The sequence below is a fragment of the Brugia malayi genome (assembly GCF_000002995.4).
Source record: "Brugia malayi strain FR3 genome assembly, contig: Bm_v4_Chr4_scaffold_001, whole genome shotgun sequence".
In the NCBI taxonomy this organism is placed as follows: domain Eukaryota; kingdom Metazoa; phylum Nematoda; class Chromadorea; order Rhabditida; family Onchocercidae; genus Brugia; species Brugia malayi.
The window spans coordinates 12657172-12776878 of record NW_025062478.1 but is presented as its reverse complement, the minus strand read 5'-3'; the positions used below and the strand labels follow the sequence as shown (position 1 = coordinate 12776878).

Below are 119707 nucleotides of genomic sequence, written 5' to 3'. Positions count from 1 at the left end.
GCTATCTTTAGCACTCACTTTATTAATCATTCTAATACCTTAGCTAATAGCTTTATCAGTGACACTACCTAATAGGAAAATGATATGATAATGAAAATTTACAATAAAATGTTCCTTGTCTTAGAAAAAATGCATAAACAATTCAAATACTTTTAAAAAAAGATAGGGTAGAGGTAATGCCGTCAGCCAAGTTCCTTCAAAAATTAAAATCCAAAAACTTATTTCCTTGTTTTTATTTCTTTTACAGTAACCGAACAAGATGTAATGGGCACTTTTTTTTTTAACAACTTATGAAAATTATAAAAAAGTTACAAATTATAACTCACCGAAATGATGATATTTATGGTAGGAATATTGTTGTTTCGTATACAAAGACCAATTAAATTTGAAAAGCATCTTTTCTCTTCCACGTTTTTAATTTTTTTTTCTCTCAGGTAATGAATTAAATGAATTTTAAGTAATTTATTATTTTCGTTTTTAAATCAGATCCGGAAGAAAATTAAAATTCTATCAATTCAAGTGCCTGGTTTTCTTTAGATGCACAATGTTAATAATAATAGTAAAAATATGATGCCGTTTTGGTAGTTGAAATAAAAATATGGTAGTGTAAGAAAGCAATGACGTGATATAGTAACTGTCACACTTGTATAAAATGCAATAGCAATGATGATGATTATTAATCTGTTTAATAAAATATCCAAATAATCATTGAAAAATTTAATTAAAGCGAAACATAAATCAGTGAGCGAGTAATTTACCACTAAACTAACTGGTAATATATTTGAGTAGCTGGGCAGAAGTATATTTAAGATTGAGACGAAAGCGAAACAAAATATGATTGAAGTTAGAAAAATGGATTGATGACACTTCTTGATTTTTGCAATGTTTGTTGTATACAGTAGAATTGAAGAGGAGAAGAAAAGCTTTCAGCTATCTTATTTTTTCTGCCTTTCCAATATCACCGAATCATTTCTCTCATGTATCTAAGCATACATCACTAATATTTTGATCATCTTTATAAACTGAATATACAAAAAAAACAAAATCTATATAAAATTGAATGTGTGCATAATTTTGAAATAAATAAAGTTAGAAATTAATTTAAAATATAACTAATAATGGGAAATATATAGAGAGGAAATTCATAAAATACAAAAATTTTATTTCAAATAATCACAATAACTTTTAACGTAAACTAATGAAATTATTTCAAGTGTGCTTCATTTTAGATGTAAAGAACAATGCGAAGAACATAGCAAACAAGCAATATGCACATGCAGAAGTCTTTATTCACATAGAAAAATTGATAACTAGTGATACAATTGATTGATTGATTGCAGTTTTCTGAAGGTTATAAAGAGTTAGCGAACACATATAACACAAAGAACACAAAAATGATTGCAAAAACGATAGAATAAGAGAAAAGGCTAAGATTAGGCGGTTATAGCAATTGGAATATAATAAAAAAAAATTCAAAAATTACGAAAAAAAAAAAAAAAAAAAAAGCCCTCCATACATTTTTATGTATATACAATAGTAGCAGATACAGTAACAAAAGAAGACATTCAAAGTGAAAATTCTAGAAAACTATTTAATAGTTTCATGAATCAAACACTATTCACATGTATCTCTCTTACTTACTAACAACTTTCTTTTTTCCTTCTTACCACATATTTCCACTCTGTCCCATTACTCTTTCAATATTTTTCATTTCCTTTGTTTTTTTTGAGTATTTAACTCAATCTTTTTCTAACATTTTTATTTCCTATTTTATTTCCATCTATCCTATCCCATTCTATCTAAACATTATCAAAAACAACTAAACAATTATCATTTTTCAAACATCTAAAACAATTTGCAAGTTTTGAATTCAAATTAATCTATAGCAAATAAACTTACAATTCTGTGATCAGATCAAATGTGATCATCTTTAACCTTAAAAGAAACCAAAGTAACCGTTAAAGAAGTTGTTACTGCTAGCTTGTTACAGTATCTATCAATCACTTCATAGGGAATAAAAAAATAGACAGATAACTCCTATTACTACTAATACTAATGCTAATGCTACAACAGTTACTATGCTCACTACTGTAACTGTGTCTAATTGAAATAAGCATCTCATCTTCATCGATTCAAAATAATTCATTCAATCAATTTATTTCATTTTTTTTTTTTTTTTTCACTCAGTTAAATTATTTTTTAATAGTTAAAAAAAAAAGAAAGAAAAAAGACCAAATAAAAGGAGAGAAAGATGATAAAATCAAATCCTACAATTTGACCTACCAGTATGTATTCATTAAGAATAGCTGTACCATAAATCTTTCATTAACAGCATAACACGAAATCGAAAAGTGACAATTTATGCAAAATTCTAATCTAATTTTATATTAGATTTTTTGATAAGACTAATGAGAAGTTAAAGAATCATGATCTAATAATTCGTCAAAGAAAATCGGAAAGTTTCTGTCTCTGAAATTAAGATGCAGAATTTCTACTAATGTTAATGGATTCTTTTAACGAAAAATTCTGTTTCGCATCTTTTAAAGATGTCAAGGACGCTGGCTGGAACACCAAAAAATTATTACCATGCTCGATTGAGAAAAGTATAAATGAATGATTTCATCGTTCTCGAAAAAAAGTTCAAATCATTATAACTTTTGGAAACATCATCGATGACAAGAAAATGATTTATTCAACTTCTTCCAATTCAAAACATATTTCCTTCAATTGCAATTTCTAGTCTTGTAAAAAATTTGAAATTAAACTGGCCGTGATGATCATTATTTGCTAATTCACTTCAAACTTTTTAAGCATATATGAAGTAGTCTAATATGAATTTAATTTATTTCATTTTGTAAAAAATAATAAAACAAACTTCGTCATTATGAAAAGGACTTCTATTAGATAATCATCCCAGATAATACCTTTATAGATTATTTTACAGATTTTTTTATAGATTAGATTATTTTAATCTATAAATAAACGCAAATAAACAAAAAAAGGGAAGAAAATGATCTTAAATTCTTAATAAATTAATTAGGCAATTTAATAACGGTAAGTTAGCTAACTCAATTCAAGCAATTTAATCATTTAATCATGTGATACAAATACTGAAATGCAGGTTTGAAACAACTCATCTTCTTATCCAATTATTGCCAAATCTGGCTTGCTAAGGAAATATAATACTCCTATTTTACACCAATGAATTTCAAATTTTTCCACTCTAAATAATTACTAGATTTCATGCAGTGAAGTATTTCCCTAACTAAATTCTTCTTGCAAGCCACTCAGAATACAAGCCACACAACAGTGTCCATTAATTTAATTATCCATTAATTAGATTTACTCCAAAAATTCTATTGGTTTCATAGATATTCAATTCGTTATCGATTACGATTGCCTTACTTAATGTTTTAATTGACAGTTTCGAGACCCACAGATTATGCACTAAAAAACCTTCATATAACTTATCCCACGAAAAAAAAAAAATCATGTGAATATAAAAAAGATTCGATTGATTGATAAATATAAACCGAAGTGTAACATTCCACACTTGAAAATTTTTCATACAGTAAAATTACCTACTCTGTTATAATTTATACCAACTAAAAACAATATGTCAAATTCATCTCTAATTATCTTATTATATCTAACAATACACGGTTTTAAGGAATCTAGACAGACCTATCGACAAACAATAGCTTACCTTCAATATGAAGCCTTCGAGGCCTTTCGAACGTTGCTCCATTACATAATGACGAAGGTATTGAAAAGTTGAAACTCTAAAATAATATGTACTGTAAAGCAGCTTTAATTATCAACTGAATGACAATAAACATGTAATCGATAAGCTTTTATGAAATTGAACTTTTATATCTTAAAAAAAATTACCGATCTATTAGCCAAAGAAAAAGAAACTTCTCAGAAAAATAAAATTATACATAGTTCAAAATTATTACGCACAGTAATGATATTTGTTCAAAATAAAGTTCGAACCTCAAGAACTGAAAATTTTTTACCTGAATACTTCTAATTGAAAAGAAAAACCAGCTTAAATACTACATTGTGAAATACAGGAAATGGTTTGCTGTCGCAACATTTTGTGTTGCTACATATTCGAAAGAGCAAAAAATTTCAAGTAAATGTTAACAAAAAATTTGGAAACTAAATAAAGTCTACCAAATGTTTAAAATGTGTGTAGAAAAACTTATGAATTTAAAAAAGGAAACAATAAACAAAAAGGTATGTAATTTAACAAATAAAAAAGTAAAAAACAAAACAAAATACGAAAGAAAAACAAGGATAACAGAAGCTAAAGAATTACTGCAATTCAAAAGCGATTACGAACAATTTTCAGAAGTCTTTAATTATGAGATAGTTTTCTATCAGGATGATTTTGAAACGAAATTTGAAACATTAATACTTACATATTATAGAGAAAGTTAATAACTTGCATGTAAGTTGATACAGAAAACATCACAAATGCATTTATTTCATTAAATATTACATTTTTTAAACTTATTTTTAACGCTCTTCCTGTTTATCTCGCAGATTGCAAGATTACTTGCAAATTTTTACTTGCTCTTAATACTTGCAAATTACACAATGAAACTATAAGGAATTTCCACGAAAATTTTAATTTTAAGAATCCACGAAGAATTTAATGCAATTTATGAACACATAAATGTCATTGCCTGTTACTGAGTAATTTGAATTACAGAAAGAAAGAATAATTAATTAACAATTAGAATGGAAATCCTCTCCACAGCTCAAGAAATAACTACCATGCGTTTACTTTGTTAATATCTCCTTTTTCACTATTTTTAATGCGGTCCAAGACTAGCACAATATGCAACTGAAAAGTTGCAACAATTTTAGATTTATATTTGCTATTATTATTAATTGTTTGAATACGGTGAACAGTGAGGAATTGTTCTTAAAGAGAATTAAGTTTTTTTTTTTTTTGATACAGAAAATAAAGTAAGAAATTTTCTTAAAATTTCTATGAAAGTTGAAAATTTTATAATGGGAAAAAAATTTTTTAAATATCTCAAATATAAACTTTCATATTTTAATTTTATCCCATTATTAAAGTGCTGGAAAGATAAGTAAAATTTTGAATGGAAAACATTTTAGAATTTAATCGTAATAGCAAAAGAATAGAATAATAGCAATTAAGTGGTGATAAAAAATTAAAATGAAATTGAATTTAAAAAAAAAAAATGAAATCAAATAAAATGGAAGAGAATTGAATGGAATGTAATGGAAGATAATAGGAATGGAAGATCTTTCTAAACTTACTATTTTAAGCTTTTTCTTCATTTCACTAATCGAAAAAAAAAAATGATGGCAAAAATAAAATAAAATAAAGTATTTTTTTTAAAAAAAAAAAAAAAAAACGATAATGACAAATTATCATTCAATGAAGAAAAAAAAAAATTCTTTTTTTCTACATAAATGTTATAAATGTAAAAATAAATTTTAAAAAATTTCCTTTTTTTCTTCTTTTTTGTAAGCAATGCTAACATTATGAGAAAAAGAAGAGAAAAAAAAATTGAAGAATATTTCTCTTATCTGTAAATTATATCATTTGCAATCATTTATCATAAAATTCATCAATTTTCTTTCTTAACAATTTCATTCTTATTTAAAAATTAAAAAAACACACACTATAAAAATTAAAAAAAAAAAAACATTTATATAAAAAATTAAAAAAAAAAAAAAAAACACACACACACTCTAAAATAAATGTTAGAAATAATATTTTATTCATAGTTTCAAATAAACTAAAAAAAAAAAAATTACTCAGTTAATCAAAAAATAATAATATCAATTAAATTTTTATCAATTAAAAATTTTTTAGAAATATTTAAAAAAAAAAAAAAGAAGACAGAAAATAAATCAAACTTTACATTCATCTATTTGATGATTAATTAAAAATTATTTAATTAAACAATTAGTCGAGTAAATTAGAATATATGAATGATACTATCATTTACATTTTTTTTTTTTTTTTTTTTTTCATTATTTTTTCTTTTAAATCCTATATTTTCGCTTTTATTTTATTGTAAGAAAAAATTGAAAGAAAAATTCTTCATAATTTCTCTATTTTTTTTTTAAGAAAAAATTATATTATTTAATGATAATTCTAATTATTTTCATTACAACAATTTAATTTCAATACCCACAACCTTTTCCATTCCTTTTTTTTTTTGCTCATCTTTAATTAAGTTTTAGTATATATAAATACCATTTGCTCATCTTTTTAATTAAATTTATTTTTTTTCTTTTAATACCATTTATTCGTTTTTTAATTAATTTTTAGTATAAATATTGAAAATTAGTTATTATTTTACAAATTTTAGCAAAATAATAACGAAAAAATGATGTCAAATTGTCGACTGAATTAGATAAAATTATCACTTTTTAAAAAACAATGGAAAATGATAACACTATGTTATCAGTTAAATTATGATAAAATTGTTACCTGGAAATTACACTAATCGTAGAGGAGGGAAAAAAAAAGAAAATTTTGTAGTAAATCAATAAAAGGAAATTAATGAACGATCTATGCAATATCAATTATCATTGATTATCAGTTGAACATACATCGATTATCGATTACCAATTAAAAATATATTTTTTTTTTATGCACACAAAAATATTTATGTTGAAAATATATTTATATTTCATGTTGTGATAAAAAATAATGATAAGAATGATAAAAATACGAAAAAGACATCATTGCATACTTATTTTATCAATATAAATTGTAAAAAATTGCAAAAAAAAAAAAGAAAGAAAAAAATTTTTAATGGAATGATTCAATAATTAAGTGATAATGTAAGAGATTAATTTCAAAAGTAATTTAAATTATATTTTAGAAATGAAAATAAATTATACAAACAAATAAGTTTCTTTTATTATTATTATTATTATTATTATTACTGCTGTTATTATTAATTATTAGTATTGCTATTGTTATTACTATCATTATTATTATTATTACTATTAATTATTATTGTTATTAGTAGTATATGGATTAATTTTTAGAATTGCTTTTGAAAAAAATGAATTTATTAATGATGCAAAAAACTAAAACGAAATTAAAATTAAAAATAGCATTTTTTTTTAAAAAAAAAAGTTTTTTCTTTTTATCTAATATTTAATTTACAAAGTATTTTTTTTAAATAATAACATAATTATTCGAATTGATATACATTATATTTTGTAATATAATCATGCATTCGGTTAAAGTAATAAAAAATAATTTTTTGAATTAAAGATAATACTTTTGTGAATGTTTTGTCAATAAATTTTATTCTTATTTTTAAAATGCTTCCACTTTTTTTTTTTTTTTTTTTTTAAATTATTATAATAAATTAAATATATTATCATACTATTACATTTGCTAGAAAGTTGATGTATGAGAAATATTAAATGTCTTAAAAAATTTAATCTGTCATATTGAATTTAATCTAACTCTCGAAATTTCATTATTTTAAAAGTAATAATAACTAATTAAACTAATAATTTATCTATTTTTTTTTTAGCATAAAAATGGTTACCAATGTAATAAGATATATTAAATAAACAAATATATTGTGAAATTTGAAATTTTATTTTTATTGAATTGCATTTTGTTTTCTTTTTTTTTTTTTTCATTTAAACAATAAATCGTACATAAAAATTGAAATCATTTTTTTGTGTAATTTTGCATATATTTCAACAGAATGAAAGAAAAAAAAAAAAAAGTTTAATACAAATAACAATTAAAAGGATAACCTTGATTAAAATCAATTAAATATAACCAGAAATACTTTCAAGGTTATTGAATTAATCATAAAAAAAAAAAAAAAAAAAAAAAAATGCAAATCAGTGTAATCTGATTACTACTTTATCATTATTAACAAAAATAAAAATTTTCACAAAATTTTTTTTTGGCAGAATAGAAAATCAATATTTTAAATTGATTTAAAATTTTTTTTTTTATGATTTATTTTGATATTAATTATTAATGAAAATTATTAACCAGCATTGCTTAACAATGAAATTTCACATTTTTAATTTAAATTCAGTAAATGTAAATGTTAACAAACATTTAATGATTGTTAGGAAAGAGGAATAAATAGCATTTTGTTTACATTTGAAATAAGCAAATTAAAATATTTCTTCTATAATTTTTAAATTCATTTATCATAAAGTCAAATTGCTAAATAATAAGATTTGTAAAAATTTGCATATATCATTTACATATTTATAGTATTTTTTATTTTTTAAAAAATTTTCTATCAGCAAAATTTTTTTGACATATATTGCTAAATTCTAAAATTTAATGAATTAGGAAGAAATTATTTTAAAAAAAAAAAAAAAAAAAAACATAATTTTATTAAAAAAAAAAAGAAATTATAAATTTTGTTAAAATTATAATTTTAAATGTAACAAAAATTTGGTTGTTTAATCTTACAGAGATTTTTAATTTTAAAATTTTAATAATTCAATTTTAAAAATTTACGATATCATTGAAAAATGCATTTTTCTTTTATTCGTGTACAAGTATTGTGCGTAATTTTATAATAATTGTTAGACAATTACATTAGGTTTAATTTTTTCATTATAATTAAAAATTTTTCACACAAATAAAAATCGAAAATTTTTATTGTATTTAATTTGTATGAAATTCCATTCCAATATAGCAATAATTGAAATTAAACATATTTATTAAAAATATAGGAAATATTGAAGTAATCGCTCTGAAAGGGATCAATAATTTTAAATCTATACTAATTTATTGTTTGAGAAAAAAAAAAAAAAAAAAAAAAAAAAGAAAGAAAGAATCGTTTAGCAAATAAGACATTTCAATTGTTCTAACAATGAAAATGAAGAACAAATAAATGATTGCTGAGTAAATATAAATTATTTACTCTCTCATATTGTTTGTTCAAATATTTTTATTACAAATGAAAATGCAATTTTTGGCATCGTCGAATATAAAATTTTTTTTTCTGGGCTAAGCTGATTAGTTCATTAATAACAATAATAACAGTACATCAATAATAATAATAATAATAATAATAATAATAATAATAATAATAATAATAATAATAATAATAATAATAGGACTAATATTTTAACATCATTTTTTTTTTTTTGTTCACAATGAATAATCTATCAATAATTAATAATGATAATTATATAATAATTATGACGATGAAATTATTCACTGTATTTGCATGATCCAGTTTTAAAATGATTAATGATTCGAATTATTTAATCTTTACTAAATCGAGAGAGAGAGAGAGAGAGAGAGAGAGAGAAAGAAAAGGAGCAAAAAAAGGTAAAATTAGGATTTTGTGTATTAAAACTTTTTATGATAACTTTTAAATTAAGTCTGAAAAAAAACGAAAAAAAAAAAAAAAAGCTAAATCGACAATTTACATAATATATATATGAAAAATAATGTAAATTCTAAATAATTACTAAAGAATTTTGACATTTCGTTGCAATGCGAAATGATAAATACTTAAAAGCAATGAATATAAATCTCTCTGTTATTCTAATATACCTGCACACATCTTTCTCTCTTTTAATACAATTTTAAACTTTATCGCTAAGCATTCAAATGTGCAACAACTGCTATGTTATGAAAGCTATAAGTAGCACTATTTGAGCTAATGCATAAATTAAAATTTTGTGATATTACACTTTCAAGTTAAATGCTAAATGTATCATAGTTTAAATATGCTAAAGTTTCAATTTTCAAATCAAAATGCTCTTTAAATTTTGAAATCAGTCGTCAATTGAACAAATTTATTAATTAATTTAAAATTTAAAATACATTTCTGAGAAAATTTAAAATTTCAAAGAAAAAGATTAGGTATGATCAAATCTTTTAATGAATCTTTTAATGAACTCAAACATATATTTATAAGTACAAATGGGAAAGGAAGTATATTTTTTAAAAATAATTAGTAAAAATGAAATGATAACAGGTTAAATTAAAATAAAACTCAAAAAAAAAAAAGAAAAAGAAAAACATAAACAATTATGAAACTTATAAAAAGTAATTTAAAAAAAGACTATTTTTATGACAACTCTAAATTTCATTTTTTTATTTCTCATATATTTTACTTTAATTTATTACAAAAAAAAATATATATATATATAGCTAAGAAAGACAGATGTAATTTTATTGAGAAATATTTTGCTTTTTCTTTTAAACTCACTGACTACTAAATATCATTTCATTTCATTTCATTTAATAATGCAATATTTCTGTTTTGCTTAAGTAACTTTACAAAATGTTACACTTTTAGCATTACAACACTTCCGAATATGTTTAAACAAATTTTAATTTTAGCTTTAAAAAAAAAAGTGTTACTCTTATACTAATGCAATACTTCTGAGTATGCTTAAATAAACTTTAATTTCATCTCAAAATTCTTTTCACTCATTCTTGCTTATATTCAAATAATATTTTAGTGGCTAAATTTACTAATTTATATTTAAAGCAAAATTTTATTTACCTGTTGTTTTAGCCTTGAATGATGATAAATAACAATTTCTTGACAAATATTACTTTCACTGGTAATTATCCATGATTTTTTGCTATCATTTTGTTTCTCTTTTGTTTCATTCATTTCCTAAAAATTATTCATACAATAATTTTGAACAATATTTCCTACAAAAGATAAAAAAAAAATTATCTTTTTTTTTTCTTTTATTTATAATTTGAAATACTAATTTGAAATGATTTTTTTTTTCTAAAATTATTGGATAATTGAATAATATTTAAATGAAAACTAAGTGAAATCATATTTGATAGATTAAATAATTATTTATCAGATAAAAGCAATTAAATAGTTGCTTATATTTAACTATTTGAGAGATCTTTCTTTATGAAAGTGAATAGAATTTCAAAACAAAATTTTGCACAAATAATTAACTGATTAATTAATAAAAGTAATCAAGTTAGATTTAAATAATAATCAAATACAATAGTAAATAAAAAAAAAAAAAAAGATGTGTGATTTTGTCATTCATCACCTATTTAAATATTATTAATATTTGTAATTAACAACTTAATAAAATTAAATTATTAAATATATAAATTAATATAATAAATATATAAGTAATAATCACATTGAGTTCGGCTATCGCTAATATATATGCAAAAATTACACAATAACTTTCGGATTTACTTTCTTATTCGTATTCTGCTACAGAAGTATTTAGCTAATATTAAAATAACAAATAATTCATAAGTTTAAATGAATTGATTAATTTTTAAGTTAATATCCTGAAAATATATATATCACTGCTTGTGATATTATCGAATACTGTAAATTTGTTAGGTATTAGTCTGTCTAATTAATAATAATAATAATAATAATAATAATAATTGAAACTTATAAAATATATATATATATATATATATATATATATATATGTAGAGAGAGAGGGAGAGGGAAAAGTGATAGAAAGGGAGACGGAAAGAAAGAAAAAGGCGACAGTAAAAGTTTTTAGGAAATTTCAGGAAATTAAAAATGTCTATAGATTTAAAAAAAAAAAAATGAGAAGAGCATATCTAACTATCTACTTTAATATACTTACAAGTTACTTATCTATTTTAATATACTTACAAGTTACTTATTAATTTCTTTAATAATTTGCTGTACAATAACAAATGTCGAATTGATAATCTAAAATAATGCACGACAGTTTGAAACTTCAGTTTAATATGAAAAGTACTTAAGCTAAATTTGTAATAGCATAGATCCTAGCATAAGTAATAAGTAAGAAAAGTTATATTTCACAAATTGACAAAAATACAGCATTAACAATATAAGCAGAAATTTTGTTGAAAAAAGTTATCTTTTATAAGTAATATAAAAAAAAATTAATTTATTTATTTATAGATATATAAACATGCACATTTATATATACCTAAATAGTTTAATGCAGCAATTTTAAAATAAAAATTAGTAAAAAAAAAATCCAAATATTAATTATAAGAATGGCTATTAATATAAATCTTAATCAAATTAATAATTTCAGTAGAATGAGAAATTTTGATAGAAATTGCAAAAAAAGTTTTTCTAAAAAGGATTTAAACAAACAAACAAACAAAAAAAAAAAAAAAAAAGGAAAAGAAAAATAGATAACTAAAATTAAAAATAAATGGTATATTATTGATAGAAAAAAAAAATGAAATTATCACTAATCGTCATAATAATTAAGAAATATATGATTAGAGAAAAAAAATTTTCTTATATTATTGTTACAAATTAATTTCTAAATTTACTAATTCTGATATTTAAATATTTCATTGTTTCTATGATTATTTACATTTTTTCATTTTTTTTAAAAAAATTATTCCATTTGTTGCTTTTTTTTTTCAGTGAAAATATGAATGACTTTTTTTTCGTTTTAAAAATTAACTTTTCACATTATTTTTATTATTTTCTAAAATCAGAAATGTTTTTTTGTTTCTAATTTCTCAAATTTCGTTACTTTGTAAATTATCTTTTCGATTTCACTATATGCATATACAGTAATACCTTATGGTATCAATTAAATTCATTTTTTTTTTTTTTCAAATTTTTTCCATTATTGAATTTTAATTAAAAAATTAACGTTAATTTTAATTTAAAAGAATTTCAAATTAAATGAATAGAACAGAAAAACAAAATCATAAACATATTTGCATTTGTTGGATGAAAATCAAATAGCAACAAGCAATAAAGACAACACAACAACAAGGCACCAACTGCCCAAAATGCTAACGATTTTTTTACTTTTCGTTAGACTTTTTCTTTTTTTCTTTTTTTTTTTTTTGTCCATTGGGACTTTGCAAAGAGGAATATTTGCTATAAGAATTTATTTTCAATGAATGTAAAAATTTACAATGGCAAAGAAATAAAGGAAAAATCAAAACTTTTTATTGTTTTTCATTTTATCTTATATTTTACAATTGCATAAAACTTCTTCTCTCCCTTTTTTATTATTATTTTTTATTTATTTATTATTATCATTGCTATTGTTGTTGTTGTTGTTATTGTTGTTGTTGTTGTTGTTATTGTTGTTATTGCTATTATTTATCACTACTACTGGTATTACTATCACTATCAATCACTATTATTTGTATTATCATTGCAGACCCAATGCAGAATTGATTGTAATTGATAATGACTGAGCATGTTTAAAAGAGAATAAATTTATTGATTTTATTTTAGAATATATCTTATCTGTTAAGTAATCGAGTAATGCAAACAAATAAATGAGTTATGGGTCAATTCCTGTGCTAAATTTATTAATTAATTCCTATGTTGAATAGACATGGTACTTTATAAACCAGATGGCAATTGGTTAACTTTAACTCTTAGCCGGTTTACAAAACCATACCTTTCTGGAACAGTAATTACATGTCGAAATTCTTGCTACTCCACCAATAATTTATTCATTTAATTTTTTATTGAGATCAAGTACCACATTGTAATTCCAACTTCTGCAAGTTTCACACAAACAAGCCAACAATTAACTAGTAATCTTTTAGTTTGAATTCGATTTAAATCAATAATCAATAATGATTAGCACAGAGTACTTTGCTTAAAACATTATCAATTTAGTATCAGAGTTTCGGAAAACTAATCTAAATCCAGTGAAATTTTCCAAAGGAAATCCCCTTAGAAATGATTCATCTACTTCATCAAGATTTATACCAATGCTAGAGAGAATACGAATTCCATTCTACCTGTGAAAATTAATGTTTTACTTCAGTTTAGAAAAGAAAACTTTTCTTTAAATGGGAAAAGTCTGGGAAATTGCTCAACATTTAGAAACTGTAATTAAATTTTGATGCAATTATAATGTCTGATGCAAATCTTTGGCTTTAAAACAATTTATGCAAAATAATAATGTATCAAACGACTAACAATCGAATGGATAAAAACGATGTAAGGATAAGACTTTCCGTGAAAATCTCCGAAAAGTCCGCCAAATTTGAGCCCTTCACCGCCTCAAAAATTAACTCATACAAACCGTTACAGTGTTACCCCGGAATTAATGCACTTCGAGAGATAAACATTATATCACATAATAAACTGAAAGCAGCAGGTCACTTTGGGCAAATAGGATAACATTTAAGAAATTAACGATTAGCTAGAAAGTTTGGAAATAAATCGCGAATATTTCTTTTCGAAAAATCGTATTAGCTTATCACTTCAAAAACCATTCTTCAAAGTGACCCACTAAACAAGAAAATAAAAGAATTAAGTTGAATAAACAAATCCAAGGAAATGGAAAAACCCGTCAGTAAATATTTCCAATCATTAGTTCTTCTATTTGATTTGTTTATCACTTTTTGCTTACAAAATATCGAAATACGACTTTGACCCAAGCCCCTACATATTCTTATTACATATATATATATATAACCCATGAAATACGCTATCATTCAAATTTAAATCAAAAGTAAATGACAACCAGATTTCTAATGATAACGGCAATGATTAATTGATAAAGTACAGGAAAGTGAATCTCTGCGGGTAAGTACACATTTATGTTTAAGCTGACAACATTAAGATGAAAATACATGAATATTAAATGAAATTTTGAAATCAACAAAGTTGAAAATATAAAATCGAACAAAAATCAGGAAAGTTAGAAAGCGAAAACTGAGAACATAATGTCATAAGTCTGGTTGAATACATGAAATATACACATCATATGAAGTAACATAGAAACAATAGTTCTAGCGTTGACATTCATATTGAATGATCAAGTGACTATGAGAAATGAAGCGAAATTTTCGGAACAAGAAGGCAAAAGATAACAGGAAAATCAGAACAAAATTGTAAAAAAAATACAAAAAAAAAAAAAAAAAAAAACGAAAAAAAACAGTGACCTTCTATAAAAGAAAATTATTGACCTATCGAATGCTTGGCAAAAGAGAGAAAGACCGGTTTTTTATATTTTCGATAGCAGTCCCCCAAAAAGAAAAAGAAAATTAAATAGATTACCAATTTTTAGTATTAAATGTAGAGATATCAATCATTTTATAGTGCGTATTGGGTAAAAGATCATTTGAAATTAATTTGAATTTCGATTAACCAACTCTTAATCTCTTGAAACTAACTCTTAATAATTTCAAGGTTAAAGATCTTAATCTCTTGAAAAAAAATAATTTCAAGAAAAAAGATCAACTTGCTTATGAAGTGAACAAACTGTTGAAAATTTAAACCGAAAAAATCGAATATCAACCATCTTGCACTTCCTTTTTTAACGGTTCACTTAAAAAACGAGAAAGAAAAAGAAATCACTTACGAAGCTGTATGTGAAAATAAAATTAAAAAACCTGAAGTTGCACTTCAGATTTGGGATTGAAAGCAAAAAAAAAAAGTAGATTTCATAAAGAAAAAACTATTGTATTACAATTACGGACCAAAACTTATTCAAATAAGATATGAAAAGGAAATGAATTGTAAGCATTGAATACAGCAGATCTTGTGCTGCTCTTAAAATCACATCATTTGAACACAACAAAATCACAATTTGTAAAAACAATATTTAAAATATCAAAAGATCAATAAACTATGTTTAATTTGCGACAGACAGGAAAAATATGAATGCTGTGTACTCAAAAGTTTTATTTTTGTTGAAGCATTAATGAAGTATGGAAAAATTGAGTTAAGATAATAATATCTTGATCTATTGTTATTATTATTATTATTATATAAAATCTTGATCTTATTTATATTTCTCTTCCCTAGGATAATCTCTCATTTAGAATAAATGAAAAAAAGGAGGAAAAAACAAAAACAAATTTGCAAAGAATCAAAATGGAAAAAAAAAAAGATGCATTATCTTTATCAATAAAAAAAAAATAAAAGAGAAATGAAATAAGAGAATAAAACTAGAATATAGCATTATATTCCATACGACCTGCATTGACCACTAAAAACGGTTATTTTGCATTTTATAGGAAAAAAAATTCATTTTTTTTCTTTAAATAGTTGCGTCCCTGCATCAGAAAATTTATTTCAAAGTGAAAAAAAGAAAAAATATAAAATACCTGTCCGATTCACCAGCGGTGGCGAAAAATTTTAAATGATATAAATACAAGCCATTTGAAAATTATCACCATTAATGTTATATCACTACCTGCAACCCTTTCACATCTCATTTCAGTCAATTATATCAACTGTCCCATATATCATTCCATGCAAAATACAATTCAAAAAAAAAAAAAAAATCTTATAGAAGATTCCAAAATATGGCCATAAATTTAAATAATGAAGTATTATGGATAACCTCAAAAAAGAAATGATGATATGCTTGCAAAAAGCTAAGATAAAAAAAATTACCACGATAGCAAAAGGACTAAGATTAAACCGCACAACTTGCTTTTACGGATCCAATAAAACATATCATTAGTTATGTCATCACTCTACATAAACAATAAGGCTCCCAAGTTTCTTTGTTAAATAAGGCTGGATAACGATTCTTTAAAAGAAGTAGAAGTGGAAATATCTGTAATACCTTCTGAACACTACCAATTTTTTCGTCTGAAATTACCTATGCATATACGTTATAGCAGCCTTATTTGCCAAGTTACGAGCTTTTCAAGCTCTAATGCAAAAATAATAATATACAAAAGATATAGGTCAGTTTAAGACCTTCTTTTATTTTACTTTCCTGTAGCATCCATCCAACATTTCAACAACAATCGAATTTCACAACGTTTCAAAACTGCGTCCTTCACTGAGTGGAGCAGTCATACTTGGAAGTTGGAATGCTGTTGCCTGTGGTGGATGACAAGGTGTCAATCCGGTTGGACCATCCAATAAATTGACACCACCAAAATCAGATGTGGCTAAAACTGAAAGTTATGATTAGATAATAGCTATCCAGGTATTAAAGAAAAAGAGAATGAGATACTATTTCTGCTGAAAATAATTTTCAACAATTGATCGAGGAATGCAACATGAACAATTTTTTATTTCAAGTTAAAAGAGCTAAATTATAAATTAGTAAATGATCAATAATGAAGTTTTATTTTTTCATAAATATTAAACAAAAAAAAAAAAAATTCTTTTTTCATAAATACTACTAAAAGGGCTAAATTATAAATAAATAAATAAATGATCAATAATGAAGTTTTTTATTTTTTTCACACATATTATGACCAATAATGAATTTTTTTTTTTTTTTCATAAACCCACAGCAGTGGGATACTTACAATTTTGGGACTCATTCTCTAACCATACAATTATCCGGATTATTTTCAAAATAGATGAAATCAAATTTAGAAAAAAAATATTTCAAACAAAAATCATGACAACCTCCACCAATCAAATTTGATGGCGTCGTGATGGGTACACCGGAGCTACTCAACGAACTATAAGCTGTTGTTGTGGTTGCACCATCCGCAAATGTTAATGACGTTGGACGTTTAATCTCTTCGTCTGGTAAATCACGTCCGTTAACATCAAACAACGTTGGTTCTTGTTTTATTTGCATAGAAGAAGGCTAAAAATAATTTTTTTTTTTTTTTTTCCTTTCAAGTCTTCAAAAAAAAAAGGAAACCATAGAAGAAAAAGTAAAAATATTCATGTGCTATTAGCTTCAAAAAAATAACTTGAAAGCTCAATTCGAATTTCAAAATTAAATTTAAATTCGTGATTTCGAAACTAAAATCGAGCACATTAAAATTCACTACTTTACCTTTGTCATTGTTAGTATATTGTTATGGTTATCATTTCTGTTCAACGTTACAGTAGTTGTTAGCGGTGATACACCCGGTTGTGGTGGTGGTTGCCTAAGATCCGGTATCATTGCACTGGCTGGTCGCTTTCGATTACTAAGCACTGGCTGTGGCGATGGTGCTGATGATGTGTAAGGTACAATTTCAGTACTGGTTGGTACGGTTACTACTGGTGCCGGTGCACCACGTGGCATGTATTGCTGAGTACTGGACATATCGACATCCAATGTCTGACGAAGAGCTTCAGGCAAAACACAATGATGATCACGAATCACAGCGATAAGCTCATTTTTCTGAAAGTATTTTATGGAGAATTACGAATCGGATTGATATTACTAAAACAATATTTTCTTAACATCTGATACGATAGATAAATTAATTTTAATTCATATTAGAACTTACCAACAACTGCAGTTCAGCAATTTTTGCATCTTTCATTTTATTTTCTTCCTTCAGTTGGTTCACTTGCTAAAAATGAATATAAGAAAATTTTTAAATGAAAAAGATGCAAATTTTGTTATTAAAAATCACAAATAATATCCAACAGTTATTTAAATTCCATGGTGAAATAGAGAAGAGAAGGAAAAAAATAGAGAAAATGAGACCATAAATTACACTCTCATCAGAAACTTGTGCCGAGACGAAAGAATAAACATATCAATCTGCGCTCGCTTCACAGAAAAAAATTTCTCTTCTTATTGTTCTAAGAGAAAAAAACTAGCTAATCACCTATGTAATTAGTGACAATAATTAAACAGTATGACAGGACCTTCTAAGAAACTTCCAGATAAACTCAGCAAATTCTCCATATGAAAACTATAGATCTGAATTACCAGCAATACCTCTCATATTAGGAAAATCATCGGGACATTAAGTTACTGATTTTGCTCTGGTTCATAATTACTGATTCTAATAATTCATAAATCTTACATTCTGTAGCGAACCCATAAGATCAAGGCGTCTTTGTCGACATCTTGCTGCTGCTTCTTTATTTCGCAAACGTCTTTTATCACGTTTATCCCGCTCTTCCTCACTCAAAGTGACATGATCCTGGATTTTATTGGGTATGAAAACTCATTTTAAAATTGACCAGTTCTAGCAAAACAATAAAATCAGATAATAAGGAACTGTTACTAACATATTCTTCGTATTCCTTTGGTCGCCGACCACCACGTTTACCGGTCGCTGATGCTGGTCTTGCCATCGTATTTCCAACAAAACCAGCTCGCGTTTGATACGCTTGTGGCATGTTAAGCTGATAATGGGCGCCTATAAAATGACCTTTCTTTTCTTGATATCGAAACGTTGGCCAGAAGTCAAATGTTTGAAATGCAAGGTCATATATATGTTATATATTTGCGTAGGGATCATGGTCACCTGTGTGGATAACGTGGTTGTGGTAAATTAGTTTGATTCTCTGGAAGACTGATTAGCAAAAGTGTAGCTATACTGAAAGATACTGAGGGATAAGTACACCATCGGATAGGTTTAAGTCAAAGAGATAACTATCTCAAATAGTATACTTAATTTAAAAACCACAAACAATATCAAAGCTCTTGCGATTCGAAATCAACAAACAGTTTTAAACAGCACTCTTATAATACGAAATCTACAAACAATTTCGAAATTATCACTTTTATAAAAACATCACCTATCTCATTCAACACCACTTTTAAGATATCGCTATGTGACGTCAGAACACGAAAAACAACAAATTCTATAGAAAAAAAAAAAAAAAAAAAAAAACTGAACTCATTGATCAATTAATATAATAGCTTTAACTACCAGTCAATGTGCTTCCACTACCATCAAAATAGAGTCAATAAGAGCAACGACCCAAATATCACCTGAAACCACCTACAATCCAATCACCCTATATGACGACTATCACCGCTTATTCCAACCCATAGTTGCTTTTCCTTTCAACTTCGGAAAGGTTTTTTGGGAATCTTGAAATATTATATATATAAATCGTTTAAAAGAAAACCCATTCAAAGTAAACCTTTTTTTGCTATGTACATTTTCAGAATTTTCGTTCTTATTTTGCTTTTTCAAAAGTTCAAAAAAAAAAAAAAAGATCTTTAGGGTTTTTTTCTTTTCGGTGCACTGAATGGTAAGAAATTACTATCCAGATTACCGAAAAATCTGATGCGAGAAAATCATTTTTTATCATTTCTAATATTTCTATCATTCGCCAACTGAATGCAATATTCAGATGGATTTGGGTAAATTTTACAATTTCTACGATCATTGGGAACTCCGGATATGTACAACCCGAATAATGATCCTGATTTAAAGGATCTATAACGATAATACAACTACATTCTAATTGGGCTTAGAATGATTTCACCGTTTCTTAGTGACCTATTCCATATTAGTAACAAATTATACTAAAATTTGAACATTTCTATTTGAAACTCCTCAATTACAACTTCAATTTACATGGTGCAATTTTATGGTGTAGCATGAGTAAAATTCAGATACAATTCCAATGTAACAAATCCACCATACACATTTAAATGACACCACAAAGTATAAACATTATGTAAACATTATTACTAAAAAAAAAAAACATCAATTAGAACCAAATTTATGATCAACTCAAGTCATCGTCAGCGAAATTAAAGATAATTCTCCATTATAACAGCACTTGTAATGCAGAACAGATTGTTATCAATAATTTTGTCATTCCCAAAAATATTGGAAATAAAGATAACGAAGCGAGGGACAAGAAGGAAGCAAAAATAAGAAATGAATGAAAAAAAAAAAAGACTAACAAATAAAATGGTGAAAGGAACGGGCAATCTGTGAGTCGAAAGAAAAAGTTGAAAAATAAATATGTAAGAGGGCTTATGTAAATACAGGACATACATATACATATACATGCAAATGGAGATAGTAATGAAATCTATCTCAAACACAGAAAAGAAAGTGAAGAATGTCAAATTTTAATAAATGATGAAATTTGTAAAATAAATCTTCCCTCCTCATATATTTAAGTTGTTATTGCATCAAATTTGGTAAAAATCAATTTTAATAATATAACGCAATTTCAGTCTCATAAATAAGGAAGATAATTTTAAAAAATGAGAAAATTTACTCATAAATATTAAGAAAAAACTACAGTAAGAGAATTATCATCTTTTTTCTCTAAGATAAAAGTTGATGAGAGAAATTATCTCATTATTTTTAGTACTTTAATATACCAAATTCGAATATTAAATATTCTAAAATTATCACAAAAATTTCGATCAAGTACACCATGATGTTCAACAAATGTATCCCCCTCATTTTTGTACCGTTTGTTCTATAATTTTCTGCCCCTCTTTTAAGTTTGGTTAATGCATCAATAAATTTTTTTTAATGTATCAATAATATATACGTAGTTAAGAAAAATACTTTGTTCTGCTGATTTTACCGATACTAGATTAATATATAATAGTTAACACTTCCAGAAAATCATAATCTAATCTATCTAAAGATTTAAGCTTATGTGAATTTAGCATGCAATATCAATGCATCAATAATATATACGACTGTACAGGATAACAGATCTAATAGGAATTACACTTCTAGTATAAAAAATGACTATGTGAAATTGAAATATTGATTGATTGATAAATAATGCTAATGCTAACACTATCATACGACTATCATCATGTTTTAACAAGAAGACTGATGAAGTGAAAACAGTGGATATAGTTCACGTAAATGGAAAAAGCATTCCTGAAAAAGGAAACAATTTGAAGAGAAGAGAAATGAGTGCTCCTAACTTCGTTTTCATTCGTCCAATGTTTTTATCATTCTCTTTCATTTGCTAGGAAGGTATCTCATCGACACTCAAATACTGACTCAGAAGCTAAGCAAAAATCATTCTCGGATGCAAGAAAGGTAAAACTTTAAGAAAATGATAATTGATGTAACATGCAGAAATATCAAAGTTCAATACAATTAATCACTTCAGATATCCTCTCAAATGAATAGCCAAAAATTAGAAAATAACAATAAAGCCAAGAAATAAATTCATTAAAGACTTGAAAAATAAATTCTCACCGTTTGGCGTAATTGGATGCAAACGATTGGCAAATCCGTATAACGATTCGGCTGTAGGCGTTATATCAGTTCCTTGTGATGCTATCTGCAAAAATTATCATGATTATCGTGAATGGAAAAAGATAAATTTGGAAAACTTTTAGTTCCTTCCCAAACCAAAGTCATGTGTAGACAAAGGCATTTGTCATGAATGATGGCTGGGATTGTTACCGTATTCGCTCTTTTCTAAATATGAAACAATCTGGAAATGAAGTTTTGCAAAAAAGAGTTAAATTTCTAGCAATAAATTTGTTTCCAGACAAACAAAAAAATAAAATCTCTTCAGATTTAACAAACTTTAAAATGAGTAGCAGAAAAAAGAAATTAGCAAGGCATAGCTAACACTATCATTTTAACATATCTAAATTTTATTACCAGTATTATTATCATAATTAGTCACCAATGAAAAGTCAAGTTTCACATATTTTAAGGAAATTTTTTAGGAATAAGAAGTTACTTCTCTCACTTAACTTCGTTTCATTAAAAGAAAAAAAAAAAAAATTACTGGGACCGTTAAAAAACGATGTTTTAAATATAAAATGGCCAAATTAAAAAGTTATACGGTACCGCCTTACTTACGTACAGATTTGTATTGCATAATAATAGGACCAGCACCATCACTCTTTTTATCATGACACTAAATCATATTCCATACGATCTTTTCAAATCAGCAGATCGCAAATTGTAGTATACAAGTTTTAGTATTTTGAAATAGAACAAAAAAAAGACATTAACTTGAAGTATTTACTGGAATTTGATACATGCTTCAGTGAGTGTAATAAAGCCAAGGAATCAAAGGGAAAAGTGAAATGAAATAACTATAGGATTAAAAAAAAGTAAAAGGAGAAAGTGACACACTTCGGTAAACAATGGTTGACAACACATCTGTAATACATTGAATTCATTCAGTGTCGGTGATAAGCCATAATATGGTTGAAAGAAATTGGATGGATAGACGAAACTTGAACTTGAACAAGATGAATGTAGCATTGATGATGATGATGATCCAGCAGGTGAATGACCAGATAGATAGCCACCTGCTTGTGCAGTAATATAAGATGATGATGGAGTTGTTGTACCGTATAAAGCAGGATTAGATGAAGTTTCTTCGGTAGTTGGATGAGACTGTTGTGTTGGAACATGAGCTGATATTGATGACGATACTGATGATGATGATGACGACGATGATGATGATGACGATGATGATGACGATGATGATAATGATGATGATAATGATGATATATTTGGTGCGACAATAACACGTGTTTGACGAGAACAATCAAATACTACGGTAGCACTGGTACTATTAGCGATCGAAGTACTATCAGAAACTCCTACAGGAGGTAAGTTATCATCAAGAGTTGCAGGATAATTAGTATTATCAGAGCATGTTGATGCGGCAACAATACTATATGCATTATTGCCATTTTGATGTTGTTGTGATTGTTGCTGATTACTATTATTACTGTTATTGTTGTTGTTGCTGCTGATACTACTGTTACTGTTTTTGTTACAGTTTGCCACTGATTGACTCATTTGAAGAAACTGTTTCTTCTATTTCATTAAATTGATTAAGAGAAGAATATGCTTAGATTAATTGTTGCAAAAGAAGCAAAAATTTTATATTTATAATAATCGTATTCAATAATTTTCTAATAGGAACCAGAATTAAATTATGATAATAATTTAGGGGAAATAATAATGATAGCTGTAAATGTTGTACATTTTAGCAGACGAAGTTAAAACATGAAATACTTTTTAACCCAGAAGAATGATTATTAATAGCAATAGCACTAGCACTAGCAATAGCAATAGTAGCAATAGCATTAGCAATAGAAACCATCAACAGCAAACAACAACAACAACGACGACGATAGTAAATGACACAGTAGCAATATAACAAAACCGTATTCGTTCCACCTATGTATCAACAACAGTTACAAAAGTCTTCAAGAAGATGTAGCTATTAGCTTGCCATAACAGCAATTGCTAGAAGGAATCAAAAATGGCAACATTTTTGGCTTATTGTATTTTTTCAAGATGAATCAAATAGCAACATAACAAAACCTTCACCATAACCAATGCCAAACACCTCACTACCAGTCGTCGAATGAATAACCGAGGCTTGTAATCACCGAAGGGAGCTTCGTTTTTTTTTTTTTCCTGCATTTTTGTAGCATCCATAAAATGCTTCATGACTATCTGTTATCTTCGAGAGTTTTACCATTTCAAGCTAAGAATAACAACTTGAATATTATGCTATAGAATTCAAGAATTATTGTCCCAGTAAAAAATTTGAATCATCATATCATTTAGAATTATGCACAATAACTAATCCATAAGCTTTCGATAATTTTGAAAATCAAAAAATTTTTGAAAGCCTATTAGTAAGCCTTTTTGTCTGATAAAAAGAACTGCTGCAATGATAATACTATGATATGTACATTTAATACTTTTAGTAATAGTAGTATTTCTGAAACAAATGATCCAAAATTATGCCATTTAGTGCATACATTCTATGAACTTCACAAAACAATCGGTTGGGAAAGTCCATAGTACATGTTTGGACGATAAATGTTGTGATTTTTTCATTTCAAAAAAATAAAAAAAAGTGAGAGAGGGAATGAGAGAGAAATTGATGTTATCGCAATTATCCGGTAGCATAATAATCATTTTCACCTCATATGAAAATTTTATCAATTATGATGGCAGTAATCATAGCGCTGTCAATAAAAATCACAAAATCGCAACTAAAACGAAATCTACTCATAAATACTTTTTTTTAAAAATTTTTTGTTTTCAGTACTGTTTCTCAGCTATAATGTTTTTGATAAGCTAACATTCCATCAGCTATAACTTTTATTAAATATATTCTAATCTATTGATTTTGTATTCCAACATTTTCACTCTAAATTTGCAAAGAGTGCTGGCATCACTGATTGACGACAATATATTGAAGTGAATGAACAAACAAAGTAGGTATAATCACTCATTTATTTTCCAATCTGGGATTTCACTTACGAATTAAATCTTTTCTAGTTTCATCGTCTTGCTTATTTCTTTCTTCCTTATTATATTTTGTTATTTCCATTTTCAATTTTATTGTTTAATTATTTGCCTGCATTACTTTTAATACTTATTTTACTTTCTATCCATAGCAATGCTTCTCGCAATGTTATTTAAATATGCAGACAAACAAACATGATCACCTTTATCTCTTGAAGAAACTATCCTATAACATTTTGCAATCCTACCAAAACCATACATTTCTTTTATGGAACATAAAGCACCGTCTATTTTTAAACACATTAAACTATAAATTGACTTTTTTTTTTATAAAATTTCTTTTTTACTTCTTCCTTCTGTCTAATTAGACAATTATACCTGCTGATAACTATCTACCGGTGTAAGAAGCATAATTAATCAGCTAATGAGCTTTACCTTTCAGATCTCCTTTTACAGTATCGAGTCAAAAAAAAAAAAAAAGGAAAAAACATTTTTATTCATATTACTACTACTACTACCATTCTTTTTTACACCTTATGTGATAATACATTATTCATACTTCCAGATTAATATATGTATAAGTTCTGATGACTATTGATTATTACTACAAAACATAAACATATATGGATGAGAATGAACGAAAAAAGAAGAGCTTTTTCGTTTTGGCTTTACGAAAATAGAAATAAAGAGAGAGAGAGAAAAAAAAAAACACATTACACAAAAATGAGATGAGAAATTTGACGAATAAATTTAGCGCTAATAAAAAAGCATAGCTTTCTGAATAAAAGAGAAAAAATTGTTTTTGAATTCGAAAGATAACAAACTTTCGTTATGAACTCTCGAAAATTCTTCTTTAAATTATAATTTATACTAACTTTCAAATTCAATTTACGATTAAAAATACATACTAGATATTAAATACAGCCACAGTTCTAGATTATATGCAAATACTTAATGTTCAAAGTTGATACTAAATATTAACTGAAGCTATAATTAAGTTCACAATTACCAATACAATAAAGCTATAATTCCAGCACATTAACTTTAGCGCCATTATGATAAGCTAATCCAAAGCAAAAACATAGAGGAAGAAAAGCATTAAGTATTTTCTTTCTCTTTCTAAGAGTACCGATAGCAGAGAATTTGCAAATGATAAAATGGACCAGTTGTAAAGCATGACATATGTGACATCTTGCTATCAACACTAGCAAAAACATAATCTACCTCAATGTTAAAAATCGCTAACCTAAGATCAACAGAAGTTAGTTATAAATTAATTTCAAATGTTTCGTATAGCTTACGATAATTATCTTAGATGCAGTTGCAGCAGCTTTTTCACCTCTAATATGATCTGCTCATGTATTCTAGCTATTTTGTTAGGTTTTTTTGGTTTTTAGTATTATTGGAAAAGTTATGGCTGATGTATTTCTCATTATTCCGATAAATTTCAATTCCACTGAATACTGAAAAGTAATAAACGCAAATTCGACAATAGCACAAAATCGATAATATCAAACCTAGGAATTAAGTCCAATATGAAAAAAAAAAAAAAAAAAAAAACGAAAAAAAAAATCCGGTTTATTTATCCTTTTTGAATCATACGCGAGTAGATAAATAAAAAGATCACAATTTAACACTATTGGAGAAATTTTATTAAAATAAAACAACAATGCAAACTACCTCATACATAGACGGTAATCCTGGTGACGATACTGGACGTATAACCATAACTTAGTGCCACCGTAATAAACCGACAAAACTTTCTTCCACAGCTGGATTTTTAAGAAAGCACTCCAAAGACCTGTCGAAAGTTAAACAGCAAAAATGTTTTAAGTCAAACGAAAGAGGAAAAAAAGAAGAGAACGAACAAAACATTTACGTCATAGGTGGAAACGACATTTCGCGAAAAAAAAAAAAAGAAAAAAAAGGATATTCAATCTTATTTTAAGATTAAAAAAAATTTGAAAAAACATATATAACATGTAGAGAATTGCTGCAGTAATTCTTTCTACATTCTTAGGATATATAATACTTAAAAGCGAATTATTGATCCATTGCTAGATATAGAATCAAAGAATATTTGGATAAATATTTTAACCAGTGCAAGTTGCAGCAGCTTCTTGTAACACAAATAAAATGCTAGCAAAAAAGCAATTTATTTAGTCATTTTCTCTCTTTTTTTTTTTTTTTTTTTAATTCTAACTCTGCAAACTGCAATAACCTCGTAATCAAATCAATAAGAATAGCTTCTATTTCCTAATCTTTTACTTAGCAAAAAACCTTTTAATATTATGGATTTAATAAATTCGTTTCATTTAAACGTATTCTTTAAAGAAATACATCTTTTCTTCACGGTTACTTTTTCAATCTAAAATTTTCACCTAATACACCTTATCACTTCATCTTTATCACTAATGTAAACCAAAACAACAAGATATCTAGCAGCCATAATCTATCTTATCTTTTTCCTTTATTTCTAACCAACATTAATTTCATATAGAAACTTTAAAATTTTCCTTTTTCCTATACCACAAATAATTGCGAAACTCTTAGTGATAGACTTCTTTGCTTGTTTCTACATGCAAAATAAAACAAAACAAAAAACAAAAAGGAATTATGATACAAACCCACTAAATGAATGTTGATAAAAAAAATTGAGATATTGCACTAATTTTAACTTCTCAAATTTCATAAATCTAAAATTATTAAAAACGAATAAGTGATTTTTTTCAGTCCTGAATTAATTTCTAATCAAACGCTTTCTTTTAAATCATACAAGTCTAACATCCAAAATTTTAAAAGCCATTTCGAATATTTGTAATTTGAATGAATCAACTACACATTTGTAACAATGAATTAGATCAAAGATAAGGAAAAAAAGATCAAGGATACTTCCCAAGGATTTATACATCTCTCTCTCTCTCTCTCTCTCTCTCTCTCCGCATCCGTCCTCCGTTCATTAGTTCACCGTGTCTGTTAGAATCATCATCGTTACATTTGTTACGATTATTGCTATCAATATCCAATATCAAAATGCTTTTTCTTTTTTTCTCCCTCCAAACTAAAAATTTTCTCTTCCCTCCTCCTATTGCTTATTTTTTGGCAAATTTACCAGATTGAAACCATCCCTTTTTTTTTTTTTTTTCACTTTCTCCTCTCTCTTCATCTCAAAAACGAACACATCTTTTTTATGTACCGAAAAGCTTTTCCTTCTAACTGAAAAAAAAAAAACACTTTCGAAGAATCAAAACCGAGGAAGTGAGAGAAATAAAAGAGGAAAAGTATTAAATATTTACATTATCAAAAAAAAAAAAACAAAACAAACTACGATATAAAACATCTCCTTCATTAAGCATACAACCCACAAGTATTACCATCTTATGCATATACCTCAAATTCAAATAACTTTTAATAATAATAAAAATATATTTTCCATTGTAGTTATCTTTTTTTTTTCCCCCATTTTATTTGTTTATAAAAAAAAAAAAAAAAATCAAAGTAAAAAGATTGAGAAAAAAGAAGTTGGAAAAGGTTAGTAAATGCATTTATCACTAAAGTACAAACAAAAGTAATGTGTCATATAAGATACATTCTGCATTTCTCACATTCTTTTGTTACTACTTATTTTTCATCTCATGAAAACTTATAAAATAAACACTTATACTGGAAATTAATGCTGAAGAGGTGGTTATATCATACAGTTCTCAAAACTATACATATTTTGATATACTACTTGAATCTATGCATAAATAGTCTTACTTTATTTTTATTGCTTCAGGTAAGCTTATTTCAGAAAAAGAAAATTCTTCAAATTAGATAAAAATTACATGTAGTGTAGTATTTTTTCACTAAATACTTTATTATAATATAAACGGAAAAGTGAAATATTACTCCTAAAAATATTGATTGATAGAAGCAATATATGATGGAGATGTACCGGAAAATTACAATTTAATGCATCATTTCATTTAAAAGCAAAAAAAACAAAAACAAGATTAACTATAAACTGAATTTCTCAATTAAAAAAGATATAACGAAGTACAAGAAAAAAAAATGATGAATTCAAGTATCATCAAGCATTTCATATAAAACTTTGTTGTTGAATTTATACACTAACAAAATGTTCTATATCTCATTTCTAACATAATAGCAGAAATGAAAAATTTTCATTTTCAAATAATACATCACTTAATACATCATTTAGTTTTGCTAAAAACATAAAAAAATAAAATGATCATTTTATTCCAGTTCAGAAACGATATTAATTATCCATACATATATATATATATATATGTACTTATAATACCCATATAGCTTATTTTTTTTCTCCTTCTCTTTCCATTTTAATCTAGCAATTAAATATAAAATAGTTTTATCGCTGTTAAAAAAGAAAGAAAAAAAAAAACGAATTTCCAGTATAATATATTTTAAATCCTTAAAATTAGAAAAATATTGTTTGTCTTTTTTTTTTTTTTTTTTTTTTGCAAAATAGTTCTTCTAATTTTTAGCAAATTAATTTTATAACATATTGAAATAACTCAGATATAAAGTATACATTAGACATATTTAAATAATTTCTAATAGTTTAATATAATATACTTATGTATAAACATACTTATACACACATGCATGCATATACATACACATATACCTATATATATAAGTATACAAACATTCCACACATACACAAGCACCATAACTTTTCGCATACCATAGACTATCTATACATCACCATGAAGTGATTAAAATGGAAATCACAGTTTCATTTTACTTTTACAATTTTTCCCTTTCCATTTTTTTTTTTTTTTTTATTTTTATGGATTGAACGTAGCAATGTTTGTTTGTGAACATTTACTGAAACGAACAACACAATGAATTAAAATGTTAAACAGACGAATAAAAAAAAAAAAAGGGAAATACTGTAAAACTTTATATTACTTTTTTAGGGCATCAGTACTGCATGAATCTGGACAAATAAAATGTTTGAACACAAATAAACAACACATATATTCTCTCAACAGGTAAAAATAACAATTATTGATTAACTATTTATTTTTTTTTTTTAATTTCTATTTTCATCAATTTTCTTCTTCATCCATTTCCATTTATAACAAATAATTTAAAAAAAAAAAAAAAAAAAATGAAATTATTTCATTTATAGCATAAATTTTTCATTAATCTCTTTTCAAAAGATATTTTTTATTATTACAGATAGATTCAGTAAATTATTTATTGCCTACATAATAACTCCTCCTTGCTAAATTTCAAACTGGAAACATTTGCTAATCTCTAGTCATTTCAATTTGACTGAAATTCAACAAATCCTTTTACATATCAGTTTTGGCATAGCAAAATCTTGAAAATTATAACTCCAAGATAAATAGCCTACTAAAAAAGTGCAATAAATAAAATACATAGACTGATAAAAGGATGAAAGAATAAACAAATACACACATATCTCAGTTTTCTTGCATAATGACAAAATCTAATAGATCATAACTATGCACAGTTATAGTGTAACTATTAAAACTATTAAAAACTATTAAAAACTATTAAAATGAAAATTCTTTAATATGGGTCATGCTATCTGCAGTAGTATAATCAATTGATTCAAAAAATATATCAAGAAATAAAGCAAATATAAGTTACAAATAATATTTGTACTTACTTCTCCTAAGAACAATTCGATACTAGAATTTATGTCCATAAACTTGATTTATCGTAATTTGCATCTAAGTATCAATTAATATTTGAAACTTCTTGTTATAATTATTATTTCAAATTCGTGGTTAATAATTAAGACCTATTTGTACATAAATATTGCATAATATTTGAGAAAAAAAATACTCTCAACTATAATTCGCACTTACAGAATCATGAGTATTTGATATTATGCATTCTTAATCAATGTTCATTCAACTAATTACCAATTTTAATATTTAATATGCATTTATGATTCGATAAAAATATATGTATAAAATTGTGGTATGAAACAAATAAGAATATATTAAATATTACTAAATTTGTACAGTATAATCTATATTTAGATGAGATTACATTCCAATCAATTAAAACTCATTTAAGTAATTAGTTTGTAATCATCTATACTAATGGAAAATTGAAAAAAAAAAAAAAAAAAGAAATTCGTTATCGAATCGTTGAAGATTTCTTACTATAAAATAGACCCAAAGAGAAAGGGTTTATTTATAGAGGAGTAAAAAAAAAAAAGATTAGAAAAGGAGAAAGAGGAGGACAAGGAGGAGGAGGATGAGGAGGAGGAAGAAAAAAGGAAGATGAAAAGAAGTATCGTTTCCTGGCGCCCGACAATCACTTTAACGGTTCAACTTAACAAATAACTCCAAAGAAGAAGCCGAGAAAAGTGCAGCAATCATGAAAATGTACCCCCTTTTTTGCCTCATTTCACAAAGTACTGTATACTTTGTGAGAGATATATTATACTTGTGTAAACATAAAATTCAACGATTTGTTGACAAAACGAAACCTTTTCCATCCTTTTTCCATTTCACTCTCTTTCTCCCTTTCTTCCAGAATATTGCTTCATTATTTCTTGGCTTACATTAATCCAACCATCCTTCTTCACACCTTTCGGGAATGATATTGTTTGTAAAGCAAAATTTGCAAATATTTTAAATATTTTAAATAGCTGTCGCTTTTTCAGATGAACAAAAGCGGAGTAATTCAAATAACATCAAATACATCAAAATATATTAGAATGATGCCAAAATTTAGATATTTCTTTTTCAGTTAAAAATTATAATAGTAATGCCTTATGTAATAAATATAGTATATTGAAAGATAATAATGGAGATGTTCGATTCTTCCTGCTACTATCTATTGCAACAACATAAATTTTATAATTTTTTAGAAAACAATAATTGTAAACAATAACTGAATAAACAAACATAAAGGAATAAATCATCAAACAACTACAACGAATACTAAATTTCTATGAGGAGAATGAAGTAATTGACGAATGAATATCTATCTTAGCTTTGGATGGCACATGTTCTGGAAAATTTTAAAACACACATACTCAATGCTCAATATATCTTTACAGGAGCACTTTTTTTTTAATCGTTAATTTAAATATTTATGCACAAACTAAACTAAAACTAATTTCTTGATTTCCCAATTTCACAAATAGTTTATTGCCATTTAACTCATGTAAATTTCAGAAAAAGAAACGCCAAAATGTATCAAGAATAAGGAAGAGAGAGAGAGAAAGAAAAAGAAAATAAGGATTTTGTTAGGATAAAAAGATGAAGAGGAAAGAAAGACCGTATCATTACTATCATGCTCTTCTTCAAATCATTATAAAATGTTAAGAAAAAAAAAAATGAACCCATTATTTTTTTTCTGAAGTTTAAATCTAATCATTATTATGAAGTTTAATCATACCTTGAGGAGAAAAAGTGTAGGGAGAGAGAGCGAGAGTAAGAAAGGAAGGGAGACACAGAGAGGAGAAAAAACTGATCACTTTTTTCAATCGAAAAATAATTTTAAAAAGCTGCAATGTTGTTATTGGATGGATGGATGGATGGATGGATGGATGGAGGTAAAAAGTACAATTTAAAGCGTTTATTTTTCATTTCAACAACTTTCTCTTTCTTCTTATCTCTTTCCGTCTTTTGTTTAAACATCAAATAGCTATATTTATCGTGTACTTTATCAAAATGGGAAAAGTGTGAAAAAGATGTAAATAGATAAAAATCTGATTCCAAAATTTTTTCAATTTTAAACACTATTACCTGATAATGTATATTGTAGTCTGATAGATTATCTCTTCATATGATGGAATGAAAATGAAACATTGATTATGTAAACCTTTTTTTTTTTATAGAGATACAATATCGATTAACACAATTTCATCGGAATGAAATTATTTTGAAGCAGCAATGGAATTTTATCAGCGAAAAACAAGAAGAGGAAATGGAATGTAAATAAAATAAAAAAAAAAGTGCGAATAACAAAAAAAAAAAAAAAAAAAAATTCTATTCTAGGATTTAAATTTGGTTATACACTTTTGTTATATTATTTTTAATTGAATTTATCAAGCTTATAGATTGTGTAAATATGGTATAATGTAAGAATTCCTTCACAGATCTTCCAACATCAACTATCATCATACACAAATGATATTAACATTATACATTTGCTACATTCCTCCCTCAATTTGTTGTTATATGAATTCACAATTATGCATATTTATAAATAATTGGAAATGTAAAAGTATTATCTGAAAATAGAAATGAACATTTAACATTAGCAATATTGCATTACTTTTTTTTCCTTAAAATTTCTCTTTATACAGAAAGTAATTACGTTGAATACACAAATATCTATGTGTTACACCACCAAAGATACATGTCTTGTTTTGAATTTTTCAAAAATTCACAGTCTATATTTTATCAATTTTCTGATTTTAGTTATCGTAAATATTTTAAATCTTCGAGAAAGTTTAATGTAAGTGAAAGATGAAATAGAGAATATTACAGAATAAAAGGAATGAAAATATTCCAATACAACTAAAAGCATATAAATGATAGGTTTGCTTTATAGTCTGGATTGATCATATTAGCATAAAAGCATTGCAAAAATGAATGCTGATACTAAAGGTTCTGTATCGTTTTTCTCTCTCTCTAACTTCCGGTACGGTTTTAAACAAATACTTTCCGCCTTTTTTATTCTTTTTTCTTTGCTATCACCTTTTCATATCTGTGAAGAGAAACATATGACAATCGGTACTGTAATTAGGAAAATCTCTTTATCATGGAAAATCTGCATTTATTACGATAATCAAAAGTGACATTTTTATCTCTCTCTCTCTCTCTCTAAAAGTCATTTCAAGTTTATTATTCTTTAAACAAAACTAAGTGAATATAAAAGAGCCTAATTTCAGTGGTGATGATGATACTCCTTCTTATCCTTTTAAAAACAATAACTTTTCTTGAGTTCTCTCCACAAATTGGATTTTCCAGCAGTTCATAGATGAATTTTTCTTTCCTTAATTCTCATTGTGTGGAAATCCCGACTAAGAGTCAAGCATAGCATATGAAAGCATATAAATGATATAGTCTGGATTGAACTAAGTGAATATAAAGGAGATTTTACAAAAATTTAATCATATTCTTGTCTTGACAAACATATTAAACTGATAGTTAGATATTATTTTCTAAGATTGTAATTCGTTAGTTTTCAATCTCATATATTTCTCAGATAATCTCCTTGCTTAGTTTCTTATCTATTCAATAAAGGGATAGGAAAAAGAGAACTTGATATTTTTAGTGATGTTGGATTGTGTGGAATGCTGATAACCATGGATAGATGATAAGATTGTAAAAGAGAAAAACTTATACATTTAAGATTCAAAAGAAACTTCAACACCAGAAAAGGTTACGAAAGAAAAAAAAACTATCAATGCCGAAAATCCTAGCGTAAACTACATGCAGAGACATACATGGGCAATTTAACAATTTAACTTTGTTGATGAACAATTTAACTTTGCAGAGGGAACAGAACAGATTTAGCATATAATAATTTGAACATTACAGTATTATTATGACTTCTTTTTCATCCTACTCAGAAATGAAAAGAAGATGACGAGAATATATAGGTATTCCAAAAACTACTTACCTATCCTATCCATCAGAAACAAGATTTTTTCTCTCCTTTTAGTTATGCATTGAAATTTATGGGGGAAAATCAATACAAATATTTGGAGAAATTTTACATCTAAAGAAAAAATATGAAAATATTAATTGTCATTTTTATATTTGAATGCAATACCACACATATCTCGTTATTATAATAGTGAATTATTTAATGCATGCAGCAAATTATTACTTTCATTTGCACCTTTGCGATTTCAATTTAAAAATCACAACTAATTTAGACACCTCGACTCCTAAAGTAAGCAACGTTTTTCTACACCTCCTTCCATAATAGCACCGATTAATTAAATTAAAGTAAATAGCTAAAAACTGGTTTGGTCAGCAGTTAATCAGTCTAAATACCTATATAAATAAGATGCATTTCCACTACGGAATTTATGACAGAAAGCCTAAGATATTCAAATATGTTTGCTTTATTTTCGTATTTTATTATTCAACGTATAATTTATCTTTTATCTTGTTTCGCATGATTCGAATGTAAACATATTAGAAATTCCTGATATTCACCGAAATGAGTACCAACTAAGGTATAATGTCAAGTCTTGCAATAAATAAAGATAAAGTGGAGAATGCAAAATACCATAATGAATGCTTTTCAGTTTTTCGGGTCATCTTTAATTTCTGTAACTACTGACAAATTTGATTTTCAATACTGTTTCATTTTCATACCTTCCCATTCATTCTTTCCCACAGTTAATTTAATTTTTCGAAAATTCACCTGATTTTGTTGTTGAACGAAAAATAATTGTCAACCAGAATATCTTCTTCGCAATCTTGAAATCCTGAAATAAACAAAGAGAAAAAAAAGCAATGCAAATTGGTATTGTGATGTAAACAAGACACCTATGATTTCCATTACATATTAGGTTACTAAATCATTTGAATATTAGATCTCTAAATTAATCAGATAAACATATTATAAATAAGAATTAAAACGTATATCATTTATAAATGATTATTTACTGGATAAGCCAAATCTTCTGTTACAATGTAGCATCATCCGAACTTATACACAAATATGTATTTAAGTGTGCTAAATATTAATTTAATTTTAGATCTTTTAACATTTATTTTAATCTTACTTCTCTCCTAACCAACTTTTTTCTTCAAATTATCAGTGAGAAATATATATATATATATATATATATATATAAAGTTGTCGTTGAACCATATGATTTAATAGTAGTGAAAAAATGAGGCAATTATAAATTATCAGTACAACACTCTAGCCATATAAACATCTTCGAATTATATCATGTTATCCGAACAACAATCAAATTTGTTACATCTACTTTTTTCTTTAAAGAAAATAAATATTAAGAATTTAAGAACATACATTACCAATACTAATTCAATTCTGTCAATTCCATCACTCATTCTCAATTATTTGATTGAAGTAGTTTTGAACAAACTATTCTCGCATTAATCAGTAAAGAAACAAAAATGACGAAAACGAAAACGAAAAAAAAAAAAAAGAAAATTAATAAAACAAAAAAAGAAATTAAAAATTCTTTTTAAAATGTCACACAATCATACTATCCAATTGATCACAACAATATTTCCCTGTCATTCATCCATCTCTAGCTATTCACTTTTATCAAATTTACATTTATGGGTATCTTTTTTTTTTTTTTTTCAATGATATAATAGCAGAATTGTAGATTAGTCTTTTGTGCTGTATAATTTTTTTTTTGACTGCAAAAAGGAATGAGAAAAAATGAGTGAGAAAAGAAATGATGCGAACAAAGGGAAATAAAAAAAGTATACACAATAAATATGAAAATAGGGGAGAGAGAGAGAGGGAGAGAAATGTAAGAAAGAAAAAGACAAGAATAATATGTATAGCTTACAATGGAAGCATTTTACTTTGCATATTCAATAATGAATAATGCACTTTGCTCTCTCTCTCTCTCTCTCTCTCTTCCCCTCTCTCCCTCTTTCTCTCTCTTCTTCTCTCTCCCTCTTTCCCATATGAGAGGACAACATTCTTCCTTTTAAACAATTCACTGCTAAACATTTTGTAAAGAGCTAAAAGAAAAAAAAAATGGAGAAATTAGCATACGTACATCATGTGTGCAATTTTATTTTATTTTATTTTCATTCTTTTCCACTTCATATCTCTCTCATACTACCATAGCTTTTCTTTATTTTTCCTTTTTTTTTTTTTAGGAATTATAAGAAAATTAAAAAAGAAAAAAAAAAAACATTAAACAGAATTAGGAATTAAGATATCTAATAAAGATTTTAAACAGAACAGTGAAAGATAATAAGATGGAAAAGGAAATTATACATATATGGCAATATACGATGGAAAATTAAAAAATTTTAGTCATTTACTTGGTTGCAATTTTGATTTCAGTAAACTGCAGAAAAAAAAAAAAAAAAAAAAAAAAAAAGACGTTAACGTTTACAACGATAAAAAGGAAAGATCTTATTATTATTATTATTATGCTACGGGAAATCAAAATTAACAAATAGTAACAAAGGATAATAATTAGTTTTATTTTAAAAATAAAAAACCAGAAATAAAAATGATAGTTAAAAAAAAAAAACCTATATAAATTTATATGTATATATACATATACATATACATAAACTTTTGCTTTCTTTTCGCGATAAGTGATGTGATGCAAAAAAATCGATATCGAAAACAAGAATGATCAAAAAAAAAGAAAAAAAATTTTTTTCCATCATTTTATAAGGTTAAAACATCCGGTTTTTTCAAGATAAACAATATAAATGATGAGTCAAAGTTGGAAATAATGTGAATCTGTTTCTCTTCTTTTCTAAATATATATTGTCCCAATGATAATATATTTGTCAATTTCTTCTTTCTCTTTCTCCTTGTTTTAATTTGCTGACAAAATTTAATGACTTCACATTTCACATCATTTTACTTCATGCAACTCTCAATCAATTCGTTTACATTAAAAATAGCAAAAATCTGAAAAGCTATGAAGGAAATATATGTCAAATTCTTTTTGTCTTTGTCACCAATATATATATAAACATGATGGTAGCGCAGTATAAGACCTCCATTTGAAAAGTAGAGGCTAAATTTCAACTTTGAACTATCTAAATTCCTCTGTGACCCTTTCTCTGTTATTCATCCTTCCCTATCTTCTTCATCCCTTCCCAATTCACTTAACTTCTTTTGTGATTCCTGAAGAAATTTCATCGTTATCATTTAACTCCGCATCACTAATAAATAAAAACACTCATTATTTCCTCCTTTCTTTCTTTCTTTCTTTCCTTCATCTTCGCTCATTCTTCTTTTTTCTCTTTTCGTCTTCCCCTCTTTTTCCATTTGAAAAAAAAAAACCATTAAATTGAGCAATAAAAGTATTCAGAAAATGCAGAAAATCAAGACCAAAAAAGAAGACAAAAACCTGATATATCAGTTCAATTACAAATACCAATGCTTCTTCCTCCTCTTGTATTACCCTCCTGTCATCTTTTTTTTTTAAAGGTTTTTGAAAATAGAAAAGAATAGAAAGTGATAAAGCCGTGAAAATTTTTTTTATTGATCCATAAAGATTGGTTTGTGAAGATGATAAAACAGCTTGAAAATGATCGGTAAACCTGATAGGGTCGGCTCTTTTAGAATCTTATATAAAGAAATGATAAAGACAGTAATTCCTTCTTTCTTTTGTATGAGTTTTACTGATCAATTTCAACAAATCCAGCTAAACCAGTCCAAAATTTATCCTTAATAGCTCGAAACAATAAAATATACTTAGAATAACATCAAATAATAAAATTTATTCAGAATAAATCAAAAAAATAAAATATACACTTATGAGTTACATGTTTGAAAATATTTCAAACATATAACAACCATAAGAATCAGAAAACTATGAAAATGAGAAAAAAAAATATTAAAAAATTAAATTTTAAATGTAAACATATAAATACTAGAATGATAAAAAGGATTAAATATGAAATGTTGCTCAGCGTGTGTTTTGTTGTATGAAACTAAGCTAAGTAACTAAGAATGTACAGATGAGATGAATTTAAAATTCAATGCAATGAGAAATTAAAACATCATGAAAACTGAAAAGCAAAGTAAACGAAAAGCTTATCGAAGTGCGCTTAAGCAAATTTCAATTTACGCAGTTGCATTTGATATTTGATAACAGCATAAAAGGTTATATACACATATGAAATGTTGCTAAATATGACATATAACTAACCATACATAAATATGAAAGTATCATCATGCAAGAGAAACAATTAATGAAACATTACGGAAGATTTGCTGCAACTTATAAATTCAAATTGATACTTTTGCTAAGTATTACTAATGGCAATATGTTTGTTAAATTTTCGATACCAATCAAAAATGCATTATCAGCATTTCACCGAATTTGTGAAAGGAGAATTTAACAGAGCAAATACATACTATAACGACCAAATAGAATTAACAGAAAAGAGAAATTGACAAAGATTGAAAGTAACTGACGGAAAATTAATTTCGCATTTAATTCCAATTTTGAAGATGAACATGAGCTGACTACTAATGATTCTTCTACACACAAAAAAAAAAAAGAGTACGCCTTGCCTACTCAAATTAATGATACTAAAGCATACTGTACTTCAAGTCGGACTGTATTCAAATAATAAAACAAAAAGTAATTCAAATTGAACCACGTTTGATAAGCAAAACTGATATTATCTGTAAGATGAAAACTAAATGTTAAAACAAAGGAATTGAACCAATTTTCTAGAAAAAAAGGAGGAAAAAATTTGCTCATGTTTAAAATCTAAACTGGAAATTAATACTAGAAGCAAGAAAGCAATGACTTTAATTAAAATTGATGTTAATCGATAATAAATTTTACAAAAGTGTTGAAAAGATCAAATCTTATATAAATCAATTAATTACCTATCCTTTCAAATGATCATTTTGTCCTACCTTATCCAAATTTTTCATGGATAAGGTAAGAAAAGATGTATGTTGTACAATATGACAAAAGAGTAATCATAATTTATATGAGACTGGTAGTGATGATAATGGTAGATGGAAGAAAATATTCAGGGATTGATGATGGAAGCTAAAGATGACAAAGAGGACAAATATTGAATTTTTCAATCTCTGTTCAGTAACATTTTAACAGTCTCTTTTCCTAATTCCTTATAAATATAGCTTAATTCGTATTTCTATCACTCATATCAGCAGCATTTAATTTATTTGTTAGCAATTTACAATTTTTATCACTGTTTCAAACCGAAATAAAATGTATTTATATTTAAACTTAATAAATTGTCCTATCAAATTTTCAATAATTTCAAATGAAATGAAAACATGGGCATACAAATATTAGCTGATAAAGTGACAAGAAAAGAAGAAGTTATCAGGAAATATGGTTTATCAAAAAGAAAAAGAAATGATAAGGAATGGGGAATGATAAAATGATAAAGAAATTAAACGATTTTACATTATAAGAGGAAATTATTATAACAGGAATGAACATTCTTCAACTAATATGATAACCTCTGAACTGTTTTCCATTTCTTTACTAATGGAAATTGAACGTGTTCATAGATTTTAAAAATAAATAGTAAGAATGCTAGCATATAATATAGATATTGCAGGATAAAATGAAAGATCATGAACAAACGTAAAAAAAAAAAAGAAAAAATAAAAGAAGCGGCAAGGAAATGAGGAAGATGAGAATCACTAAGTCGAAACTTTAAATCACAAAAGGAAAAATGGAATTCCAGAATTCTATTATTACAATGTTTACCAAGAGAATACAAATCAGCTACTATCACTTTCTATGTATAACATAAAAAGAGTTTTTGATTTTTTCTTCCCCTCCCTCCTCCCTATCAACTTTTTCTATCTTCGATAAATACCATCAAAATTGGCAATAATTCCAAAACCAAAAAAAGAACCTAAGTGGATACTAAAATATTGAAAATGGTATTTCAAAACTTGTAAAAATAAAAAAAAAAAAAACTGTTGAACAAAGTACAACAATTTATATTAACTATAATATGTGCCAAATAGATGAAGCTAAAGTCATTACAATAACTTCAGGTAAAAGAAGAGGAATTGCGCAAAGGACACTTTATTTCTGTAATTAAAGTACAAATTGTTTTATGCAATCAGCAATTAAAACAGAAATTTTATAAGATAGAGGAGTTAGAAGAAGGAAGAAAAGAAAGGATTATGCTAAGATGAAAAGGAGTCAAATACCAAAAATAAATAAAAGCAACCAGAAGAAGCACAAAAATTCTTTCTTTTTATGAAAAGAGATTAAAAAGAAGCTTCTTACAATAAAAATATAATCAATCTACCTCTTCTTAAATAAAATTTTAAGAGTTATTATAAGTAAGAACTGGTACGAAACAATCAAAACAAATGCTTTGAAAAAGTTTTTCAAATTAAAAAAAAAGCTATAATGAATACTTTCAGTCGTAAAATGCATAATAAATAAATGCAAATATTAAAAATAGATAATAAGCAATAATAAGCTATTGAATCTAATTTATTATAAACTTACACAACAAATGGCTTATTTAGTTTTTTTTTTTTTTTTTTTTTTTTTTTTTTTATAGTGAAATGTAATTTTTGCTGATATTTTTTCAGACTTTCCTTTTCTGGAGAATATATTTAATGTTAAATTAAATTAGTAACCACTGCAAACTTCTAACAAAATGAGCAACATGAAATCAACAAACAAAGATAACACTTTGTAATTATTAGATTAACACCATCCCAACAATGACATCATATTTTACATTCAAATAAAATAATGGAAATAATGTCCAAAAAAAAAAAAAAAATTCACTCGTATCAAGTTAATTTTCCTATTCTATGTTTTTCAGTACTGAAACAAATTTTTCACCTTAAAAGTTTGCAACACAAACTTTCCAACATTTCAGTTCTGTAGCAAAGACTCTAAAATGATTACTTCATTAAATATTCAAGATCTAACAGTTTTAAGCAGTAATTAAGGTCGTACTGTTTAATTAATAACATCTAATTCAGTAATAGAGCTCCAAATAAGAAATATACACAAATTTCAATATATTTTAAGATTTAATTTTTCAATATTTCTTATATTTCTATAATACAATACTTTAAGATTTAATTTAACAATATAATACGTTGAGTTCATTGATATGTGACATCTCAGCAATAGTCGTAATAGGAAGAATAATCATAATTGCAAAATTTGATAAAAACAGTTTCAATTTAAACATTTTTAAAGAAATCAAAAAGATGTAACATTACTTCTAAGCACTAGATATCAGCAAACTCAATATATTGTACGCTAAATTAGATCTCGTAAACTCCTCCATGTACTAAAATCTTTCACCAGTGCCTACACCAAACAAGTGCCAATATCTCAATTTTCCAATATTTCAACTTTGCAGCAAAGACTTCACGCGGCCCATAAATTTTTACGCAGCCGATCGTTTCCATTTGAATGAAAACCGGATGGATCACGGCGATTTGTGGAATTGTCTGTTATTTGATGATGACAGCAAAAGTATTATCGAAAATTCTTCATGAAATTAATTTATTATCATGAAATTTTCTTTCTTTTTTATCGAAATTAGTTGCTATTTTGTTATAATTCAACATGATGTGATATAAAATATAAGATTGAAGTAAATTATAATTAAAATTAAATTTTCATCTCACTGAAATTTAACATGTTTTAACTTATTGGATTGGAATAGAAGAAAATTTAATTCATTCAATTTAATTCTATTCAATTCAATTTAATCAGCATTTTTGACACTTTATCCGTCACTATGAGCAATGAAGAAAATACCTTCACATCATGTATTTTTTTTATTATTGAGGAATAATAAGGAAAGAAAGGAACTATGATGTGAAAAAAAGCTGGAAAGAGGAGAAAGTTCGATTTAATTTAATCCATTTAAAAATCATCGATGCTAGTCAGTGGCGCAAAAATTTTCATTCACTTATCATGACCGCCTGATGTATCATGATAATTTTATTTACATTTATTTATAATGAATAATAAATGATTTATTCAAAACAAATAAAACACTTCTGTAATATAATATTAAGAAATGTATTACTTCGTGTTGAGTACTGCGTGGGTTTCGTTTTTAATTCGAATTAGTTTCTATTCAAATTCCTTTCGTATCGTTCAGTTTTTTAAAAATTCCTTTTTTTTTAAATAAATTATTTCATCGAAAAAAAAATTTTAATCTTCAATTTTTCTTTTTGCCATTGCCCTCACTACTTTCACAGAAAAGATTATTTTTCGGAAAATTAGAAAATGAAATTGAAGCATGAGTTTAATTCTCAATCCAGTATTGATTGTTTTAAATTCTTGCCCACTAGGTTTCTGCAATTTTTTTATATTTGTTTTTTTCCATAAATTTTTATGATTTTAAGTTTGGGAGAAAAATAGCTATTCTTCATGTTTTCGCTAAAAAAACTGTTTTAAAAAAAATCGAAATTCAACAAACTGAAAATGCTTAAGACATTGAAAATGAGGTAACCAACAACTTTTGCCCACCAAAAAGAAAAAAACAAGTTTTTGTTACGGAGTTTAAACTTTTGATTGAAATAAATTTAAACGCTCTTTTGTCATCTGCATTAAAAAGAAGTACTTTTTCAAAGAAAGTATATGAAATATATTTTGGAAATTTTTGTACTCAAATTAACAATTTAATTGGTGTAGTTTAAATCAACGAAAATTTTGAAATTATTTTCTGTTTTCTTCATTTAATTGGCTTTAAATTTCTACATCTGTGCAGATGGCATCTAACAATGAAAATATGCAAAAAATTGGAGTTGAAAAATTAATAAAAATTGCTCATTTCATTTCACAATTTATTTCTACTGGAAACAGAGAAATTCTAATGTTCTCTCATCCATTAGAGTAAGCAATAACATCGATAATAGCTTCTGACATATTTCTAGAAGCGATAACTTGTGCAAGTATAACATATTCATTCTTGATTATTTGACACATGTTCAGTTTTGAACCAATCAGCTCAAATCAATCTGAATGAAAGAAAAGAAATGTAAGGCATTGTGTAAATACGTGGTGGAAAATTTTTCTAAAGCAATCAAAAAAAAATTCAGAATTTGGTTTAAAGTGAAAACATTTCTAAATAGCAAATAACAACTGGAATCAGTAATCAAATTCAATTTACAAAAAAATGTAGTACTTCTGAGTTATCCATTCCTTATTCTTTACTAAAGGTTGAACATCTTGTCCAAAAATTTAGCATCTCTTTACTTTGTTTTTTTGTCAGATTAAACTGAATGTAAACAAATTTATTAGAACTTAATAAAAATAAAAAAAAAAATCATGAAAGCAGTGAAGCAGGTAATAGCTAGCATCAGTAATAGCTTCCAGAATATTTCTGAAAACGATAATCTTGTGCAAGCATAAGTCCAGTTAAATCAATCAGTTCCAATCAACACGAAAGGAAAAAGCGAAATTTAAGGCGATGAGACATTTCAAAAAAGATCCTTCATTTCCAAGAAATTATCGCATGAAACCGGATCAGAAATACGAACTATGAAGAAAATTCCATCCGGTATGAAGAAACCAGGATTGTATCCTGCTACTCGTACACAACTACGAAATCATATCATTGTGCGCCAATGTAATCGATTATTTAACGAATGAATTGCACGTAATGGAGACACCAAAAGGAATTCAATTCCAAGAATTAACAAAAAAAAAAAAAATTAAAAATGGAAAAAAAAATCCGACGTACTAACTGGATCTGATTATTTCTGATTAAATTTATTATTGTTGGAAGTAGTGAAATTAACAAAATTTATAAGAAGAATGCCATTAACTTTTTTCAGACGTATTACCAAAACAGTTATCGAGTATAATTAAAGTACATCCAAAGGATAAGGTAAGTAGGTAGCTAAATTATCACGGATTTTTATCGCGAAACATATCGTAATTTGAGATGCTAATGCTGAAGTTTTGCAGACTTTGCTTTGAGAGTTTAACCTTTTCATTTACGATAATCAGATCTCATAAGAAGTTTATAAGCTTCAAAATTGACTGAGATATACCTAACTTTTCTCTGATGATATACCTTATCTAATGTTCAACGTGGCGATTAAAATTTCAATACTAGAGTGTCCCAGGTTCTCTCGTGAGGCTCTAGTTAGCACAGTATTCATTTCATATTTCGATTGTTATATTTTTTATTCAATCTTAAAAGACTCTCCATATTTGTCTCTTAGCGCTTTTATCATTTCGTAATTTTCTGAGATTGTAGTATAACCCTTACTATTTGCAAAGTGTTTGAAACTATTCCAAAACTATTGCCAATTCTAGGGTCTACACTAAAACTTTAGTCTTTAATTATTAAGTGACCATTTCCCTTTTCAATAAAATTTCATCAAAACTGAAAAACATCTTAATTTTTGAGTTTTAAACATCTCAGTTGATACAAGTTAATTGGAAATTAGTTGAGATTTTTAGAATCGAAATTAATTGTAGCCTAAAATTGAATCAAAATTCGAATGATAAAAACAATGAAAGCTGGAGCTGAACAAAGAATTTCAAGAGGAATACCGATACCTGCATTATAACAATTTACAAAAACTACTAACCGGAATGCATATATTCCGTCAATTCATCACTCGACAAAACTCTCACCGACTTGATTATGTTTCAAACTTACCTTATTTTAGTATTGTTAGGAAACTGAAAACATGTTTGCAATGTAAAGCTGAACGCCAGAAGTAAAAAGATCACCTTAAGTAATAAAAAAATTGGCTACGCTATATTACTATATAAGGTCTCCTTTTTTCTTCATATTTTAAAATTTAAAACCAATCTAATTTAACATTGGAATTCCGAAATATAAACGTCTGAAGTATCCTTCTTGAACTAAAAGAAATGATAGTCCTGAATTTCAATTACTTGTAAAGGAAGCAAACTTTTACAAATTTCAAATATGAAATCACTTCTTTTGTTGCGTTCTTTCTTTTAGGCTATAAACTCTTTAACATGTTGAAGAAACAATTAAGTTCTTTACTTTTGCAAATTCAATTTTCAGCACATAGAAAATGGGACAATTTAATTTAATTAATTACGAGTAGGCGATTAACCAATTTTGGCACTCAGAACTGCAGCATACAAAGAAATAAATCATAGAAATTGGAATAAATAAAGTAATGAATTTGTGAAAAGATTAGAAGAGATGAAATATATGTCACGTTGTGATTTCGTGATAGGTGCAATTAATGATATCGCAACAACGAGAACATAAGAGATAGATTAAAAGAAATATATTGACTAATAAGATATAAATAATTAACAACAACAGAAATAGCAATGAGTGTGCATTTCTTCTTTTAAAGTGAAACGTAAAGCATAAGTTTTAATGGTTCTTCATGTGCAATTTCAAGCCGAGTTTACTTCTGAAACCCTTACTGCATACCGTACAACGGTACATAGGTCTATTCATGTCATGAGTCGCAATGTGAGTCTGTAAATTGCACTTTTTTAAAAAACTTTTCCCGCATATCGGACAACTGCACGGCTTTTCACCGGTATGGATCATCATATGTTCTTTCACATACACAGAGCGACTAAAATTCTTTTTGCATATTGAACAACTATACGGCTTTTCACCAGTATGAGTCATTATATGTCTTTTCATATTATTGGACTGAGTGAAATTTTTTTTACATACCGAACAGCTGTACGGCTTCTCACCGGTATGTGTCAACATATGAGTTTTTATATTCCTGAACTGAGTAAAATTCCTTTTGCATATCGAACAACTGTATGGCTTCGTACCGGTATGAGTCATCATATGTTTTTTCATACTCCCATACTGAGTGAAATTCTCTTTGCATATCGAACAACTATACGACTTCTTGATAGTATGCGTCCTCATATGTATTTTCATATTCCCGAACTGAGTGAAATCTTTTTTGCATATCGAACAACTGTACGGCTTCTTACCGGTGTGAATCATCATATGGTCTTTTATGTTTACCACTTCCTTCTGACATACATTACAGCGTTGTTTCTTTCTTGTGCTTTTTTTTTGCTTTGATAATTCCATTACTTCCATCATTGTTTCGATTGGAAGGAGCCGTTCAAGCAGTTTTATTCGTCCATCACTTTCTGTCTCCACTGATAATCCTTGGGATTCGCTCCCTTCCTTTTTTATTTTCGATATTGATAAATCCAACGATTCTGTTTGATCCGTTTGCGCTACCTTAAATTAATATGCAATTATCAATCTAACACTGTGCAAAATTTTAAATCTCCAAGGTATTACAGCGTTATGTAGTTTTTAAGTGGACTTACGGTAGTTTGAATATTGCTCAATTGGAGGAAGAAGAAGAAAAAATAGATCGAATACATGTCAATGATAATAATTTCTGTCCAATTCTAAAAAGTAATCAATTTTACTGGCTGCTGTTTGACAAAAGTGCAAGGGAGAAATTTGTCCAATTAAATGCTTTTTAAAATATATTCCATTATTTACAAATTTATCATCGAACCCCAAAATTCTTCTTATAACTCAAAACTCTAAAAAAAGGTAACATCTTTTATTAAAATAAATGAATGAAAATTGTGGAAAAGAGTTTGACAAAGGCCATCCAATCACTTCTGTTAGATACTGTTGGATGATTGTATCTATAGCATTTGCTTATTCAAATGGGAGTGGTAAACTACGTGTATTGATAAGTTATAACGTCCATGTATAACAATATAGATATACTAATAATAATAGAATATAAAATATTACGCATGTTTAATACAATAGCAATCACTGTTTAATCTTCTACATTGAATAATTTCATTTTAGTTGCTACATACATTGTTGGAAATAATTTATGCAAAACAGTTGTCATTTTTTTTTTACAATTTTATTTTATTTCGCTTCAATTTCTCCACATTTTCAAATCTATGGAATATTAGCGAAGTTGGATAACTACATTGCTACGTCTTTTGTAGTTGGAATGGAGAAAATTGAAGATGTTAAGGAAGAACTTACACAAATGAGAAAGGCTTGTTAAACAAATGTAAGTGAAGTAACCTTCGAGCATATTCCAATCAGATCGAACCGGTTCACAAAGCGGAGGCATCTACGGATTTTTTATTTTTATTAAATTCTAGAGAATTATTTACAATCAGTTTAATTTGATAAATATGTATAAATTATATCTTGTCACCATCCTTGTTATTATGCAAAACAGTTGTCATTTTTAATTTATGCAAAACAGTTGTCATTTTTTTTTACTACGTCTCTCTTTACATTGCTACGTCTTTTGTAGTTGATAATATTGATTTCAACAAATCCTCCGAATCTTTTGCTTACACTTCATTATTAACTTATTTTTTAAATTTGCTAAACTTGTCGAGAACAAGCTCGAAATTCCACTAGAAATAATCTTTGTGCCGAACAATCGAATTTAGCAAAGGGTCAAATTTAAATCAATGTATTTATATTTAAGCAAATCATGTTAATCATTTATTGTAAGTTTTATTGTAATTCAAATTCTTTAATGACTCATAGATGGTAATGTGTTAACAAATTCCCATGCTAATCTGTCATATTATCTAATGCACATCTTTCCAATCCTTTGTTTGTTATCTAATTCCGTTTACAAAAACTATCTTTCCCATAGCCTTCCTCCTAGCTTCCATTGTATCAATCGCTTTATCTCTCCACCCTCAAATCATGCTATATAAGGGCAATGACCACTCAACCAGAGGATTGTTCCAGAAGTCTCCCCGTTGCTTAGCTCATCCTCCTCACTAAATTGTCAAACTACTGATTGCTTGTTTGGTTTAATTACCCAAGATAAAGCACTCGACTCAATTGTGCAAGTAAAACAACCCAATTCAATCCATTCACAACACCAATCCAATCCAATACATTCACAACAAATTTTATGGTGCCACGAGCCGGGAACATGTCATCCATCATCATCAGAACCGCAGACCAAACAAAACGAAGATTGTGTGAAGTCCTCAACGAAATCAAGCGTCTGAACTTGGATTCGGTCGACCAAATGACAACAACCGACGAAACAATCCGTCTTCATCAGGAACGGAGAAGGATCACCCAAGAAAAAATCATGCATATCCAAATATACATAGAGGCGTTGGAATCGGTCAATACAGAGTAGAAACAATTCATCCAGCAGATTTCAGTCTCAACCAAAAGAAAAGAAGAAGAAGATCGATACCTTCAGATAAACGATGATGAATCAGGTATTACCAACTTAATTTTACAAGCAAAACAAACTGTAGTCATTTTAAAAATGTATCAAAATGATTCGGAGTTCATATTACAACGGTTAAATCAGTCTATGGTAAGGGAGGAAACAACTCAACCCAAGGAACCCACACAAGCGGGTAAATACCCTACAGTAAATCTCCCACAACTACCACTGCCCACATTCAGTGGGAATCCAAGACGCTGGAGGGAATTTTGGAATAGCTTTGATACAGCTATACATCAACAAGCAATTCCCGATATCCATAAACTAAACTATCTCATCGCATGTCTCAAAGGAGACGCCCTCCAAGCTATCAGAGGTTATGACATAACTCCGGAGAATTACAGTATCGTAAGAAATGTCCTCGTCGAAAAGTTTGGGCAGCCTTACGCCATCAAACGAGCCTTGTTCACCGAATTATACTCCATCAAAAAGAACGATAGAGAGTGGAAAGCAACGCTTGAGGCCATTGAGCGAACACTTCGACAATTGGAGGCCATCGGTGAGAATTTAGAGCAGTCCGGTATCGAAATAGCTGTGGAAGGGAAATTGCCAACCTGGATCCTAGAACAGGTTTACAGAAGAAAGAGGCAGGAATCGTGGTCTGTCACCAAACTCCGAAACTTCCTCACGGAGCTTGCATCTGTGAACGAAGAAGTAGTACAAAGCCAGTCCCTATGGTTTAAAGGGAATATGGAGAATCAATCTCCAATAAAAGGCAAGCCAAGACCACGACACAATCCCAATGAGACTTCAGCCTTAACAACCTCTGTTCCGGAGAAACCCATCATCAAAGCCCTATCAAGACCTTGTGCACTATGCAACAAGAATCACTGGGATGAAGAGTGCCAGATTTATCCCACTCTCAAACAAAGGCTGCAACGTCTGAAGAAACTAAACGCTTGCCTCAACTGCTTCAAGATCGGACATATGGCAGCCAGATGCAAAAACAAGAAACGGAATTGCTTCCACTGCAAGGGTCAACACAATTCCGCGTTGTGCCCTAACAAATTCAAGGAAATGCCCAATAAACCAGAGGATCCAGACTCCACTACCACGACAAATATAATAGTCGAAAAAGAGAAGAAACGTGACAAGCGCATCCTACTCTTATGCAAGCAGATAAATGTGTTCAACCCAACTAATCCAAATACTCAACAAAGGGCTTTAGCCCTATTCGACGTTGGATCACAATTATCCTTTGTTTCAAAGAACTTAGCCAAACAACTAATGCTTAACGAAACAGATGAAGGGAAATTAAACATCGCTTCATTCGGCAAAAAGGACCCGAACACGCACCTAACCACCAGAATTGAAATAGGGATAAAAATCGGAAAGGACCGTACAGTGTTGCTCGAAGCGAACACCGTGGACTATTTAACAAACAAACTACAAGTAGTCAACTTAAGTGAAAGCGACATACGATCCCTCAAAGGAAGTCCAACAATTGATTTCCACAGTGAATGGAAGCAACCGGATATATTAATAGGAGCCAACCACTTCTTTCAATTCATCAATTTCGACAAAGCAGAGAATCTGCAATCGGGATTCACACTGCTCCACACTAAAGTGGGCCCGATCCTGGCTGGGTCTGGCTATACAAAGAAAATTTCTCCCAATTCACGAATGTCCTCACAAATAGTTTACGCCGCTAACACGATCAACGTTCCAGATTTAGATCAATTCTGGAAACTGTAACTAATAGGCATACAAGACAAACCCGAGATCAATGACGATGAAGAAGCCTTAAAACAATTTAAGAAAACGATTAGAAAATCCGATGGACGATACCAGGTCGCATGGCCATGGAAAGATACCAGTTCCAAATTAAGCGACAATTTCGAATTATGTCTCGGACGCTTACAGTCGTTAATCAAGCGACTTCACCGCAACCAACATCTACTTACCACATACAATGAAACAATCAATGAACAGTTAAGATCCAATGTCATCGAAAGGGTAAGTCATTTCACAAACCATCAAGGTATTATCCATTACTTGCCCCATCATGAAGTGGTAAAATCAGATAACACCACGACAAAGGTCAGAATAGTTTATGACGCTTCCGCTCACCTCAGAGGCAGGAAAAGCTTAAACGATGTCTTGTATCGAGGCCCTATCACCCTTCCCGATTTAGCTGGAATATTAATTCGACTAAGAACAATGAAAATCATCATAATAGCTGACGTCGAAAAAGCCTTCCTACAATTAGAGTTGCTGCCAACGGAACGGGACTGCACACGCTTTCTATGGGTAAAAGATATTCAGAAACAGGTGGACAGAGATAATTTAATATGCTATCGATTCAAAAGGGTTCCCTTTGGAGTGATATCGTCACCCTTTTTATTATCAGCAACTCTCAATTATCATTTGGAACATTATGAGACTGAAACTGCACGTGAAATCAAGAAGAATCTCTACGTCGACAATATCATCTTATCAGCGAGCCATGAAAAGGAAGCCTTGAATAAATATGAAGAAACAAAATCAGTTTTCAAGGATGCGTCAATGAACGTGCGAGAATTCCTCTCAAATGACCAGACATTCAATGAGCAACTACCCAAGTCAGACCGAGCACGAATGAGTCAAATAAAGAAAATATTAGGGATTAAGTGGAATCCACACAAGGATCATATCCAGATAACATTAAATCCATGGACCGAACAAACAACAACAAAAAGAACTATTCTACGGTTCATCGCCTCACAATACGACCCACTTGGATTCCTAGTACCACTGATAGTACCGTTCAAGATATTTCTCCAAGAACTCTGGAGAAAAAACATACATTGGGATCAACCCCTCGACAATCAATTGATTGAAACCTGGAACAATCTTGTGGTAGAATGCCCAACTCATATCAATGCCCAAACGCGATTCACAATCGATTTATCACAACAAATTATCTTTCATGTTTTCACCGATGCATCTACAGTGGCATATGCTGCAGTAGTATACGCCCATCAAAATACGCATACGTCGTTACTCTTTGCTAAATCACGATTAGCACCTATTAAAGGAATGACGATACCAAAGCTAGAATTACTAGCTATTCTCATCGGTGTACGTGCAGCTCAGTTTGTCATCAAACAAATGGAATTAGAAAATCCAAAGGTAGTGGTATGGTCGGACTCTCGCTGTGCACTACATTGGATACAAAACAATTCTCGCCTCCTACCAAAATTTATACAGAATCGTGTGGAAGAAATACAAATGGCGAAATTCGCATATCGGTATATCCCAAGCGAACACAATCCAGCAGACATTGCTACCAGAGGAACCTTTCCGACTCGTCTAATAAGTTACGAGCCTTGGTGGAGCGGGCCCACATGGATCAATGGTAATGAACCGAATTGGCCTCATTGGGAATACGACGTTCCACAAGAAGAGGATAACGAAGAAGATAAGAATATAGTAGCAACAACAACCACAGAAGAAATCATCAATACAAATCGAATCAATCTCCTGGAGGCAAAACGATTCAGTAAATGGACAAAGATGATAAGAACAACAGTAAGAGTACTAAAATTTCTCAAAAAATTATCTAAAGGAAAATTAACCTGGTTAAGCAGCGTATCAGAAAGGAATCCGATTACACCCGAGGATTACAATCTCGCTGCGGAACTACTAATAAAACAATCCCAATCGGAAGGTATAACAGCAGAAGAAGTGGAAAAGTACAATCTGCACTATGCAGACAGGTACTGGAGATTCCAAAGCAGACTACAATTGCCGAACGACAGGGAATACTCATCCCAAACAATATATCTCCCCAGACACAATCGAATAACAGAACTAATTATTCAACACCACCACGAAACGACGCATCATGGAGGTATCCCTCAAACTATTTCCAGAATAAGAAACCTTTACTGGATTCCGAAAGGAAGGGCTGAAGTCAAGAAGGTGTTAAACCGCTGTATGAGTTGCAAACGCTGGAAAGCCAAGCCATTCAAATTGCCACCTATGCCAAATTATCCGCAAGAGCGGATCACTGAATCAAGAACGTTTGGACGAATTGGCCTCGACTATTTGGGGCCGATTACTGTGAAGATACAATTGGAAAAAGCAAAGCGATGGATCGCCTTGTTCACATGCTTCACCACCAGAGCGGTACATTTGGAAATGGTGGACGATCTATCAGCGGAAAGTTTCCTAACTGCATTAAGAAGATTTGTTGCGCGACGCGGCTATCCCGAACTCATTCTTTCGGACAATGCCACCCAATTTCAGGCAGTTTTTCAAGCCATAAAAACGCAAGAATCACAACTCTCTAATTTCCTTGCTGAGAAAGGAATCAAATGTAAGACTATAACACCGAGAGCACCATGGAGCGGCGGAATCTACGAAAGATTAATCGGCCTAACAAAAAGGAGTTTAAGAAGAGCTATCGGTAGACGGCTGCTTAAGGAAGGGGAACTAATCACACTGATTATCGAAGTGGAAAGCATTCTTAATACTTGCCCCTTAACTTACGTAAATTTCGACGACTCAATTATTTTGCGACCAATAGACTTCATCATTCCCAATGCTTCTTTGTCTATACTGAATAGCAATAACGACAGAGAAGACGAATTCTCACCTTATAGTCTAACCACACAAGAAAGGTTACTTCAACACTGGTCGAATACCCTAGAAACATTGAAAACATTTTGGGAGATATGGAAAGACGAATACTTGAATAGCTTAAAGGATCGATACCAATTAGAACATAAATCTCCAAGAAATGTAGAAAAGAGACAGCCGATAGAAGGAGAAGTGGTACTGTTAAATGAGCCTCATGCACCACGTGGTACATGGAAACTAGCAAGGATAAAGAAATTAAACGTAGCCAATGATGGGTACGTCAGGAGCGCTCAGATCGAAACATCGTCAGGAAAACTTCTAAATCGACCTGTAAGCACGTTGTATCCACTTGAAGTTACTCCAGAAGAACAGTCTACTCCGGAGAACCCCGCGAACCCATCAGAGAGAGCAGAACCAATTATCCAAAACCGAAACACCACAACTAACACGAAGATTTCGAGTGAAAGTGGTGAGGAGCAACCTATTGCTCATCGAACACGGAGCCAGACAAATTTACAAAAAAGGGAGAAGTCAAATTTCGTTTTAACCAACTTACTGTTAACAGTAGCAATATCGATAATTCTACAAGCAGCAGAAACGAAGGAATGCAAATGGACATCAGGTGTTCCATTTAACATGCCTCAGAAATGGAATTGCAAAACAATTGAAACTCGTAACGCCACACCGATTCGAATTACAGTCTACACGCATGTTCATGTGAAAATACCTACCACCATCCCTTTACATTTAATTCAAACTTGTACTACCCATAATCAAGGTTTAGAAAGTGTTGAAGATCACAATGTTTTATCCTATAAACCCCAAATCTATCCATTAGAATACTTTTCGCTCTTCCCTCGGGAGTGTCGAGAACAAGCTCGAAATTCCACTAGAAATAATCTTTGTACCGAACAATCGAATTTAGCAAAGGGTCAAATTTAAATCAATGTATTTATATTTAAGCAAATCATGTTAATCATTTATTGTAAGTTTTATTGTAATTCAAATTCTTTAATGACTCATAGATGGTAATGTGTTAACAAATTCCCATGCTAATCTGTCATATTATCTAATGCACATCTTTCCAATCCTTTGTTTGTTATCTAATTCCGTTTACAAAAACTATCTTTCCCATAGCCTTCCTCCTAGCTTCCATTGTATCAATCGCTTTATCTCTCCACCCTCAAATCATGCTATATAAGGGCAATGACCACTCAACCAGAGGATTGTTCCAGAAGTCTCCCCGTTGCTTAGCTCATCCTCCTCACTAAATTGTCAAACTACTGATTGCTTGTTTGGTTTAATTACCCAAGATAAAGCACTCGACTCAATTGTGCAAGTAAAACAAACCAATTCAATCCATTCACAACACCAATCCAATCCAATACATTCACAACAAAACTAGGCTTATTAAATTTTCTTACAGTCATTGTGCACAACATCATATGATGAAAGTAGCTGTCAAATAAGTACCAATGATGATTTCTAATATTTATTAATCTTTCAAATTCCAAGCATTGTGAAACTGAAAAAGAATAAAAAGAGGTGGTAAAGTTTTATCATTTATTTGCAGTAATCAATAATGAAAAACACTGGTTCCGTCCAATAACTGTTAATCAGTGTATGGTTGGCAACACTTAAAATATTGAACTAGAAGGTATCGGTTCGCCATCTGTGGCTATGTAACTACTTATGATTATGTATCTATGACCACAACAAAGCTCGAACTGGAACTATTTATAATTCCTAACCGTAAAACTTAGGTAGGACAGAAAGGACAGGCTTCAATTTTTTTCTTATAAACAAGGATGGTGACAAGATATAATTTATACATATTTATCAAATTAAACTGATTGTAAATAATTCTCTAGAATTTAATAAAAATAAAAAATCCGTAGATGCCTCCGCTTTGTGAACCGGTTCGATCTGATTGGAATATGCTCGAAGGTTACTTCACTTACATTTGTTTAACAAGCCTTTCTCATTTGTGTAAGTTCTTCCTTAACATCTTCAATTTTCTCCATTCCAACTACAAAAGACGTAGCAATGTAGTTATCCAACTTCGCTAATATTCCATAGATTTGAAAATGTGGAGAAATTGAAGCGAAATAAAATAAAATTGTAAAAAAAAAAATGACAACTGTTTTGCATAAATTATTTCCAACAATGTATGTAGCAACTAAAATGAAATTATTCAATGTAGAAGATTAAACAGTGATTGCTATTGTATTAAACATGCGTAATATTTTATATTCTATTATTATTAGTATATCTATATTGTTATACATGGACGTTATAACTTATCAATACACAATCATCCAACAGTATCTAACAGAAGTGATTGGATGGCCTTTGTCAAACTCTTTTCCACAATTTTCATTCATTTATTTTAATAAAAGATGTTACCTTTTTTTAGAGTTTTGAGTTATAAGAAGAATTTTGGGGTTCGATGATAAATTTGTAAATAATGGAATATATTTTAAAAAGCATTTAATTGGACAAATTTCTCCCTTGCACTTTTGTCAAACAGCAGCCAGTAAAATTGATTACTTTTTAGAATTGGACAGAAATTATTATCATTGACATGTATTCGATCTATTTTTTCTTCTTCTTCCTCCAATTGAGCAATATTCAAACTACCGTAAGTCCACTTAAAAACTACATAACGCTGTAATACCTTGGAGATTTAAAATTTTGCACAGTGTTAGATTGATAATTGCATATTAATTTAAGGTAGCGCAAACGGATCAAACAGAATCGTTGGATTTATCAATATCGAAAATAAAAAAGGAAGGGAGCGAATCCCAAGGATTATCAGTGGAGACAGAAAGTGATGGACGAATAAAACTGCTTGAACGGCTCCTTCCAATCGAAACAATGATGGAAGTAATGGAATTATCAAAGCAAAAAAAAAGCACAAGAAAGAAACAACGCTGTAATGTATGTCAGAAGGAAGTGGTAAACATAAAAGACCATATGATGATTCACACCGGTAAGAAGCCGTACAGTTGTTCGATATGCAAAAAAGATTTCACTCAGTTCGGGAATATGAAAATACATATGAGGACGCATACTATCAAGAAGTCGTATAGTTGTTCGATATGCAAAGAGAATTTCACTCAGTATGGGAGTATGAAAAAACATATGATGACTCATACCGGTACGAAGCCATACAGTTGTTCGATATGCAAAAGGAATTTTACTCAGTTCTGGAATATAAAAACTCATATGTTGACACATACCGGTGAGAAGCCGTACAGTTGTTCGGTATGTAAAAAAAATTTCACTCAGTTCGGGAATATGAAAAGACATATAATGACTCATACTGGTGAAAAGCCGTATAGTTGTTCAATATGCAAAAAGAATTTTAGTCGCTCTGTGTATGTGAAAGAACATATGATGATCCATACCGGTGAAAAGCCGTGCAGTTGTCCGATATGCGGGAAAAGTTTTTTAAAAAAGTGCAATTTACAGACTCACATTGCGACTCATGACATGAATTGACTTATGTACCGTTGTACGGTATGCAGTAAGGGTTTCAGAAGTAAACTCGGCTTGAAATTGCACATGAAGAACCATTAAAACTTATGCTTTACGTTTCACTTTAAAAGAAGAAATGCACACTCATTGCTATTTCTGTTGTTGTTAATTATTTATATCTTATTAGTCAATATATTTCTTTTAATCTATCTCTTATGTTCTCGTTGTTGCGATATCATTAATTGCACCTATCACGAAATCACAACGTGACATATATTTCATCTCTTCTAATCTTTTCACAAATTCATTACTTTATTTATTCCAATTTCTATGATTTATTTCTTTGTATGCTGCAGTTCTGAGTGCCAAAATTGGTTAATCGCCTACTCGTAATTAATTAAATTAAATTGTCCCATTTTCTATGTGCTGAAAATTGAATTTGCAAAAGTAAAGAACTTAATTGTTTCTTCAGCATGTTAAAGAGTTTATAGCCTAAAAGAGTTTATAAGAGTTTATAGCGCTTTTTCCTTTCGCGTTTCCAATCAACGCGAAAGGAAAAAGCGAAATTTAAGGCGATGAGACATTTCAAAAAAGATCCTTCATTTCCAAGAAATTATCGCATGAAACCGGATCAGAAATACGAACTATGAAGAAAATTCCATCCGGTATGAAGAAACCAGGATTGTATCCTGCTACTCGTACACAACTACGAAATCATATCATTGTGCGCCAATGTAATCGATTATTTAACGAATGAATTGCACGTAATGGAGACACCAAAAGGAATTCAATTCCAAGAATTAACAAAAAAAAAAAAAATTAAAAATGGAAAAAAAAATCCGACGTACTAACTGGATCTGATTATTTCTGATTAAATTTATTATTGTTGGAAGTAGTGAAATTAACAAAATTTATAAGAAGAATGCCATTAACTTTTTTCAGACGTATTACCAAAACAGTTATCGAGTATAATTAAAGTACATCCAAAGGATAAGGTAAGTAGGTAGCTAAATTATCACGGATTTTTATCGCGAAACATATCGTAATTTGAGATGCTAATGCTGAAGTTTTGCAGACTTTGCTTTGAGAGTTTAACCTTTTCATTTACGATAATCAGATCTCATAAGAAGTTTATAAGCTTCAAAATTGACTGAGATATACCTAACTTTTCTCTGATGATATACCTTATCTAATGTTCAACGTGGCGATTAAAATTTCAATACTAGAGTGTCCCAGGTTCTCTCGTGAGGCTCTAGTTAGCACAGTATTCATTTCATATTTCGATTGTTATATTTTTTATTCAATCTTAAAAGACTCTCCATATTTGTCTCTTAGCGCTTTTATCATTTCGTAATTTTCTGAGATTGTAGTATAACCCTTACTATTTGCAAAGTGTTTGAAACTATTCCAAAACTATTGCCAATTCTAGGGTCTACACTAAAACTTTAGTCTTTAATTATTAAGTGACCATTTCCCTTTTCAATAAAATTTCATCAAAACTGAAAAACATCTTAATTTTTGAGTTTTAAACATCTCAGTTGATACAAGTTAATTGGAAATTAGTTGAGATTTTTAGAATCGAAATTAATTGTAGCCTAAAATTGAATCAAAATTCGAATGATAAAAACAATGAAAGCTGGAGCTGAACAAAGAATTTCAAGAGGAATACCGATACCTGCATTATAACAATTTACAAAAACTACTAACCGGAATGCATATATTCCGTCAATTCATCACTCGACAAAACTCTCACCGACTTGATTATGTTTCAAACTTACCTTATTTTAGTATTGTTAGGAAACTGAAAACATGTTTGCAATGTAAAGCTGAACGCCAGAAGTAAAAAGATCACCTTAAGTAATAAAAAAATTGGCTACGCTATATTACTATATAAGGTCTCCTTTTTTCTTCATATTTTAAAATTTAAAACCAATCTAATTTAACATTGGAATTCCGAAATATAAACGTCTGAAGTATCCTTCTTGAACTAAAAGAAATGATAGTCCTGAATTTCAATTACTTGTAAAGGAAGCAAACTTTTACAAATTTCAAATATGAAATCACTTCTTTTGTTGCGTTCTTTCTTTTAGGCTATAAACTCTTTAACATGTTGAAGAAACAATTAAGTTCTTTACTTTTGCAAATTCAATTTTCAGCACATAGAAAATGGGACAATTTAATTTAATTAATTACGAGTAGGCGATTAACCAATTTTGGCACTCACAACTGCATCATACAAAGAAATAAATCATAGAAGTTGGAATAAATAAAGTAATGAATTTGTGAAAAGATTAGAAGAGATGAAATATATGTCACGTTGTGATTTCGTGATAGGTGCAATTAATGATATCGCAACAACGAGAACATAAGAGATAGATTTAAAGAAATATATTGACTAATAAGATATAAATAATTAACAACAACAGAAATAGCAATGAGTGTGCATTTCTTCTTTTAAAGTGAAACGTAAAGCATAAGTTTTAATGGTTCTTCATGTGCAATTTCAAGCCGAGTTTACTTCTGAAACCCTTACTGCATACCGTACAACGGTACATAGGTCTATTCATGTCATGAGTCGCAATGTGAGTCTGCAAATTGCACTTTTTTAAAAAACTTTTCCCGCATATCGGACAACTGCACGGCTTTTCACCGGTATGGATCATCATATGTTCTTTCACATGCGCAGAGAGACTAAAATTCTTTCTGCATATTGAGCAACTATACGGCTTTTCACCAGTATGAGTCATTATATGTCTTTTCATATTATTGGACTGAGTGAAATTTTTTTTACATACCGAACAACTGTACGGCTTCTCACCGGTATGTGTCAACATATGAGTTTTTATATTCCAGAACTGAGTAAAATTCCTTTTGCATATCGAACAACTGTATGGCTTCTTACCGGTATGAATCAACATATGCATTTTCATATCCCCATACTGAGTGAAATTCTCTTTGCATATCGAACAACTATACGACTTCTCGCTAGTATGTGTCATCATATGTCTTTTCATATTCCCGAACTGAGTGAAATTTTTTTTACATATCGAACAACTGTACGGTTTCTCACCGGTATGAATCATCATATGTTTTTTCATATTCCCGAACTCAGCGAAATCCCTTTTGCATATCGAACAACTGTACGGCTTCTTACAGGTATGAGTCATCATATGGTCTTTTATCATTTCCTTCTGACATACATTACAGCGTTGTTTCTTTCTTGTGCTTTCTTTTTGCTTTGATAATTCCATTACTTCCATCATTGTTTCGATTGGAAGGAGCCGTTCAAGCAGTTTTATTCGTCCATCACTTTCTGTCTCCACTGATAATCCTTGGGATTCGCTCCCTTCCTTTTTTATTTTCGATATTGATAAATCCAACGATTCTGTTTGATCCGTTTGCGCTACCTTAAATTAATATGCAATTATCAATCTAACACTGTGCAAAATTTTAAATCTCCAAGGTATTACAGCGTTATGTAGTTTTTAAGTGGACTTACGGTAGTTTGAATATTGCTCAATTGGAGGAAGAAGAAGAAAAAATAGATCGAATACATGTCAATGATAATAATTTCTGTCCAATTCTAAAAAGTAATCAATTTTACTGGCTGCTGTTTGACAAAAGTGCAAGGGAGAAATTTGTCCAATTAAATGCTTTTTAAAATATATTCCATTATTTACAAATTTATCATCGAACCCCAAAATTCTTCTTATAACTCAAAACTCTAAAAAAAGGTAACATCTTTTATTAAAATAAATGAATGAAAATTGTGGAAAAGAGTTTGACAAAGGCCATCCAATCACTTCTGTTAGATACTGTTGGATGATTGTATCTATAGCATTTGCTTATTCAAATGGGAGTGGTAAACTACGTGTATTGATAAGTTATAACGTCCATGTATAACAATATAGATATACTAATAATAATAGAATATAAAATATTACGCATGTTTAATACAATAGCAATCACTGTTTAATCTTCTACATTGAATAATTTCATTTTAGTTGCTACATACATTGTTGGAAATAATTTATGCAAAACAGTTGTCATTTTTTTTTTACAATTTTATTTTATTTCGCTTCAATTTCTCCACATTTTCAAATCTATGGAATATTAGCGAAGTTGGATAACTACATTGCTACGTCTTTTGTAGTTGGAATGGAGAAAATTGAAGATGTTAAGGAAGAACTTACACAAATGAGAAAGGCTTGTTAAACAAATGTAAGTGAAGTAACCTTCGAGCATATTCCAATCAGATCGAACCGGTTCACAAAGCGGAGGCATCTACGGATTTTTTATTTTTATTAAATTCTAGAGAATTATTTACAATCAGTTTAATTTGATAAATATGCATAAATTATATCTTGTCACCATCCTTGTTTATAGGAAAAAAATTGAAGCCTGTCCTTTCTGTCCTACCTAAGTTTTACGGTTAGGAATTATAAATAGTTCCAGTTCGAGCTTTGTTGTGGTCATAGATACATAATCATAAGTAGTTACATAGCCACAGATGGCGAACCGATACCTTCTAGTTCAATATTTTAAGTGTTGCCAACCATACACTGATTAACAGTTATTGGACGGAACCAGTGTTTTTCATTATTGATTACTGCAAATAAATGATAAAACTTTACCACCTCTTTTTATTCTTTTTCAGTTTCACAATGCTTGGAATTTGAAAGATTAATAAATATTAGAAATCATCATTGGTACTTATTTGACAGCTACTTTCATCATATGATGTTGTGCACAATGACTGTAAGAAAATTTAATAAGCCTAGTTTAGCAAATTTAAAAAATAAGTTAATAATGAAGTGTAAGCAAAAGATTCGAAGGATTTAAATTTTTTTTCTTCTTAAATTTCTGAAATTTTTGAGGTGTAATCTGAAATTTGACTGATAATTTTGTTAATTTAAATTCTGAAAAAAGAAAACAATTATAATTTGCTGAAATTTCATTATTCTAGTGATCAAACAGCAGTTCAAGAACGAGCTACTATGCTAGGCGCAAGCATACTATTTCTAATTGTTGCTGTTCGACCGGAATATGGAATAATGCTGCAGAATACATTGCATTAACTAAAGTGAAACTGTCGATGTTTCTGGAAATTTATAAATTCGTTAATAAAATATTAATTAAATAAATGACAGTACTTAATAGCGAAACTTAGTGCTATTCATTTACGCATACCAGTTATTTTGCATCATATTAATTATTGCACTACATTATTAGCAACTATCAGTCCTTCGTCATCCATTTTCTTTTCTATTTCTTTAGCAATATCAGCTGATCGTAAAGATTGTCGGATCTATGCTTAAAGTAAAGAGCAAAAAAAAGTAGTAAAATTTATTTCGTCTTTTTCATTGAAATTTTTCCACTGAGTTATTTTTTATACTCAAATCTGAAGTAAACATCAGCAGTAATTTCACAAATTTTCTTCAGCTTTTTATAAGCTTTTGCGCCATGATGTCAATCACTTCTTTTGCTGCGTTCTTTCTTTTAGGCTATAAACTCTTTAACATGTTAAAGAAACAATAAAATCTTTCACTTTTGCAAATTTAATTTTCACTACATAGAAAATGAGACAATTTAATTTAATTAATTACGAGTAGGCGATTAACCAATTCTGAAAAATATTCAAATTTACTCGACAGCTATTTATAACAACATGACTGTTGCTCCATAATTAAGTAAAGAAGAAATTTCTTCAATTAAATGCTTTTCCAATGATATATATATATATCATTGGGAAAAAATATATATATAATGAAATCTCAAAAATTTTCTCATTATACCAAAATATGAAAAAAGTTGACACTCTAAATGAAAAAGAACTGACTGAATGAAATTTGTGGAAGGGGTTTACAGAAGTCACCCGATCACTCCCGGTTGGAGAATTGTATGTATAAATGCTCAATGCAAGTAGGAATGGCAAACTACGTGTGCTAATAAGTTAAATACGTGTAACAATATAGGTATAGTAATAATAGAGGAATATATAATAGTACGCATAATAACAATCATTGTTTAATTCTTTATATTGAATAGTTTGTTCTCAGTTGCTATATTGAATTGTATGAAAATTTATGCGAAATACTTGTGATATTTTTTGCATAATTTTATTTCATTTCGCTTCAATTTTTCCACATTTTCAAATCTTTGCAAAATTAGTCATATGGAAAACTGCATTGCTGCATCTCTTACAATTGGTACCTCTTAAAAGACAAATCTTCCATTATCAATTACAGGCGCAATTCGTCGATTTATAATGAAATTTTACAGGAAATTGAATAAGAATTCATTTTTCTATTAGGCAAGAGTAATATTTTTTGTTTGATATTGCATCCATATATATGTTTTGCTTCAGAAATGAATATTTGTTCATTTTTTGTGATAAAATGCTAAATAAATGACGGAACTTAGTGCTACTCATATGATTCTTTTACAGTATAGCATAATTTTGAATCGCATTATTACACTACAGTGGAGGTTTCTTATCTTTTTTCTGCATTGTAAGTTTCATAAACATTTGTAGCTCATATTGTTTGCATTAAAAAGCAGCTAAATTCTAACGTTAAGACTTAAAATAAGCCAATACTAAAAATAAATACTTCCTTTGCCTTTTTTCTGAATGGTTAAAAATTCAACCTACTTTCGTTATGATATCAAGTTGACTGTTAACCACAGATAGGATTTTCTCATGAGGCAGCTTATGATGAACATCCTTCAGATCTTTTGCATTTATTTAAAAGCTCTGCAAATTCTTGGTCAGATATACTGCCGACGAAAGTCTGAAGTTTTCTGCGCCAGTGATTAGGGAATCAATTACAACTCCTGTTCTGACAGTATTGTTTAAAAATCTTCTGTCCAGTCGAAACTTTTATTGATTTTTGATCAATTATTCAGTCACTCAGCAAAAAAAAATATCAGAACTTAAGATAGTTTTAGTCCAAAAATCTTTATTGCATACAGTAAAGTGGTAGGCCGATCTATTTATGTCATGATTAAAAATTAGCTAATGCTTTATTCATTGATGGATTTATTGTAAGGTTAGATTATCAAATATTTTTATTGAGTGGAATTTTGAATGCAAATAGAACAACTGAAACAGAATTTCGAATGTAAATTAACAAATGAAATGAACGGATAAATTTTCGTTGCGACATGATTCCTATGAAATGATATGTTGCGACTAAGAAGAATCTCTTCTATACCAAAAATTTATTTCCAACAATCGAGTGAGCACCTCAATTTAACAACAGCGATATTAATTTGCAAGTTTTCATGCATAGCATGCAAGGTTACTTGCTTGTTATGTATGTACCGCAAGGAAATTAATTTATTCTAACAAAAAATAAAAAAGTGGAAAAGATATGACACAATATAGATATAAAACAAAAAGGCATGATGAAACAGACAGCGAAAGATACTAATTGATATATAAGAATAGGTGACACAGAATTGACTGATAAAAAATATAAATAATCAACAAAACAGAAACAGTAATGTGTATTTCTTCTATTTAAAGTATAAAGTGCAAGCACTAATGCTTGAGCATGTGCGATTTCAAGCTCATTTTATTCGTGAAACTCTTACTGCATACAGTGCAGTGGTAGACAGGTCTATTCATGTCATGAGTTACCATGTGAGTCTGCAAATCCTGTTTTCGTGAGGAACATTTTCCGCATATCGGACAACTGTACGGCTTCTCACCGGTATGTGTCAACTTATGCATTTTCATATTACCGAACTGAGTGAAATTCTTTTTGCACATCGAACAACTGTAGGGCTTCTCACCGGTATGTGTCAACATATGCATTTTCATATTCCCGAACTGAGTGAAATTCCTTTTGCATATCGAACAACTGTACTGCTTTTTACCGGTATGAATCATCATATGTCTGTTCATATTCCCGAACTGAGTAAAATTCCTTTTGCATATCGAACAACTGTATGGCTTCGTACCGGTATGAGTCATCATATGTTTTTTCATACTCCCATACTGAGTGAAATTCTCTTTGCATATCGAACAACTATACGACTTCTTGATAGTATGCGTCCTCATATGTATTTTCATATTCCCGAACTGAGTGAAATCTTTTTTGCATATCGAACAACTGTACGGCTTCTTACCGGTGTGAATCATCATATGGTTTTTTATGTTTACCACTTCCTTCTGACATACATTACAGCGTTGTTTCTTTCTTGTGCTTTCTTTTTGCTTTGATAATTCCATTACTTCCATCATTGTTTCGATTGGAAGGAGCTGTTCAAGCAGTTTTATTCGTCCATCACTTTCTGTCTCCACTGATAATCCTTGGGATTCGCTCCCTTCCTTTTTTATTTTCGATATTGATAAATCCAACGATTCTGTTTGATCCGTTTGCGCTACCTTAAATTAATATGCAATTATCAATCTAACACTGTGCAAAATTTTAAATCTCCAAGGTATTACAGCGTTATGTAGTTTTTAAGTGGACTTACGGTAGTTTGAATATTGCTCAATTGGAGGAAGAAGAAGAAAAAATAGATCGAATACATGTCAATGATAATAATTTCTGTCCAATTCTAAAAAGTAATCAATTTTACTGGCTGCTGTTTGACAAAAGTGCAAGGGAGAAATTTGTCCAATTAAATGCTTTTTAAAATATATTCCATTATTTACAAATTTATCATCGAACCCCAAAATTCTTCTTATAACTCAAAACTCTAAAAAAAGGTAACATCTTTTATTAAAATAAATGAATGAAAATTGTGGAAAAGAGTTTGACAAAGGCCATCCAATCACTTCTGTTAGATACTGTTGGATGATTGTATCTATAGCATTTGCTTATTCAAATGGGAGTGGTAAACTACGTGTATTGATAAGTTATAACGTCCATGTATAACAATATAGATATACTAATAATAATAGAATATAAAATATTACGCATGTTTAATACAATAGCAATCACTGTTTAATCTTCTACATTGAATAATTTCATTTTAGTTGCTACATACATTGTTGGAAATAATTTATGCAAAACAGTTGTCATTTTTTTTTTACAATTTTATTTTATTTCGCTTCAATTTCTCCACATTTTCAAATCTATGGAATATTAGCGAAGTTGGATAACTACATTGCTACGTCTTTTGTAGTTGGAATGGAGAAAATTGAAGATGTTAAGGAAGAACTTACACAAATGAGAAAGGCTTGTTAAACAAATGTAAGTGAAGTAACCTTCGAGCATATTCCAATCAGATCGAACCGGTTCACAAAGCGGAGGCATCTACGGATTTTTTATTTTTATTAAATTCTAGAGAATTATTTACAATCAGTTTAATTTGATAAATATGCATAAATTATATCTTGTCACCATCCTTGTTTATAAGAAAAAAATTGAAGCCTGTCCTTTCTGTCCTACCTAAGTTTTACGGTTAGGAATTATAAATAGTTCCAGTTCGAGCTTTGTTGTGGTCATAGATACATAATCATAAGTAGTTACATAGCCACAGATGGCGAACCGATACCTTCTAGTTCAATATTTTAAGTGTTGCCAACCATACACTGATTAACAGTTATTGGACGGAACCAGTGTTTTTCATTATTGATTACTGCAAATAAATGATAAAACTTTACCACCTCTTTTTATTCTTTTTCAGTTTCACAATGCTTGGAATTTGAAAGATTAATAAATATTAGAAATCATCATTGGTACTTATTTGACAGCTACTTTCATCATATGATGTTGTGCACAATGACTGTAAGAAAATTTAATAAGCCTAGTTTAGCAAATTTAAAAAATAAGTTAATAATGAAGTGTAAGCAAAAGATTCGAAGGATTTAAATTTTTTTTCTTCTTAAATTTCTGAAATTTTTGAGGTGTAATCTGAAATTTGACTGATAATTTTGTTAATTTAAATTCTGAAAAAAGAAAACAATTATAATTTGCTGAAATTTCATTATTCTAGTGATCAAACAGCAGTTCAAGAACGAGCTACTATGCTAGGCGCAAGCATACTATTTCTAATTGTTGCTGTTCGACCGGAATATGGAATAATGCTGCAGAATACATTGCATTAACTAAAGTGAAACTGTCGATGTTTCTGGAAATTTATAAATTCGTTAATAAAATATTAATTAAATAAATGACAGTACTTAATAGCGAAACTTAGTGCTATTCATTTACGCATACCAGTTATTTTGCATCATATTAATTATTGCACTACATTATTAGCAACTATCAGTCCTTCGTCATCCATTTTCTTTTCTATTTCTTTAGCAATATCAGCTGATCGTAAAGATTGTCGGATCTATGCTTAAAGTAAAGAGCAAAAAAAAGTAGTAAAATTTATTTCGTCTTTTTCATTGAAATTTTTCCACTGAGTTATTTTTTATACTCAAATCTGAAGTAAACATCAGCAGTAATTTCACAAATTTTCTTCAGCTTTTTATAAGCTTTTGCGCCATGATGTCAATCACTTCTTTTGCTGCGTTCTTTCTTTTAGGCTATAAACTCTTTAACATGTTAAAGAAACAATAAAATCTTTCACTTTTGCAAATTTAATTTTCACTACATAGAAAATGAGACAATTTAATTTAATTAATTACGAGTAGGCGATTAACCAATTCTGAAAAATATTCAAATTTACTCGACAGCTATTTATAACAACATGACTGTTGCTCCATAATTAAGTAAAGAAGAAATTTCTTCAATTAAATGCTTTTCCAATGATATATATATATATCATTGGGAAAAAATATATATATAATGAAATCTCAAAAATTTTCTCATTATACCAAAATATGAAAAAAGTTGACACTCTAAATGAAAAAGAACTGACTGAATGAAATTTGTGGAAGGGGTTTACAGAAGTCACCCGATCACTCCCGGTTGGAGAATTGTATGTATAAATGCTCAATGCAAGTAGGAATGGCAAACTACGTGTGCTAATAAGTTAAATACGTGTAACAATATAGGTATAGTAATAATAGAGGAATATATAATAGTACGCATAATAACAATCATTGTTTAATTCTTTATATTGAATAGTTTGTTCTCAGTTGCTATATTGAATTGTATGAAAATTTATGCGAAATACTTGTGATATTTTTTGCATAATTTTATTTCATTTCGCTTCAATTTTTCCACATTTTCAAATCTTTGCAAAATTAGTCATATGGAAAACTGCATTGCTGCATCTCTTACAATTGGTACCTCTTAAAAGACAAATCTTCCATTATCAATTACAGGCGCAATTCGTCGATTTATAATGAAATTTTACAGGAAATTGAATAAGAATTCATTTTTCTATTAGGCAAGAGTAATATTTTTTGTTTGATATTGCATCCATATATATGTTTTGCTTCAGAAATGAATATTTGTTCATTTTTTGTGATAAAATGCTAAATAAATGACGGAACTTAGTGCTACTCATATGATTCTTTTACAGTATAGCATAATTTTGAATCGCATTATTACACTACAGTGGAGGTTTCTTATCTTTTTTCTGCATTGTAAGTTTCATAAACATTTGTAGCTCATATTGTTTGCATTAAAAAGCAGCTAAATTCTAACGTTAAGACTTAAAATAAGCCAATACTAAAAATAAATACTTCCTTTGCCTTTTTTCTGAATGGTTAAAAATTCAACCTACTTTCGTTATGATATCAAGTTGACTGTTAACCACAGATAGGATTTTCTCATGAGGCAGCTTATGATGAACATCCTTCAGATCTTTTGCATTTATTTAAAAGCTCTGCAAATTCTTGGTCAGATATACTGCCGACGAAAGTCTGAAGTTTTCTGCGCCAGTGATTAGGGAATCAATTACAACTCCTGTTCTGACAGTATTGTTTAAAAATCTTCTGTCCAGTCGAAACTTTTATTGATTTTTGATCAATTATTCAGTCACTCAGCAAAAAAAAATATCAGAACTTAAGATAGTTTTAGTCCAAAAATCTTTATTGCATACAGTAAAGTGGTAGGCCGATCTATTTATGTCATGATTAAAAATTAGCTAATGCTTTATTCATTGATGGATTTATTGTAAGGTTAGATTATCAAATATTTTTATTGAGTGGAATTTTGAATGCAAATAGAACAACTGAAACAGAATTTCGAATGTAAATTAACAAATGAAATGAACGGATAAATTTTCGTTGCGACATGATTCCTATGAAATGATATGTTGCGACTAAGAAGAATCTCTTCTATACCAAAAATTTATTTCCAACAATCGAGTGAGCACCTCAATTTAACAACAGCGATATTAATTTGCAAGTTTTCATGCATAGCATGCAAGGTTACTTGCTTGTTATGTATGTACCGCAAGGAAATTAATTTATTCTAACAAAAAATAAAAAAGTGGAAAAGATATGACACAATATAGATATAAAACAAAAAGGCATGATGAAACAGACAGCGAAAGATACTAATTGATATATAAGAATAGGTGACACAGAATTGACTGATAAAAAATATAAATAATCAACAAAACAGAAACAGTAATGTGTATTTCTTCTATTTAAAGTATAAAGTGCAAGCACTAATGCTTGAGCATGTGCGATTTCAAGCTCATTTTATTCGTGAAACTCTTACTGCATACAGTGCAGTGGTAGACAGGTCTATTCATGTCATGAGTTACCATGTGAGTCTGCAAATCCTGTTTTCGTGAGGAACATTTTCCGCATATCGGACAACTGTACGGCTTCTCACCGGTATGTGTCAACTTATGCATTTTCATATTACCGAACTGAGTGAAATTCTTTTTGCACATCGAACAACTGTAGGGCTTCTCACCGGTATGTGTCAACATATGCATTTTCATATTCCCGAACTGAGTGAAATTCCTTTTGCATATCGAACAACTGTACTGCTTTTTACCGGTATGAATCATCATATGTCTGTTCATATTCCCGAACTGAGTAAAATTCCTTTTGCATATCGAACAACTGTATGGCTTCGTACCGGTATGAGTCATCATATGTTTTTTCATACTCCCATACTGAGTGAAATTCTCTTTGCATATCGAACAACTATACGACTTCTTGATAGTATGCGTCCTCATATGTATTTTCATATTCCCGAACTGAGTGAAATCTTTTTTGCATATCGAACAACTGTACGGCTTCTTACCGGTGTGAATCATCATATGGTTTTTTATGTTTACCACTTCCTTCTGACATACATTACAGCGTTGTTTCTTTCTTGTGCTTTCTTTTTGCTTTGATAATTCCATTACTTCCATCATTGTTTCGATTGGAAGGAGCTGTTCAAGCAGTTTTATTCGTCCATCACTTTCTGTCTCCACTGATAATCCTTGGGATTCGCTCCCTTCCTTTTTTATTTTCGATATTGATAAATCCAACGATTCTGTTTGATCCGTTTGCGCTACCTTAAATTAATATGCAATTATCAATCTAACACTGTGCAAAATTTTAAATCTCCAAGGTATTACAGCGTTATGTAGTTTTTAAGTGGACTTACGGTAGTTTGAATATTGCTCAATTGGAGGAAGAAGAAGAAAAAATAGATCGAATACATGTCAATGATAATAATTTCTGTCCAATTCTAAAAAGTAATCAATTTTACTGGCTGCTGTTTGACAAAAGTGCAAGGGAGAAATTTGTCCAATTAAATGCTTTTTAAAATATATTCCATTATTTACAAATTTATCATCGAACCCCAAAATTCTTCTTATAACTCAAAACTCTAAAAAAAGGTAACATCTTTTATTAAAATAAATGAATGAAAATTGTGGAAAAGAGTTTGACAAAGGCCATCCAATCACTTCTGTTAGATACTGTTGGATGATTGTATCTATAGCATTTGCTTATTCAAATGGGAGTGGTAAACTACGTGTATTGATAAGTTATAACGTCCATGTATAACAATATAGATATACTAATAATAATAGAATATAAAATATTACGCATGTTTAATACAATAGCAATCACTGTTTAATCTTCTACATTGAATAATTTCATTTTAGTTGCTACATACATTGTTGGAAATAATTTATGCAAAACAGTTGTCATTTTTTTTTTACAATTTTATTTTATTTCGCTTCAATTTCTCCACATTTTCAAATCTATGGAATATTAGCGAAGTTGGATAACTACATTGCTACGTCTTTTGTAGTTGGAATGGAGAAAATTGAAGATGTTAAGGAAGAACTTACACAAATGAGAAAGGCTTGTTAAACAAATGTAAGTGAAGTAACCTTCGAGCACATTCCAATCAGATCGAACCGGTTCACAAAGCGGAGGCATCTACGGATTTTTTATTTTTATTAAATTCTAGAGAATTATTTACAATCAGTTTAATTTGATAAATATGCATAAATTATATCTTGTCACCATCCTTGTTTATAAGAAAAAAATTGAAGCCTGTCCTTTCTGTCCTACCTAAGTTTTACGGTTAGGAATTATAAATAGTTCCAGTTCGAGCTTTGTTGTGGTCATAGATACATAATCATAAGTAGTTACATAGCCACAGATGGCGAACCGATACCTTCTAGTTCAATATTTTAAGTGTTGCCAACCATACACTGATTAACAGTTATTGGACGGAACCAGTGTTTTTCATTATTGATTACTGCAAATAAATGATAAAACTTTACCACCTCTTTTTATTCTTTTTCAGTTTCACAATGCTTGGAATTTGAAAGATTAATAAATATTAGAAATCATCATTGGTACTTATTTGACAGCTACTTTCATCATATGATGTTGTGCACAATGACTGTAAGAAAATTTAATAAGCCTAGTTTAGCAAATTTAAAAAATAAGTTAATAATGAAGTGTAAGCAAAAGATTCGGAGGATTTGTTGAAATCAATATTATCAACTACAAAAGACGCAGCAATGTAGTTATCCAGCTTCGCTAATATTCCATAGATTTGAAAATGTGGAGTAATTGAAGCGAAATAAAATAAAATTGTAAAAAAAAAATGACAACTGTTTTGCATAAATTATTTCCAACAATGTATGTAGCAACTAAAATGAAATTATTCAATGTAGAAGATTAAACAGTGATTGCTATTGTATTAAACATGCGTAATATTTTATATTCTATTATTATTAGTATATCTATATTGTTATACATGGACGTTATAACTTATCAATACACGTAGTTTACCACTCCCATTTGAATAAGCAAATGCTATAGATACAATCATCCAACAGTATCTAACAGAAGTGATTGGATGGCCTTTGTCAAACTCTTTTCCACAATTTTCATTCATTTATTTTAATAAAAGATGTTACCTTTTTTTAGAGTTTTGAGTTATAAGAAGAATTTTGGGGTTCGATGATAAATTTGTAAATAATGGAATATATTTTAAAAAGCATTTAATTGGACAAATTTCTCCCTTGCACTTTTGTCAAACAGCAGCCAGTAAAATTGATTACTTTTTAGAATTGGACAGAAATTATTATCATTGACATGTATTCGATCTATTTTTTCTTCTTCTTCCTCCAATTGAGCAATATTCAAACTACCGTAAGTCCACTTAAAAACTACATAACGCTGTAATACCTTGGAGATTTAAAATTTTGCACAGTGTTAGTTTGATAATTGCATATTAATTTAAGGTAGCGCAAACGGATCAAACAGAATTGTTGGATTTATCAATATCGAAAATAAAAAAGGAAGGGAGCGAATCCCAAGGATTATCAGTGGAGACAGAAAGTGATGGACGAATAAAACTGCTTGAACGGCTCCTTCCAATCGAAACACTCATGGAAGTAATGGAATTATCAAAGCAAAAAGAAAGCACAAGAAAGAAACAACGCTGTAATGTATGTCAGAAGGAAGTGGTAAACATAAAAGACCATATGATGATTCACACCGGTAAGAAGCCGTACAGTTGTTCGATATGCAAAAAAGATTTCACTCAGTTCGGGAATATGAAAATACATATGAGGACGCATACTATCAAGAAGTCGTATAGTTGTTCGATATGCAAAGAGAATTTCACTCAGTATGGGAGTATGAAAAAACATATGATGACTCATACCGGTACGAAGCCATACAGTTGTTCGATATGCAAAAGGAATTTTACTCAGTTCGGGAATATGAACAGACATATGATGATTCATACCGGTAAAAAGCAGTACAGTTGTTCGATATGCAAAAGGAATTTCACTCAGTTCGGGAATATGAAAATGCATATGTTGACACATACCGGTGAGAAGCCCTACAGTTGTTCGATGTGCAAAAAGAATTTCACTCAGTTCGGTAATATGAAAATGCATAAGTTGACACATACCGGTGAGAAGCCGTACAGTTGTCCGATATGCAAAAAAAATTTTATTCAGTTTGTACATATGAAAGAACATATGATGACTCATACCGGTGAGAAGCCGTACAGTTGTCCGATATGCAAAAAAAATTTTATTCAGCCTGTACATATGAAAGAACATATGATGACTCATACCGGTGAGAAGCCGTACAGTTGTCCGATATGCGGAAAATGTTCCTCACGAAAACAGGATTTGCAGACTCACATGGTAACTCATGACATGAATAGACCTGTCTACCACTGCACTGTATGCAGTAAGAGTTTCACGAATAAAATGAGCTTGAAATCGCACATGCTCAAGCATTAGTGCTTGCACTTTATACTTTAAATAGAAGAAATACACATTACTGTTTCTGTTTTGTTGATTATTTATATTTTTTATCAGTCAATTCTGTGTCACCTATTCTTATATATCAATTAGTATCTTTCGCTGTCTGTTTCATCATGCCTTTTTGTTTTATATCTATATTGTGTCATATCTTTTCCACTTTTTTATTTTTTGTTAGAATAAATTAATTTCCTTGCGGTACATACATAACAAGCAAGTAACCTTGCATGCTATGCATGAAAACTTGCAAATTAATATCGCTGTTGTTAAATTGAGGTGCTCACTCGATTGTTGGAAATAAATTTTTGGTATAGAAGAGATTCTTCTTAGTCGCAACATATCATTTCATAGGAATCATGTCGCAACGAAAATTTATCCGTTCATTTCATTTGTTAATTTACATTCGAAATTCTGTTTCAGTTGTTCTATTTGCATTCAAAATTCCACTCAATAAAAATATTTGATAATCTAACCTTACAATAAATCCATCAATGAATAAAGCATTAGCTAATTTTTAATCATGACATAAATAGATCGGCCTACCACTTTACTGTATGCAATAAAGATTTTTGGACTAAAACTATCTTAAGTTCTGATATTTTTTTTTGCTGAGTGACTGAATAATTGATCAAAAATCAATAAAAGTTTCGACTGGACAGAAGATTTTTAAACAATACTGTCAGAACAGGAGTTGTAATTGATTCCCTAATCACTGGCGCAGAAAACTTCAGACTTTCGTCGGCAGTATATCTGACCAAGAATTTGCAGAGCTTTTAAATAAATGCAAAAGATCTGAAGGATGTTCATCATAAGCTGCCTCATGAGAAAATCCTATCTGTGGTTAACAGTCAACTTGATATCATAACGAAAGTAGGTTGAATTTTTAACCATTCAGAAAAAAGGCAAAGGAAGTATTTATTTTTAGTATTGGCTTATTTTAAGTCTTAACGTTAGAATTTAGCTGCTTTTTAATGCAAACAATATGAGCTACAAATGTTTATGAAACTTACAATGCAGAAAAAAGATAAGAAACCTCCACTGTAGTGTAATAATGCGATTCAAAATTATGCTATACTGTAAAAGAATCATATGAGTAGCACTAAGTTCCGTCATTTATTTAGCATTTTATCACAAAAAATGAACAAATATTCATTTCTGAAGCAAAACATATATATGGATGCAATATCAAACAAAAAATATTACTCTTGCCTAATAGAAAAATGAATTCTTATTCAATTTCCTGTAAAATTTCATTATAAATCGACGAATTGCGCCTGTAATTGATAATGGAAGATTTGTCTTTTAAGAGGTACCAATTGTAAGAGATGCAGCAATGCAGTTTTCCATATGACTAATTTTGCAAAGATTTGAAAATGTGGAAAAATTGAAGCGAAATGAAATAAAATTATGCAAAAAATATCACAAGTATTTCGCATAAATTTTCATACAATTCAATATAGCAACTGAGAACAAACTATTCAATATAAAGAATTAAACAATGATTGTTATTATGCGTACTATTATATATTCCTCTATTATTACTATACCTATATTGTTACACGTATTTAACTTATTAGCACACGTAGTTTGCCATTCCTACTTGCATTGAGCATTTATACATACAATTCTCCAACCGGGAGTGATCGGGTGACTTCTGTAAACCCCTTCCACAAATTTCATTCAGTCAGTTCTTTTTCATTTAGAGTGTCAACTTTTTTCATATTTTGGTATAATGAGAAAATTTTTGAGATTTCATTATATATATATTTTTTCCCAATGATATATATATATATCATTGGAAAAGCATTTAATTGAAGAAATTTCTTCTTTACTTAATTATGGAGCAACAGTCATGTTGTTATAAATAGCTGTCGAGTAAATTTGAATATTTTTCAGAATTGGTTAATCGCCTACTCGTAATTAATTAAATTAAATTGTCTCATTTTCTATGTAGTGAAAATTAAATTTGCAAAAGTGAAAGATTTTATTGTTTCTTTAACATGTTAAAGAGTTTATAGCCTAAAAGAAAGAACGCAGCAAAAGAAGTGATTGACATCATGGCGCAAAAGCTTATAAAAAGCTGAAGAAAATTTGTGAAATTACTGCTGATGTTTACTTCAGATTTGAGTATAAAAAATAACTCAGTGGAAAAATTTCAATGAAAAAGACGAAATAAATTTTACTACTTTTTTTTGCTCTTTACTTTAAGCATAGATCCGACAATCTTTACGATCAGCTGATATTGCTAAAGAAATAGAAAAGAAAATGGATGACGAAGGACTGATAGTTGCTAATAATGTAGTGCAATAATTAATATGATGCAAAATAACTGGTATGCGTAAATGAATAGCACTAAGTTTCGCTATTAAGTACTGTCATTTATTTAATTAATATTTTATTAACGAATTTATAAATTTCCAGAAACATCGACAGTTTCACTTTAGTTAATGCAATGTATTCTGCAGCATTATTCCATATTCCGGTCGAACAGCAACAATTAGAAATAGTATGCTTGCGCCTAGCATAGTAGCTCGTTCTTGAACTGCTGTTTGATCACTAGAATAATGAAATTTCAGCAAATTATAATTGTTTTCTTTTTTCAGAATTTAAATTAACAAAATTATCAGTCAAATTTCAGATTACACCTCAAAAATTTCAGAAATTTAAGAAGAAAAAAAATTTAAATCCTTCGAATCTTTTGCTTACACTTCATTATTAACTTATTTTTTAAATTTGCTAAACTAGGCTTATTAAATTTTCTTACAGTCATTGTGCACAACATCATATGATGAAAGTAGCTGTCAAATAAGTACCAATGATGATTTCTAATATTTATTAATCTTTCAAATTCCAAGCATTGTGAAACTGAAAAAGAATAAAAAGAGGTGGTAAAGTTTTATCATTTATTTGCAGTAATCAATAATGAAAAACACTGGTTCCGTCCAATAACTGTTAATCAGTGTATGGTTGGCAACACTTAAAATATTGAACTAGAAGGTATCGGTTCGCCATCTGTGGCTATGTAACTACTTATGATTATGTATCTATGACCACAACAAAGCTCGAACTGGAACTATTTATAATTCCTAACCGTAAAACTTAGGTAGGACAGAAAGGACAGGCTTCAATTTTTTTCCTATAAACAAGGATGGTGACAAGATATAATTTATGCATATTTATCAAATTAAACTGATTGTAAATAATTCTCTAGAATTTAATAAAAATAAAAAATCCGTAGATGCCTCCGCTTTGTGAACCGGTTCGATCTGATTGGAATATGCTCGAAGGTTACTTCACTTACATTTGTTTAACAAGCCTTTCTCATTTGTGTAAGTTCTTCCTTAACATCTTCAATTTTCTCCATTCCAACTACAAAAGACGTAGCAATGTAGTTATCCAACTTCGCTAATATTCCATAGATTTGAAAATGTGGAGAAATTGAAGCGAAATAAAATAAAATTGTAAAAAAAAAATGACAACTGTTTTGCATAAATTATTTCCAACAATGTATGTAGCAACTAAAATGAAATTATTCAATGTAGAAGATTAAACAGTGATTGCTATTGTATTAAACATGCGTAATATTTTATATTCTATTATTATTAGTATATCTATATTGTTATACATGGACGTTATAACTTATCAATACACGTAGTTTACCACTCCCATTTGAATAAGCAAATGCTATAGATACAATCATCCAACAGTATCTAACAGAAGTGATTGGATGGCCTTTGTCAAACTCTTTTCCACAATTTTCATTCATTTATTTTAATAAAAGATGTTACCTTTTTTTAGAGTTTTGAGTTATAAGAAGAATTTTGGGGTTCGATGATAAATTTGTAAATAATGGAATATATTTTAAAAAGCATTTAATTGGACAAATTTCTCCCTTGCACTTTTGTCAAACAGCAGCCAGTAAAATTGATTACTTTTTAGAATTGGACAGAAATTATTATCATTGACATGTATTCGATCTATTTTTTCTTCTTCTTCCTCCAATTGAGCAATATTCAAACTACCGTAAGTCCACTTAAAAACTACATAACGCTGTAATACCTTGGAGATTTAAAATTTTGCACAGTGTTAGATTGATAATTGCATATTAATTTAAGGTAGCGCAAACGGATCAAACAGAATCGTTGGATTTATCAATATCGAAAATAAAAAAGGAAGGGAGCGAATCCCAAGGATTATCAGTGGAGACAGAAAGTGATGGACGAATAAAACTGCTTGAACAGCTCCTTCCAATCGAAACAATGATGGAAGTAATGGAATTATCAAAGCAAAAAGAAAGCACAAGAAAGAAACAACGCTGTAATGTATGTCAGAAGGAAGTGGTAAACATAAAAAACCATATGATGATTCACACCGGTAAGAAGCCGTACAGTTGTTCGATATGCAAAAAAGATTTCACTCAGTTCGGGAATATGAAAATACATATGAGGACGCATACTATCAAGAAGTCGTATAGTTGTTCGATATGCAAAGAGAATTTCACTCAGTATGGGAGTATGAAAAAACATATGATGACTCATACCGGTACGAAGCCATACAGTTGTTCGATATGCAAAAGGAATTTTACTCAGTTCGGGAATATGAACAGACATATGATGATTCATACCGGTAAAAAGCAGTACAGTTGTTCGATATGCAAAAGGAATTTCACTCAGTTCGGGAATATGAAAATGCATATGTTGACACATACCGGTGAGAAGCCCTACAGTTGTTCGATGTGCAAAAAGAATTTCACTCAGTTCGGTAATATGAAAATGCATAAGTTGACACATACCGGTGAGAAGCCGTACAGTTGTCCGATATGCGGAAAATGTTCCTCACGAAAACAGGATTTGCAGACTCACATGGTAACTCATGACATGAATAGACCTGTCTACCACTGCACTGTATGCAGTAAGAGTTTCACGAATAAAATGAGCTTGAAATCGCACATGCTCAAGCATTAGTGCTTGCACTTTATACTTTAAATAGAAGAAATACACATTACTGTTTCTGTTTTGTTGATTATTTATATTTTTTATCAGTCAATTCTGTGTCACCTATTCTTATATATCAATTAGTATCTTTCGCTGTCTGTTTCATCATGCCTTTTTGTTTTATATCTATATTGTGTCATATCTTTTCCACTTTTTTATTTTTTGTTAGAATAAATTAATTTCCTTGCGGTACATACATAACAAGCAAGTAACCTTGCATGCTATGCATGAAAACTTGCAAATTAATATCGCTGTTGTTAAATTGAGGTGCTCACTCGATTGTTGGAAATAAATTTTTGGTATAGAAGAGATTCTTCTTAGTCGCAACATATCATTTCATAGGAATCATGTCGCAACGAAAATTTATCCGTTCATTTCATTTGTTAATTTACATTCGAAATTCTGTTTCAGTTGTTCTATTTGCATTCAAAATTCCACTCAATAAAAATATTTGATAATCTAACCTTACAATAAATCCATCAATGAATAAAGCATTAGCTAATTTTTAATCATGACATAAATAGATCGGCCTACCACTTTACTGTATGCAATAAAGATTTTTGGACTAAAACTATCTTAAGTTCTGATATTTTTTTTTGCTGAGTGACTGAATAATTGATCAAAAATCAATAAAAGTTTCGACTGGACAGAAGATTTTTAAACAATACTGTCAGAACAGGAGTTGTAATTGATTCCCTAATCACTGGCGCAGAAAACTTCAGACTTTCGTCGGCAGTATATCTGACCAAGAATTTGCAGAGCTTTTAAATAAATGCAAAAGATCTGAAGGATGTTCATCATAAGCTGCCTCATGAGAAAATCCTATCTGTGGTTAACAGTCAACTTGATATCATAACGAAAGTAGGTTGAATTTTTAACCATTCAGAAAAAAGGCAAAGGAAGTATTTATTTTTAGTATTGGCTTATTTTAAGTCTTAACGTTAGAATTTAGCTGCTTTTTAATGCAAACAATATGAGCTACAAATGTTTATGAAACTTACAATGCAGAAAAAAGATAAGAAACCTCCACTGTAGTGTAATAATGCGATTCAAAATTATGCTATACTGTAAAAGAATCATATGAGTAGCACTAAGTTCCGTCATTTATTTAGCATTTTATCACAAAAAATGAACAAATATTCATTTCTGAAGCAAAACATATATATGGATGCAATATCAAACAAAAAATATTACTCTTGCCTAATAGAAAAATGAATTCTTATTCAATTTCCTGTAAAATTTCATTATAAATCGACGAATTGCGCCTGTAATTGATAATGGAAGATTTGTCTTTTAAGAGGTACCAATTGTAAGAGATGCAGCAATGCAGTTTTCCATATGACTAATTTTGCAAAGATTTGAAAATGTGGAAAAATTGAAGCGAAATGAAATAAAATTATGCAAAAAATATCACAAGTATTTCGCATAAATTTTCATACAATTCAATATAGCAACTGAGAACAAACTATTCAATATAAAGAATTAAACAATGATTGTTATTATGCGTACTATTATATATTCCTCTATTATTACTATACCTATATTGTTACACGTATTTAACTTATTAGCACACGTAGTTTGCCATTCCTACTTGCATTGAGCATTTATACATACAATTCTCCAACCGGGAGTGATCGGGTGACTTCTGTAAACCCCTTCCACAAATTTCATTCAGTCAGTTCTTTTTCATTTAGAGTGTCAACTTTTTTCATATTTTGGTATAATGAGAAAATTTTTGAGATTTCATTATATATATATTTTTTCCCAATGATATATATATATATCATTGGAAAAGCATTTAATTGAAGAAATTTCTTCTTTACTTAATTATGGAGCAACAGTCATGTTGTTATAAATAGCTGTCGAGTAAATTTGAATATTTTTCAGAATTGGTTAATCGCCTACTCGTAATTAATTAAATTAAATTGTCTCATTTTCTATGTAGTGAAAATTAAATTTGCAAAAGTGAAAGATTTTATTGTTTCTTTAACATGTTAAAGAGTTTATAGCCTAAAAGAAAGAACGCAGCAAAAGAAGTGATTGACATCATGGCGCAAAAGCTTATAAAAAGCTGAAGAAAATTTGTGAAATTACTGCTGATGTTTACTTCAGATTTGAGTATAAAAAATAACTCAGTGGAAAAATTTCAATGAAAAAGACGAAATAAATTTTACTACTTTTTTTTGCTCTTTACTTTAAGCATAGATCCGACAATCTTTACGATCAGCTGATATTGCTAAAGAAATAGAAAAGAAAATGGATGACGAAGGACTGATAGTTGCTAATAATGTAGTGCAATAATTAATATGATGCAAAATAACTGGTATGCGTAAATGAATAGCACTAAGTTTCGCTATTAAGTACTGTCATTTATTTAATTAATATTTTATTAACGAATTTATAAATTTCCAGAAACATCGACAGTTTCACTTTAGTTAATGCAATGTATTCTGCAGCATTATTCCATATTCCGGTCGAACAGCAACAATTAGAAATAGTATGCTTGCGCCTAGCATAGTAGCTCGTTCTTGAACTGCTGTTTGATCACTAGAATAATGAAATTTCAGCAAATTATAATTGTTTTCTTTTTTCAGAATTTAAATTAACAAAATTATCAGTCAAATTTCAGATTACACCTCAAAAATTTCAGAAATTTAAGAAGAAAAAAAATTTAAATCCTTCGAATCTTTTGCTTACACTTCATTATTAACTTATTTTTTAAATTTGCTAAACTAGGCTTATTAAATTTTCTTACAGTCATTGTGCACAACATCATATGATGAAAGTAGCTGTCAAATAAGTACCAATGATGATTTCTAATATTTATTAATCTTTCAAATTCCAAGCATTGTGAAACTGAAAAAGAATAAAAAGAGGTGGTAAAGTTTTATCATTTATTTGCAGTAATCAATAATGAAAAACACTGGTTCCGTCCAATAACTGTTAATCAGTGTATGGTTGGCAACACTTAAAATATTGAACTAGAAGGTATCGGTTCGCCATCTGTGGCTATGTAACTACTTATGATTATGTATCTATGACCACAACAAAGCTCGAACTGGAACTATTTATAATTCCTAACCGTAAAACTTAGGTAGGACAGAAAGGACAGGCTTCAATTTTTTTCTTATAAACAAGGATGGTGACAAGATATAATTTATGCATATTTATCAAATTAAACTGATTGTAAATAATTCTCTAGAATTTAATAAAAATAAAAAATCCGTAGATGCCTCCGCTTTGTGAACCGGTTCGATCTGATTGGAATATGCTCGAAGGTTACTTCACTTACATTTGTTTAACAAGCCTTTCTCATTTGTGTAAGTTCTTCCTTAACATCTTCAATTTTCTCCATTCCAACTACAAAAGACGTAGCAATGTAGTTATCCAACTTCGCTAATATTCCATAGATTTGAAAATGTGGAGAAATTGAAGCGAAATAAAATAAAATTGTAAAAAAAAAATGACAACTGTTTTGCATAAATTATTTCCAACAATGTATGTAGCAACTAAAATGAAATTATTCAATGTAGAAGATTAAACAGTGATTGCTATTGTATTAAACATGCGTAATATTTTATATTCTATTATTATTAGTATATCTATATTGTTATACATGGACGTTATAACTTATCAATACACGTAGTTTACCACTCCCATTTGAATAAGCAAATGCTATAGATACAATCATCCAACAGTATCTAACAGAAGTGATTGGATGGCCTTTGTCAAACTCTTTTCCACAATTTTCATTCATTTATTTTAATAAAAGATGTTACCTTTTTTTAGAGTTTTGAGTTATAAGAAGAATTTTGGGGTTCGATGATAAATTTGTAAATAATGGAATATATTTTAAAAAGCATTTAATTGGACAAATTTCTCCCTTGCACTTTTGTCAAACAGCAGCCAGTAAAATTGATTACTTTTTAGAATTGGACAGAAATTATTATCATTGACATGTATTCGATCTATTTTTTCTTCTTCTTCCTCCAATTGAGCAATATTCAAACTACCGTAAGTCCACTTAAAAACTACATAACGCTGTAATACCTTGGAGATTTAAAATTTTGCACAGTGTTAGATTGATAATTGCATATTAATTTAAGGTAGCGCAAACGGATCAAACAGAATCGTTGGATTTATCAATATCGAAAATAAAAAAGGAAGGGAGCGAATCCCAAGGATTATCAGTGGAGACAGAAAGTGATGGACGAATAAAACTGCTTGAACGGCTCCTTCCAATCGAAACAATGATGGAAGTAATGGAATTATCAAAGCAAAAAGAAAGCACAAGAAAGAAACAACGCTGTAATGTATGTCAGAAGGAAATGATAAAAGACCATATGATGACTCATACCTGTAAGAAGCCGTACAGTTGTTCGATATGCAAAAGGGATTTCGCTGAGTTCGGGAATATGAAAAAACATATGATGATTCATACCGGTGAGAAACCGTACAGTTGTTCGATATGTAAAAAAAATTTCACTCAGTTCGGGAATATGAAAAGACATATGATGACACATACTAGCGAGAAGTCGTATAGTTGTTCGATATGCAAAGAGAATTTCACTCAGTATGGGGATATGAAAATGCATATGTTGATTCATACCGGTAAGAAGCCATACAGTTGTTCGATATGCAAAAGGAATTTTACTCAGTTCTGGAATATAAAAACTCATATGTTGACACATACCGGTGAGAAGCCGTACAGTTGTTCGGTATGTAAAAAAAATTTCACTCAGTCCAATAATATGAAAAGACATATAATGACTCATACTGGTGAAAAGCCGTATAGTTGCTCAATATGCAGAAAGAATTTTAGTCTCTCTGCGCATGTGAAAGAACATATGATGATCCATACCGGTGAAAAGCCGTGCAGTTGTCCGATATGCGGGAAAAGTTTTTTAAAAAAGTGCAATTTGCAGACTCACATTGCGACTCATGACATGAATAGACCTATGTACCGTTGTACGGTATGCAGTAAGGGTTTCAGAAGTAAACTCGGCTTGAAATTGCACATGCAGAACCATTAAAGCTTACGCTTTGTGTTTCACTTTAAAAGAAGAAATGCACACTCATTGCTATTTCTGTTGTTGTTAATTATTTATATCTTATTAGTCAATATATTTCTTTAAATCTATCTCTTATGTTCTCGTTGTTGCGATATCATTAATTGCACCTATCACGAAATCACAACGTGACATATATTTCATCTCTTCTAATCTTTTCACAAATTCATTACTTTATTTATTCCAACTTCTATGATTTATTTCTTTGTATGATGCAGTTGTGAGTGCCAAAATTGGTTAATCGCCTACTCGTAATTAATTAAATTAAATTGTCCCATTTTCTATGTGGTGAAAATTAAATTTGCAAAAGTGAAAGATTTTATTGTTTCTTTAACATGTTAAAGAGTTTATAGCCTAAAAGAAAGAACGCAGCAAAAGAAGTGATTGACATCATGGCGCAAAAGCTTATAAAAAGCTGAAGAAAATTTGTGAAATTACTGGTGATGTTTACTTCAGATTTGAGTATAAAAAATAACTCAGTGGAAAAATTTCAATGAAAAAGACGAAATAAATTTTACTACTTTTTTTTGCTCTTTACTTTAAGCATAGATCCGACAATCTTTACGATCAGCTGATATTGCTAAAGAAATAGAAAAGAAAATGGATGACGAAGGACTGATAGTTGCTAATAATGTAGTGCAATAATTAATATGATGCAAAATAACTGGTATGCGTAAATGAATAGCACTAAGTTTCGCTATTAAGTACTGTCATTTATTTAATTAATATTTTATTAACGAATTTATAAATTTCCAGAAACATCGACAGTTTCACTTTAGTTAATGCAATGTATTCTGCAGCATTATTCCATATTCCGGTCGAACAGCAACAATTAGAAATAGTATGCTTGCGCCTAGCATAGTAGCTCGTTCTTGAACTGCTGTTTGATCACTAGAATAATGAAATTTCAGCAAATTATAATTGTTTTCTTTTTTCAGAATTTAAATTAATAAAATTATCACTCAAATTTCAGATTACATCTCGAAAATTTCAGAAATTTAAGAAGTAAAAATAAATTTAATCTGCCAAATTCTATATTTGACATGAATTGATGTGGAAATATAAGGCTGATTGCTCTTCGCATTGATCGTTTCATGTTTAACTTTTATAAATCAGAAAATCACAAAAGAATATCCGTCATCCACATAGTGCTAATGTTATTTAGTAGTTTGTCACAGAAAATGAATAAATATTCATTTTTGAATATTTATTTATTATTTTTTCCAATTCTAAAGATAAATATATATTTAAATAACAGTAAACGAAAAGTATCACTTCTGCTTAATAAAAAAAAATGAATTCTTATTCAATTTCCTGCAAAATTTCATTATATAGTATACAAATTTAACCTGTAATTAATAATGAGAGATTTGGCTGTTGAGAAGTACGACGGCCTCAGAAAACCAATCTTTTCATTGCTTAAATTGAAAAATTCCAGTGCTTGATCAGCATTAATGAGGTAGAAATATCGCAATATACTACTAAATGATCCAAAAATCTGGAATAAAAACTGAAGTGTTTGTACATTTTCTTGTAATTAAAAAAAAAAGAAAAATTATATCATTAAGATTATGCAGGTACACAGTTTGTTTACTTGTATATACCTTATAAATTTAGTCCAATTTAATTTATCCGCATGACATTTTTCTTAAGGTCAGTCAACACTCTATGTAAAAATATTTAATGCGACAGGCGTTTCATCATTTAATCAATTGAAATAAAAACAAATATTTACATCTAATTTTTGATACAAATTAATACTAAATGTTATATCCAGATTTATCCAGTTTATTGAAGAAAAAAATCCACAAATTTTAACGAATTGATTATCGATCATGCAATATTGAAATGATTAATTAATTATTACTCAATGAATGAATACTTCTCTGAACAATCGATATTATTATCATTGACTACTATTGTCTTTCAATGTATTCAATACTTCATTTTAATTCAGAAAATTGAGTGATAGAAAAAATAGCGAATTTTTTATCAGTTATGAAAGACTAAAATCATTTACTTGTGTAACTGGTGTATTAACAACATTCAGAAATGGTTCACCAAATTTTGAAATCACATATCTTTGACTAAATGATTGACATTTTACTTGTTCAACCTAAACAAAAAATATACATATTGTAGTCTTTACACACACAATTTGCATGTTGTAAAGCAAGAAATATTCATTAATCCTTTCTTTTTTTTTTTCCTTCAAGTAAAAATTGAAAAAAAAATTTTTTTTTAATGTCTCACATTCAGAATTCATTTTAGGGGCTTCATTTTTTTGCACAGATTTTTTTGGACGTTAAATTATTAACATTGTTAATTTGAATAAATCAAAATGCAAGATATGTACATACCTTATACAATGTTGATCCAGCAGGATGTAAAATTTTACCCATGGAATTTTGAGAATTATCCGGAAGTCTTATTTCCATTACTGTATTGCCTTGTAATGTTTTCACTACAACTCCTTGCGCAGCGATCATTTCACAGTTATAAACAATTTGACGATTACCTTTTTTGGCTTTAACGACAAGATGAACCGGTGTGAAACGGGATGCGGAAGGCTTTAACCTGGAAAAGAAAGCTTCTGCTGATATCTTTCTTTTCTATACTTAATTTCGAAGAAATAAAAAAAAATATAACCGTCATATAATTTTTCATAATTACAATTTTGATTCTCTGTATTATAACAAACAAGAAACTATGGAACTGAAATTAACTTTAGATTATTTGTTATAGATGAACGATTAAATAATTTAATTAATTTAAGTTATTCAAATATGTATAAATGATAGCAGTATAATCAAAAATGCTAATTCTTATTCAAATTTTTATATTTTTGAAGCTAACAAATCTTTTTTATGAAATATGAAAAATTACTAGTGCACTGTAAATAATTATTATCTGTTATTTATATATAAACTTATTTATTCTCAGTGATAAAAAAAATATTATTAGTTACAAAAATATATAAATGAAAAAAAAAAAAGAAAATTATGCTCAAAAATTTCCAACTATTCTTTCGCTCTAACAATTTTTGCAAATTTGTTGAAATTACTTAAAATTTTGAAAATTTTTGCAAAGAAAATAAATATAAATATTACAATTAATAAATAAAATATGATAATTTCTCACTCATCAGAAGGTAAAATTTTAATCGTAAATCGATTACTTATCCCAAGAATATCACAATCTGGTAATGTGTCAAATGCTTCACCTTCGGAAGCTGCTTGTATTGTTTTCGCTACACCGCGACGTACTTTATCTACCACTGATGACATCTGAAACAAAACGAAAAAAAATTAGGTAAAATAGTAATGTATAAATAATATAGAAGAAATTAATGATATGTAAAGAAATGAATTGAAAATTTCATATTTATGCTAAGAAACTGTTAAGTAATAATTTAAATGTGAATAAAAATTAGCTTACACTTGCACTAACAACTATTACAATATGTAATCGGGTTTTTATTTTTTTTGTTTATCATCAGATTTTTTTTTTAAAAAAAAGAAATTACATATACCTGCCATTTGAAACATTTTCCTTTCTCTAATGTGTTCATCGTTTTTTTCAAATCGTTAAACAAATATTACAATTTAATTTTCTGAAAAAAAAATGAAATACTTTTATAAATACTTGCATTTTTGATAAATAAGTAAATAATAATAATAGAAAAATAAAAATATGCAATTCAAGCAAATTTTGTTTAAAATAAAAAAGAAAAGAAGAAAAAAATAATCTCTGACTGTGATGAATAAGAAAAATTGGAATTTTAATGAAATTCGTTTTTTCAAAGTTTAATTTACACATTTTTTTTCCTGTGCAAAATATTGCACAGGAAAAAAAAAGTTAACAAATAAATAATTTACATATGCATTAAATAATATTCATGCATACAAATAAATGATTTAATTTCCATTAATTATTTTACTAAGCAAAAAAAGAAGAACAAAACACGAAATAAAGAGAAAAATAAATGTTGTTAATAATGCAGCAGCTAAATTGAATTGCAGAAAGAAATAAGTTAATAATAAATAAATAAAATAAAATGGCTGAAAGTTGATTGTCTAATTGATAAGTAGTAATTTTTTCAGAAGAATAAAGAATAAGTAAATTATTCAATTTGGACTGGTATAAACTTTTCATTTTGTTAAACCATTCTTATCTTTTTTCCATCTTAATTTACTCTAATTAACTTTTTAATTTTTATCTATTAACTTATTAGCGTTACCTTTTTTTATCAGCAAGGAATTTTTCCAATTAATGAAATAACTTTTGTTAAGATTAGTCTATTTCTTTTTTCGTTTCTTTTTTACTCTTCATTTAGGTTATTAATTGATGTAAACAGGGAAAATTTATTTGAAAAAGGACGATAAAACCAAAAAATATAATTAATATTTCTTGGAATTAGTGGATAAAGAATGAAATTAATAGATGCTTTTTTTTGGCAAACAAATTAATTAATAATTTAATTAATAAGCAGAGAAAAACGTATTTAATTTACAAAGGAATGACTTTACTTGAAACTAATATGATATGAAATAAAATATCAAACATTAAATAAATAAGTTGAATATATATTAAAAAATTAAAATATTATTATTATTATTTCGAGACAAATTAATGAATTAAGCATTGAGAATATGGATAAGTTGATTTGAAAAAATATGATTTGATAAGATGGAATGAGAGAACTGAACAGTTAATGGTAAGTTATGAATTGTAAAATGAAGTAATGAAGAAAAGGTCATTACAAAATTTAGCAGCTATGATAGATTCGGGATATATTACAATAATACAATGAAAGGTCAATAAGAAATTTGAGAAAACTCACAAGCAAATAATTATATATTGATTATATATGATAAAAATTGTAATAAATTAAATATTATTAAAATATGCAAAAATAAACTAAAATTTTATCTTAAAATTTCAATTTAAAATAATCATCTTTTTCTCCATGAAAAAATTATTTGCAATTAGAAGAGGATAAAAATGAATGCAATAATGCTTTTTTCTAAATAATATTAAGCAGAAATACAAAAGTCTTTATGCAAAGTATGACTATGATATCTTTTATTTTTAGTTAAAAATAAGAGTAAAATATAAATTGGTGAAGAATTTCAAAGCAAATTATAAAAATATCATCAAATTTCATCGATTAATAAAATAAATATGCATTTTTTAACTGTCAATAATCAAATATACTTTCATGTAAATATAAAAAATGTAAATTAAAATTGATTTCTTGCAAATAAGAAGTATTTAAATATGGTAAATCTTTTTATAAAAAAAAATCACTTAAAAAAGACAAAAAAAGGGCAAATAATATCACTTCATTAATCAAAGTGCCAAATTTGACATTAAAAAAGAAAAATAAAACTTATGCCATAAAAATCAACAAGTTAGTCTAATTAGTAGAATTGGAAAAAAAAACTTTAAAATTTAATATTAATCATTAAAATTAAAAAAAACTATTACCAATCACTGAATATATATATATATTGTGTTGGATAATATGCATGTAATTTGATTTAATATTCAAATATTCAACAGTTTTTAACACATTCATACGACAAAAGCATCCTTTCACTAATACAATACACACACACATACACACATGCACACACATACACACACACACAAACAACACCTGTGTTGATCCAGTAAGGTATATATGGGACAAGTAGAGTCGATCAAATTAGAGAGACGGAAGACGAAGGTATCACATCCTCAATAGATAGAATCTATGATCATTCTTTTCACTCACATTTCCTCTTCTTTTGCCTCAAACTGTTGAAATTGTAGCAGTTGTTGCACAATTAATGATCACTCACTTAACCATCCATCTTGTTTTTTCCTTTGCTTTTTTTATTTCTCCATTAACAAATGAAAGTTGCTTAAAATGAATATTTAATTAAGTAATTAAGGTAGTATAGAAAATTGAAAAGTTGATTAAAAAAGAAAAAAAAATATCAACTTTAATAAATGATTTTTAATAATGATAATATTTAACATATGAGATTTTGGTTAATATTAGTACTGCAACTATCTGTCATATTTCTTGAACTTACCAAACAGTATTAGCAAGAGTATCTTCGAAAACTAAACACAAAATTTTTATGCTACAATTACTACAATTTACTATGTATGATCAAATCCAATAAATCAAAAAAATAAAACCACAAAAATTAAATTATTAAAGATAATCTTGCAAAATAAAGTATTCATCACAAGAAGTTCAGAAGATCAAGTGTTCAACAAATGCATTAAAAATCAAAACTAATCAATATATTAACTAATATCATATATGAGAACAGATACGAGATGAAAATAAAAGAATGCAATTCGTATTCGCAACATGCAACCAATCATTTACGATGACGACAAAATAACCAAATGCTGTGTAAATAGTGTTTACACTTTACATACATACATATATATATATATATATATATATATATACAAATATGTTTACAACATTAGTATGAAATCAGTTTCTCATTCTTACTACCATTTCCTTTAAATGATGATCAAATGACAATATTATTATGATCACATGTCGGAATTTCTTTTCTTTTTACTGCACATTGAATAAATATAATTTATTCGCAACATGCAACCAAACACTTATAAATGATGACAAAATAACCAATTTATTTTAAATGTTTAGAAACATTCACTGCAAAAAATAAAGAAATAGAAAAAAAATAGGATAACAATTATACAATATCATGAAGCATTGATATTTTATATTTGGCATAATAAAGCTTATCTATGATTTAGTTCATTTGCAATGATATATACATATACGTACGTGTACGTTTGTATCTCTACCTATGTGTGTGTGTGTGTGTGTGTGTGTGTGTGTGTGTGTGTGTGTGTGTGTGTGTGTGTGTGTGTGTGTGTGTGTGTGTGTGTGTGTGTGTTGTTTACTACTACGTTAAGGTTAACATTTGAAGAAGGGAGTATTTAAACTGTTAGGAAGAAAAGATTAATAATAAATCTATTTGGAAAAAATAATTTAATGCAAACAAATAAAACACTTAAACAAATATTTATAATGGATTAAATGAAAAAAAAAAAAAAGAATAAAATAAAACAAAAGAAAAGAAAAGAATTCTCTCAACTATATTAAATATAAAATTGAAATATTCAAGTGAATAAAATAAACAACAAATGATTTTCCATTCGGATATTTTATTGAAATTAGTGAGAATAATTGGATATGACAAGAAATTATTGATAAAACGTTATAACTACAAATGAAACCTGTTCTTCAGTATATATTCAATTACAATTTAATATTCAATCACAACATTTACGTCTAATTTTTAATAATTTAATTTATCCATGGAAATAAGATATTACTAATATAAAGAAATAATCATTGGATTGATAATAATGACAAATGCTATCAATCGTAAGACTAATTTTATATGCAAAAAAAAAAAAAAACAGCTTCAAAATATATCAATAATACATCGTTTTTTTTTTTAAAAAACAAAAAAAAGAATTTGCACACAACAATTATAAAATTAAGATTAAAAAATTCGAATATATGCAATAAATTTGATATTTTTCCATCTCTTTCCATCAAATTGAAAAAACCAATGATAATAAAACAAGAAAATATAAAATCAAAAAAAGGCTATAAACATGATCATCTTGAAACACTATTCATTTAATCTTTTATCATAAAAATGTTACATACTGAAAATCAGTAGAAATGCATGATTTCACAAACTTATTTAGTTATTTAAACAATTTGTGCAATTTTGTCATGCCATATATAATTCTCCATTTAATACACAAAATAAAAAAGAAAGGAGATGGATATTTTACTTGTTAAATGATGAAAATTTTTTAAAATTGGTTTGCCGTTTTTTCTTTATTTAACGATTCCAATAGTTAAAAATTAAATGATAAAATAAAAAAAAGAATTTAATTGATAAAACTTGGAATACATAAAGATCTGAAGACTATGTGAAGTCACTAGTAAGATGAAAAGTAATGAGTTTTTTTCTTTTTTTTGATCATGTAGATCACTTTCATCTCTTTAAATATTTTGCATATTTCAAACTATTTCATCATTTATCAACTTGTTAGTTTTTTTTTTTTTTTTTTTTTTAACATATTTCACATTAGAATATTTTCTTCCCTTCTTTTTCCATCAATACCAATATTTTTCTTCTCTAATCGACTTTTCGTTTCGTCACTTCAATTTGTTTATCATTCTCTTTTAAAGCTAAAAAATTCAATAACATTAGTATTTTAAATTTATCATTTAACTATAACTAATATCAATCATTTATCATATTAATCCTTAACCAATAACTAATATTAACCACTTATCATGATTAATAATAAATGCAGTGATTAATGGAGAACCACGACATTTACATAAGAACAGAGGAGTTGAAATTATTTAACTATGAATAGAAAGAGAAAGAAGTATTACATGATCACAATGCTACAATCATTTATCTTAAAAAATGAACAAAAAAAAAGGTACCGCTATTAAAAAGAAGTAAATAATGCAATGCATAATTGTTTGAAATGACTGATATTAAAAAAATAGCAATGATTAAATGTTTGAAGCCAAATTCATATTTAATAAGTAAAAAGTGGGATGAAACAAAAGAGTTTCTTTCTTCTCCTATTCTACCACAAAGAAAAAACTCATATGTTTAAAAGTAAAAAAACAGAACGATTTTTTTTTTTAATTTAGATAAAAAGATGATCGCATGCTCATAACACTTCAGTATGAAGGAGAAATAACTAATGATACTATTCATGAAAAACGATATAGTATAAAAGATGAACAGTTATAACATTGGCAAAAAATAAAAGTAAGAACTTTAAGAATACCTGTCTCGTTTAATATTAAAGAATGATGTTTCATAGTTCGTAAAAATATCATCTATATTGATTAGCATAGTTTAAAATATCAAAATGTTCACTTGTTTTGTCCTATACATTTATTGAAATATATATTTTTTGAAAGTTTAAATTTCGTAATTGAAAATTTTTCCGCATACCAATAATCGTTGCGCTGAGATTTCTGTTGATTTTTCGCATCGTCGATTATGCTTACATTTGTCCGCTTGTCTTATGGGCAAATTCCGTGATTCTATTTACCCTCATTATCTAATTTTTTTTTCCATTCCAAAAAATTGAAATTAACTGACACATCCTATTACATACAATTTTATGAAATGTGCAGTGAAATATTCCCACCCGTTTTTTCATTAAAAACTACTTTTTCAGCCATGTCGTGGAATACAAAAACCCGATATACCATGTAAAAAAATCTATTGTTCCGCTAATCAGATATTCAAATGCTGCAGCGAGGGCTTTTTCATCCTTTCCAATTGAAACTAACGCATAGAATGAAAGAGATGAAATTTCCACAAAAACATAAAGATTGAATATATCATTTGTTACTGAAATCCCAACTATACTCAAATGATATTCATATAAAATAATGAAATTTTCGATAAAAAAGTACTGAAGCAAAAATGTGAAAATAAAAAAAAATCTGTTTCATATTTATAAATTATAAAAAATAAAAGTTAAATAGAAAATTCGCTCTTTTATAATACATTTGTACATAGCAGTTTATATATTTATATAAGTTAGATATAAAAATTTATGTTATTAAAAAATTTAATAACAAATTTATAGGTATAAAAAAAAAGATAATAATGTTATTATCTATCCTGTTGAAATCCATAAAATCACAATCCATGCAACTCAATTCTAGCTCTAGTTTTATTAATTCACTTACATAATTTATATTATTTTACACAATTGTATCACCTTCTACATAGCAAATAAAATATAACTACAACTAATCAGAAGTACTGCTCCAATAAAAAAAAAATCCAATTTTAATCCCAATTTTTCCAAATTAATCTGTAACAAAATTCTTTTAAATGAAAGCAACAATGCATATAATTCATAATATTTAAACAGTGAGAAATAAAACTCAAACATTTTGCAATTTAACAATTGCCCATCGTATCAGCCACATGCAGAACTGAAGTTTGGTTTTTAATCACTCCTTAAAATTCGTCATTCGGACCTCACCTTGGATAAATGCTTCATGTCACAATTTTTTAGCTTTTATCTTTTCATTTTATATTAGTAGTAAATTAAGTTGATGTTAGTATTACTTTTATGGTCCTTTTTTTTTCTTTTTTCGTTCTTTTCAGTTATATTTACTAATTTTATCCTGTTTGTAACTTAATAATGGTGTCAAATTCTTACTTAAATTCAAATTTTTACTGTAACGATGATCAATTCTTAATTGCAACATGGTATCAGTTTTTATTTCCAATCTTTGTAATATGATAGTGGTGCAATTCGTGATTGCAACCTGACAATAGTACAATTCCTGTTTACAATTTGGTAATCCTACATTTTGTGCTTGCAACCTGGTAGTGATATTAATTTCTGTTTGCTTCTGTTTGCACATCTGTAGAGTCACCAATTCGTGCTTGTATATTATAGTAGTACAAATTTGCTTAATAAAAATTCGTATCTTAAAAAAATGGATTTTGGTTATGGTATTAATTCCTTTACAATATCATTTTATACATTACATTTTTATGCAGTTAGCAAAACATAAAACGATATAGAGCTAGAATAAGCCGCTAAGTTGCTATCATCTTAAAATTTGTTCAAAATTTTGCTAGATTAAATCAACAATATTGTTCTAGATGCTATTTGCATGAATTCAGTAGCATTTCATTGTAAATGAAATTTGGTGAATTGAAATCACAGTATAAAAAACTATCTAATATGAACTTAGAAGGTTGCAAATAAAATTTGGTTAGAAGAAAATATTAACCAAATTTTATTTGAGGTGCTATAAATAAAAACTGAAATAATTTGAAGTTGTAGGTAAACGTTGTTTAAAGAAAGAACTAATGTCGGAAATTGTATATTGTGATACAAATTTTCATTTGTTGATTTAGATGGAAGTTTTAGCATATTAAAATATTTTAATGAAAAAAAGTTGGTAATTATGTTTCAATTGAATCACGGAAGGAAACTCGTATTGCTACTGATTTGTATTTGGTAATGGGTATTTGTCAAAATTTATTGTATAAATTGGTTTAGTTTTCTACAGCAGGGTACAGTGATGGTTTTGCATATTTATTTCGAAAGGAAAAAAAAGTTGAATCTAGAAAAGAGGAAAAAGGAAGGTGTTCGTAATTATAGTGATGCAGTCATTTTTCATCCTTTTTTAATGTTAGAAAAAATGTTGAGTGGTTATATTGTAAAATATTATTAGTAGTGATAGTATTTGCATTTTTGAAATTGGTCTTTGTTAGCTTTGTGTCTTTTTACTAGCTGGCTCTCACTGCCTTTGACAGTTGTGGGAAAAATGTTGCGTAATAAGTATGATACGTTTAATTGTTATCATCCAACGTAAATAAATAATGTGACATTTTGTTGCAGCTATTATGAATCACTTAGCGGAATACTACAGTGATGATGAGTCACCATTTAGAAAAAATTCCGAGGAGGAACAGAGCCTGAATAATAGCGATAGAGGTGATAGCTTTAGAAATTTCGGAACTTAGTTTTTTGCATGTTTTAATCACTAGATTTAAAATGATGTTTTTTAAGTTGCTAGATTTATTATTCAATAAATTGTTTTCTTCCTACTTCATTTTCCTTCCTGTTCCGAGCCAATCTTTTAGTAAAGTATGATTATTTTTAATTTTTTTTTTTTTTTTTTTTTTAGTGTGTTTGTCATTTTGGTATCCTTTCTAGATGATAAGGAAGATTTTTCAAACGGAATTTATAAGCATTTACAACTACAGAGTAAAAGCAAGAAAATTTTCGAAGTTTTACTTATATGTAATCGAAAAAAGCCCTATACTTTTCTTATGTTTTACAAATCTTTTATCCAAAAAAAAAAAAATCTTTTATCCATCTTTTATCCATTGTTTATGAAGGAAGAATATAAGATATTTCGTGGGTGCGAGGGAGCAAACAAGTGAAAAACAGGATGTGATAATGCCACTCTATTTTGTCAACTTTTCAATTATGTCGACTTTTGATGAAGTTTTGCAGGGGATAAAAATTAGTAATACTTACCCGAATAATTATTCTCTTGTTCTGCGTGTTGGGTGCTTTTCCGAGCTAAATGATTTCGAAGTTTCAGAACAAACATCAAATGAAATAAATAAGGAGATTCAGCGAAAAGAGGGACGACGAGATTCGGAATACTGGACAGGTAAGGTTACAGGACACGGAAGTGGGAGTTTAAACTGAACTGAAGTCAGTAAATATATATATGATTTACTTTGATTATTAACAAATCCCACTATAGATATGCCTTTAAATAGTTAGAAAATACTATCCCTAAAATATGACGCTTGGTGAAAATTAATTTATGTATGATTTTGCTGTCGATTTACTTCTCTAATTTTAATACTTTTTCCCCTTCGTAATTCGATCAATAATAATTGTTTCCGATTTAGATGATGCAGCAAATGGAAGCTCGTCATCGAACGCCGACTCGAGTGTCGAATCAGAAAGTAGAATGATTGGAAGCGTTAGTTCATTACATCCACCTCCATTTAAGAAAGCACTGATATCATCTCCAGAACATTTAGTGCAAAATAATTCTGGCGCAGCAGTATCACCATCACAGAATCGAAATCGACCACTTACTTCGAAAAGCGCACTTTACATTACACAAAGTCAGACTTCGCTGGTTTCATATGGTGAACAGGAAGATGAGGAGGATCAGTTCGCTAAAGGTTTACACATTTATTTTTTTCTAGCAAAAATCTTGTTAAAAAGAAGAGGTACTTGATTATAGTTGATGCTTGTGCATTTCTGTACATGTATTCACCACTTATTTAGACTTAATGTTGTTTTATTAATTAAAAAGACATGCGATTTAATCTAATATCCAAACGACAAACATAGTTTTCACTTATGCTCTCATTAGTTTTCTAAAATTATATCGTTATAATTCAGAAAATGGTTAATATGCAGTTTGGACAGGATCCTCCGGTTGGAAACTTTGCCATAATACTTTTTTCTTCACTGTAATATCCTTTTAAGCTGACCGAAAAGCAGTTGCAAGCAAACAAACAGAAGAGAAAGGAAGTTCGGAATCAACAAATCGAGAACCAAAACCACCACCTGGTCATGAGGACAGTCGTTCACCGGATGAAATTGCTGTAGATAGTGCAGTCGAAGAAGGTTTACGAGAACTTGTAAGTATGCTCACTCAAATCTATGGTATAATCTGCTATGTTTAGTGGCAAGAAAAGGAAGAAGTAGACGGAGACGAATGTGCGGAGAATCCCATGAAATAGTATTGGTCCAGAATCAAATGGGAAAATGGAAGGGAAGGATAACTTGGAATCAACAATTCGTGAACTAGAAACCAATGGAGATGTCGTTTATTAGATGGAATTGCTATAGATAGTTTATTTATGAGTTCTGGTAAATCTTTTCTATGCATTTTATAGGAAAGGCAACATATCGACCAGAATCTTGATAGTTTGACACCAAAATCAGCGGAAGGAAATGATAGTCCGCAGATTCATGATGATCCTGTGGAAATACGATTACCACCATCGCCAGTCACAAAATGCTCTGCTGAACTTGAGGTACAAAATTTATTCTTGGAGTTTTCATTGAAATGAAGGTCAAATTTCAACAAAAAAGATAACGCTTATGTTGCAGGCAAGATTTCGAGGATTTTTTGAAAAAAAAGCACAAGGAGCTGATTTGAATGCATTAATACAAAAAAGGCGCGATTTCAAAAACCCATCAATGTACGAAAAATTGATTGAAAAATTCGAGGTGGACGAACTGGGTTCAAATTTCGCACCATCAGTTTTTGATCCACACGGTTTCACAAAGGACTGCTTCTATGACCAGATTTGTAAGTACTATGTTATTCTTTTTCCAGTTAATTTTCTTTCCATAAGGTTGGAGCATAAGAGGAAACTTTTGATTCCAATGAATCAATCCTACAATGTAATAATTTGTGATACGAACCAAATAAAGCCTTTTCTCTTCAGCAGTACTGCAAAAAGAAGCGATGGAGAAGTTCAATGCTACTGTTGAGAAGAAAACAATGAGTGGAACTGCGTCTGCTAAAGGAACTGAAGCTAAAAGGAAATCACGTTTTGAAGGTGCCAAAAAGTGACTTGCTTATTATGATAATTATTGTTGGATCTCATAATAGTTCTACAACAGTGTTACTGTTTTGTTTGTATAGTAATATAATTAATTGATAGGATTTTTAAAAACTCGAACCTTTATATAAAGCTTCACTGCAGTACTATGTTGCCTTCAAACCTTTTAATAGTTCATCTCTTTCATTTAAAAGGTATTTTTTAAAGCCATTTTTTCTCCAAAGACTGTCGTATGTTTTAAGGTCACCAAAAATAATTTGTTCAAGCAGATAGTTCAAAACAAATAATTAGTGTTTTTGCTGAAATCAGTTTCTTACGGCAGATATAAATAATTTATCCCTTCTCCGCTGTAGTATGTACTAGATGTATTGTTCGTATATGCTTTCCATTTGCCATAACAAGGCCAACCATTCGGGATTCCAATTCATCTTTCCATTGTTCCTGGAAGTAAACTAATAGTAGACGGAATTTATGATCACACAAATACCGTAATTCAAATTTCATCCCAACTAAACAACCACATTACACTACCCCGATATTATCCCATGAAATCTATCAATCATTTAGGATAAAAAATTTCTTAATCACCTTACAACCACTAAGAATTATATTTGGTGCGTTATCAGTGCACACAAATTTCCCTTCAATTATACGTCCATCCGTTAATTCGAGTCGTAAAATCTTCCCAAGCCATCGACGTATCCCTAAATCTTCTTGATCCGGCATAATAATTTCTCCTACAAAGAATTAAAAAAATTAAAGAAGCTTCAGAAACATTTGCAAGGAAAATACGAACAATTTGAAAATTGCTGATGAGATATTTTGGTAATGGAAGGAAGAACGATGATTAATGAAAAGTGATCATCCTCCAATGCGCGCACATTAAGATAGTTCTATGATATTTCCGACCCAAAAACCAAAAACATAGCTAAACTGAACAATTCGAAAGCAAATCTTAACATCGGAGAGCCTCACCTATACCTGATCTAGGAGATGCAAAATCATATTCCCAAATGAAGTTCAAATTTGAAAATTACTTAATTTTAAGCTTATATCATAATCTTGTAAAAATGTTACATACATTGCTGAACTATGAACAATTCAAATATCTTCGATTACTGACCTTGAATTCACCCATTTATTTTATTTTCACAATATAATATACATGTAACAACAATACATAATGCATAAACGTTTTTCTTTTAAAGTTAAAACCATTATATGTCTGATGAAAAACGATCACATACAATCATGGTAGGAAAATGTTTATTGCTTGACGATTTCAATGGCTAATAAGATAGAAGTCTAAAAACATGCATCGAAATCAAAAAATACAAATTGCAAGTGCAAAAGAAAAAAAACAAGAGAACATTTCTTCATTTATAATGACGATTCTTAAACATTACAAAACAGATGAAGCCGATTCTTATATATCAACCGATAGAAAAACATAAAGCAGCTACCATCTTGACTCACAGTTTTATGCAAAAACGAAGAAAAAAAAATTTTCAAATCATCATATTTCGATTATTTCAGAACTGAAATGTTATCATTCTCTAAATAGACGAATGCTTATTTAAATTTTCAAAAAAGAAAAAAAAAAAAAACAAATGAGAGGATGAACTGCTTAATGATGTATACATTTTCGGAAATTTTCTAATATTTTTAAGTAAACTCTCGAATACAAAAATTTTTTTGTTTGAAAATTTCATTTTGAATCTTAATTTGTGTAAAAATAGCAAAATATTGGTTAACCACAAAAACAAGCATGAACGGAATTGTCAACAAGAAGTGATAGCGAATGTTAATGTGGAAATATGAAACATTAGTAACACACAGTATAAAGAAAAATGAACATTTTCATCCATAATATGCTGTTATTCTCAATCAAGCATATAATCCATGTAATTATGAAGTAATCATGTTGTTAGACGATCATTGAAATATACAAAAATTAATTGTAAATCAAACATTTTGCAAAAACACTGAAGTATTTCAATCCATACAATGAACAGAAAAATGAAAGCAAGACGATAGCAAATTCTGAAATTTAAATTTTCTCACTTGAAACTATTATGCAAATTGTTGGCAGTAAAGACTTGAAATGCATGGCTCTTAGTGAGAAGAAACACAGTAGAGGAAGAAATAAACTGTAAGTTCTTACATAATTCAAGGAAAAATGTAGAGCAGAAATAATTTACTTATATATTAAAGTAAAAGTAATTGAGCGATAAGGAGTAGTCTATTTATATGTTAGAGTAAGAATTTAATTTGTAAGTTGAAAATGATTTAAAGTATAAGTAATTTATTTATATGCTAAAAACAAGAGCAGTTGCTATTTTTCATAACGAATTCAACCAAATGGTGGCAAAAAAAGAATAATTACGATGATATTTTGAAATTTCGAAATCAGCGACTTATGGTCACAAGTGAAGTCAAATAAGCAATATTTTCATTGGTGAAAACCATTCTTCTTTGAGTGCACATTCGCCTATAGATAGCACCATAACTTTTTTCATTTCTAATCAATTCTAGTATGGCTGATGCAAAAATAGGTGCTAGTCGTTCGGCTTCTGCCTTCGATACTCTGAAATTACATATGCTTTTTCCCTTTGCTGTTAATTTCACATGAACCTTTTCGTGAATTGATAACAGAAGAATCGAGCGTCACAACAAGAAGAAATAATCAATTCCCATAAGAAATCAATGGGGAAAATGTCGAAGTGATTTTAAAGAACTGATATGCTTCTTAATTCTTTCCAAAAAAGAGTCCGAAAATTACATAAGAGTACCGCATCAATCGATCTATATACCTTGCTAAACGATGTAACTTATCTGGAAATTCAACTCCTTCCAGTGCAGCTGCAATGAATACTGAAATAGCTGCAATAACCGACGGTTTCATACAGCATGTATTATAGTCGTATGATGCTATTTCACTAATAACTTTAGCCAATGTATGAACGCTAAGATCGTAATGTTCCGTAAGACGACGGATAAATTGAATGGCACGAGGATATTTCAGATCAAAATTCAAGAGATGTAACACCTGAAACAAAAATTACGAAAAAAAAAAAAAAAAAGAAAATTGCAATAGGAATAGAAAAATAACCGTAAATCTGAACGATTCTAAATCCACGCAATCCCACCATCGCGAAAAGATAAGATTGTGTTGAAATAATTTAATATCTTAATGACTTGTCACTTAAAAAATGAAATAGCTTACAATATGCTCTGTCCCTCTTTTTCAAGAAATGTGTGTTTCAGAAAACTCGAAAACAGATAAATATAGCGGTAAAATCAAGAAACATCAAACACATTAGACACATAAATGTTAGACAAAAGATTTTAAAGAAGTAAATATATGATTTGATCTTCGTAAAATCATAAACTCAATTAATCAGAGCATATGAAAAAAAGCTGCAACAATTTGGTATTTTGAGATCTTCTTGAAAACTTTCGCCTTAAATGAATTAATTACTAAGAAAAAAAATCATTAAAGATACAAATATCTTACATTAATTTCCGCCCGCACGATCTCCTGCTTTGTATTGTCACAAGAGCTAAGATATTCAGATATTTCAGGTGGATAAATTTCTTCATATTTGGCTGCTACAACAGCACAGCCCAGAGAAATTAGTTGAATTTCTCTCTGAAAGCATTCAAAGTTCAAATAATTAAACAGGAAAGACAATAACACAGATAAACGATGAATGAGCACACAGATCACTACTTCTTAATACACCAAATAATTAAAGATAATCAACTAAATAAAATTTTAAAATAATTCCTCCAGCACCTACTTATATTTGTCTCCACATTTCTTGGAATAGTTTAGTTTTTGCGAATTTCGCCTTAAATCCCTTTATCTTGCTTCTTCATGATTCTTCACTACCATCTTCAGTTTTATTTCTTGTTTTTAGCAAATAAAGTTTTGTGAAACCTTTTCAAGTGTAAAGCGTCGTGCCATTAAACAACGGTCGAAGAGATTAACCGTTGTTAACTGTGTCTCTGGTAACAGCTTGAAAGTAATTTGCATGCGAGTAATCCAGTCTATTGCAATCATTCGATTTCTGGGTGTGATCTAAAAATTTAAGAATAACGAGAAAAATAAAAAAAGCATTTGTATAAAAGATGCATCATGAAAAAAGCATTAAATTTATTACGACCCATAAATTCTACTTAAAATTTATTACTTAATCTACAGTATCTATTGCGACTTTAGTTCCTAATATCCGGCTTATGGTAATTAGAAACAAGTATAAACTTGAATGGTTACTATATTTACTAAGAACAAATGTCCATATAACATCTTAAAACGAAAATTTTATGACAGAAATTCAATCATAATGTAACTTCACTATATTTTACAATGAACAAACCCTCGATCCGTGCAAGAAATTCGACGGCACCACTCCTTTATTCTCGATATAAAATAAATAATCCCAATTATCAGCTGCATACTGTTCGCAGTATACCACTTCGTTATTGTATGTGTCATCAGAACTACGTTTTCCATTACAAAATGGTAACGGTTTTAACAATTTCTTTATTGCTTCCGGTTGGGCAGGAGCAGTTTGCACAGCTATTTCGTTAGAAGTTGGCTTTAGCTTTAAATGCTGACTAGATGGAAATGCATCAGATCTTAAAACATGTCGACTACGCAGATTCATACCTGCATTCGTTATGAGTGGTCCGAGCTCTGTCAAACCCTAAAAACAGTTATATAAAGAATTAGCTACGCATAACGTATTAAAGAATTCTTTGATGGTAAAGAAAAGATTTACTTTGAGCAGAGGAAAAAAAGAAAACAGAAAAGGACTTTAAACGATTCGGATTAATTTATAACGTATTTTCAATGTTTAAGCAATATTCTACCTTGCCTAAGGTGATGCCACATTTAGGTTGCTTTTTCTCCAATGCTTTCGTTCGTACACGTTTTGGTGATGCGGAAGATGATCGCCGCAATTTACTAGAAAGCAACGAAAATTTGCTTTCACTTTCATCTTTGCTGATTTTCTTATTGTCTTCATTTGTTACAACGTTTTTCATATCTGCTAATGCAGCTCTTCGTATTTGTGCTCCTTCTTTCTGATCGTTCAAATTTTTCCCCAAAATCCCGCTTGCCATATTTTTAAACCGCTAAAGATACTTGAATTATCTAATTTCTATTATTTCTCAATAATATATTTAATATTTGACTAGGCATCGAATGTTTTTTTCATTTTTTATAATCTTAATACAAATATCGGTGATTTTATGCAAGACAGATATAATGATCTGTTTCAATTAGCATATCAGCAAAAATGACAAAGCGATAATCGATAATTTTTTTGATTATCGCTTTAAAGACAAGGGATGAATTTGTTTCACTTTTTTGCTTTAATGATTAGTGACGGCATGGGTCTATTATTCTATTATATGAGAATTTGATACCACAGTAACATTAGAACTTAGTTCCTTCCGACTGCTCAGGTGATATGAAAAAATTGGTTATAAATTCTTAGAAGTTAAAAAGCTAGGATCTTAAGCAAATAGAAATTTGTCAGAAACAACTCCGCAATGGATAAAATAGATTGGATTCATATTAACTTTCTGGTTTTATATATTTGAGAATTTGTGGTACAGCTAAAACATTCTGAAATAAAATCAGAATAACGTGAAAGGCGGGAACAGGGTTCCGGAAATCTTTCAGTTAAAGATCTTCAGTAACTTTGTTTTCTACCACATTTCGAGGATCAAGATTTAATTTATACAAGTACCCTTTATTTAAAAAGTATAACGAGAAAAGATATGAAATTAAGTAGTATTCGTAACCTTTCAACCTCTATTGTAGTGAATACATTTTACATTAACGTAAAAAATAATAAAAATACATGGCGAGACCAACTACATGACAAACGACAAAAATTTTGTGAATCTCTTTTCTTTTTTTGGTCTGTTAATAATAAGCCATTACCGTCTGCTATTTATCAAAAATTTTAACAACCTGTAGTGAGTTTTCACTTAGTTTCTTCTGCGATATTTCCATTCCGCCATTTGCGGATGTCGATCTTCCGGATGGTTTTGCAGGAATATTTTCATTCATAGTGCTATTCTGACCACGTCTCAACATTTTCACCTGAATTAAACAATGGATAAAGTAGTGACTTCTTAGATTTTCAAAAAAAATGAGCAGTGGCAATACAAAACGCAACGCAAGTAGTACCGTTTAATCTGACAAACATGTTCGAAAATTTTTTCAAAACTTCATATATTGAAGAAAATAGAAATTATACAAATACAACTAGGAAAATGAAGAAAATCTCCAACTTGTCTATTCATATATTTTACTAACCAAGCTACCATTCATTTTTTAGGGAATTTTTTAAATACAAGTTTGCAAAAACAGTCCAGTTATAAACGACCCGTATACTTTTCCAATACTCTCGAAAGTTTTCAATAATTCATTTTTTTCAGTAATAATAATAAATTCCAGATTACTTCTCTGTTCATAATTATAAAAAAGGGATTCAAGAAATAAAAACACTTCATAATTCAAAGAATAGTTTTCAGAAAAGAATACTGTAAAGAAAATGATAGTTTAGTTTACTGAAAGTAAGCTTTAAAAAATTCCCTATAACAGACACATATGCCTGTTCATTACTCTACCTGACAGTGAATTCAAAGTTTATCATAATAGCCGATAGCATCAAATATGGAGTCTTTTCTCTCACGACAATTTTAATTTTCTATCTAATTAACCGGAAAGTTAACAATCATGGTCTTATATCTTGATATGCAATTTAAGAAAACGAAAATTATTGACCATCCACATGTAAAGAGACATAAATGTCAGCAGAACAACTTCTTCGAGAACCTGTTAGCAATTGAGGAAGTTCTTATCTGAAACTCTAAAAGTAATCTGAAATGAGATTCTAATAAAATCTGAAAGCAGAGAATGATCAAGTAGCATTGTAATTTTATATTTTTTTACGTTCATTTTATAAAACTTCTTACTCGTTTTCGGATCGAATGAAATCTTACTATGAGTGATTGGATTTAAACGAGAAATAAATTTCAAGGGATTTAAATTTTGTAATAAATATCGCACTAGAAGCAAAAAAGTTTTAACAATCATGGTCATTATGAATATAAACTTGTTTTAATCAAATGAAATTTCTTTAAAATCAATTACAATTTTTATATTAATCTAAACTTTTCCGCCTAATTAACCGAAAGGTTAGTGGAATTAGTTGGTTATTTACCAGAAAATTAAATGAATTCATAGAAAAACTCTTCCAGTGCTTCAAATATTTAAATCTTTATTACAGTGTGAAAAGATTATGTTTGACTTAGTGAATAAGTTTGATATACATGAGAAAAGGAAAACTTACGCGTGTTGAGTCGAATGCGTAGGAAATTGGATTATTTTGTTGTTAAAATCGCAAATAACCAAGTATAGAATCGTAACATAGAAATATGGGATAAAATAGGAGTAATCTGAAGATGAAGGTAGTACAGTAGAACACCCGATTAAAAAGTTTCAATTAATGAATCGAAATGCTTAACCAGGATTTTTATGTGTTATGGACAAGTAAGTTAGGCTGCTTCCTTCGATCACTGATTATGATTTGCCCTCATTGTAATAAGAATTTGTAGTGAATTGCAGCTAATTCCTAACCAATTATATATGAACACTATAATGAAACACCGCCGCATCCAGCATTACAACTCATCGAAATTTTTTTTTAAACAAATTTAGCATGCTTGTGTATAGCAAATTGCCGTGCACATCTCCCCGAAACCCTTTGAAATCCATATCACGGCACCCAATCCACGAAAATGAAACAGACAAAGCCAACCACAAACACCCATAACCTCCGTATCCTCGGATGCATCACACTGTGAGGTCAGCCGGCCCAGTGCACATATTACTTGTTGCCCATATGTTTGGATGTTTGGAGAAATTTATTTGAATCCAGCTCCATTAAACCTATATTGATCGAATGTTTTACAAAAATGAGTGCTTATTGCTAAGGTAGTAGTTTAATCCAACTCACAAATAGAAAGAATCTCAGAAAGGACATTTTTTTTTTACAATTATATATTTGAAGCAAACTTGCTGTTGGATTCTCAATACTTTCTTTCAACTATTGATTGATAATGGAAAAATAAATTACACGTGCAAGCAATATTGTTCATTAATCACCATGAAATTAGGCAGTAAAGTAGAAGCTACGTTAATAGTAAGTACTACTCAATAAAATAGATCTACAGAGATAAGTTAAATTAAACTGTTGCTAAAAGCAGAGATTAAGAGTCGAAGTTGCTAAACCAAAACTTCACGGAATAATATTCTATAGCTAATAAAGCATTTAAGCCATCTCCTCTATACTTTCATAAGTCCTTTTAACCAATAACACCCGTTATTTTGATATTTAGCTTGGGCGATCACACCGATCATGTAAATAGCAATTCCTTAACATTCAAATAGTGATCTCCATCGAGGACAGTAAGAAATATGTTTCGCGACATAGTTTATAAACAATTATATAATTGTAATATACACAATTTGAACATCCATTTGAGGGGATAGTGACAACCAATCACAGTTTCCAGCACACAATTTTTCATTCAGCATTTTAATCCTTCATCGTTCAATCTTCTATATTGAAATCAGTCGTTTAAAAAGTGGTTTTAATTTATCATTTCCACTTCTTTTTTTAATAATTACTGATATTCATTACTACTTATTAAACCACAAAACTTTTTCTTTTCAATCTTTTAAGATATTATTTCTACATGATGAAATGAAATCCTCCGTGAAATTAACTTGAGTTTGATATTTTTAGAACAATATCCTCTTCTTTTTTGGTTTCTTAATTTTTCACAATTACAAGTTTAGTGAATAAAACCTCATCGTCGATCACAATTTGACCATTTCTTGAAGCCGCTTCAAAAACTCCAATACTTTACCAAAATCCATAACTTCCATAACTATTACTATGACTTATATTTGCTCCCTTACATTCGTAATATTCGCAACATTCGCAGTATACATTCGTAATATGTTCTGTATTTTTCTTTATTTCAGTTACAGTCCCATTTATGACTTAAGTATATATATATATATATATATATATATATGTCTCGATAAAATTCTGGCATAACTGTTTAATGTACGTATGATTGTTTTATAAGACTTAGTTAAGTTGTACTACTAATAATAACGTGCAACATGTAATTTTATTAGATTATTAGTCCTACAAACAATATCAAACGATAACCTTTGATTGGTTACCAATAACGGTAAATCTAAATAGCTTGCATTAGCGAATCATCTATTTGTTAATATCAAATATACTAGCAGTGATTAAATAACATACTTTTCTCCAATTTGATATCAGGCAAATTTCGAAAACATCATGGTGAGTAATCGATAACAAGCACTATAACACATTATAGGCTACATTAGAATCATGTGTTCATATTATCGAACATATCATATCCTTCACATAACATAGATCTAAATTCGACAACAGGAAAGTCTCGAGGTATCATAGCTACCAAATAATCAGTAAGATGGGACAGTTGCTAGCAAAATATGAACTTTAAACAATCCCATCCTATAATACACGATAACTGCTAACGTAAACATTGCTACGACAACGCCTAACCTAACCGGGTACGTAACAGAAGAGCCAATAAAGCCAAGAGGAGAAAGTAGAGAGGGCACTATGTGTGAATAATTTGAAGATGAAAAAGCCGCGCAATAGTAAAAGACGGCCTTGATGGCCCTGATGAGCGATATTACGAAAAGTAATTGACACTCCGGAATGATAACCGGATAAGTGTTAAAATTTTTTTGATTGCTTTATTTTATCCGATAATGCAGTTGTGATTTTTGAATCAGGGAAAGATTTGGAATTGAGGGGGAGGAAAACTGGCAAGATTTCATTGATTAGAAATTTTGTGAAATATGCCTAAAACTATAAATGAAATAAATGAAAAAATATTGCTCATAAGATTTTATTAACAAATTAAAAAAAAAAGTTGATGCAAAATCGTTAAAAAATTGTAAGGAATTATTGACGACATAATTAATATTAGTCAAGTTAGCTAGATATGTACTTTCTGATTTAAAATTTATCTTTCAATAATCGACAACCTCGTTTTAGAAAAATTTAGAATTTTACTGGAAGAACATTTTGTTGTGGCATATTTCTTGGGTTTCAATAAGCGGATTCAAGGACGATTTTAAAGTCAAAAATTTTACTAGCTGAAAACTTTGAATAATTTTGAACCTAAAAAATCTTTGCAATGATCGAGTGAGGAATACGTCTGAACAAGTTCGATTGATTAGTATTTAACAACAGTAATACCTATTTGCAAGTTCTTCGTGTATAGCATGCAAGGTTAATTATTTGTTATGTATGTACCACCAGGAAATTTATTTATTTTAACAAAACAATAAAGTGGGAGAGATATGAGAATAACTTACATGAACCAATAACAATAATAACAGCGAGAAATACTAATTAATAAATAATGACACAAAAAAGACTGATGGAAAATATAAATAATTAACAACAACAGAAATAGCAATGCATACATTACTTTAAGTAAACTGTAAAGCACAAACTTTAGTGATTGAGCATGTGCGATTTCAAGTTCTTTTTATTCATGAAACCCTTACTGCATACAGTGCAGTGGTAGACAGGTCTATTCATGTCATGAGTTACCATGTGAGCCTGCAAATTGTACTTTTTTAAAAAACTTTTCCCGCATATCGGACAACTGCACGGCTTCTCACCGGTATGAGTCATCAAATGTTCTTTCATATTCCCGAACTGAGTGAAATTCTTTTTGCATATCGAACAACTATACGGCTTCTCACCGGTATGAGTCACCGTATGCCTTTTCATATCAATGAACTGGATGAAATTCTTTTTGCATATCGAACAACTATACGGCTTCTCACCGGTATGAGTTATCATATGTACTTTCATATTTACTACTTCCTTCTGACATACATTACAGAGCCGTTTCTTTCTTAGGCATTCTCTTTGCTTTGATAGTTCCACTACTTCCATCAGTGTTTCGATTGGAACGAGCCGTAACAGCGGTTTAATTCCTTCATCACTCACTCCCTCCACTGATAAGCTTTGCGATTTACTCCCCACCTCTTTCACTTTTGATATTGATAAATCCAGGGGTTCTGTTTGGTCCGTTTGTGCTGCCTCAAATGATATGAAATTATCAGTCTCACACTACGCAAAAAAAAAAAAAAAAAAAAATTTAAATCTTTTGGTATTGCAGCGCTATGTTGCATTTTATTAACTTTAGGTGAACTTACAGTAGTTTGAATATTGCTCAATTGGAAGAAGAGGAAGAAAAAATAGATGAAATGCATGCCAATGAGAATAATTCTTACCAATTCTGAAAAACATTCAAATATTCAAAAATTTCAAATTCATACGAAATAACACGGTTACTGTTTGACAAATGTACAAAGGAGAAATTTGTCCAAGTAAATGTTTTTCTAAGTATATCAGATTATTTACAAAGTAATCATTGATTCCCAAATTCTTTCTCATAATTCAGAACTATGAAAAGTGATCATTCCCCACCGAAATAAATGAAGTAGAACTTGCTAGATGAATTTTATAAAAGCGAATTTGACGCAGGTCACACGATTCCATAAGGGATTGTTAGAGAATCATATGTATAAATGCTTATTCATATGGGAGTGGTAAACTATGTGTATTGATAAGTCACATTCACGTATAATAATATATGTATAGTAGTAATAATTGACTTGATAATATTATATGTAAAAATAGTCACTGTTTAATCCTTTATATTGAATTATTTTATTTTAGCTGCTATATTGCATTGTTGAAGATAATTTATGCAAAGCAGTTGTGATATTTTTTGTAATTTTATTTCATCATTTCGTTCCGATTTTTTATATTTTCAAATCTTTGAGAATATTAGCATGAATGGAAAACTACATTACTGAATCTCTTATAACTGATAATACTAATTTATAAATACTAAATGATTTCATCAAATCTTTGGTTTCGGCTTCATTTTTAAACTTAATTTCCAAATTTGCTTTGTATGCATGTGTATAAATTAGGCTTATTCAATTTTCATACAGTCATCGTATACAACATATGATGTGATGAACATTTTAAATAATGCACACATCCCTTGTTAACAGCTATAAAATTCTAAACAATGCAGATAGGTTCAGCTACAACTGGAAGATGAGTGTTGATAAATGATTGCTTAAATAATAGATTTTTGATATATATTTGTCTAAAGAATATTCAATTAATAAAATCTTTAATCTTATGGTCTAATGCTATTTTAATGAGGCATATTATAATTTGATTTTATTCGGCAAGTTAGGTGTTGACAATTTGTTATATTAAAGTCAATTTCCGTCATTTATTTGAGTAAAGAATTGTTCGCAGATAGACTTAGCCACAACTAGAATAAGTGAATAAGCTAGTGACCAAAAAAAGATTCAATTCAATTAATTGAAATTCATATTAAGTACTTTCGATCAAGTATTGACTGGATGATGATAGGTTCGCAAAGTTCTACACTCAATAGACAGACGATTAAGCAACCCTTTAGAAATGTATATATTACATTATATGACTTTAATATACATTATATGACTCATGATATATTACTTTAATTAGCAATATTATCAGATAAAACAATAAAGTTCACTCCCCACCCCCTCCCCCCTTAAAAAAGTTTTGCTACCATTATGTTCTGTCTGCACATGATTAATACGTAACGGAAGATAACGTGGCCGTGCTAACATTATGGCCATTTCGGTACAAAAAATTCCGCGTGGTGAGAATGGTTCACTGAAAATTAATAACATTAACGGAATGATCTGTAAATTGTAAATTAGCTGTGATTTTACTTTACAGTTTACTAAATAATCGGTGATTAGATATAGAAAAAAGAAAAAATTTTGAAACTTTCACTTAAAAAGAAATGCTGAAAGTAAAAAAGCAAATAGTATGTCTTACTTGCACTGAAAACATATGCTGGCTGTGGTACACAAGCTGATGGCATCTTTAGTGCCCGTTCATGATCATGTTGTATTAGCAAACCTGACCTGATATTACTTCCAGTATAAATCTATTATCACTAGTAGCAGCTACAGTGTAATAATTATTGACTGTAAAATTTTTTGCTATTTCAACTGCATGCTTTTCATGAACTTGAAACTTTTTAAAGTTTGTTAAATTGTCGAAAAATTGCTACTACAAAATTTTATTTAATAGAGATATTAATCAGAAGTATTCCCTTAGCAAAACTATATGTATAGTGTTTAATATAGTAAGTGTCATTTTTTTAATTAAATGAATAAATTTTTTATTAGCAAAAATTGAGCATGCTTTTATTTTTTATTGCTATAATTTATTAATTAAATAATCCATTGATTAATGGTTTCGTGTATTATTTGATTGTATGAAAAGAAAAGATCATGCTTACTCTTTCTGCCATTTGTGGCAGTAATAATTTAAAATTAAATATCAGTGTATTTAGCAATTGAGTCTTATTTCAAATAATATATACCATATAATCTTGTTGAAATGAGCCTCAGTAGACAATATATTTATTACTGTTACATTACTATTACAAGTATCTGTTCTTGTTTATAACCAATATTTTATCATCCATTTTCCACTAATTAATATTTAACACTCAGAAATTTGCATAATTTGAAATCTCCCTAAATTTAAAAATCATAAAAAAATAAATTTAGAAATCATAGAAAAAGTATTGATTGATAATTACTTTAAAAAAAAGAGAATGAAATTTTTGAGAAATCACTTTTTTTAAAAAAATTAATAGTTTTTGATTTTTCCCAGAAAAAAAAAAAAAGAAAACAAAAAAAACAAAAATTTTCGCCAAAAAGAAGATTACAGTTAAAAAGAAAATTACTTCGGAAACTAATGCAACAAGTAATTTTACTCAGGGACTAATGTAGCAAATATTTTTAATTCGAGAACTAATGCATGTGAAATGGTTTTAACATCAACTGGATGAAATAACTCCCACAAAAAAATCTCAGTGCTTAACTATGCATTATTGATTTTTCATTTGGTAAGCAATGATAGCAAAGGCAAAAGAAAAGAATCAGTTTAGAACACTCTGCGATTTACTGATAGATATATTGACGTTATCACTGAATGTAATACAACAAAAAGAAGGGACTTTTTTCACCCAGTTTATTCATTTTAAAGTAATAAAAAGCTAGCTAATACTGTTATTCATTGATATGAATTGAATGTTGGGTTAGATTATCAAATATCCTAATTAAGTGGAAGTTTAATGCAAATAAAACAATTGAAATAGAATTTCGAATGTAAATTGACAAGTGAAATAAATTAACCTTTTCGTATAATTTCATAACCTTACAGATATATAACTTTATTGAAATGTTATAGTTGAGTTTCTTTTCTTTCCCAAAAATTTACTTCCATGTTACTTATGCAGTAATCGAGCGAGGAATACATTTGAGCAATTTCCCTTCATTAGTATTTAACAGTGGTACTTATTTACAAGTTCCTCATTTTATAGCATGCAAGGTTACTTGTTTGTTATGTATGTACCGCCAGGAAATTAATTTATTCTGACAAAACTAAAAACAAAGAAGTGGGAAAGATATGACACAATATAGATATAAAACCAAAAGGCATGCAATGAAAAAGACAGCGAAAGATAATAATTGATATATAAGAATAGGTGACACAAAATTGACTGATAAAAAATATAAATAATCAACAAAACAGAAACAGTAATGTGTATTTCTTCTATTTAAAGTATAAAGTGCAAGCACTAATGCTTGAGCATGTGCGATTTCAAGCTCATTTTATTCGTGAAACTCTTGCTGCATACAGTGCAGTGGTAGACAGGTCTATTCATGTCATGAGTTACCATGTGAGTCTGCAAATCCTGTTTTCGTGAGGAACATTTTCCGCATATCGGACAACTGTACGGCTTCTCACCGGTATGAGTCATCATATGTTCTTTCATATTCCCGAACTGAGTGAAATTCTTTTTGCATATCGAACAACTGTGCGGCTTCTCACCGGTATGTGTTAACATATGTCTTTTCATGTAACCGCACTGAGTGAAATTCTTTTTGCATATCGAACAACTGTGCGGCTTCTCACCGGTATGTGTTAACATATGTATTTTCATGTAACCGCACTGAGTGAAATTCTTTTTGCATATCGAACAACTATACGGCTTCTCACCGGTATGAGTCACCCTATGCCTTTTCATATCAATGAACTGGATGAAATTCTTTTTGCATATCGAACAACTATACGGCTTCTCACCGGTATGAGTTATCATATGTACTTTCATATTTACTACTTCCTTCTGACATACATTACAGAGCCGTTTCTTTCTTAGGCATTCTCTTTGCTTTGATAGTTCCGCTACTTCCATCAGTGTTTCGATTGGAACGAGCCGTAACAGCGGTTTAATTCCTTCATCACTCACTCCCTCCACTGAGAAGCTTTGCGATTTACTCCCCACCTCTTTCACTTTTGATATTGATAAATCCAGGGGTTCTGTTTGGTCCGTTTGTGCTGCCTCAAATGATATGAAATTATCAGTCTCACACTACGCAAAAAAAAAAAAAAAAAAAAATTAAATCTTTTGGTATTGCAGCGCTATGTTGCATTTTATTAACTTTAGGTGAACTTACAGTAGTTTGAATATTGCTCAATTGGAAGAAGAGGAAGACGAAATAGATGAAATGCATATCAATGAGAATAATTTCTTGCCAATTCTGAAAAGCACTGAAATTTACTGACCAGTTACGCATAAATAATATCGCTGCCGTTTAACAAATACACAAAAGAGAAATTCTTCCAACTAAAAGCTTTTCTAAATATGTTAAATTATTTACAAATTTATGATCGAATCCCACAATTCTTCTCATAAGACAAAACTCTGGAACGAGGATGACATCCTCTGTCGAAATAAATGAATGAAATTTGTTGAAGTGAGTTTGACAGAAGCCACCTGATCACTTCTGTTAAGTGTTGTTGGAGAATCGTATGTATAAAAATGGTAATTCAGATGGAAATGGCAAACTACGTGTATTGACGTTAATAATATAATATAAAATAATAATAATAACCATTGTTTAATCCTTTATACTAAATTGTTTCATTTAAGCTGATATATTGCATTGTTAAAAATAATTTATGCAAAGCAGTTGTGACATTTTTTGCAATTTTATTTCATTTCACTTCAGTGTTTCCAGATTTTCAAATCTTTGGAAATATTAAGTGGAAGACTATCTCCTATAATTGATAATATTGATCTACAAATTCATCAAGTTTTTCGCCTGGACTTCATTTTCAGACTTAATTTTCAAATTTGCTTTGTATGTATATGTGTAAATTAAGCTTATTAAATTTTTTACGGCCATCGTATATAACATATAATGTGATAAAGTTAGCTGTCAAATGAATACCAATTGAAAAAAAAAAAAAAAAAAAAAAAAGACGGCGGTAAAGTCCTATCAGTTACTGATAGTAATCAGCAACGTCGGTTCCGTCCAATAACTGTTGCACAATGTCGGGTTGGCATCACTTGAAATGCTGAACCAGAAGTTATCGGTTCGCCATCTATGGCTATGTAACCGCCAGAATTGCCTAATGGCTCTACACGACAAGCTCGGACTGGAACTATCTGCAATTCCTCATTGTAAAACTTTTTCAAAATTAAAGGTACTAAACAAGAATGGTAAGAAGGTACATATTTTGCATATGTCCTTATCATTTTCTTTAATTGAAATTTAAACAAATTCAAATAACCTGCAAAAAAGAATAAGTCAAATGTGAGCAGTCGTTTATTCCAAGCATCATTTTGGCAAAATCAAATCGTGATTTAACATTGCTCCAATCGACATATGTTAAATATAGGAAGTCATCATCCAAACGAGCACATGGAAGATAAGGCACATCACTTCCTGAATTACGAATAAAAAATGCTTTTAATAATCGTCTTTCATTCTCTTTCTTTTATCGAATGAATATCAACATAAAGTGTAATAAAGATTCATTTTGCTTGTTTCCGGATATAATTTTCAAATACACTTAATACTAATGATTTTATGCATGATAGTTTCCTGTTACAATCAATCCCTGTTACTTTTTCGAATGACGAACTATTCGTCATCAATGATTGAATAAGTTAATGACTAAAAATGACATTTAATTCAACTAACTGAAATTCATATTAAGTATTTTCGACCAAATATCGACTGTCGGATGACTATCGACTATCGACAAATTGTCAGTTAATGAACAGACGATTTAACAACTTTTTAAAAAATAAATTAATCCATCCATCATTTAATGCCTAATGAGTAAACATCTAATGTACTAAAAATTTATTCCGAAAAAAAAAAAAAAAAAATGATGATGAAAATGTATATCAACTTCAGATTTCGGAATGGACGAAATTGAAGATGTTAAGGAAGAACTTACCCAAATGAGAAAGGCTTGTCAAACAAACGTAAACGAAGTAACCTTCTAGCATATTCCAATCAGATCCAACCGGTTCACAAAGCGGAGGCATCTACGGATTTTTTCATTTTTATTAAATTCTAGAGAATTATTTATATTCAGTTTAATCTGACAAAAGAAAAAAAATAAAAATAAAAATAAAGAGATGCTAAATTTGGACAACAAAATGTTTAACCTTTAATAAAAAATAAGATCGGATAACTGAGAAGCAACATTTCTTTGTAACCAATAAATTGAATTTGACTACTGACTGATTCCAACTGTCATTTGTTATTAAGAAATGTTTTCATTTCAAACCAAATTTTAAATTCTTTCTTGATTGTTTTAGAAAAATCTTTAATCCTTGTATTTACACAGCACCCCACATTTCACTCCCTTCTTTCACGTTGATTTGAACTGATTGGTTTCAAACAATCAGGAATAAAACGTTATACTTGGATAAGATTATCGCTTCTAAAAATATCCGAGAAGCTATTACTGATGCTACCACCTGCTTCACTGCCTTCATGATCTATGAAATTCTCAACGGGTCGATATTCAAAATGACCTTTGGTATAGTTTTCTAAATCATTCCTGAAATCATTTAGTCTTCCTTCTTGTAAAATAAATTATTGTGATAATAGCTTTTCATCATATATTATTTTATGATTAGATAAAGCAATAAAGTTCACTGCCCATTGAAAGCTTTAATATTAAATGCTAACCCAACTTAGCAAATAATAACAGTTTAAACAAAGGCTAAATATTAAAACTCTTATGTTTGAGTCAAAGTTCATATTTAAAACAGTGAAAAATTCATTTTGATTTTTAAAAAGAAATTTCTTGAGCAAAAAAAGAAAACAACTAAAACAAAGAACAAAAAAACTACCATAATTTTGCCGGGCATTGCAAAACATTGCCAAGAACTGGCAAATATGAAATCCTGCCTTTGTAGCGAGCAACATGCGGTAATTCTGGAAAGCGATCGTGTCAAATTTTCTTTAAAGGATAAAAAAAAAACAATAATTGAAGTCGATGATTTGTCATCTTTTCGTCTTTTTTTTTTTAATGCTAAAAGAATAACTTGCTACTCGCAGAAAGGCTTCCATATGCAGTCGTGCCATACCTGCCCAACGAAAACGTTCACTTCCGATATCTTCAATTTGCTAACACTAATTAAACAACTTCACATGGATATACACAAAGAATTTGATGAATAATTTGATTTTAATTTAACAATAATGAAACAAACATATCACTGCCCACTTTATTAATGACACATGTTGTAATCAACGAATCATATATTATAAGAATTGTATGACCAAAAATTTATAATCGTATTTTTTACTATAGAATATTCTGCCTCATATCGATGAAACCTGCGATATATCTAATAGAGTATTTAACATATTTATCTATTAATGCCCTAAATTACTTTTTTTTTTTATTAAATGAAATATTTCACGTTATAATCATATAAATGATATTTACGGTTTTTTAAAATATTCTAAAGCTTGCATTGGAAAAAAAAAAAAAAAAAAAAGAAGAATATCAAATGATACATAGGACACAACAATTAATTTGAAATCAGCGAATAAAAATGAAGTGAAACGAACCAATATCAGCAATAAGACCCCACGTAAGCGACATGAACATCGCTTTGCTACCATCATGTTCTGTCTGCACATGATTAATACGTAACGGAAGATAACGTGGCCGTGCTAACATTATGGCCATTTCGGTACAAAAAATTCCACGTGGTGAGAATGGTTCACTGAAAATTAATAACATTAACGGAATGATCTGTAAATTGTAAATTAGCTGTTAACGGTAATTTCACTTCTTAGTTTGCTAAATAAAGCAATGAGCGATTAAGGAAAAAGGAAAAAAATTTCAACATTTTCATTTAGAGAAAAAAAAAAACTGAAAATAAAAGTGCAAATAGTATGCTTTACTTGCACTGGAAACATATGCTGGCTGCAAGTCCATTACTTGTACCACCAGGTATATGAGCTAATGGCATCTTTAGTGCCCGTTCACGATCCTGTCGCATTAGCAAACCTGATATTACTTCCAGTATCAATCCATCACCACTAATAGCAGCTACAGCGTCATAATTATCGAGTATAAGATTTTTTGCTATTTCAACTGCATGCTTCCGATGAACTTGAAATTTTTGAAAGTTTATTAAATTGTCGAAAAATTGCTATTAAAAAAAAAAAAACTTTAGTAAAAATTGATTGATCCAATCAGCGAATTAAAAAAAAAAAAAAAAAAGAAACTGTATAATTTTGATAAATTTATAGACAAAAGAAAAAAAAAAAGAGTAAACAAAAATGGAAAGAAACTAATGAACTTGTTTTAACAATATCATAATCAATGTTGGCAATTTTTAAAATTGGTTCAACATGTGTTTCCCATAATTTCAATCCACGTTTCTGGCCACTGAAAGGATTAACAATAACCAATATATGGCGACGTGGCCTTATAACACAGGTGATTAGATGTGCTGAAAGTTGATAAATTGATAAATCGTGATTTATTTTTTAAATTACAAATTTTTATTGCTAAGTTATACTAAGGAAAAATATTGGTCTGTTACTTTTTTTTTTCTAACATTATTACCATTGCGGTAGACGATATATCTGTTATTATTATTATTACAAGCTACCTGTTTTCGTTTATAACCAATATTTTATAATCCATTTTCCACTAATTAATATTTAGCATTCTGAATTTAAAAATGATAAAAAATTTACATACGTGCTCTTGCTGCTGTAATTTTTGTGGCAATGAATTTATCAGCATATTTTGCTGTATCTTCACAGCTAAAAGTTAAAGTAACTCGAACAAAACGACGTCGTTTTTTAATGACAGGAAAAATTATTAAAATAAGCTGCCATTCGTTTATCCCATTAACAATCTCTGAAATAATTTTGTTGATGAATTGCCATTTGAAAAAAAAAGTTATGAAATTAAATAAGATCAAATGATATTTTACAAGATTACTACAATTTAATCACTATTTCTAGCTTTTTTTATAACCAATAAAAATTTAGAATTTTGTTATTATTCCAAGGTTAAAATTTTTTATTTATATCTTAAGTTAAAAATTCAATATTTATTCGTAAACAACTCAATTAACAGGATAGAAGTGATAAGCCTAATAATATAATAATTGAATTTATGAAATGAAGTAAGACGAAAAACATTAGACAATTGTGTGTCATTAACTCAAGTGGAATGCAATTGTTCATTATTTCTTCTCAAGCATTCATTCATTTATGTATACATTCAAAAGTTCAACTTTGATACCATTTATAATATTTTTTCTTCTTACATTATAATGAAGTGATAGAATGATATTTTATCAAATTGTTCAAAATGTTGCAATTTCAAATAAGTTAATATGATGATACTTTAAAAAAAAAAAAAAAAGGTAATTCTCATCATTTTCTCTTTTTTGTTAAAATGAAATTAAAAGAAAAAAGAAATGAAATAAGTAAAAGCATACGATTTCTTGTGCATTTTGACATTAAAATGTCATCATATTTCATCGGCATGAAGCAATTTTCGGTAAATTTAAGACGTATTTCATCATTACTTTGTAAACATGCATCTATTTTATATCGTTTTTTGTTGATATGGACGAAATTATTAATTTCATATACCAAATCATTTACTAAGTCCTTGTATGGCACGAAATCATTATAATTAATTTTTGACGTTCCTGCACCCATTCCATTCGTTTATGATAGACCAATGATTGCAGTAGTATGACTCTAAGTAAAGTAAATCCATAAAGTTACTTCTAAATAGATTTACAAAAAAAAATAAAAAAAAAAGAAAAAACTTATAAAAGTGAACTGTAACTTTCAGATGATCCCTATTGGGAATTCTATTTGTTTACAAAGCATTTCCTAATCACAAAATGAATTTTGCAGAAATTCTTTGAAATTAGTAAGGGATGAAAAATTTTTTGCTTAATTTCAAAAAAGCAAAGAGTATAATAAAAAAAAAAAAAAAAGGGAGGAAAAAATATGCTAATAACAGGAAAAAAAAGTGAAAATGGGAAAAAAGCTTTGTACAGTATTGAAAAAAACAAACGAATTAATATGGCAAATTATAAACAATATTTCATTGTTGACATTTTAATTTGAAAAAAAAAAAAAAAATTCTTTTTTCTTTTATTTGAAATAAATGCATAAATATTATTTCAAAATATTATTTGAAATCTTGAGTATTAAAATGCCAAATATTATTTATTAAATTAACGATAATTATTAATATTAGTATAATAAAAATAATTTTGAAAAAGGAATCATCGGTTTTCTTTCTTTTTTTTTTGTGATTGAATTTATACTGAATATAAAAAAGGAGAAAAGTGCTTGAAAATTAAATACTTTAGTTATATAATCAAAAGAATTATCTGAGAGAATTTTATTCCCTGAAAAACAAACAATAC

General features: G+C 28.8%; 10 protein-coding genes across 14 annotated transcripts; 3 read left to right on the top strand and 7 right to left on the bottom strand.

Annotated features, from left to right (window-relative positions):
* Nucleotides 1-16733: 16733 nt before the first annotated feature.
* On the bottom strand, nucleotides 16734-26590 carry Bma-fos-1 (the record flags this gene model as incomplete). Of its 5 annotated transcripts, none has more annotated exons than XM_043082568.1 (8): nucleotides 16734-16879; nucleotides 17343-17529; nucleotides 17725-18057; nucleotides 18167-18232; nucleotides 18695-18814; nucleotides 18903-19033; nucleotides 21818-21902; nucleotides 26543-26590. In XM_043082568.1, 8 exons carry the CDS (start codon nucleotides 26588-26590, stop codon nucleotides 16734-16736), a joined length of 1116 nt encoding a protein of 371 aa, XP_042938502.1. The 5 variants fall into 5 exon arrangements, with proteins under 5 accessions (XP_042938502.1, XP_042938501.1, XP_001896974.2 ...); XM_043082567.1 differs by having other exon boundaries at nucleotides 16734-16873; XM_001896939.2 differs by lacking the exons at nucleotides 21818-21902; nucleotides 26543-26590 and having other exon boundaries at nucleotides 18903-19013.
* A 19322-nt stretch (nucleotides 26591-45912) lies between these two features.
* On the bottom strand, nucleotides 45913-47095 carry Bm17843 (Uncharacterized protein; the record flags this gene model as incomplete). The annotated part of the gene is made up of 2 exons (XM_043082566.1): nucleotides 45913-46761; nucleotides 47051-47095. The coding sequence occupies 2 exons, from the start codon at nucleotides 47093-47095 to the stop codon at nucleotides 45913-45915; spliced, it is 894 nt and encodes a 297-aa protein (XP_042938500.1).
* Nucleotides 47096-56563: 9468 nt separating this feature from the next.
* On the top strand, nucleotides 56564-57822 carry Bm758 (Uncharacterized protein; the record flags this gene model as incomplete). Its single annotated transcript, XM_043082565.1, has 3 exons — nucleotides 56564-56792; nucleotides 57397-57558; nucleotides 57767-57822. Coding segments are annotated over 3 exons (447 nt in total), but the record flags the coding sequence as incomplete, so codon positions are not given.
* Nucleotides 57823-59304: 1482 nt separating this feature from the next.
* Bm17841 (Uncharacterized protein) lies at nucleotides 59305-73075 on the bottom strand (the record flags this gene model as incomplete). Its single annotated transcript, XM_043082564.1, has 7 exons — nucleotides 59305-59412; nucleotides 59620-60231; nucleotides 64467-64658; nucleotides 64992-65216; nucleotides 69452-69643; nucleotides 69977-70201; nucleotides 72641-73075. 7 exons carry the CDS (start codon nucleotides 73073-73075, stop codon nucleotides 59305-59307), a joined length of 1989 nt encoding a protein of 662 aa, XP_042938498.1.
* Nucleotides 73076-73135: 60 nt separating this feature from the next.
* Bm17840 (Uncharacterized protein) lies at nucleotides 73136-83465 on the top strand (the record flags this gene model as incomplete). The annotated part of the gene is made up of 5 exons (XM_043082563.1): nucleotides 73136-73318; nucleotides 77554-77778; nucleotides 78112-78303; nucleotides 82539-83150; nucleotides 83358-83465. The coding sequence occupies 5 exons, from the start codon at nucleotides 73136-73138 to the stop codon at nucleotides 83463-83465; spliced, it is 1320 nt and encodes a 439-aa protein (XP_042938497.1).
* An 815-nt stretch (nucleotides 83466-84280) lies between these two features.
* On the bottom strand, nucleotides 84281-87072 carry Bm10277 (Uncharacterized protein; the record flags this gene model as incomplete). The annotated part of the gene is made up of 6 exons (XM_001896946.2): nucleotides 84281-84392; nucleotides 84851-84999; nucleotides 85522-85617; nucleotides 85862-86078; nucleotides 86643-86788; nucleotides 87034-87072. The coding sequence occupies 6 exons, from the start codon at nucleotides 87070-87072 to the stop codon at nucleotides 84281-84283; spliced, it is 759 nt and encodes a 252-aa protein (XP_001896981.2).
* A 7912-nt stretch (nucleotides 87073-94984) lies between these two features.
* On the top strand, nucleotides 94985-97701 carry Bm7001 (Transcriptional regulator protein HCNGP, putative; the record flags this gene model as incomplete). Its single annotated transcript, XM_001896947.2, has 7 exons — nucleotides 94985-95075; nucleotides 95692-95763; nucleotides 96011-96292; nucleotides 96603-96757; nucleotides 97016-97156; nucleotides 97233-97434; nucleotides 97574-97701. The coding sequence occupies 7 exons, from the start codon at nucleotides 94985-94987 to the stop codon at nucleotides 97699-97701; spliced, it is 1071 nt and encodes a 356-aa protein (XP_001896982.1).
* Nucleotides 97702-98023: 322 nt separating this feature from the next.
* On the bottom strand, nucleotides 98024-98416 carry Bm10276 (small nuclear ribonucleoprotein, putative; the record flags this gene model as incomplete). The annotated part of the gene is made up of 2 exons (XM_001896948.2): nucleotides 98024-98131; nucleotides 98279-98416. 2 exons carry the CDS (start codon nucleotides 98414-98416, stop codon nucleotides 98024-98026), a joined length of 246 nt encoding a protein of 81 aa, XP_001896983.1.
* Nucleotides 98417-100099: 1683 nt separating this feature from the next.
* Nucleotides 100100-103805, bottom strand: Bma-cye-1 (Cyclin, N-terminal domain containing protein; the record flags this gene model as incomplete). Its single annotated transcript, XM_001896949.2, has 7 exons — nucleotides 100100-100277; nucleotides 100504-100739; nucleotides 101208-101342; nucleotides 101634-101774; nucleotides 102073-102402; nucleotides 102569-102832; nucleotides 103680-103805. The coding sequence occupies 7 exons, from the start codon at nucleotides 103803-103805 to the stop codon at nucleotides 100100-100102; spliced, it is 1410 nt and encodes a 469-aa protein (XP_001896984.2).
* An 8744-nt stretch (nucleotides 103806-112549) lies between these two features.
* Bma-sphk-1 (Zinc finger, C2H2 type family protein) lies at nucleotides 112550-118050 on the bottom strand (the record flags this gene model as incomplete). The annotated part of the gene is made up of 11 exons (XM_043082562.1): nucleotides 112550-113314; nucleotides 114299-114424; nucleotides 114550-114704; nucleotides 115225-115315; nucleotides 115698-115836; nucleotides 116132-116216; nucleotides 116327-116398; nucleotides 116859-117016; nucleotides 117198-117408; nucleotides 117599-117751; nucleotides 118002-118050. The coding sequence occupies 11 exons, from the start codon at nucleotides 118048-118050 to the stop codon at nucleotides 112550-112552; spliced, it is 2004 nt and encodes a 667-aa protein (XP_042938496.1).
* Between the last annotated feature and the right edge of the window lie 1657 nt (nucleotides 118051-119707).